Source organism: Phalacrocorax aristotelis, chromosome 16 (genome assembly GCF_949628215.1).
Source record: "Phalacrocorax aristotelis chromosome 16, bGulAri2.1, whole genome shotgun sequence".
Taxonomy (NCBI): Eukaryota; Metazoa; Chordata; class Aves; order Suliformes; family Phalacrocoracidae; genus Phalacrocorax; species Phalacrocorax aristotelis.
In genome coordinates this window covers 12941982-13063877 of record NC_134291.1, presented here as the reverse complement: position 1 = coordinate 13063877, position 121896 = coordinate 12941982, and the positions used below count along the sequence as shown (strand labels likewise).

At 54.7% G+C, this 121896-nt stretch overlaps 5 protein-coding genes across 7 annotated transcripts in view; 2 read left to right on the top strand and 3 right to left on the bottom strand.

Moving 5' to 3' along the window:
• The first annotated feature begins 1693 nt into the window (after positions 1–1693).
• On the top strand, positions 1694–9509 carry SPHK1 (sphingosine kinase 1). Its single transcript, XM_075111232.1, is given in 6 exon segments — positions 1694–2080; positions 2082–2217; positions 6712–6861; positions 7212–7306; positions 7559–7674; positions 8234–9509. Coding segments are annotated over 6 exon segments (1563 nt in total). The 5' UTR covers positions 1694–1798; the 3' UTR covers positions 9018–9509.
• Positions 9510–11336: 1827 nt separating this feature from the next.
• Positions 11337–78492, bottom strand: UBE2O (ubiquitin conjugating enzyme E2 O). The gene is made up of 18 exons (XM_075111700.1): positions 78074–78492; positions 42380–42439; positions 37058–37168; positions 36059–36156; positions 34502–34565; positions 32574–32717; positions 31837–31946; positions 30838–30988; positions 29526–30028; positions 26568–26722; positions 24959–25071; positions 23724–23849; positions 22433–22522; positions 19461–20118; positions 18402–18538; positions 17679–17882; positions 16910–16967; positions 11337–15298 (listed from the first exon to the last, which is right to left on the bottom strand). The coding sequence occupies exons 1-18, from the start codon at positions 78437–78439 to the stop codon at positions 14535–14537; spliced, it is 3912 nt and encodes a 1303-aa protein (XP_074967801.1). The 5' UTR covers positions 78440–78492; the 3' UTR covers positions 11337–14534.
• Positions 78493–89656: 11164 nt separating this feature from the next.
• Positions 89657–91484, top strand: AANAT (aralkylamine N-acetyltransferase). The gene is made up of 3 exons (XM_075111373.1): positions 89657–89841; positions 90638–90792; positions 91179–91484. The coding sequence occupies exons 1-3, from the start codon at positions 89685–89687 to the stop codon at positions 91482–91484; spliced, it is 618 nt and encodes a 205-aa protein (XP_074967474.1). The 5' UTR covers positions 89657–89684.
• A 1150-nt stretch (positions 91485–92634) lies between these two features.
• Positions 92635–115170, bottom strand: RHBDF2 (rhomboid 5 homolog 2). The gene is made up of 19 exons (XM_075111459.1): positions 115100–115170; positions 104601–104727; positions 102526–102675; positions 102310–102434; positions 101507–101699; positions 101223–101435; positions 100520–100648; positions 100020–100153; positions 99547–99759; positions 99278–99389; positions 98092–98166; positions 97513–97674; positions 97262–97362; positions 96697–96760; positions 96456–96550; positions 96161–96236; positions 95576–95676; positions 95187–95340; positions 92635–94533 (listed from the first exon to the last, which is right to left on the bottom strand). The coding sequence occupies exons 3-19, from the start codon at positions 102649–102651 to the stop codon at positions 94114–94116; spliced, it is 2493 nt and encodes an 830-aa protein (XP_074967560.1). The 5' UTR covers positions 102652–102675; positions 104601–104727; positions 115100–115170; the 3' UTR covers positions 92635–94113.
• A 6350-nt stretch (positions 115171–121520) lies between these two features.
• The window catches only part of CYGB (cytoglobin), a 21408-nt gene continuing 21032 nt past the window's right edge, over positions 121521–121896 (bottom strand). For all 3 annotated transcript variants that reach the window (XM_075111457.1, XM_075111458.1, XM_075111456.1), the window contains exon 4: positions 121521–121896. This exon is cut by the window's right edge and continues 55 nt beyond it. In XM_075111457.1, the coding sequence (XP_074967558.1) occupies positions 121889–121896 (8 nt within the window). In that variant the 3' untranslated portion in view covers positions 121521–121888.

Below are 121896 nucleotides of genomic sequence, written 5' to 3'. Positions count from 1 at the left end.
TCTTGTGGCTTCCTGAGCGGAAACCGGGAGCGGATTAGTCACCGAGAAGGGTGAGGAGCAGGTCAGGACGCTGCACTCCCCAGCATCCAGCTATTTCCTCCCATGACACCTTGCCGAGGGATGTCGGGGCTGTTTACAAACGCTGGACCGTGGCATGGCAATGGCTGGGGAAGCGGCTGTGCCCCAGTCTCACCCAGAATGAGCTGTGGGTGCTGTGGTTTCCCATCCAGAAGCATCAGCCAGCAAGTGGCTGGGAGTGGGCTTTGTCCCACCTCCCCCTCTAAGTGTCTCTTTGAACCCGTAGTGCCCAGGGACGTCTTTTTGGGAAGCTCAATGCCCCAGATCACAGCACCTCCACTCTTGGTTTAGGTCACTCCAGGAAAGCAAGACTTAACCGCTTTATCTGCCGAGCTGGTCAGTCTGTGCCCTCCCTGCAATTTTTGGCCAGTTCCAGCGGGTTTAAGCGGGGACAGAGGGCGGAGGGCTCACCGCTAATGAAACTGCTCTAAGTGTGAAGAGTGATGCTTCCCTGAGGTGTGAGCTCAAGGTTACGGGCTCTCAGGCTGCTGCCAGCCCAGCAGCACACAAAACCCACATGAGCATTGCCACCAAGGGTGGTCTGAGTGATGAGGAAGGGGGGAGGAAGGCCCAGGGGAGGCAGAGGGAAGGACTGGGGCACCTCTCCACCTGCCTCACCGTTCCCACACGGCACTTGTCCAAGTGTTTATCACCCGCTTCCCCATGCAGCTGCTCAGCTCTGCTTTGGTTAGAGCCTCAGGAGAGCAAAGGGCCAGCTGGAGCGCGTAGAGCAGAGCAACACCCATGGGGAATTTGTTGGCAAAAGAACCCCCTTGTAGAGCTGGGCCAGACCCCCTGGAGCCCAGCAGCCCCCGGGAGGATAAGGTCAGTCCTGCCACCATCAAAAGCTGCCGTCGTCAATGATTTTTGCCAGCCGCTGCGGGCACGGGGCGGCTCCCAGCCACGCTGGCGCCCTGCAGGCAGGTGCCCTGAGCTCCATCCCCAGCGCTGCGTGCCCGGAGGTGGGGTTCACAGCACAGCCCACCTCCCTCCGCGGGGCTCCGCGCCCCTGGCACCCTCCAACCCTCACAGATACCTGCTGGTGACCCACCAGTGATGGGCAGGACACCGTCACCCTCCGTCCTCCCTCCTGGGGGTGTCCCCCGCTGGCTGCCCGCTGTCCTCCTCAGCCCTCGGCGTGCCTTGGTTCCTCCAGGCGCCCGCTCCGCTCCTCTCGCCCTGACCTGTCTGGAGAGGTGCAGAAATGGCGGTCAGTGCCGTTCACCCCAGCGTGGGCCTCGAGGCCCTCGCGGTCCCCGTGCCAGTGCGGATCTGCGCGCCGCTGGACGCGATGCTGGCGCGGCTGCCCGGTGCTTCGCCGCTGCCCTCCCGGCGTGAGCACGGGTGGGTGCCGTGCCAGCCCCGCGCCGTAGGAGCACCCATGCCTGACACCCACGCCGGCAAGGCAGAGTTACCCACAGCGTGGCTTTGCCCTCGCGTGTCTGCGGAGCCCCCTCCGCCGCAGCACCGGGCGGCGCTTGGGGAAACTGAGGCCGGGGCGGGGGGCTCGGGGCAGCCCCGGGACGGGCCCCCCCCCGGCGGCGGAGGGGGTTGGGGTGTGGGGGGGGGGGGTGGGTGGGTTAAATTTTTTATGAATGGGGCCGCCCCGGCTGCCATTGCCGGGCGGCGCGGCGGGTGTCAGCAGCGAGCAGCGGCGGGCGGCGCTCCCCGGTGCGCCCCGCTCCGCTCCCGCCCCGCTCCCGCTCCCGCTCCGCCGCCGATGGCCGCCGGTCGCCGCGCTCCCCCGGAGCCCGGCGGGGGTCCGGTATTACTTCAAGGCATCTTCGGTGCGGGACCGAGCCCGGGCGGTGCCGCCTGCTCGCTGGCCCTGACGGCCCGGGAGCTGCAGGTGCGGCGTCCCGGCGGCTCCCCCGGGGGCTCGGCCGGTGCCGACGCCGCGCTCCGCCTGGCCGACTGCGTGGGCTCCGCCGCCTTCCCCGCCGCCGCCGCCGCCGCCTGCTTCTCCCTCGTGTGCTACCCACGGCGGGGGCCGCGCTGGGGCCCCCCCCGCCCGCCAGCGCCTGGAGCGGACCTTCCGCGTCTGCGGGGGACCCGACGCCGAGGGCAACCTGCGCATCGCCCAGGCGTGGAGCCGCGCCATCCGGGAGCTCTCCGTGCCCGCCGTGCCCACGCAGGACGGTCAGTACCCACCCGCCGCCGCCCCACGCTCCCCCGGGGGGGGGGGGGGGGCAGACGCACGGGACGCCCGGCCCCGCTCCGCTGCGGGGCCCGGCGGAGCGAGCCCCGGGACCGGGAGCCACCCGAGGGCGTGGGGTGTGGGACGCGGAGCCCCCCCAGCTCTCCGCTGCCCGGCCCCACGCGGGACCGCTGTCCCCGAGAGGCGCCGTGGGGACGCGGCCGGCGGCGGGAGCGCTGTGCGGGACCCTGCGGGGTCCCCTTGGATCCCCCCGCCCCGAGCCTAGCGGGGACGGGGACACCCGTGGGCGGCTTCTCTCCCTCCTCCCCTTTCCTCTCTCAGATCGAAGGGGCAGCAGGGACGTGGCCGCACCACGGGGGCCCTTTCCACGCATCTCCCGCCCCACCCCACCCCCCCGAGTCGCTTCGCTCCCATAACTAGCAACGCTCCAAAGGGCAGCGTTAACCAAGGGAAAAAAAGAGTCGGGGGTGGCAGCGCGGGAGGAGGGAGCCGGCCCCCGGCAGGTCCCCCCGAGACCCCCCCGGCACCCAGCCGGGTCCCAGGGCCGGCGTGGTCCCCTCTCCCCCCGGGAGCTGCCGCCGGCGCGAAGGGGAGCTCGGGGGCCGGGGTCCCCGGCTCCTGGCGGCAGGGCAGGGCAGGCGGGCGTCCAGTTGAACATCTGAGCGGAGATTCAATTATATGCACGACTTCATTTATTTAGCTGTCCAGTCGCGCTGATCAGACTTGGAAATTAAGAGGCATGCGGTTAGAGGGATCCTGTCAAATCACATTTAGCCCAGCTCTTCCCTGCTTGGATTTTAAAAATGCAGCTTTTTTACATGACCTGCAGCTACAAAACAACTTTCTGCTGCTCTTCCTAAAGAATAACAGAAAAATAAATAAAAAATCCAGGGGAAAGGGGTGAGGGTGAAACCAGCTCCCTGGCTCTATTTCCAGCCTGAACTCTGGAGCTATAAGTCTCCAAGCATTTTAAAACCCTTGCCCTTTTAGCAGGCAGCGCGAGGGTGCCGGGGCAGGAGCAGCTCGTCGCACAGCACGGGCCTCGGGGGAGCCGGAGGAAGGAGGACGGGAGAAGGCGGTGCGGGATTTTGCAGTTATTTTTCAAGCTGAGGGCCAGCAGGATTTGCAAACCTCCTCCCCCAGTTTGGGACAGAGCTAAAAATGCCTCTCGCCACACCCTGCGCTCGCACGCACCCTCACGTGCCAGCGTCGCGGCGTGTGTGGGACAGATAAGGCCGTGCTGGGAAGCTGCGGGTGAGCCTGTGCTGAGCAATCCTGCCCCCCTGTCCCCGCGGGGAAGGGACCCCGTCCTGGTGTCGTCTCAGCTCCAGCATCCTCTGGGATAAGCCCTGCGGAGAGCTGCAGCGGGGGGTGAAGCTCCCCCCTCCCTATTTCACCCCAAGGGGGGAAAAGAAGTCCCTCAGCAATTAATAACCACAGAGCTGGGGCTGTCCGCGGCGTGTGGGGGAGCGTCCGACCCTGCAGCTGGCCGGGAGGGAGCAAACCACCCCCGGGCTCGTGTCCTGGGGGGGAACTCCAGCCCCTGGCCTGCCGGCAACAGCCACGGCGTCGCGGTGTGCCAGCAGCACTGCTGGCAGCGAGCAGGCCCTGGCCCTGCTGCGAGCCCCCGTTTTGGGGGACCCCCTCGCCGTGCTCATCCCCTCGCCATGCGGAGGTGATGCTGCGGAGAGGGGATGCAGCAGGCACGGCCCAGTCCCTCCCAGCCTCATGCCAGCTGGGTGACCGGACCAGCCCTGTCCCCCGCCAGCCTGGCACACTCCTTCCCTGTGCCCAGAGAGGTTCCCAGGGATGGGGGGACACAACGGAGCAGTTGGGGCTGCTGGCGGCGGAGCTGCGTGTCCCGTGGGGGAGTGTGGGTGGAGGGGGCAGAGCAGAGTTTGTGCACTGGCAGCAGCTGGAGCCCCTTCCTCCTGCTGACTCAGTGTCTGCTCTGCTTGGTGTTTGAGGTTGCAAGTAACCGCGCCGTGCCGGGAACTGGTTGAGCCTTGCCGAGATGCCAGGGGCCGTCCAGCCTTGCGCAAGGGAAAGAGCTGCGGCTAAAACACGTCCCCCCCCCCCCAGCCTGCCATCGCCGCTGCTGGGCTCCCGCTCTGAACCAGCACCCTCCGCTCCTGCCATGGGAGCCTGGGCCGAGCCCGGTGCTGCTGGTGGCACTAGTCCTGCTCTGGGATCACGTCCCCATCCCTGTTCACACCCTGGTCCCAGCAATCTGTCCCTGGTGACGGAGCTGCAGCAGCCCTCTGTGACCTGAGCAGGGCTCACCTTTCCCCCCCCCCCGCCACCAAGGAGCAGGTCCCGGGGGTCCCGGCCGGACCCCGCTGCCCAGCAGAGGCCGGGGCAGCAGCGCGGGGACAGGCAGGAGTTTCAGGCAAGACCCGGCTGCAGCCCTGCGTGTGTCAGGAACGGTGCGGCTGATTGGAAACATTGTGAGTTTAAAAACCACATTTAGGCTTTTTTAAGTGCCTTGTGCTCTCGCTCTGCATCCTCCACGGTGGGGGAGAGAAAAAGAGAGAAAAGCCCCCCCTGTCATCTGCCTCTGACAGCTGGGGCTTGAGCACAAGCCCCCGGTCCTGGGGGCTCGGCTGTGGTTGTCAATAGGGGATTTTAGTGCCGGTAGTGACCGGGGAAGGCTCCGGAGCAGCGGGAGCCGCGCCAGCCCAGCCCTGGGGTTGCTGCCCCTTATCCCTGACCTGAGCTGGGGTGGCCTGTGCTTGTGGTGCTTCGCCACCATCCCTGAGGGCAGCTGGTCCCCTCGTGTCTGGTACCCGCTGATAAGGGGCCGGGGAGAGTGGGGGGCAGCCTGCAGCTTCCCCCGGCCCCGGGCTCAGCCCTGGCTGTCGGGGCTGTCGTGGGTGGGCCTTTGCTGTGGACTCAGTGGCAGGTCCCAAGCAGCCGGCGTGAGTGGGGACAAGGAGGTGGGCCCGGAGGGTGACAGCCTCACCGGGTCAGTCCCAGGGGCAGAAAACCAACCTGAAGGTGCCAAAATCAGCGGAGCTCTGTGTGTTCCCCAGGGCTGGGATGGGCACGGAGATGGGATGCTCCAGGCACGTCTCCCTGCGGGGCAGCTCATGGAGCTCTGCCAACTGGTGGGGAAGCCCCAGCGTGGCTGTGACTGGTGTGATGCTGGGTGTCACCCTGGGGAGGTGGCACCCGTGGGAACCTCCATCGCCCCAGGCTCCCCTCTCCTCACCTCCATCCCTGGTGCGGGCGTCAGGAGGGGCTTTAGCTGTGAAAAGCTGCTGCTGTGTTCAAACAGCTCGAATCAAAGTGTGCAGATGGGGCAGGGGCAGGCAGCTGGCCCCAACCCCCCACCCTGGGTGAGAGGGGGGTTCCCAGCCCGGGGTAGTGCCGGAATCGCTGTCTGCCTTGCTGACTCAGCTCCTGACGGAGCAGCTCTTTCTGCTGAGTCAGCAGGTGCAGCCCCTGTGCTGTCCCACAGAGCCCCTGGACCCAGGCTGGCACCCACCACCTGCCTTGGGGCCAGGTCATGCCTTAGGGGGCCCAGAGCTGGTGGGAACACCTCCCACGACCCCCAAAACTGGCTTCACGCTGCAGGGCTGGGGCTTTCCGGAGGCGTTGCGGGAGCTCAAGGTGCACCACCCTGCTTGTTTTAGGGTTCGGGGCGCCTGAGCAGCACCCAGGGCCCTGCCCTTGAGCATGCTGCCGCTAGCTCGCCCGGGTGCCATCGCATCACTCCTCCTCCCTGCGCCTCCCTCGCATGGCAGCTGCAGCCTGGGCTCACCCCGTCCCCCCTCATTGGGACCACTGGGACTGGGGGGGGGCTGAGGGATGTGAGTCCCTGCCAGGCTTGGAATTACAGCCCAGCCAGGGCCCTCGCCAACAAAACCTGAGCCCCTTGGGGAGCAGGAGACGCAGCAGCGTCCATCTGCCAGCGCAGGTGTCTGAACTGGCCCAGCTCCATCTGGGATGGATGTGGGGAATTGGGACCCCGAGTCCCCCCGGCCCTCACCCACCCTCCTTGGCTCCCTGTGCACTGGGGGTCTGAGCTGTGGGGTTCAGGGGAAACTCACAGCCGAGGGTGCTTAGGGCTGGGTGCCCCTGGGGAGGTTGGGTTTCAAACCTCCCCTTTGCTTCCACCTACCTTTCCTCGGCATGCCCGAAAGCGCAGCCGGAGCACCCCGCGGCCCTGGGATGCACAGGGATGGACGCTCGGTGCTGCAGAGCCCGGGCTCCACTGCGACATCGCCGGGTTGCTGCGGGGCTCTGGCCTGGGCATAAAACATCTCTGCTGATGGCAGGAGAACTGAAATGAGTCCTTACAGGGCCCCGTGTCCCTGTCTGTGCCACCTCCCCTGCTTTCCCAGCAGGGTCCCTCCATCCCTGCTCCCTTCCCGTTGCCTGTGGGTAGGGATGCGCCCTGGGGATCGGGGCAGCTCCCCTTCCTGGGCAGTGTCGTTGCCCCACCACCCTGAGCCCCCTCTCCCCCCGCCCAGGTGACAGCTATGGGGTGCTGCCGCGGCCCTGCCGCGCGCTGGTGCTGCTGAACCCGCAGAGCGGCGCCGGCCGCGCGCTCGAGGACTTCCAGGCGGTGGTGCAGCCCATGCTGGCCGAGGCCGACATCGCCACCACTGTCTTCGTCACCGGTGAGTACACGGGTGGCTCCCTCACCCCCTCCTCCTCCTCCCTGCCCAGGATCCTACCTGGGTGCTGCCACCCCGGGACAGGCTCCTCCGGGGGCCTCGTACCCCCGCATCGCTGCGGCTCTGGCTCCCGCGGGGCTGCTTTGGCCAACACGACGGGTGGGCTCTCACAGGCGGTGGTGGCAAAGGGCACAAGGGGACACGGTTGCGCTCAATACGGTTGACCGCCTCACCCCCTGCGCCCCCACTGGGAGGCCCATGGGGACAGCGGGGCTGGAGTCACCATCTGGGGGTGGCAGCAGGCAGGGCAGAGGGGTGGAGGACAATGCTTGACTCTGCACTTTCCCCTGCAGAGAGACCCCACCACGCGCATGAGAAGGTGCGGGATGAAGACCTGTCGCAGTGGGACACGCTGGTGGTCATGGCCGGGGATGGGCTGCTGTTCGAGGTGAGGGGCACCGCGGGGCATCGCCCTGGGCAGGGTGGGCAGAGCGCCGGGAGAAGAGGGGTGCCTGGGGCAGGAGCCAGGCTTTGAGACACGAAGGCAGGCAGGGAATGGCAAAGGAGAGCTGGCATCTAGCTTGGAGCTAAGCAGGGGAGCCATGGCCTTAGTCCTGCCTGGCTGGGGGCACTGTGGGCTCTGCTCCCCCCAGGCTGGGCAGGCGCCGCTGGGTGCCACAAGCTCCCTCCATCCCTGCAGGTGGTGAACGGGCTCATGGAGCGGCCGGACTGGGAGGACACCATGAAGAAGCCGCTGTGCATCCTGCCGGGGGGCTCTGGGAACGCCCTGGCTGCCTCCATCAACCACTACGCGGGGTGAGTCCGGGCCCCGCGGGGGCACCCGCTGCCGGCACCGCACCGGCCCACACACGCTGGCACCGAGGCGGGGGGATGAGGGAAGCAAAAGGCTGCGCGTGGCTCCAGCCCTGGGGAAGGGTGCTGGGATGCCCAGCACGGGGTGGCCGCCTGGGTCCCCACCTCCCCACACGCTGATGGTGCCCAGCCCCAGCCAGTCCCTGTGAGCACCCCAGCGTCCCCAGCTCCCCCCCACACCCTCTCTCCTCCCCAGGCTCTGAGTCTGGCAAGGCTTTACCCCACAGGAAGCATGCTGGGGCACCGCTGATCCCTCTGCACAGCAGCAGGACGGGGACTGCTCTGGCCTGGCAGCCCCAGCTCAGTTCCCCTTTTGGGAGCTGGTTTATCCTTCCCACCCCCAGCAAAACCTCCCCCAGCGGCTGTCCCTGAGGGACACTGTCACCCAGCTGGGATGTATCCCAGCCACAGCACAGGGGTGAGGGTTGCACGTGGATGCTGGGACAGCAGGAGAGGCCCCGCGCTGGGCCCAGTCCAAACTCACCCTCTCCATCCCTCACAGCAACGATCACGTGGCCAAGAAGAAGCTACTGACGAACTGCACCTTCATCTTGTGCAAGGGGCTGCACACGCAGATGGACCTGGTCTCGCTGAGCACGGCCTCGGGCAAACGCTTCTTCTCCTTCCTTGGCTTCGGCTGGGGCTTCATCTCGGACGTGGACATCGACAGCGAGAAGTACCGCCGGCTGGGCAATGCCCGCTTCACGCTGGGCACCCTCCAGTGCCTGGCCAAGCTGCGGGTGTACCAGGGCCGCCTCTCCTACCTGCCCGCTGTCCCCGAGCAGGGCACCCCCCCTGCGCCCAGAGACCCCCAGAGACCCGTCACCAACGGCCAGGCCAGCCACATCCTGCCGCCGGCGGGGACGGAGGCGGCCGGGGCTCTGCCCGCTGACGCGCTGCTGGCGCCGCTGTGCCAGCCGGTGCCGGCGCACTGGACGGTGGTCCCCGAGGAGGAGTTCGTCACCGTCTACGCCATCTACCAGTCCCACCTGGGCACCAACCTGCTGATGGCACCGGCAGCCCGGCTGCACGACGGCTGCATCCATCTCTTCTACCTGAAGGCCGGCATCAGCCGCGTGGCGCTGCTGAAGCTGTTCCTGGCCATGGCCAGGGGGACCCACCTGGACTTGAACTGTCCCCACCTGCACTATGTCCCCGTCCGGGCTTTCCGCCTGGAGCCGCGGGCGGCCGCGGGCATCATGACAGTGGACGGCGAGGCGCTGGCCTGCGAGCCCGTGCAGGGCCAGATCCACAGCCGCCTCTGCCGCGTCCTCAGCGGCTCCTGAGCAGCTGGGTTCAGCCCCCCGCAGTGCTGAGCTGCCGGCACGGTCCAGCACGAGGGTGGCAGTGTCTTCCTCCCACTCAGGAACCTCCTCCTCCTCCCATAGCAATAGCTCTTGGGGGCTGCGGGCACTCGTCCCCTCGCTTGCCCCCACGCCTAGCTTTACCCCCTTGGGACGGCCACCAGCACTGTCCCAAAAATGAGCCACGAGCCCCATCAGGTACTCTGTGCCGGTGAGACGCCAGCATGTTTTATCCTGGTACGAGGTCCTGGCCCCGGGCGGCTGCGCCGGCACAGCCCCGTCCCCTCCCCGGCTCAGACGCACACGGTGGCACCGCTCGCGCCCCCACCGCGGAGCCAGTGCCACCCCCAGGGATGGTCAGGACCAATATATCGAACAGAAGAAATCGACTTTTTTAAGGATGTTTCTACCCAAAGCTTCCTGTAGAAGCAGAGTTTATTCTTGTGAGAAATGCAATAAATATCTAGCGTTTGCAAAAAAACATCCCCTGGGTTTTAAATCAGAGCTCTCGGCCGCCGGCTGGGCAGGGCTGCGGTGCCGTCACCCCGGGCTGGGCTCACACAGCCCCGCCAGGCGCTGTCAGGGCAGATTTAGCTCAGCACCACAGCCCTTCGCTCCCCAGCGTCCTGCCCGCGCTGCCAGACCACCGTCACCTCGGGGCTGGGACCGGCGCGGAGCGACAGCCCCAGGAGATGCTTCGGAGGCAGGACGTGGGGCAGCGCCGCCGCCAACCTGACTCTGGTACCTCCTTGCCCAGCGCCGCGCTGGGGCTGACTGGGTCCAGAGCGCTCAGCCCCGCAGCGATGGTTTGGGACGTCCTGGGGAAGGTTCAGTGCCTGCGAGCGAGGGCAGGGAAGGGGTCCTGGAAAACATTCAAGGAGAGGGTTGTCGGAGGCGAAGGGTTTGGCTTTCCACAGGGAGCAGGGGCCGTACGGGGAGCTCACGTGTCCCCTTTCCCAGGCAGCCCAGGGCCAGCTGGAGCCCTGCAACAGGTCCCTCGCCGGGGGCTTGCCTGGGGGGTGATTACTGTGCCTGTTTGGTATAAAATTGCAGTAATTAAACCTCATTTACAGTGTTCAAGTACAAAGTAGAAGAGTAAACAATGGTGGCTGTTTGCATTTATTAATCTGCAAACTATGTAATTAGGATTGCAGAGCCAGGAACGAAGAGCACAATTGTTCCTCCCCAACAGCCCCAGTCGCTCACGGGAAGCTGAGCTCATGTTCCCGGGCCAGCAAGGCAGGAGCAGCTGGGAACCACCTCCCAAAATAAAGTTAATTTCCCCTGTGGCATTGGGCCAGGTGTGAAAACAGGCTCAGCGATGCTTCGCTGAACTCTGCGTTGAACAGCCTCTGCGGCCGGCGGAGGCTGCGAGGAGAGCCCAGGGCCGGGGACGCGCTCACGGCTCTTGGCTGCCTCCGCCAAGCGAGACGGGTCACGGGAGCCGAGCCGTTGGGGTTTGCAGGACCTAAAAGAGGCTCCCTGGGGTCTCCTCCAGGCCTCTCCTGGGGACCTGCATTGCTCACGGCAGCAGGCTGGTTGGGATCTCCCTCCTCCTCCCTTTGCCAGGTTCTGCTGCACAAACCTCCTCCTTGACCCCAACTGCTTCCGCAAGCCGTCAGCCAGCGGCTCTTCCAGGGGAGCCCCCCGGCACCTCCCCTGCAGCCCCTCGCTCCTGACACCCAAGCAGCAGCTACCACGCACCCCCTCAAAAGGGCAGATGCTCCCTGGTTTTGAACAACTCCAGCAAAGCCACAAGTCTCAAGCCACTACTGTCTCTGCCCTCTCCTCTGCCTGCACTGGCCCCCTCCGAGCCCCTTCTTGCAGGGCCGGGAGCGCAGCCACAGGGGCAAACGCGCCTCAGCCCGTGGCCCCAGCGGCCCCGCCGCGGCCGCCTTCGCATCTCACCGCACGCTTACCTGTGCGCTGAGGCGAGGGGCTGGCACGGCGGCACCGGGGCAGAGCCATCCCGCGCCCAGGCTGGGGGATCCGCAGAGGGTCCGGCCCCGTCGCCGGGGCACGGCTGCCAGCCGCGGCACGTGTCGGGCTGCGGGGCAGCCCTCGCCAGCTGGGAGCATGGAAAGTAAAGAGCAGCCTGACGGATGTCCTGCGAATCAGGGTTTCGGGGAGCTACGGAGCCGCGGGGGGCAGCCCCTCGCTGCCAGATCCGCCCAGCTCCCTCTGGACTCGCTGCCCTCTCGGCACCGCCGGCTTCAGCCAGTGGGACCCCGTCCAGCGCGGAGCCTGGTGCAGGGATGCGCGCCGGGAGGCGGGGGGAAAGAAAGAGACAACAGTCAGAACTACTCACAGAGGCAAAATTTAATGGCAAGTCATCTTCCCTCCTTTATTACACCTTGGTTAGCCAAACAAAAAAAAAATTCTGCAGGTAAAAAAAGTTTTAATGGTCACACAGCACTTTATACATATATCGTAAGCAACCAAGCATCCACATCTGCACGTGAACGACACACCTCTAAGCATGGCCTCAATAGTCAGGTCTTTTTTTTTTTTTTTTCATTAAATACTGTACAGAATCAAGGCTACAAACTGATTTTATAATGCTTCTTCCCCAACCCCAGCACTTAAAACAGTTACAGGCTGCTCTCATTTGTACATCACACAGTCGTGTAGCCAGTTTTAAGGCTAACAATATGCATCATGCTTTGGCTTTTTTTGGTGTTTTTCTATTATTTTTTTTTAAGGTTTTAGCCTTTTAGATTTTGTTACCCTTAAATATTACATACATACACAAAAAATTACATAGCTGCAGTGTGCTCACCACCAACCTCGTCACCCAGGAGCTTCACATTATCAAAAGCTTTAGAAAATCTGTAAACCTCTGTGCACACTTCTGTCTGGGACAGCCAGCTCCGGAGCACGAGCGATGCCGGGGGTAGCTGCAGCCGGGGAGCAGCGTCCCCTTCCCAAAGGCCAATACACACCTTCGCAGCAGGAAGCCCCAGGAACCTGCGCAAAAGCTCTTGATCAGAGGAAACAGAGATTTCTTGGGCAAAAGGGAGGACGCGCCGGCCGGTCTGAGCAGCTCACACCGGCAGCCTGCCCTCCTCCCCGGGCAGGTCGGCAAAGCAGGGAACCCTGGAGCTCCTCCGTCCCCAGCCGCAGCTCGGCCCTGAAGGGTTTTCTCCCTCCCTCCCTGGCCGGCGGGGCTAAGGACAGAGGAACAGAGAAAGATGGCATCTGTACATCGCCAACTGCAGTTTTGCCTGGTGAGTAAGAGGTTTAATAATTTATGGAACAAGCCTCCCTGCCTGCCTTTCCCCTGCCCTGAAGCAGCAGCCTCACCCCTCTGCCCCAGTCGGCCCTTCAGATTTTGGAGACGCCCCTGCTCCTCGCTCAACGGGATTCATTCATTTAGCACCAGCCACAGGCAGAAAGCGGCCGTGGGTTACACGTGCGGTTCCCACCACCCTGCCTGGGGCTCAAAGCACCGCTCTGTGCCCCCGATTGGGGGCTGCCGCGATGCCGGACCTGCTGCCTGCCAGGTGCCGGAGCAAGGCCAGAGCTGCTGTGCAGGTAACGTGCCTGTAGTCCGGTGCTCAGAGAGCTCTGCGGGCCCAGGGCATTGCTCACAGCTAAGCTCCACTTCTTCCAGAGCGCCAGGAGCAGGACATGCCCTCCGAAATCCCGGCAGCGAGTGGTGACTTTGAACAGCCAGCCCCCCCGGCTCCGGAGCATCACAGGGGCGGCTGGGGGGCGGATTTGGGCCCATGGGTGCAGATCCTGGTGTTTCAAGGAGCAGAAAGCACTGCGCAACCGTGCCGAGATGCGCCTGCTGTTCTCTGATTCCAAATGAGAGGCCAGATCCTGGCCCGGGTGGTGGGGGAGGGAACACAGCCATATTGAGCAAGAGCAAAGGAGAGTTTTGGCTCCATCCTTACTTCTGGTAGAGCCATCTGCTCAGCCCGACTCCTCCCCGGGAAGCCTGGCACCACTGGCTCCCTGTGCCAGCTGGAAGGACCAACGGACTCTCCCTGACAGACTGTGCTCCACACGGATGCTAAGTGGGCGCTTCTCCAATGCCTAAACAGTGGGCAAATGCAGTAATGCGATCTCTCAGCTCCAGGGGGAGGTAAGTGCGTGCACACAGAGAAAGAGGCTTCAGGAAGGTGTCTCAACCAGGCAACACTGCTTCAAAGTGCTCACGGTCACCAGCTCAGACAGCTCTCTGCTGCTGAAGCATGGGCTGATCTTGCCAGCCGTTTCCCAGAGCGGCGCGGCAGCGCTGCAGTTGAGATTAGGGATGGTATGTGCTGTACCCACAACGCTGCCGGCCACAGCGGACCCAGGCCACCACGGGAAACGGCTGGCGAGGGAAGGAATTGATAACAGTCTGCACCGGTGGCTGATGCGCTCCAGCTGCTCTCTGCGTAACAGCACGGGGACGGCCGCAAACTGCTGCTGCTACAACAGGGGCTCATCATGACACGACAGCTCCTTTCCCTTGGGTGACCCTGGCTCAAACAGCTCCAAAATACCCGTCTACAGCCGAACGATGGAGAAGCAGCAGCCGTGCCAGGTTTATCCAGACTAGCTGCTAGATCTACAATACGCCCCAAGATCACTCGCTGCCGCCTGCCCGGGTGAGGCTGAGATTCGAGGGTAGATGTAGTGCTGTGTGACAGCCAGGATGTCTGGGAACGAAAGACACGGATACCTAAGCAAGTAGCAAGGGCAGAACCTTGAATCCATGTATTTCTAGAAGACAGGCATGCATGGTGGGGAAAGGGAAGTTTGCCTTACTCGGGAGAAAAAGAAGTCGGATGGCTAGAATTGCTTCCAGAAAACCGCCTAGAAGTTGCGGAGCAGCGTGCAGAAACCCTGCAGCACCACCAGGGCAGCACCAGCGCTGGCGCAGAGCTCTGGTCCCGCCTGTCAAGTCCTAATTGGAAGAACCGTGTAGCTATCGGTGAACAACTAAGACTAGAGCAACTCCGTACGGTGTAGACAACTTCAATGCAAACACAATCGAATGTCTAAGTACATATAAGCTGGGGCAGACTTTGTAAAACCCATGGTAACACAGAAAAACGAAAGACTGGGAGGGCATTGCCCTTCACTTCCAGAGACTACAGCAATCACTTCTCCTGGCTGGAACCCCACCAGAACAAACTGCTGGGTGTAGCGCTGGGTGGGAAGAGTCCTTGTGTGGAAAGGTGCCCCAAGATGAAAGTGCAGAGGGAACGTGGCTGCAAGACTGCTTCTGTGCAGGTCTCAAATCTTACCATTGCAGGGTCAAACTCGCAAGAGGAGCACGTACACGGGACAGGGGGAAGGAAGAAGGGCTGGGGACAAAGAGTTATTCATGCTTAGACAACCTTTCCTCGGAGGAGCAATCAGGCCTACCACCTTCTTTGGAACAAACCAAGCTGAGGAAGAAAAGCTGGAAGGAGAAGCCAGTTTACTGGTAACAGCGTTTGCCAATTTCCTTTCTGCTGCTTTCCCTTCTCCCCTGCACCTGCCTGTCCCTAACCTGACGGTTTATTTGTCTTCTGTCCACTCTGGGATATTGGCCCCTGCTAAGGCAGCCCGGTACTGCTGCAAGACACCGCGGATGCTTTTAATGAACCCCTTGGACAATGGGAAGAGGGGGAACCCAATATCAGGGTAACCGCTCTTCTCCGGAAGAAAACTCCTGTAGCTCTTTCTCCTTTTCTTTGGCTTCACACTAGGCTGCAAGGCAGAGTCCTGGGCAGCCTTCCCCTCGTCCGTTCGGTCTCTGGCCAGGTCCGCCTCCCTGGCTTGGCCTGTGCTCTCCGAGTCTGAATACTGTGGGAGATCACCAGCGCTGGGCACCAAGGCTGTGAACTCTGACTCGTCCAGCTCCTCCTTTCCATCAAGTGCCGAGTCGGAAAGTTCGGCGGCCGCCCCCTGCTCCGAGCTGCTGCCGTACTCCCCCAGCGACCCCGCATTGTCTCCTGGGCTTTCGGCCAGGGTGCCGCAGGCAGAGAGGAGGGAAGCAGAATCCGCCCCGTTGGCCTGTTCGTGGCTCCGCTCCACCAGCTCGTTCGTCTCCAGCCAGGACTCGATGCGGGACACCAGGCGCCAGCCGTTGCAGCGAAAATGCTCACGGATTTCATGCTCAAAGACTTCCACCGGCCTGCGTAGCAGCTGCATCATGGACTGCACCACCCGGATCAGCGTCATCTCATTGTAGCAGCGACTGTTCTCGTAGCCCTCCTGGAGGCCCCGGTCACTGTCAAAGCCTGCCTCGTTGTAGTAGGGCTCGTTCACTAGGATGAGACCTGCCAAGAGAACGGTGAGACCCTGGGTTAGGGAGGAACTTCACTGTGTATCGCCTCCCGAGGCTGAGACTGCTGGGCCCCGATTCCTGCCAAGGTGGTTGAGGTTCGAGGGTCGCAGCACCGCCTCGCTGAGGCATCACTCCAGCTTCACCTGCAGCAGGCAGCGCAGGGAAGGGACTGCAGCAGGACGCGTTGCAGGGAAGCTGGTAGCAGAGGCCAGGTGGGAGAACAAGGAACCTGCCATACCAGTCCAATGCATCGTGCGAGGGGAGCACTCGTGTGAATGGGTCTGCGGCCTCTGCCAGGGCAGCGGGGATCTTGGACGCTACCGAGAGTGGCATTCGAGACCCTCCACTGGCAAGAACAGTCCTCCACCAGTGTGATGCAGAAGGCACACAACAACAGAGAAGGTCAAAAGGGCAGAAGGGGGAAGGTTTCACAGCTCCTTTCCCTTCTCTCCTAGTAAAAATGCCACAAGCACACCCAAAGCTTGCTTTCTTAAATATTTCTTCCCCTTCCTCCTCTTAATCAGAACAAAGGCCAATCTTCAGTAACAGACTTTGAGCTGGCCACATCCTACCCTACCCAGCACAGTCCCATCTGACAAAGCAGTTCTGAGACAGTGAACACTGACAAGTCACCCATACCAAGCTTTCTCCTGCTTGCTTCTGGTCTAATGCAATTACACGTACGTAGCAATGGCACCACCACTGCCAGGCTGCTGGCAGCCCGCCACAAACTGCATTAGAGCTGGGGGAGGCAAGATCATGAGTCTCTCAAAGCTCAAGGTAGCAGGAGGGGAAGAGGAGGGTTTTCACTAGAACCAAGTTGCTCCAGTAAAACATTTAGTATTTCAATTTCTCAATTTGGATCCTCAGCTTTGTAGAAAAGAAAAGGCTTTTCTCATGGTGGTGTTCCCCCACAGGACAGAGGTGGACTGTGAGACTTCAGAGGAGCAGGAGTCGCCTGCTGACTCAAGGCAGGAGCCCTTGCTCTGTGTCAAAGGTTTCTCAAGTCACATGCCTGGGCTCCCTGCACAGAAAGTTGGCCTTGAGGAAGAGATTTGATTTAGTCTGTCTGCTCTCAAGCTAGATATGGCTGGGCAAAGCCCTATTGCAGGAAGCCCCAGGGCTGGCCTAGTCACACCCTTGATTATTCTCAGCTTTGGAAGGAGCATAAACGCCATCATCATGTGCAAAAACATGCCCAGTGTAGGATGGGTGGGTGACTCAGTAGGGATAAAAAAAGTCCTGAAAATGAAGCCCAGTTTAGCAATTTCAACTAACTGTGGTAACTGGCTGAGGAAACAGCGGTTCACCTTTATGCTCAGAATAACAAGAACCAGCTCTGTGCTTAGCTGCCACAGTGAGAAGGGAAAGCGTTGTGTCAGAGACCTGGGATGCAGCCAAAAATCAAGGATGAAAAAACCTTGCACCTGCTTTGGCTGCTGAACTGGAGCGATAAGGACACTGCTTCGTCCAGCAAGGTGAGAGCAGAAGGCAGCACTAACCCAACTGGGGTGGGAGATCCCAATTGTGTGCCCCCCACAAGCCTGCATCCCCTCCCTCCCTCCGCCTCTTCCCATCCCGCAGGCTCTGCAGACGCATTTACCTTGGATGGAGATGAGTACTTGAAGGAGACTGGATTTACTGGTCCACCTTTCTGTGCCCTGAAATGCACATACAAATGTGTTAAAGAGCTGAAGCACCATCAGTTTGCTCCGTGATGAATTAAGCAAGGCCCTGGTTTCTCTGCATCCCCATCACTAAGGTTCTGTGGCTCCCAGCAGGAACAAGGGACTGACTCAACAAGCACGTGATGTGCTAATGTCCTGCTATACCAGCCCATCTCTGTTACTTTTTGCCAGCACCGCACCCCATCAGGCCAGTCCTGCCTGGAACTCTGTAACCCTGCACAACAGACACGAGTTCCAGCCCCTCCCCAGCCGCCCTGTCGATCTACCTGCCCAAAGTACAGCATTTCCCTGGCACGCTTTCTTCCAAGTCTCCAGCTGGACTTTGTGCCACACATCACGATTTGTCTGCAGTGTGGGAGACAGGGACCCAGACCACAGGAGAACACCTCATGCTGGTGTTGGCACCTCTGCTCTGTCCACCCATGACACAGCCCAGCTGGTCTGACCACAGGCTTCTCAGGAAGGACAAACAAGAGCCAAATACAGTCCCATAAGCAGCCAAACCACACCAGTTACCTGCTCCAGACATCTAAAATGGAGCCCAAAAACCAGAGCTATCCCCAGCTCAAGCACCATCTGAGACCAGAAGCCGCCAGGGACTCTTTGGAACAAGCCACTTCATACCAGGCCAAAGCAGCCTGGCACAACCACTGATCCCCACAGACAGGCAGATGGAAGCATTACCTTGCCTATCCACGTCCCCAGGAGGCTGACACACACTTTGCCATTGTCGTACAGGTTGGGATTCAGTCTCCCGCTGCACTGGGAGAGGTAGCGGAAGAGAGGCGGGACAGCAGGGTAGATGTTGGGGAGCTGGATATCGAAGAGAAAGAGGCCATCTTCATAGGGCGTGCGTGTGGGCCCTTTTATAAGTGCTGAGAAAAGATCCTGTGGAGAGAGGCAGTATAAGCCTGGCACTGCGAAACATCTTACCTTGGCAGGGTTGTGTTTACGTAGAGGGAGAGAGGGGATGTGATTAACTGAGCCCTTGCAAGAGTCAGCTCAAGCAACGCATCTCAGGGCACCTTCCTTCTAGAAGCTGCACTTCCATGGCCTGACAGCAGAGCGGGGCTTCCGAGGGTGGCCGGCAACCCCCAAGCTGCTCACTGGTTACGTCAGCCCCTTGCTGCCTGCCTGCCTGCCTGCCTTTCCTGCTCGCTGGGACAGGCTCAGAGGGCAAAGCACCCACAACAGGCTTCCTGCAACGAGGAACTCCCCGTTGTTTGTCACCCTGACTCGGGGGACGCGAAAGCAGCCGTTTACGGTAATTACAGCCATATTTCACATGCTGCGCACATTCCTGCAGCTCTAATGCAAAGGATTAAGGCTAAGCAGGGAATTCCAGAGAAAGCAATCCGGATGCTGAGCCCAGTACTAACACACAGGTGTTTGAGAGCAGACACTTGCCATTCGATCCTCGAAGGTTTTAACCATGATGCCATCAGGCAGGGAGGTGGCCAGAAGAGCCATCTCTTTCCGCACGGTGCTAAAGAACTTCTTTGCTTCTGGGGGCTGGAACTCCATTTTCTTGAAGGCATGGGTATCTGTGGGGAAGGAGGAGAATGGGATTAAACCCTGCCTTTGGAAACTGCCGCAGGGCCCTTGTGACAGCAAATCTATCCATTCTGTGATTCTGTGTTAAACCTAGAATTTGGAAGAGAACAGCTGACCTGCTTTGGGGCTGAGCGGGAGGCAGCCTAGGGATTATTTGATTTTTCTCACACTGTACAGCAGCCACAGCCTGCATCTCCTGTTCTCATGGTCCCACATATTGTCCCTGTGCCCCACAAGGAGCCTGGTCCCACAGCTGGGACAATGATGCACCACGCAAAGTGATGACCTTTTCTCTGCAAAACCTACGCATAGCTCCCCGTCTTTACTTATACACACCTGCAGGTTCAGAACAGTTTGGCCACCTTTCCTTCTCACGCCTGGCCCGGCTGGCTGAGCACCCTGGGCTCTGCTGCCACCGGTGTTCACACAAACAGATGCTCTTTTTTATTTTTGGCTGATTAACATTGGCGCAAATGAACAAGGACACTTACCCACCAAGGACACACAACACAGGAACACCAGCTGTTCCTGCTCTGCTTCTCAACCAATCCATACCTGCAAAAATGCCTGAACAAACCCTGTAGCTTTCAAGGAAGTATCTGCAACGGAAAGTGACTGACCTCCACAGCCCTCCATAGTTACCAGTGTGGACAAAGGGGAAGCCCCTTCTGCGGCTTGAGAAGTTACAGCAGTGCCTAGAGATGCCATCTAAAAGCCAGGCTTAAGTTCTGGAACAGATTGTGCTACAGAAGTTGTCTTAATTTCTCCTCCCCAGCTAATGAGCTGTGAAAAGGACTGGGAAGAGAGGACACCCAATCTAAAAAGCCTACAGGCAGAGGTTTTGGAGAAAGAAACACTGCAGGACAGCAATGAAGGACAGAGGATCCTGCACTGGCCTGACCTGACACTCACCCGGAGCGTACTCCAACACGGAGAAGACTTCTCCCTTGGCACTGGTGAAGGTGACTCCAGGCTTGCCTCCACTCTGCTGGCAGAGCACTGGCGTCTCACTGGGCCACTCCGACCTCACTGGTGTTTGTGCCTCTGCTTTTTCTTCTTTCTTCTCCGTCTCTACCATGGCTTCCATCTTTTCCTCCTCTGCAATAGCCACATTATCCAAGGTCTTCTTTAGATTTTCCTGTAGCTTTTTAATATCGTCCAAGAACTTCTTCTCCCGAGTGGGTTTTTCCAGCTCCACAGTTGGGGAGGTAGGAGAGCCAGTCAGCAGCTGCTCCACAGTCATATTTTTTAGGCTTTCCAAGATCTTGATGGCTTCCTTTAGCTCCCGGAAGCTCTTTGGGGCTCCGTCCTTGCCAGCTTTCTCTGCAGCAAGATCTGCAACTGCCATAGCCACAGCACCCTGGACTTGTTCCTCTGCTTTTTTCACCTCCTCTGCTGCCGGCTCCTCAGGCTCAAAGTCCTCAATTTTTGGGTGGTCGTCTTCCATGAGGCCATTGTCTGTCTCCCAGCTGTCGCTTTCATCCTCCCACTCAGAGGATGCCCCGCTGGTGCTGCCGTCAACAGAATCGTAGTCCGACTCCTCAATTTCTGATTCAATATTGTATAAGTGCTACAGGAGAGCAGAGTTACAAGAAACTTAGGCTGAAAAAGAGTTTTAGCTGTTTTTAAATGCAAGTCAGTTCCCCCCATGGAAAGGGAGCTTCCACCTAGGATTGGTCGAGCTCTTTCAACCCCTTTTCATCTATACAGTGTGGACTGTGTTTGATCCAAATAATGTGCTCATCAGTGACCAGCACAGATTATGAATCAGCATAGCCCCATCCTCCACCTTTCAAAGGAGGGCATTAGGGGAGAACTAGGGCAAGTTCTAGGTGGGCTGCAGCCATCCCAGTGGCTGGGATCCAGCCAAGGAGAGAACCCGGGCACCAAACAGCTACCTGGATGCCCCGGGGTTTCTGAACGCAGGGCTAGCTCAGGAGGTATCGGGTATCGTGTGCTACGTTAGTATTCCTGGTTCTGCTTCTGCACCAGCGACCGTGTTGGCACAGAGCCCTAGCTTGGCTGCCTCGACACTTTATGACTTCCACAGAGACAATGCTGGAACCAGGAAAACATTCCCACACCAGCTTTCCCCTTCTGTGGCACACAACGCCGCTTTAGCTGTTGTATGTCACTACTGCTTAAAATTCAGCTGGGACGAGGAAGCCTAACCCAATTTGCTGAATAAGCTCTTACATAAAATGTTCTCCTCCCCTTCACTACTGGAAGTCGAACCCATCCACACTCCACCTAGCCTCACCTGTTATAATCATGCTTTGCACATGCTACATCTCTCACGAGGTTTCCCTGCAGAGGCTTACAGGCATAATCCAGCTACGAGCTCCAACACAGAAGCAGGGGAGCAGGACGACTTTGTATGGCTGTGTTAAGAGTTTCAAGATGGGGCATTTTATCCACAGGTTTCTGACACTTGAATGACAGCCCAAGAATCCTCTTATCTCACAAGATATGACCCCAGAGGCTAAAGTGCATGGACAGACAGTTGCCTTGTCAAAGCCTTGAACTGAACCAGCACTGTTCAGCTAGTCCTGTGCCACCCAGAGACAGGCAGCCGGCAGGGGTTAGTTGGGTTCAACACAAGTGACTGCAGGCAGGAAAAGCCATCAAATCTCACTGCCCTCAAAGCTAATCCGAATCTGAGTCAGAAAGTTAATTAGCCAGTTATGCCATCTTTATTTTTAGAGCTGAGAAAAAGCACCCAGACAGCTCGTCTCTGGGCACATGGACAGGCATTGATAAATCACAGTTTTACCCACTGATAATTCACGCTCCTGACATTTCCCCAACTCCCATAATTACGCAGACGAGCAGAATCGAAGGGACTGGTGTGACACAGCAGGAGATGCTGCAGAGCCCCAGCACCGCAGTGTGAGAACGGCCCTTTGTGGAGCACACATCAGACCTCCAATTGTGCCTGTGATCCAAGCACATGTGACAACAGGGGGAAGGGAGACAGCAGCCTGCTTTGTAATGCTCTAGTCCTCTGCCATAGTGCAGGCATTGACTATTCTACTGTAATTAATGCAGAGCTGCTTGGTTTAAAAAGAAATCTTGATCGAGTGCTTTCTACTTGCAAACGCGTCTCTACAGCAGAGGCAGTGGTGTCCTCTGCCACAGTGATGGAGATGGGACCCTACAGAAGGTCTTATCTTATCTTTAGGCTGTCTGCCTGAGTTTGAGGCAACAAGGAGAAGAGTCATGGGATGAAACTGTACGTGGAGTAGTAAATAAGACTACAAGACAGTGTAACAAATATCTTAGAACAATGTAGAAGACAAATCAACAGGGTTAAGTGCATTGAGTGTGGCTATATCTATATTTTTAAGTTTGCACTCAAATCCTTTCCCTCCCCACCCCGGGAAGGGATTTGGGTCTCATCCCTAGGTTAGCTATGGCTCCAGCCCAGCTCCTAGAGGAGCTGCTTTAGGCAAAGAAAACACCTTGGTGCTGTTCCAGCACTGCCTTAGTTGGGCAACGCAGTGAACCTGTGCTCAAGTCAGAGCTGATGATCCCAGAGCTCTGCAACCCCCTCTGCAAAGCAGCAGGCACTGGAGGCCAGGAGCAGGGCTGTGGTCAAAGCTGTGAACATGCAGTGCAGCATGTGAAGGGAGCCGCAGCCTGCCCGTGCTTTCCTAGTCTCTATATTCAAGAGCAGGATGACCAGTTAGCTGCCCAGTCCTCCTGACAAAAGAAGTATCTCCTTGTGCTAACAGAATTGGGAAGCCACCCTAGCATATGGGAAGGCAGCAATAAATACAGCAAGATTCCCGTACCCAGTGCATCTCTCTGCATGGGATTTAAAACGAAGGTTTGTCACTCAGCCGAGAATTACAGGGATATCGCGAGCTGGAACAGGACCTCACCTGAGGCAGAATGATAGTCTTGGAGTTATCAGCCCACACCACCTCCACTTTACTGCTGACATCGACACGAGCCACCTGCCCGACCGAAGGCTGTGGAAACAAGAGCAGTTTGTCAGTCCCTCTTCTTTCCCAGGCATTTCAGCACCGAGCCAGGAAGGTTTTGAGAAACAAATATTCCCCAGGCTGGAAAACCTACCTAAAGCCACGACTGCAGCCTGCTGCAGAAGCGGCGGGAGTCCGGCGGTCCCGTGCCAAGGGGGAGAAGAATCCTCCAGATGGGGTTTCCGTGAGAAACCCCAGAACAGTGCCATGGAGATGGGGGAAATTCCCTCCCCCAAGGACGAGGGGACCAGGAGGGCTGGTCTGGCAGCAGGACCTGGCTTCTGATCAGGACCAGGGCCATCACAGGGCTGTGGCCTTTCTGCAGGCAGCACCGCTGGGGTTGTGCCGGCGAGGGGACAGGACCTTCCCCTGAATCGGGCTGCCCTCTAGTGGGGTGCCAGATGCCGGCCCCGCACCCCGACACCCAGCGTCGCGGGCTCCCAGCAGCTTCTCCCAGCAGGGAGGGCGCGGGCCTGAACAGACAAGTCACAGCTGGCACAGGGTGTGCATGTCCTGTAGCATCTTGCACTGGGAGAAGGTTAATTAGGTCAGCTGAGCAAGCTCGGATGTGTTTCATGCTGCTGAAACTAGAACTGCAATAAGAGCCGCACTAGCATTTAACCTTTTTTTAGGGCAGCAGTCTCAAAAGCTGGAGGTCTTCCCTGCACAGTAAGGAAGCCTCTTTCCTAGCAAAGAGCATATCCTCTACAACATAAATTATTCCCTCTTCCTCCCCAGGAGATCAATGAGCTCAACCAAATTAACATGTACATAACAACTCAGATGAAAACCAGAACCCCGGGTTCTGTTGCCAAATGAAACCAGTTTTGTGACAAATCCACCTTCACTCTTGCTCAAGAGCTCACGGAATATCCTCATATTAGAAGTTGCTCTGAAATCCTAAGGAAGAGTTTTATTAAAAACCCTCAGGCATACGTTTGATTCCTGTCTCGAACTTTGTTCTTGCTCTGCTATAGATTGTCACCGAGGTCAAAGGCTTTCAAGGTTACATCTCCACCAGACTTAGAGATTTGATGTTACTCATGGCAGCAGCAGACACCGATACAAAACCAGCAAGCCAGGGAGTTCAGGATGTCCCCGTGGGGCCCAAGGCCCTCCTACTGACTCTTTCAAGTGCTTCCACTAACACTGGTGACAATGCAGTCACATAACTGCGCCCAGAACCCACCTCGTTTTCGTTAGCTGTGGCTCCGTCTGAGTTGCCGATACGAATCACAATGTCAGTAGTGCGGAAGCGGAAATCTGGATGATCAGCAATATCATACACACTCACATCCTCCTCCTCTCCGATCAGCTGCATCAGAGAGAACGCAAACACGTCAGCCCCAGGATGCTGCACTTACCTTCAGAGCCGGCCTGCAACGCATGAAAATACTTTGGCTTTTAATTTTGTCAATTCTCAGTACTTTGTGTTGTATTTTGTCAATTTTCAGTTGCTCCAACAGCCTGCAAGGAGCTGCTAACGTCCCTTCCTGTCAACTCATCCTGCAGCACATCAATCAAGGCGCAACAAAGAAAGGAAGCAGATATTCCACCTCATCTGCTCACCCTCGCCTTTACTTCAGGTTCCATGTCACTACGATCGCAAGACGTGCAAGAACAACATTTTATTCCGTTCTGAACACCCGCGTTTCTCAAAGCAGTTCTTTGGGGCCCAAAGCGTTATGGTTTGCTTCTGAAACGATCCAAGGCAACAGGGAAGCATCTGACAAAAACCTTGTCAATTAATAGGAAACATCTTTCCTTTGATTTCTCCTGGAGGAACAGAGCTAGGAGCCCACAAATAAAGACAAAGGGGTGAAGTGGAGCACAACCCCAGGCCAGACTGATGCTCTGCTTCTGGTTGTAAAGGGCCTTGCTCAGTTACCGCAATGGGGTCTCTAAGGCAGAAAGCAGCGCACTGGATCTGCGTGGTTCGAGCCCCCCTTTCCTCTCGAACTAGACTGCAGCCTACCAGACCCTGCGAAGTACAGTGGTCCTACAAGCCCCGAGAAAAAATGGTATTAGGCCGACTATAGGCAACAGTGCCTGGCAGGGGCAAGCAGGACAACACGCAATAGATCATCTTTCCATGAACTAGCACAAACATGGGAAGGAAAAATTCTTGTAGTGAACTCAAGAAATCAACTGTCTGACAACGTCAGCAAAAGCCTTCACCCATGCCAGAGCCTGATGTTCACTATGGGATGTAAACCCTCGCCTGGTCTGCGCTGCCTTGCGGGCATCTACAGATATGAAGCGACACCACCGCTAACTAAGCCTCCCAGGCCCAAAAGCACATTGCTGTTCCCTCCCTCAAGGACAAGCTCCACTGCAGCGCTGACTCCCAGGGCTTATCTGTGCTTATCTGCGAAGCCTGCGCAGTTTTGTGGCTGCTTTCTCTTAGCTGGTTCCTGCACTCACCTCCACATCATCTCCGCTGGATTTCAACTTGAACCACTTCACCACGCAGGTACGGCCAACATGGTCACCAGACTGCACCACTCCATATAACCCGGGGTCCTGGGAGCTCTGAGCTTTTGGTCGCAAAGGTAGGGAAGAAAACAGGCGAGTTAAGTGGAGGAGCACAGACTTTGCAGAGCAACTGAGGCTGTCAGCTCCTGAGCTCTCCCAGCTGCAACCTTCCATTTGTGAATGGCATGAGGAAAAAAACAGTTCTTCCTACACAGTCAAAAATGTACTCGGCTAACGAGTTGCATTTTAATGGGCACGGAACGACAATCAAGTAAGATTATGTTGCATTGGACTGGGTGAACACATTCACTTTGGGACCACTTTTGAGCTCTATTGCCAAGAGAAAACACACCGTCACCTTAGCGCTCAGCCCTCTGAATTAGCTCCGCACCAAGACTGTCCGAGTCTGTGCACGGGCTGGCCAAGAGCTCCCTGAGAGCAGCCCTGGCTGCCAAGCTCTTTCTCTAGATGTGCCACCCACAACAGTTTTGCCTCTCTGGAAAAACAGACGGGGCAGCAAAGGTGGAAGGCAGGCAGGATGCAGGCAGGCATATGCATGTGTACACACACATCGGGGATCCAACAGCACCAAAGCTGGGCCTGGACCACCTCCCTAGGCCTGGGCTGATACGCAGCACGCTGGTGTCCAGATACCTTTCAGATTTATCTGGCTGACAAGATCCACCTTCCAGCATCCTTAGCAGTGGGATACAAGGAACTGTGGGCATCCCAGAGTGCTTGGAAAGTGTTGTTTGACCAACACAGAGGAACACAGATTCCCAGAGGTGAAACTAGAACAGTAGAGCTAGAGCTGATGGATAACTTCAGTTTCCACAAACCATACCTAACCCACAAGACCCATCAGATTATTAGTCAAAAATGGCTACACAAAACAGTATCATCTTTTTTGCTAAGCCAGCTTTCTCTCTTCCCAGTCTGACAATATCTTGTGCTCCCCACTGTTGAGGGTCTATCCCTGCTAGGACAGAGGAGGAACTGAGAGCCAGACGGTGTGCCATCAATATTTCATACCCAAAAGCTGTAAGTCTCCTTGAACTTGTGCTGTGACCCTCACTAATGTCACCAGTTAGTCTGGTGAAGAAAAGGGATGCAAGAAGATGCCTCTGGACCCCAAAACCCTCCAAGAGAAAAATGGAGGGTCACGATAGGTAAGCCACACAGAGAAAGCAGTGTGAGTTGTTAATTTCTCCCCTTATTCTGCAAGAGAGCTCAAAGCAGTTTGCACTTTCAAGGAGAAGGTGGGCCACCTCTAGTCTACAGAAATGCTGAGAATCCTTGGCATTTACTCCTTTCACATCCTGCCTGCTGTCATAGTTCAACCTTGGTATTTAAATAACGGTTCCCTGCTGGCATTCATGTTAGGCCGCCTGAATCACTGCCTGTCCCTTGTTAGGCCCCTGTGCCTACCTCAAGCGAGCATTACAACAGCTACTGTAGAAAGGGCTACAGTGTACGTTAGGAGATCCAGATCGAAGAATACTTCATGATTAAGAGCATGTTTGTTCCCTGAGGAGAACATTCTTTTGACACCCAATACCTCTTTTGTCCACCACAAAATCCCCAGGGCAGAACTCGTTGTTGTCCAGATGGTGGACTGGAATCAGCTCATTGGAGCGAATGTTTGTCTCCACGGTGCCATCCTGCCACATCACATCAGCTGAAGTCATCGTGGTCACCACTTCTACAGCAACCCTGGGAACACAGAAAGGCAACAAGTCACCAGAGGGAACGTGCAGGAGCACAGCTGGAACGCGATGCTGCCAGTGTAAGGAATCAAGATGGGTCTCAGCAGCACAAGGGTACACATAGCAGCAGGCTGGGAAACACCATCTAGTCCCAGTGGAAGCAGCTACACAGCAGGCTTTGTTTTGACGGGTTCTCAATCTCCGCAGATGTAACATTGCTGCAAGTCTATATTGCAGGAGGACTTACGTTCCAGGGAGCTGGATGCTGAGCTCACTTCTATTCCTAGTGGAGCAAATTAGTATCTACTAGCACCCACTTTTACCCCTGGCAGAGGCACAACAGGAGTTTCAGATACTTTGGAACTTAAGATCTTCTCCACTCAAGCACCTTCTAGCCTGGCAGCTCTGAGGAGTCTTTGAAGCTAGGAGCATGGGACTGGGAAGGAAAGATCAAGCAGCATCCATCTCAGCCCTTCCAGAAAGAAGGAAAAAAAAGGCAACACATTGTATGTGGGTAAAGCAAAAGGATGTTGTTTAAGAGACAAGTCTCCTTCCCAGCTGTTCAAACACATACATGTGTGTCTCTGCAGCTCAGAAATGAAACCCAAACACGCAACAATGGACCACATGCTGGTATTCTGCTGTGGAGCTTGACAGAGTTGCTTGGAAAGACAAGTTGCTGGGGGGCAGGAGGAACAGCACTGCAGTCTAGCTGGACAGGCTCTTCTAATGAGGCCTCAACAATTTTCATGCCACCTACAGCACAGAACAAATCGAATCCCATGCTGATTTTAAGTTTTGTCTTTATTTTGCCGGCCAGGCCTTCCAGGCGTAACACAAGTGCTGTATTTATGTTGGTTTCAAGTCAAACCATAAAGAAAATACAATAGGCAAATACAACTGTTTTCCTCCAGTGCTGTTTTTATGAATGTCAGAGAAATATTTAAGGAGAAATAAAATGAAGTTTCTGGTAGGGCCAGCACTCAACAGCAGAAATTATCAGAGAAGAAAAAGCGTAACGGGTCAAGCGTGGTGGGTGACATGCCAACAGACGGTTCCCTGGGAGAAGTGGGGGCATGTGCAGCTGAGGGTGGGAGAGTAGAAAGGCAGGCCACCCAAGGAAACGGTACGGTCCTGTCTGCAACACAGTTTACGCTGCTTCTCAAACAAAAATCACAACTTGGCATTAGCGAAAATCCCTGTATATCTTCACTAAAAAAATAACCAGATGTCTATGTGCTGCCTGTAGAGCTGCAGCAAGTCGCGAAATAATGGTAAAGCCACAGGCTGAGCTGGCCCCCTGCAGTCAGAGATGCCCATGAGCTGACACATCAGATCTGGTGACTAACTGCAGCAAGCCCATCGCTTTGCATTTCTCAGCAGCGTTTGGCAGCACACCTACTGATGGTCTCACCGGCTTCATCTGAATAGTCAAACAGCGAAGACCCCTCGTACTGAGCCGTGACCAGCTGCCACACACGCCCTTTGAAGTATCAGCTGGGGTTTCACATTCTGTGCTTAAAAACCTGTATTTCTTATTCTCTGCAGCAGGGTCATCTCTGCAAAGTGTTCCAACATCTGATCTCTGCATTCCTTGTACAGAGCTGCCCAGATCCAGCACAGGAATCTCTCACTGTTGTCACAGGGATTTCTCCCCACTGCCTGTACGGTGCAGAAAGCTACCAGGTTTACTAGCCAAGCACTCCTCAGCAAAGCCTTTAATGAAGCAGAGGCACTCAGCAGAGGGGTAAGAAGTGACCAGTAAACTGCGAATCGTTCCCAGGCACACTATCATGCTCTCCTATTTTTGTTTCTTTCCCTCGAATATTGCTCTGCTCATGTTTTTGTCCTTCAAATCCAGTATCTCCAAAACACACAAGGACTAAAGGAACAACTGTCCTTGCACACAGTCAAAGCTAAAATACCCAAACAAAATGTGAACAAAGTTCACGGCATTCTCGAACCACTGGATCTCCTAAATCCTGATAATGTCACTATTCTGGGAGGATTCTTACATTATCTGTACTAGTTCGCTTCTGATGCAGGATCTGTACACAACTAGGAGCCCAGGGAAGCCAGCAAGAGAGGCTAGCCAGCTATCAGATGTTTTTGCATCCCCTGAGAACAGCTTAAACATTCTCAAGTTCGGTAAAAGCTGCTGAGATCCAGTTTTATCTAGAAATGGACAGATAGATGCAACGCTACCTCCCCAGGCTACTGAAATAAATCCCTCCAAGGCTCTCAGGGAGCGCATTTTGCTCATTAAAAACCCAATAAGTGGTATACTGCTGGCCAAAGTTGCAGATCTTTCTCCAGAGTAGAATGAGGACACAGAGCCCACTGCAGTAGGAACCCCTGCCAGCACAGACCTCCGCGCTGATCTGGAGACAGCTCTCTGAGGGTAAGCCATCCTTTCCCACCAGCATGGCCTATCCTCAGCCTCTCTGCAGAAGCTGCCAATGATGTAACCAATTAGTGTTATGTTTAAGCTGTATGATCTTCATTCACCTGTCTCTTCCTCTGCGTACAGAGCCCAGCACAGTCAATGCCCCGAGGCACAGCTGAGATAGAATAGCATCAGTGCCACATCACATGGCCCCACTTTCATCAGAAGCTGGACTGAGACCAAGCTGATTTCAACCAGGCCACTGCTGGTCATCAGAAGATAATCACTGCTGGTTACTACCAAGGGGTGTTTTAACATGACGCACACCATCACACCTCCAACCAAGCGGAAGAGATGGTTTACATCTGAGAGCTTTGATAAGGGATATTTGGCAAGCGTACCTGGGTTTGGAAATCCAACTCACCTGTCCCCTGGCTTAAATTCTCTTGAAATCTTTGTCTTCTTCTTCTTGTGCTTCCGCTTCAAGTTTTTGATGGAAAGAGGGATACTCTTCTTGCGGCCAGTGCCGCTGCCACTCTGGGAGGAAGCGGTGGAGCTAGCAGAAGAGGTGACAGAGCTAGTGTCATCAGTGTCATCGGCTGCCTCATCATCAGCATCTTGCTCCATGGACTGAAGCCGGTAGTCGCTTGACCCTTCGTCTTTCAGCAGAAAGGGAGGCTGCTGCTGTCGCACCTCTGCTCCCCCCTTCTCCTTCCCAGTTTCTTCAGGCTGCTCCTCCTTTCTTTCGCCAGGACTCGGTGCACTGTTGGAAGAGTCATCCAGCTCACACTTTGATCCAGGCTTTAGCTCTTCTGATTTTTGGTCAGCAGCTGCAGCAGACTCTTTGTCAGGGGCTTCACTGGTACCCTGAGACTCCGGGGAGCATGACATGATCTTCACTATCTGCTTCTTCAGCAGCCGCCTCACCTAGAGAAAGCAGACCTGGGTCAGACAACATGCCTGTACACTCAGCAAGTTGCCAGCCAACCTGGGGAACCGTTAGCTTTACACACAGAGGAAAACAGCACCCCACGGGCTTCTGCACATTTTACCTGCACCAGAGTATTCGGCAAACCAGCATCTCTCCATTGCTCTACTCAGGAGCAGCACTGGACTAGTCCAAGGAAGGTAAGCTTTGCTCCTTAAGGCTATTTTAAGCACGCTCTGAACTTTTTGTTCCAGAAGGTCACAGGCTGCGCAAGTTAATCTACATAACAGACACAGCTATGCAAGGAGGTCACCATCCAACGCTGATGATATCCTGTTATTCTAGGAACACCGCTGCTCTACAGCCAGCATGTAGAAACCATAGCATGAGTCATTTGGCCTAGGAAGCAAAGATTTCTTTCTTGTCTCACTGTAGCAAGGATTTAACTGAACAGTTCAGCTCCATGAGAAACCTGAGGTCATGCTAATGAAAACGACATGCGTCTAACAGTCCTGGCTGTCAGAGCACACCAGCTCCGACACGGCTTGACCCCTGCAAGGTGACACCTCTACGTTCAAGGTCCTGTTCATGCTCTCTCATGGCGTTAGCTGCATGCTTCACCCAGCGCCGTCAGACTGCTCTACAAGGTGACTTCGCTGCTGGCAACAACAAGCCATTACTCTTTACAACCACCACTTCAGGAGTCACATTTCAGACCACATGACTACCTGGAAGATTTCTGCTTTAAAAGCCACAACGACCAGAAATGCTTAGAGAAATCAATGCCTCCCTCGACCCCTCAGCTCACCTTTTTGGCAACTGATCCTTCACCCAGGACACAGTTCCTCTCAGGGCATTCACAGGTGATTTTTGCAGGTTCCACTTTGTCCGGGAATACATAGAGGCACCTTTCCCCAAGCTGCCTTTGGGCATGGTCAAAGCACCCTAGACGCTTTACCCTGGTAGAATGGGAGGACAGCCATGAGCAAAGTGCAACAGCAGTAACAGAACCTAGTAGCGACCAGGGCCTCCACACAACTGGCACGACCTCAGGCCAACAGCACTTCTGGGGTGTTAGAAGCCAACACCACACCAAATCTTTTCCAGGCACACAATTCTAAAGGAGGAGTGGAAAATCTCACCAGGGACTGGGTGGGATACAAGGGGTTTGGGTAGGGCCTCAGTCACTCCTCTCCCTCCAGCTCCCCCTCCCAGAGACAGCTGCCAAGAGGCATTTGAAGTTGGCATTGTTTTTTTTCGCAGTCATCCCAGAGCTCCTCTCCTCCAGCTTCCTTATGAGCTCCCGGCAGGAGCTACACTGCATTGTGCTATTACTCATCTGACTTCTGAATTTTCTCCAGCCCATTTTTGAAGCTGTAGCCTGCAGAGGGCACCAGATGCTCCCTCAGCACCAGCCTGGGTCCAGAGCAGGACACCTTAGCTGTCCTGAGCTAGTGCAGCCACACAGTTAAAAGCTGCAACCTGCTCCAGGCACAAGTGGAAGGACCAGGGAAGAAGCGAGCTGTTGCCAGACGCCACTTTCCTCTATGCACTTGTCAGCTGGAGAGTACTTGGAGAGGATTGGTGGGATGCTAGCCCCGGTGTTGGTAACTCCAGTGCCTGCTAAACTAATTTGGAAGCTATTCTCACATATGCAAAGCTCTGGAATACACAGGCATACAACAAGGAGAAAAACCCACTGGAAACAGCAGCATTGTGTCTAATCAGCTGGTAGGCAGGCGTGTTACCCACAGTCTGTGCAGGCCCTGGGTGCTGGGAGTGAAAAGGGGTTTTCAACCGATCTCACCTGGACAGTTTCTCCTGGCTGATTATGGAGGGAGGAGGGCTCACACTGTCTGTACCTCCAGGACAGAAGCTTTTAGTGATCCAAGTAACCTTTAGTTCTACTACCTGTACCTACAGTATAAAGAGAGAGAAAGCAATTTAATTTTTCAGAAGCTTTCCTAGACCAGTGTCTAGGATCTGAATGCACAGGAAAGCAGCAAACCTGCTTTTATCATTTAAGATGGACAAGTGCAGTTTCACCACATCCAAGACCACTACAGTGCTCCCACAGCACAGCTCTTGGCAACATCGAGAGCTGCTACAAGTTTTTAACTTCAAGAAAGATGACATCTAGCTTGGGAAGGAAGCTATAGTACATACAAGTCAGAGGTGCAATGTCACAAAGACATGCTAAGGGACTCGGAGCTGCTCCCTCTTTCAGCAATGAGTCAGCAACGTTTCTCCCTTTTTGGATAGCATGCAACATTAAGTTTCAATGGAAGAGGTGCTTCTACTACCCTAATGATCAGCCTCTAAGTGTATTGGCACGCGATCACCTTACAGGGTGCTGGCAGGGACCCTTGGGAGTAAAAGCCAAGCTACACTCAGAAGTCCTGTCCATCCACAATGAGGAATTTGTCACCTCAGAACAACATTTGTTCTTGGAAGGTTACCATGGAAAGCTGACTCTGCTCCAAAATGCCAGCCGGCGACTGTTCTGTGCAGAAGGTGGCCGTGTGTCAGCTTGTCAGTCCTTACCTCTTCCACCACCACTCTGAACTTGCTCTTTGTGCTCAGAACAGGCTTCACACCTGAGAGCCACTGCACACTGGAGAAGACTTTAGAAGGCCCGATGAGGACTTGCCCAGGATAAAAGCCATATGAATCATCAAAGAAGAGACCCTGTGTGGGAAAGAGAAGGGAAAAAAACCAGCATGAAGGACTCCTGCTCTTAGAGATTTAAGATTCCAGCATTTCTCTTCTGTCATTCATGTTCAGTAAAATTAACCGTAAAGGAAAAGTCTGCAAGTTGCCCATCTCTTAAAGCTCATTCCTCTCCTGAAGTCAGCCCAGCAGTTCCTATAGCAACCTGCTCTGTCACACATCCGTAGGGGACTATGACTCAGTGGGGGAGAAGCAAGGTACTTGGAGGAAACAAAAGATGTGGATTTCCACACAAGTGTTCTCAATAACAAGGTAGCCAAGGTGGGCTGAGTCCTGGGCAAGGACACCCATCTTTTTTCCATGCTCTAATTCAAGCATCTACAGCTTTCAGAGCCAGAGGATGCCTGCCTTCACTCCTCTGCTTGTCAAATTAAGTTTGTACATATTACTACTGTCTGCAGTGGATTAGTTAATACGACAGTTCTTTGAAAACAAAACAGGACGGTAAACAGTCGCTGTCCTAGAGCTCCTTCCCACTGCTATTTAGAGTGACTTGATGAGCAGAAGATTCGGGACGTGGGGGCGGACAGAGCAGTTTAGGGTAGATAAAATACTGAGTACAAAACTATATCGAGTCATGTGTCAGAAAGGATGAGAGCAGTGTGACAAGAGCTAAGTCAGGTAAGTATCTAACACACAGCAGTTCTGAGTACAGGATCAAGAGTAACACTGGAGACAACTCATGTTTCAGACCAAACCACAAGTCTGCAGAGGACTATGTACTCTTTAAAGGCAGCCTGACTCAAAACAAGCTATCTCAAAATTGGGTACCCAGAAACTGGATGCTGCTACAGCATCCATTTAGCAAGTGGAAGACATACTGCACAACCCAAAGTAGAAGAGGTAAGATACTGGAGAATATCAAGCAACAGACCTCACCTTTTCTATTAAGAATAAGGAAGCCACAGCAGCACATCCTATTAAACCGATACTCCATTTACTCTTCAAGAAACAGGCATTAAATTTTAACAGAAGTGCAGCTTTAGATCAAAGGGACCTTTGCTTTGAAGGCTGGGAGGGATAAGCGCTGACTGCATTGCTAGTTCCTAGGAATTACACGCAGTTCTCAGCCAGCTCCCAATACCGCTGCCGGAGTGCAGCAGGGCCCTACTGATGCTGTTTGGATAAACAAGCAAGCTGCCATCAGCCTTTAAAGGTGAGAGGTTAGATCCCGTCATCACACAGGGAACTATGTTTTAGCCAAAAGCTAGCAATCCTTCCCCACCATGTGATCTGGAAAATGCCAGGATGGTGGCAGGTCTCCATTCAGAGAACACGAGGGATTACAATAGCAAGAGAGACAGTATTTTACGTGATCTGGAAACGTGCTTCTAGCAGAACACCTTTTAAACAATATGCCCTTTTCCAGAAGGGGAACTATTTTGAAAGCATAAAATGGAGTAAGAGCCTTTTCAAACACGTACAGATATAATGAGCAGACAGTGAACTTCCTTGACATCAGCCATCTGACTGGATGTTATGCAAGTTGTTTGCAAAGAAGGCAGTTGGATACACTAATTGTAATACCTCCTCAAAACCTGCTCATTACTAACATTACCTTTAAGCTACATCCTGTTACACTTACTTCAAGTGAAGATCTAGAAGTGTTTTTCAGCTGTGATGCATCGTTTAATTTTTAGTGTTAACAAGCGCCTGTGGTTTTGCCTTCCCCCTCCCTCCTGCACAGAAAGCTTACGAGATGAAGCTGATCAAAAAGACTCTCGGGAGAACCAGAAGCTCACCGAGTCACTGACGTGAGGACAAACATCATACAGCTTGGCTCCATCTTCTGTGCTCATAGAACACCTGGAAAACAGACAAGAGACACGGTGGCACTTCCAGAGCTATTCATCTCAAGCAAACAGCACCAAATTAACGGCCACTGCCTGAGCGGGTCTGTCCACATGCCCGGCAGTATATCGCTGAGCCTTTATGGTCCACAGCAAAACTGGTTGTGGACAAGCTATAGAACTACTGCCTGGTATTTAAAGGTTCCCTTCAGGATGTAAAGAAGTAAGTAATATGCAGGGTGCTGGATAAGATTTACCTGCTAAAAAGTCCCATTTATTACTCACAGCAACACTGGAACCTGAAGGCAATTTGGATATACTTGCTTCAGTAATAGCTTCATTTCCAGAGTGACTTTGGGTAAAGATTTCGAATGATTCATTAGGAAGAGATTTTGAAAACAGTTACCTCATTTTGCATAGCTATGCATGAGCTGGTAACAGAAACTAAGCAAGGTTTTAAATTGCACCAGTAACTACAGGCAATACAGATAGAGAAGCGTAGCTATTTTTCACTCCCAGTTTAACATATGCGTAAGAGCCTTTCAGTCTGGGTTAATCAAAAGCTAAAACAATCAAAATCACAGGCGCATCCACCAATCATCTGTCATAGCTCTTGCATTGCTCGCTTCTCTTAGAAAGACTCGGAGCTGGCTGCAGGGTTGTGGGTGGATTTAAAAAAAAAAAAAAATCAGTGTCAGCACTCGGTTTCCAAGACAGATGGGCTATCCCCCAGCTACCAGGCCCATCAGCCTCTTGGCCCTCCACCAGTTCCTTCCTTCCTTCTCAAAAAAGTTTGTCGGACAAGACAGGACTCAGTAACAGAGCAAATGTAGTGAGTTCAGATGGTTTTAGTTCTCAAGTAACTGTCCAACACGCACAAGGAATAGAATTCAGATCCTTCCGCTGGCTTTGCAGAACTACAAAATAAGTTAAATAGATATTTCTTTCAATATCTCTAGTTAAAGCTCATTAGAGATACAGCTTTGGATTATGCCTTCATTGAAAGAAAATTCCTAACACTGTTGCAAATCACAGTGAAAATAAAGCAGTGCTGATCAGTCTTGGGCTGCTTGTTTGTCTTTGATGAAAACCACTCGCCTGGTGGTTTCTATGCTTTCACAGATTTTTTTTTTTGTTTGTTAAGGTAAGAATCCTCCCTCCCTGCATCTCAGTGAAGGTATGCACTCCTACTGAGAGAGTCTGGCATATGCAATCCATCTTAAACAGCCACTTTTCCAGGACAGAAGCGCAGCCTAAAAACCAACATACTTCAGTTCTGGAGGACTGATCTGCTGGGATTGAAAAAAACCTGCCACCTTTCAGACAACAGCTTTTCCACAGGGTGACCAATGAATCTCAATGTTTCCAGCGAAAGATATACTCTTACTCTACATCTGAAGATAATGCAAGCAGATAATTTATCAGTATGCAAATGAGAAGCCCAGCCTGTTTTTAGTTTTCCCAAACTTGTGAAACCAAGGGGGACAAGTCTTCAACAGGAAGAATTACCTGGCTCCATTGGAAAGCTTGAGGATGACTTGGTTCTTCAAGTCATAGACCTTGCCCAGCCAGCAGTCATAGGCTATGTAGTCACCGTACATGAAAGGCTATGAACAAAACAGAAAACAAGACTTACAAACATCAACCCTTGTACTTTGAGCCATCAAGTCAGTCCTCAGACAATGCAAACTAGATCGCAATCTCAAAGGGCTTTATGACAGCAACCGCAGCTCTCGCTATACACCAGAATAAGTGTACATTCGAGAGTCTGACAGTCGGCATACAGCCTGGATTCTCCATTTAAACAGCTCAGGCTTCCTCAGATTTTTTCCTTAGATCTCAAACCTGCTAAGTCACGCTTGCCTTCAGCCAATATTAACAGTTAATTTTTATTTCCGAGCTTAATATTCCATCCTGAGCAGAAAAGCCTGTATCCCACTGCCTTTCCACAAGCTGTTTCTTGAGAAGGGTTGTGACGCTCCTGCTCTTCACTCCCAAATTATCTTTTTCTCACAGGAAAAAGAATGATGAAATCCTATGCCACCTGGTCTCTGGAAACCACCCACCCAGGAGGGAGGAACCAGGTACATTTCAGACTCTTCCAGCTCAACAGAATACTCTACTCCTCCCAGCATTTTTATAGCCTGTTTAAACAATAACAATACTGCAGCTCAGAAGCTCGGTGCCACCGCCACGGGGCTGTCCCAATCAGGTCATCACACCAGCCCATCTCAGTGAACTTCTCACACCATTTAATGTCAACCTAGCCCTCCAAGTCAATTTGGTCTCAGCGATGTGATCAGAAACACAGAACAGATGGGGAGATGAGGTGATGCTGCATCATCTTCTTCTAGGGAGGATACTTTCAGTTAGTTTAAAATAAAACCAAACCACAGATGCATCTTGCACAATATGGATGCCTCCCTTGCATGTGTTACTTGGAATACAGCAGCATCCCTCCAAACCACCAGGCCCTGGATCCCACACGTATTTTGGCTATGTTCTCACCCAGATATGTTGCAGGTCCTTGCTGTTGACGGGGTAGAGGATGCAGTTCGTTCCTACCAGCTTCACAGCACACTCTATGTTTACATCAATTACTGTCCCACACTGGCTGTCCTGAAAGCACAAAAGAGGAAAAACGGTTTATCGCCAAGGGAAGGTCCTACATACACACATACATGCTCTGTGTACAGATGGGAAGCGCAGAGACAAGTCTCAAGAGCAAACCTGCCTCATACCCTTCAGGCCCTTGTTCTGAAGGGGCATTTCTCATGACCCTGAGATAACTCAGAAGGTGACATCACTAAAGACTTGCAGTGTTCTCTTCCCAGTTAAAAATTGCAATGGCTGCTAATGCAGCAGCCCAGAGACTGCAGCCTCCACTCAAATACAACCACACTATGTCAGGTGATTAGCATTTACTTGCTTTAATCTGCCTGGCTCCTTGGTCTATCCAGCTGAGCAGATCTCTGCAAGTGCATGGGACTGCCCTGCAGGAACTGCCCCGAGCCAGCAAAGGCGGGGGTAGATCATCCATCCACCCAGCACCCAAGGGAAAACCTTTAAAGCTATCTGTGACTTCTCATGTAAATCTTGATTTTGCAGGACAATATAAATAGTCTTCAGTTACTGCCCTACTGAAAAAAAAAAATCTGGCACCTTTCATCAGATTTCAAGGTTTCAAGCCAGATAATTTACAGTTGGTCCAATTACGAGATGGTTGTCATTATCTCCCTCACTTTTTAGCAAAGTTTCAATCTTTTCTGTCCCCAAGAAAATAATGCATGCTGTCAAGAGCCTTCTGGGGATAGTTTGGCAGGGAGAACACAATATGCATGTTGCTTACACATATGGTGGAGGCCTGCAAGGAAGGGCTGCTAACCCAAACACTGTCAAATGCAGCAGCTGCCCTGGCCTCCTGACAGCTGGGACAATCGATACTCTTATTTATTAAAGACCACAAGTCCATTATAAAAGCTGACTGAGGGCCAGCACGACAAATGCCCTGGTATCAGCAACTTCTGGAGCTGTCCTTATCTCAAGCATCGAGGTCTCTGCTCCAGCAGGACTTGAGCATAACACTCGAAAGGCTTATACCCTGTGAGAAATGGATTTGTTTGCTCAGTCCACCTATAAACATGCTGTTCTTTCAAACACATTAAATATTTATTCAGAGCTTTCACTCAGAGGCCTGGGCGGCCCTTTTGGGAGTTCAGGAGTTTGCTGGTGCTCAACTCCTCCAGTCTTATCTTGGGGACTGGTAGTTAGAGCAAAAGACACCCCGCAGACACCCGCAGTCCGGGATAATTCCTAGACAGATTGCTCAGCCCATTTGGCTGGCTTGTTTTCCACCTGCCTGCTGCAAGCCCTATTCCTCACATCGCACCAACTCTGTGCTCCGCAGCCCTGCGGCTCCTGAGGCGGCGGCGATGAGGAGAGGGGGTCCTGACCCAAACATCGCCTGTGCCAGCACAGCCGGGAGGGCTGGGAGAGCCTTGCAGGCTGCGCCCAAAGCGGAAGGGGCTTGTTCCCTTCAGCGGCTCCACATACCATTCCTATTTCTGGGAAGGCAAAGGAAGCCTTTCCCAGCTATAGCTCCATCGTGACAGACAGCAGCTAAGCCTAACGTAGCTTGTAACCTGCACAGGCTGCCAGGAAAGAGCCCGGCAGAGCTGCACCATAACTCTCACCTGAACAGGATTTGCCAGAACTATGCCCGACTCACAAAAGCTGCTGCCAGCATGATTGGAGCATGATGAGCAAGGCCTGCTCAGAAGTGGCACCTGCTCAACCCAAACCCTCAGCTTCTGAAGGCCAGAGCACAGCCACCTACGCCACTTTTCCTCCAGATTAAGCTAAACTAAGTATGCCCGGTCCACCCTCTGCCTGTGCTTTGCAGTTCAGCCCTGTGTTTTGGATGTCTTAGTAGTCAGAACCAAAAAAAACCTCAAGAAACAAATCCCTTGCCCTACACCGAGCGTTTCGGAATTAATTTTTCCTCTGTCAGCAGCCAACGCGACAGCAGCTCTGAGGCGTGATACAACTGAGCGCCTGCAGTTCCTGTGGATCATCTTATCTGGGCCTAAATGCCCTCTTTTATTGATGGTGAAAGAATAACAAGTAATAAAACCAGGACTGGGGCAACTGACACATACCAATACCCTCTGCCCATTCTCTAAGCGACAGTTTCCCCATGGAGAAGGTGCCTGCACCACCGTACGAGCCTGCCTCCCACCTAACACAGTCGGGTGCCACCTAGTCACAGCAAGAGCACCGGGTTTAGTTCAGCTTGCTTCTCCCTCCAGTTGCAAAACGCTTGAGCAAGCACAGAGCACTGTCTGTGATTAAGAAAGCAGAGGTCAATGTTGTGAGCAGCCCCCGAAGCTACAGCACTGTTGGTTCACAGCTCTCCTCCCTCACCTGCCACCGAACCTTTGTTTGTTATGAGTTTATTTCAGTGTCACATGAAACATTAGCCTGCGACACGGGAGGCAGATCTGCGGACTGAGGGGTTCTGCTGAATCACTCTGAGATGACAGCAGCACTCAGTAATGCAGGCCCGGAGAGAGAAGTCGCCAACTTGTCTCTTGTTCTCCAGGGCAGGTCTAGAGCCAGAGCACAGCTCCCCACCAGCCTGCTCAAACACAACCATCCCATCCCGCTCATCAGACGCTCCCATTAAAGGAGGGAGCACGTGAGATGAGCTAGCATTTCACAGTTCTATTACAAAAATCAATTTCTATCAACTCCAACAGCAGAACTGGAAGAGGGAGGCGACTGATCTTCCTTATAAGCGTTGGTGGCTTCAAGCCCCACTCACACCAGAACTAAGGGCACTCCTCAACTTTCTTCCTGCTGCTTCTGGTACCCTGACAGCATGCCTCACGCTGGAGATACTGAGTATTTAAGTAGTGAAGGGACAGAGAAGTGACTCTTTTCCTTCCCCATCAGAGAACAAGGCTTTAGGGCAGACTAGCAAACTCCCATCTGAGATAAAAGCAGTCCAGCAGGCAAAGGCTGCAGTCCCACACCTTCTGCCTCCCCCATCCTTCTCTTTCCCTCAACGCTCTTTTCTGATAAAGGGATCTTTACACCACCTTCTTATTCCTTTATTTAAAAGGGACAGCATAGCCCAGCACCCTTTGAAGCAACAAAATCCAGGTGCCTGGCAGATTGCAGACCTAATTCTAATCCTTCACCCAAATTAGCGTATCACCTGGAAAAACTAACACCACCACTTTCACCAGTTCTCATCCAGCTGGATTAGATTTACAGCCCCAGCTGCATTCAGAGAAAGTGATCTCATTTTATGCATTACCCCCTGAAGCAGTCTTTCCCCACATTCAGTGCTCGATGAGAAGCACATGAATTTGACTCAGCTCTCTTCCCTTGAGGAACAGAGGATTTCAAGTCCTTCCCGCTCAAGGTTAAAAACAAGCTCTAAGAGAGTGTGGTGAATACAGAATAAGTTTCACATTGTGCATTTGCCAGGCCAACTGGTGCAGGGCAACCATCCCACATCCTGAATTTGGCAGGCTGACACTTGCAGATTTTGTGTTTTAAATGCTCTTCTGATTTTTGGAATACATCTGATTAACAAGTGAAGGTTTTCTTCGGGATAGAAGGGGTTTGTTTCATTTACCACTGACATTTAGAACATATTTGAGGGCAAGGTGAAGTATAAGTCATGTTCAGATTTGCTATGCTTTTGACTAGAGTGGAGAGAAATTGAGTTATACCCTCACCATTCCATCAATTAAAAAAAAAAATGAAGTTATCAACCACTGGTACAAATGGTCAAGCAAAAGCCAGTGTTTAAACATGCAAACAGACAATAAAGGAGCATGCAAAACAACCGCCGGGCAATGTATCTACTGCTACATGTGCAGCAAGCCAGAGGAGCCAATTTCTGCTCAGAGGCATATGGAAACTGCAAGCAAAAGCAGCACATCCATGTTTGCTAAGAGCAGAAGAACTTGCTGTCCTGAAAGCTTGAAATGACTTTAAGCAGCACTGTAGAACAACCAGTCGAGAGGCAGGACTCAGAGAATCCCTCTGAGCAAGGATATACTACAGAGTCCAGCTGTGCCAGGTACAACGGGCGTGAACAGCTGATTTCAATTTGCTCACGGTCCTTTTTTTTTTTTTGGACTTAAATACTTTCATAAAGCTGCAGTTTTAGTAAGATACATTGACTCCAAATTTCCATTTCAAACAACTACGTTTCTTAAGGAAATATTTTGCTTCAACATTTTTCAAATTACCATTCAAGGTTTTTTTCCCGTTTTTCTTCTCTTTGGAAGATTCTATGAATAAGGGGTGGGTTTACTTTTGGTTTTTAATGGACAGAAAGGATTTATTTAAAAAATCCGAACACCCAGGTCAGAGAATGGCCTTTCCCATCCCTGCACCAGGCTGCACACCATGTGGGCAACTGCAGCAGTTAGCGGCCAGCTGCCCGCTTCATCACAACCTTGGTAGCCACATTGCTGGAATCAAGTCAAGGGAAGATCCAGGCGTGCACGTGGCAGGCCATATGGCTTGGGGTTAGAGGTTAGGTGCGCGCCAACAGCAAGAAATTGCCAGCCTAGTAAGCTCCTAAACAGACCACATCTCATCTGATAATCGATCTGAACAACGCTCCCAGTATTCCCTACACAAAAACCAAATCCACTCATCTCTGACAAGCATAAATGCTGTACAATTAGAACAGAATGACTAGGACTTAAAATAGTATCCAGGAAGGGTAAAGGTAGTGATTATAGGCTGCTGATCAAGAACCAGCTTGCCTTCTGCTGACCTAGCTGTGTCAGATGCTTCAACGTATGCCTTGCTTCAGTAGTGTTGGGATTTGCTGTATTTCTGGGAGAAACTGGACGAGACAGTGCTCGCTGTAGATTGAGAGGTCTCCCTGAAAACATTTCCTGCAAATCCTCTGCCACCGCACACAAAAGGCACATAGCAGCAATGTGATCTACCTCCCCCCCAGCCTCCCTGTTAGGTACGGGAGAGCAGGTCCCACACTCTCTGCATCTCAGAATGGATTGATTTAAAACTTAAGGATGGCAGGACAGTCAGGCTTCTTGTCTCATTACCCAACACTGTCAGGCTTGCTTGCTCAGGAGACCTTTGCAGATATGCAACAGTAGAGAGGCAGCCTTATCAGCATTTAATTTTCAAAGGATACAGCTAGGTCTATCAAACACACTAAAAATAGAACATGCTCAAAGCATTACTGTTCAATTCCATTCAGGCAATTTGGCAAGTCTTAGAAATCCATGCAGCAGTATCATGATCAAAAAGGGACAAAGGAAAAAAAGCACTTACGCTGGAGCTCATATGTCTGACCACATCTCGAGGGACCACCGAGCGATCTTCAAGCTTCAGCTAAGGGAAGAGAGAGACACTGGATTTAGTGACCCCAGATGATACTTGGTCAGAAACAACATAAATACGGACGCCCAATATCCTGTTCCTCTGGACTGAAGAGGTTTTCAGAGCATGATACTTCCATACACAGTTAACCCCTTGGCAAAACTGCAAAATCCAGCTGACAGATCCGAAACACAGCATCCAGGTGACCTGTGCACAACTGTGCTCTATGTCCACAGACACACCAAAAAGAGCGCAGACATTCTGACTTGTTCATCACTTCAAGTCTCAACTCTCCCCTTCCTCCATCTGCATCATGCATCACTTCCTACCCACATCCAGTCTAGGTACTGGAAAAGACAGGAGATGCAGGAAGCAGCGCATCGCACCACAGTTCTGTGTCGTCCTGCACCCTTTTCACCCAAGACACCCCCAGATATCTGGAAATCCTGTTTGGCCTGGAACATTTTAAGCAAGGTTCTGTATAGTGAGAAGTCTTAGCTGGCAGGGGAACTTTGCCTTGGAATAAAAAGGAAAACAAATGTCTGTTGCTGCACCCAGGTCCATGCAGGTAACACAAAATATCAATAAGAGCACAGATGAAGTCAAATCACTGCTCATACTCCAGCTCCTGCTAAAGCACTTGCTGGCCAAGGGCTACTGCTGGCAACAAAAGATGTGGCTGGACCATCATTACATATTCTACATCAGTCCACGCAGAGCTGTGGGCACCAGGAGTTGTTAGTGGTAAGAGGAGGTATCACTTGATAGATCTCCGGTGACTGCTGGCCTGTTAACCAAGGCCACGTCCTTCCAAAGTGGCCCTTCATCAGCCTGGTTCTGAGATCTGAAGGCTACTTCCAGGCTACTTCATGAAGCATTATCAGGAAGCTCAAAGCCACAAAACGCAGTTGCCATCGAATACGCCAAGACAACAATGCTACACGAGGGATAACGTCCTAAGCCTACTAACAGGGAGGCCACAAGCCTGAACTCCAATTTCAGGCTTGCTCCGCCTCACAGTAACTGAGTTATAATTTCATTCTGCTGAACAGGGAGAGGTCTCATCCGCATTTCAGTGGTCAAGAACATACTTGCATTGGTACATCTTTGAGCCCTGCGAATACACCAATTACACACCGTGCATTTTGGGAAGCACCATGCGAACACAACATCAGGGACAGAGCCTCTTTCACATCTCGCTTTCAGAATCTCTCTCCGCTACTGCTGCATTCGTTGCTTTTCCTTGTTGATCCCCAGCCCGAAATCCACTGTGCTTTGTCAGCATTTCACCCTAACTCACACCCTGGCTTACAGCCTGCTTTGCTAAATTAGACATAAATCTATAATCCAAGGACAGGATCTGGAATCAAACCAAAGCACCTGAGTATTTATTGCCTTCTTGATTGTGTGTTTCAGTAAGAGAGGAAGACAGCCAGCCAGCTAGGCTTTTAGACCCAACTCCTAGAGTCTGAACTCCAGTGGAATGGGAAACCTGAAGCCTCCCACAGCCCATTTCCAGATTGTGGAAGGGTTTTTATCACCTCCCACAGCCCACCAGGGTATAAAGATAGACATAAATTTTTATACATCTTTCTAAAATTATTTGTGAAAATAAGTACTGTGTAGATAGCCTCTTAACATCCAGAAGCAGGCAGCAACATCCACATTCCAGTAAGTACTCACGCGTGAGCAGCAGCAGTTTGGGTATTTTAACTGGAGTTCTCTTGCTGCAGAGCTCCAAGTGTATAGTGATACTTTCATTTCAACATGCATTAGGGCAATTTAATCTCTGATGCGTGGTGTTTAAATTGATGCATTATGTTTCAACATATCACTGAGCCATACCTCTCTGTTCTGTATTAAACAGTATCTGAAGAACCCAGACTGACAAGATGATCTGATGCTACCCGGCAGCAGCGATATTTGCGTGTTAGTCAACTCTGGCAAATCACAAAAGTTGAAAATGAGTAGTTCTCCCATTCTGTGATCCTTCCCAAATAATCACACAAATTCTTCCCAAAGCAGGGCATAAAACTGCCTCTGCAGGGGAACTACATTTAACCTGTTTTCAGATCTCTTGATTTTTAACGGCAGCACAACTATTTTCAGCTTCATGTGCCAGACCCACCTGCCTCAGTTGCTAGGACAAGCAAGCCAAGTAGTAGGCAGAATGCCAGCATCAACATTACATACTTAGCAGGTCTGTCATCACACAAAAGAGTATCAAAACCCAGAAGACACCCGACCAGAGGAAGTCAGAATGGCTGCTGCTGAACACATTGTCATTCCTCCTCCTGCCTGTTATACCCAGAGTGATGTGATCATCAGCCGAAGGTTAGCCCCCTCAATCAGCAGCAAGGGAACTCAATATTGGAGAAGCACTTTTAAAATAGGTACTTACAGCTCAGTTGCTATATTTACCTCCATAAAAGTCGGTATTAACATGAGTACTTTTACGTTCTAGCCACACGCCTTGATAATAGCCCCTAGAATGAGAAATATCAGTTTCCCCAGAGATGCCCTCAGCTAGTCCTGCGCACCAAGCTGGCCTCAACACCCTCCAAACACCTCAAACGCAAGGCACGTTTTGTGTTGCCTTTTTAAAAAATAAATTCACATTATGTACATTAAATAGGGCAAACCAAAGGCACTCATCACCGCACCCACATTTAACCCAGGCAAAAAGGGACGACCAACGTGCACCCAGGAGACAGTTATGCTGGTTAGGGCACTGACTGCGAAGAGGCAGAACAGCTCCGGCACCCATTTATTTCCTCTGCCATTCAGATGCTCTCTGGGTGCTCAGCACTGAATCAACGCCTGAGCTCCACAGCAGATCTAGCGGTCAAAAGGCACCAGCTGCAGCTTAGAGAACATCTGACACTTCACCAGGCCTGGTGATGCTCATACCAATGCAGCAGGAAGGGTACAGAAATTTTGATTTTTGCACAGAGAACAAGCACCAACAGGAACATGCTCCCCTCCTCAGCTGAGTCACCTCGCCTCAGATGAAGTAAGGTTGCCATCACAGCTCTCACCTGAAACTGGGTAGACTAGGAGAGGACAAACATTTCTGCCTAGCCACCGAGCATTATCTCATTAAGCCCTGGTAGCTTATTGCTTCAAACCATTAGTTTATCACAAACTTCATCATCTGAAGCAAAAATCTTCGGTGTTTTTTCTTTTAAATTAACTGCAGAGATTGGGAAATAACACATGTGGCAGCAAACTGGATCCTCGCTTTAGCAAACAGTTCAGCGTCTAGGTGTAGGCACCCTTGGGCAGGGCCGGCTTAAACTCACCCTGTAACTCTCTGGGTTTAACCCCTCAACTCCATAAAGCACATGGAAGACACAGGGCCGAGTTTCCTCTCCGACAGCCACCTTCTGACAAGAGATCAAAAGCAGAGTGATTTATTTTGATGACTTAGACTAGCCACCAGTGCCAAGTATTGCAGCAGGTAAATAAGTACCAATTGCTTCTGAAGTTTAGTGACAAATAGAGGAGTTGCTGAGTGCTATAGGGACAACCACCTCTGGCTGGTGTGTGTCCAAACAAAGCCAGCACTGGAAGCACTTGGTATCGGCATAAAACCCTGGTTGCTACCTGCATATTTAAAAGCAGAGCTTAAATTCAGTAATAAGCCATCTAGGTTTGCTTGTATCATCACTGGTACTCAAGAGCAGACAAGAACACCTCTATACAGGCTCCAGCTACCAATGTTGTGTCCCCTTGCAATGTTTTATCCAACAAAGGGGAAAAGACAACACATTCCTGCTCACTGGCAGCACATCTCTTCCTTTCCTATTCCCATACAGTCTCTTTTCTGCATGGGGCAGGATTCTTGATATTTCATTTTAGGAGAAATAAAAGGAGGTAATTCTGCCTGCAAACAGCAGCATTTTGTTCTGCTACTGCCACGCTCCACGTGGGCAATGCCGGCACAGGAGGTGATTATGACAAACTGTCCCCTGCTCCGGACAACCCAAGAACAGAAGATGGGGACAAGCTTAAACACAGAAGGGAACCACAGTTTTAAACGCCAAATGCATCTACGTGCAGTCATGGGCTGCTCAGTCCCACATACGCCAGCACAGCCCTCCTGGGCAGGCTCCTTCACCAGCGTTCAGAGGGGCTGACTACTCGGCAGACCTTGCAGGTTCAACCCACGCTTGGACACCAGGAAGGAACAGGAGACCTCATCACTGTGACTCATCGCTGCCCAAGGCTGAACTTCAGATCACAGGTCCTCAACCTTCAGCACCTGGACCAGCCGTGGCTTTATGACTGCATTAATGCTCAGCGACCCAGCGATACAGAGTTCACCCTGGCTATGGAAGATGACACCCAAGCCAGTGTAAAGCTTGCCAATACCACCTTAAACTGCTAAAGTTCACGTCCAGCCAGTGCTGTCTCATAACTGCAATGTCTGGCCAATGAAGAATAAAATTTGCTCGAGGGTGCTAGTGTGACCCCCACAGCCTCTACCTCCAACGCAATCACTGTGGTGAGAAAATCAGTTTCTATTCCAGATGCCATCCAGTTTTTATCCTCCAAAACAAGAGCCCTGGGAACAAGCACATAAGGATGGAGAAGAGGCAGCACACACCCACCCTCCCTTGGTAGCTGGTTATAAAAATGGGAATAGAAGGCACTGCAAAAAAAAAAAAAAGAAATGGAGGAAAGCACAATGCTGGAGACAAAACTCTATACACCTGCCCGAATTGCTGTATGACAGCTGAGATGTTCATCCAACTAGGAGTCGGAAGGGAACTACCTATATTATGGAAGTTGCTTCTGCCATCTGAGTTAAGCAAGGACTTGGCTAGCAGTGGTCACCACCAGCAGGGCAGGGAGGCCAGGCTTTGCCTGCACAGACCTGCCGCCACTATTCATTCCGGGCTAGTTCTCCATCCCTACACGTCCTAGCGCTTTCCTTATACAACCCGTGTAAAACTGATCTCATTTAAACCACTGCTCCCAGGCTCTCCTACATTTGCAAACAATAAAGTAAAAAAGAAAAAATTACTTGCAGTTTTATAAAGCCTGTCTTGTAATGGGGAAAGTGAGTTCTCTCAGTGGGACTGAGAAAGCGTGAGGGGAAAAAAATAAATAATGCCTTTTGGACCTATTACCATTCTGTGGTCTCCTTTTTAGTCAAGCCAAGGTATTATATACATGGACAACATGTCACACTTGTCTTTTCTATGCCAATGGACAAATGTCATGACGAAGCAGAGATGAACTAGCTATCTGATTTCTGTCCAAGTTTAACAGTTAGGATTTTAGTCTCACATGGATCGAGTGTTTTTCTTTTTTTTCTTTTAAACAGCACTGGAGAGTGCTCCTGGTGAGGCAACTGGCTGGATCCGTTCTGGAGTTAAAAAAATAATCCCTCCCTGGGACACCCCTCCAGGTCACCAGCTCCAACTGCCAGTGTCCTGCAGTCCCCACATCCGTGTTTTTGTTTTGAAGGGACAGCACCTACATGTTAGCTTGGAAGTTGTCACGGAAACTTGCAGCATCAATGCTCAGAGGAAAAAGAACCACCACAGGTTAAGAGCAAACCATAGGGAACGCAGCCTACTGCAGCAACAGGTAGGGCACTGCAGAGCTCTCCAAACCCTGGAACACGCTTAGAGGATGCTCCATAACCAGTGAAAGCTAAATTGAAGTGCCCAATGCTGTGAAAAGATATAATCTTGCCTCATTCAGCTGGCAGGCTCCTCATAGGTCTTTCCAATAACGTGGCCTCCCAGCACCTGAAGTCCTCGTGAAGCAGGACATGGCACACTATTTCCATGCCTGGTTTCTGAACCTGAAAGCTACCGGGTCCTTTTCTGCAAAGCTGAAGCTGTGGTTCAGAAACCTACACCAGATAGCACTGGTTCGTGACAGGGACCACTGCAGGGCTCTTACCGGAGGTTACGGGGAAACTTCCTTACCTCATGAAGCAGCTCTTGGTACACCGCCTGCTCTAGTCCTGAGCACTAAGGGAAAACAAAACGGTGCCAACCGATGCTATGGGGGGCTGGGACCTGGAGCAGCTCACAGCAGCCTCAGCACGGGGAGGTGGGACAGGAGGGAGCACAGCCTGCAGCAGGCTTGGCAGGGGCCAGCCCAAGCCAGCAACCCCAATGTTTCTTTTTTTTTTTTTTTAACTGTAAGGTGTGATTACACCCCTAAATTCACTGCAGCTAAACCAGTAGTGTAGCAATCATCTTAATGCAAGCTGTTTTAATTTAAATCCAAATGAGGTGTCTAAAATAGCAAGTCAGCTGTCCAAATATAGCATGGATACACAGAGTTAGATGACAAAAGTTCAGAAATTCAAAGACCCAGAAGATCTGAAGCCAAGATATTTTTTTAATATCATTTCAGTAACAACACATTACCAGTGGCATCGCATACTACTCTTGGGAAAATATGTTCTACATATGAAGTTCACTTCCCTTGAAAGACTTCTGTTACATTGATCATATTGCTTGCACGTGAGCCGTCTAAAAAGCAGGAGAGAGGACAAAGCAGCAGGAGCAGGGAATCCCCTGGAAGCTCAGATTCGGTTCACGCTGCGACACTGGAAGTGGCACATGTTGCTTCACTTGTAACAACCAGAGGTTTCCAACCACACTGGGTTTTATGGGGAAGGAAGATGGGAGAATGGGGCAGAAGAGAGACTACTGGAAACTTCAGACTCCTGAGAACCAAAATTCTACTACCCAGAAGAGCTTAACAGTGAGAGCTAGACAATACAGAGGGTTTTATAAACAACCCTTGAGGGATGCAGCTGCAAAACTGTGAGAATAAATCTTCTGCAGTGACTGGCAGAGCAGTTCTGCCCGCGGCAGCTCCTGACCACTCCTACATGGCAAACACAAAGTCCGTGGCTCTTCCAGACAAAAAGGTCAATCAGTATGGGACAGGAGGTTGTGGAGACTCCTGCAATACTGAGAACTATGCCCTTCTGGGACAAAGTGCAGGCTTCTGCCTGATCAAGCAGACGTCGGAGCGGGACGTGGCTCCCAACACCCTACCACAAAACAGTCACCGCTCTGCCACGTAACTAATGCCTTTAGGTGCATTAGGTGTTTAGCCATTTTGCTTTCTAGTATCATTCTGCATTTTCATATCATCATGATATCACTTGGCATCTCAAAGCACTCAGGATTACAAATGGAGAAAATATTTAGAGGTACTTCAGAATTGCACCAGGAGATTAAAAGAAGTGTTCAACGTGGCCTGTGTTAAACGAACTCTCAAAAACCTTGAGTGATTCACGGAACACGCAGCTCCCCATTTGGATTGGTCAAAGAGGGGGAAGGCCAGTGAGCAGGATCTTTGTTTCCTATATTCAGCACAAAAGAGTCCAAAAGCTTGTTCTGGGCAGTGCAAAACACCACTCTGCAAAAGGTCAGGCTGACAATTAACTTCAGCTGCAGGAAGGGTAGAACAGGGGTAGGCAGGGAGGTGCTAAAATGCTCCCCAAAACTGAAATAAAAGCTGTAAAGGACTTCACAGAAGCCAAGATGAAACCAAGACCACTTTGCATTGCGTGCGGCTCTACCTGCAGGCAGTCAACTGGTAACATATTACAATTCTTCTGTTCATGCAACTAGCAGATCTGAATCTGCCAATCATCCCATCTGACACTCAGCACATTGGCAACTAGCAGCACAAGCTAAGATTCACCACTAAGCCTACCCCAAGTTGAGCCTGTTACCAGCAAACTATTGTGGATTTAAGCAAGCAGTGTGGACATAACGCTTTTTCTGAAAACAAGGCAAAGGCATGACCTAGGTAGGATTTCCTGATTTAGCTCATGAAGATCCCGTTGCTGATAGGGGTGAACACAGCAGCTTCCAGCCCCAGGCCACCACACACGGCTCATACTTGCCTGTCACCAGCTGAATGTCTACAACAGTTTTAAAGCCCCTGTACCAAGGGGACATCAATTGTTATCAAATGACACACCCACAATCTTCTAAAGAGTCATTTAGGAAACACCTGGCAGGCGACTGCATGGAAGGCAGCAGAGGAGGAAAGCTTTTGCAACACCCACAGGACATCAGGCAACCTGAAAAATGAGAATCGAATCACTGGCTCCGCATCACTGTCCCCTTTCAACACTGCTAGTGGTGCGGGAAGGCTCGCTACAAAGGCAGCTTCAAAATCCAGCTGTGTCGTTAGTTCTTAGAGCCTCTCAACACTGCGAGCCTCCCTGGGGACCTGCAGCTCTCACAAGACAAGCTGACAGCTCTTTAATTTGTCTTTATGAGATATTATGGCGACAGAGAAACCTGAAGTTGCACCACTCAGTTCCTTCCAAGTTCAGGCTGAAGCTTCCCGTGCCTCCCCCTCTACACATTTATCTGCAGCGGACTTGTAGCTATTTTTGTCCCTGTCTACCTTTCCGATCACCCTACCTGTTGGGTTTGTTTTTCTTACCCTCCCCATTATTTCTGGGTGAAGTTCTTTGGTGGCAGAGTATCTTTCCATCCTCTGTAAGCACAAAACTCCTTCCACATCACAGTTCTGGCCTTTCACTCTCAGCCATATGCTGCAGCATCTTCCCTGCTTCCAACAAATACCACCTTTGAGCCTCCTAGCAGAAAGGCACTGAAAGGCTCTACTTGCCTTTTCCAAGAGGTGGAATTTGGCTAAAAAGTCTGAACAAATCATTGGATGCAACAAAGGTTCAGTTTAATTATAATGTGGGTAAATGCTATGCTTTGGAGCAGAGGTTTATGCTTTAACATAAATCTCTTGCATAGTGAAAGTAAATCTTTTACTTGGATTTCCCTTGTCCAAGACTGTCAGCATTATTTATTATACTAGCAACAAATCACTTCTGTAGCTCTGCAAATTTACATGACATTTTGGAAAACACTGCAAGACAGATTCCCTGGCCTGGTGAACGCACCAATCTAAAAACAAAGACAATGAACAAGGCAGTAATTCAAAGGAAGGAAGACATGACAACAGGAAGGTTACTGGGTTATTATTTAAAAGAAGTAGGTTTGGCAGCATTTCCAAGCAGGGGCAGCAACACAGCTGGGAGAGAGGATGATCCTGGAAGTAGAACAAGGAGAGCTGCACAAATCCACCCTGCTCTTTGCTTGGAAGATGAATCCCACCTATAACCAGCAACAGCAACTCTCAGCTTTTCAGCATCCTTAGTCTCACATGTCCACCTCATGTGTGTAAAAGCTGAGCACCATCGCTCATTAGAAAAGGGATGCGGCAACATCCACTCGCACGTGAGCCTGGGTTAGATGCCTGAAGAAGGGCTGAAGCAGCGAAGACAAGCTGGTACCTGAATTGCCAGCTCTGGCTTGAGGGAAGAGGAGCTCAGCCGCCTACTGAGCCTTCTAGACTCAACAGGCAAGAATGGCCTTCAGTGCCACTGGGGAAAGAGTTACAGAAAAGTTTGAATTTGTCCAACCTTGTCATCAAGTACTGCTGAATTATTTGTTCAGACAGGCTTACATCCCATATACTCACATCAACCCATGACCCTGTGTGTGCAAAAAGGTTTAAAACACCTTAGAGGAGACCTGAAAAATTATTCAGAAAGAATTAACATTATATGGAAGGCCAAATTTTAGAAATACATGGCTATGACTAACAAAATATGGAAAGATCTAGTAACAGGGGATTTCCTGACTAGCAAGTCTAGCAGCAAGCCACTTAGAGCCCTATGGGGAATCTTACAAAGATGCCTCCAGTTAAAGGATTTAATCTAAACATAGAATTTTTCTTCTCAGCAGCAGTTCATAGTAAAAGGTATGATCCCCCTTCTCAGTGTTTATACTTCTTGCTGCACGTCCCCAGCCTTCTGGGTATAGCAGTACTGGGAAAATCAGTTTCTTAATAGAAATGCCTACAGGAGTATCTCCTCCAGGTGCAATGTCACAACAGCACACATTGTTACAGGACACCGCTCCTCCCATTTTCTTATATTAAGATGGCCGATTAAAAGCAATACTGTCCTACTACCTCTGCCTAAGAACTTGAGAAAAGCTTGATCAAGAGCAGTGCTCTAGCACAAGATGGCACTGTTACCTGAAAAAAAACCCTCGAGACTGCAGTTAAAGACACAGGAGAAGCTGGTTGGAAGCAGTAAGCAGAGAAATAGGCAACATTTTGCCTATACATCAGCCAACACTTCTCGCAGACAGGCTGTCTTAACACTCCCTTGGTAAAGCCTCATCTGAAGGCGCAGGTCAGAGCCAGCAATGCCCACCAAGAAGGAAACAGCGTGAGCAGCACAGCACCTCTACAGACACCCAAGCCCAGCTTGTCGAGAGATGCCCAGTTCAAACAGGACCTAAAGGGATGGCTGCAGAAACCGTGGTGAATACCTAACCACCCAGGGTGAAAGCAATCGCTGTGCTCATCTTTTGGGCAGTATCTAACAAGCTCTAAGCAAGATGCATTTGACTGCTAGAAGAGACCCCCTAAGGGGCAGCTCACCTGGATGCTAACATCAACCGGTGTGACAGGGAGAGGGTAGAAGCCCATTTTAGCCACCGGTCTAGATTCCTGGGATTCCCAACAGCCCACTGTTTTAAATTGCCAACTAAGCTGTGGTCCTCCTTGTGCGCTAAGAGTCTGTCCAGTAGCTCTTTCGTTTACCTGAAGCAAAAGGATTCCTCAAATTGCTGCCTTGGGAGGAAAACAGCAGTTGTTACACAACAGGTTTTCCACCTTTTTGCTGGACCGCGCTGGGGCTGCCATCTGGACAGCATCACCACTGTAGAAATTAGTCACTCACCACCCTGGGCAGCACTTGGGGCACGCTGCCAGGCCTGGTGGAAAGAGTGGGGCTGCTCAAACCGCCATCTGCCTTTCCAGAGGATAAAAAGGATGCTGTGAGGAAACCCGTGTGACTGTTGCTGACCAGTTCACTCCTGAGGCACAATATGTGCACTGCCCCTTTCTACATCTCTGGAAGCAGGAATAGAGAGAGAAATAGTCCTCTGCTCCATTCCTGGAGTAAACCAGGCTCTTCCGCCGACCGAAAACAGGACTCTGCTGGGTTGGTGGTAACGGTGCTGGGGAACCAAGCATTCCCCTTCCCCCTGCAATCAGGTCAGCAGCGTGCAAGAGGAACTCCTCATTAGCCCGCAGCAAAAATCCACCTTGCAAAAACTGCCACAGAACGACAAGAGGGAGACATATCAACAGAAAATCACCATGTCTGCTTTCCAGCTGGTTAGCTCATATGCTGCTGCTGTGAATACAAACCAGCCATTTAAATTAGCTTCTAATTGTTCACAATTATACAGAGACAGCATAACCTGCAAGCAGCTTTAAGACAACAGGCAAGTAGGAGAAAAAGAATGGTTTCAAATGCCTTAACAAGATTCATAGATTCATGCTTTGCAAATCTCCCAGCCCGCAATCTCCAGCAACGCTGCCTCTAACAGACTTCCCCCCCCCCCCCCCCCCAAGATGTGTGCTTTGCATGCATCGGAGGAAGATAGCCCATGGGGGCTTCTACTCTTCAGGTTTCTACTCTTTCTTGCTCCAGTTTTTGGACTGGTTCAAAATTAAACCAATAATATTTTGGTCTACCCCAGTCGTTCACAGTCTCTGCACACACAGGCAGTTTAAGCAACACTATTTATAAAGCTGCTTAAAATTCTGGACACAGCCGGAGCTCTTTGATAGGATGTCAGCCATGCGACACCCGAACGTAGGAGGTTGACACAGGATGGTTACTGTAATACAGCCCACTCTTCTTTCCCTTTCTTTCACCCAGAGCCCCCACTACCACCCTCACAGGAGTCCCCTCCCCCAGACACAGACAGTAATGTTTCACAACTGCTGCAATATTCTCTCCAAGGAGGGAGGGAAGATATTAGCCTATTATCAGTAAATCCCTAGCATGCTAGTTTTGGTTCACGCATAAGACCCAACGCAAGTCCAGTCTGCAGACCAAATCGCTTTAGGGGACTGAATCCAAACATACCATACCTGAAGGATGAAATTCCCTCACATTCGGCCATGTTTGGAGCCAGAGGTACAGCACTGCCACAGAGTCAAAATACTCAGCTAGGTCTAGGAACTGCAGCAAATTTAATAAACTTAAGCAGGATTGTCTTATCAAGTACAGAATCTCCTAGAGGAGACAAACCAACACTGAAAAGCCATGTACAAATTGCTGTAGCTGAAAGCACAGCAAGTGCTGCGTCATGCTACGCTCCCAAGCCAGCCCTGGGCAGCGAGTGCATGGAGCTGACCGGTCTCTCGTGCAGCTTCTGAGTTTCGTGCCTGCTCTGAAATGAGAGCATCTCCCCGGAGAAATATTCTTGGTTGATCTCACACATAGAACACACTCACCGAATTCACTGCAGCACCTCACTGCTCTGCTACACGTGAGGACAGACGGGCTGTCTGAAGCCCAAGGAGAAGAGGCAGAGCAGTGAATTCAACGAAGCGGATCAGGACCTGGGTATATTTGCTAGCTTAGCTGGGAAATACAGGATGCCTAGGCTGGAGATGGGGGTGGTTTCCACAGCTAGTGATTAAGAGTGCTCAGGGGAAACTCTGAAATTTAGCTCACAAGGAAACCAGTATCACTGCCTTCTCCTCAGGACACAGCCAGGACAGAGGTCTAGGGTCACCTCTCCGGTCCCTCCACCCACAGGGCAAAGGCAAGCGCTGTTTTAAGAGGTACAACAGCTAACACTTGCAGAACATTTGCTGTGTCTTGCAGCTAAGGCTTTCTATTAAGTAACATGCCTTCTGAACCAGCTGTATCCACGGTTAAGTCAGATATTGGTTTAAAAAACAAAATCAAAGCCTTTATGACCAGTTCAAGCAACCTCTGGAATGCTACAGAGAACTCACCCAAAATTCAGTGGCAGTGTGGGTACCCCGTGCATGCATTTATTTCTGATGAACAGCAAAGCCACTCCCCCAGCTCACACTGCAGAAGAGTGTGTGAATGCTACTGGGACAATGCAGCACAATTGCATCATTGCCCAAAAAACCTCAGCTGCATTTTCTATTCACTCAAAGAGCTTAAATTATCCCCCCATACATAAATGCTGTATTGGCCATTACAAAAAGAAGGAACAGCCCCTACCGAATCCATACGCCGGGCTACCGAAGCCCGGTTATTTAACCACTGAATTTCTGCAAGCCCTGCACTGTTACATGCCTTTTTATTCAAGGGGTGGATTCACCACTTGCAGAACGGCTGAGGGAAGTCTAAAATATCTCCCAGCCAGAGCAGGTTTAATTCATTGCCTCCTGTTTGTGCATCCTACCACACAAAAGCAACCAACCTTCAGTTCCCTTCAATAACTCTAAGAAAATCTCACCAGGACTGGTGACAGCAATGATGCAGTAGGGACAGAAGTGTAAAAGCCCTTCAGAGTCTGACTTAATACTCCTGGAGCAAAGCACCGTTTCACCCCCCCCTTGCACAGGTAAGTCCAGTGGACTGACTTTTTCTTCCTTGCCATCTCAGCCAGAGCACAAAGCTTTCAACATCATATTTAAAACCCATCAGTGCGATCATATAATACCATTATATCATTTTGCCTTCGGGTGTTTTCCAGGCTGACTTCTAAACCTTTTATAAGCAGCTCTCCAGATTTGTGCCAGCAATCTAAGACAACACGGCGTTTGCCCAGAGAATATCCAACATCTGCATGGAAACACCGCTCTCCTCTCCACATTACTCCACAGGAATCCATTCAGTTATTTAGCAGCACATTTGACGTGACAATAATTCAAGATTGTAACTCAGGGAATCTTCTCTTCTCCCCCTTCCCCGGCAGCTGAGCAGCCAAAAAGCACATATATAGATGGCTCACAGAAGTCACTGTGCCACGGGTATAAGTAAACACAGCAACAGCATAGAAACCAGAGGAGGAATAAAGCCAGATGTTCCCTTGTTTTGTATGAAGTACACAGAGCTCCCATGCTAAAACCTGCTGAAGTTAGATTTTTAAGTACCTCCCTTTATACAGGTTTTAAGGGCAAAATCCTTTACACCTGCATTAATCCTTGCCAGCGTGGTTCTCCTCTGGACATAGCATACAGATAACAGTAAACTCCTTGCAGGAGTACATTTTACACTCCCCACTCTGCTCACGCTCTACAGCCCAACAGCTGTAGAGCAATCTCAGATTTCTGGGAAGAGATATTTCCCCAAGACGCTCAAATCCGGTTTTCAAGAATGGCTTAGGCATTTAGGAGACCCAGCATCAGAAGAGTCCCCAGGGGACTAACACACTTCTAGGCCGACCAGGAAACCGTGAAACATTCGATTTTTAACGAGAGGAGTGTCTCAGAGAAACCTGGAACTGCCCCTTCGCCAAAAACAGTTCTAAAAGGTCACCTCTTACAGGCAAGCCAGGGGAGATTGACTGTTAACAGAACTCACCTCGGAGCTGACTATCTTCCCATAAATGTCAAAGACTAAAGGCTCAGGCTTTTCCTAACTGAGGTGTAAAACTGTTTTAAGGGAGGCTTTGCTGCCTCCCTCACCTCTGCATACAGATCAGCAGGCTGCTCCCAGCAGGGTTTTTAAAAAGCATTCTCTGAATTTGTACGCCTTCAGCAGGGACACAGAACAGGTCTCTTATCTTCCTGGCCTGATATGACAAACATCAGACAGTAACATCACCTGTAAGATCTCAGTGCCGATCTGGTTAGAAAAGTTGCTAAAATGGCATCGGGGGATGTTGCGTTTGACTCGGCAGCTCTGTCAAATATTGCACCCTTACAGAGTGCATTTGTTCCACTCCTTCCCACCCCTCCTTCAGACCTGGTCTCATGGTTTTGGCTGGAACAGTTATTTTTTCTTCACTGTAGCTGGTCCAGTGCTGTGTTTTGGACTTAGTACTGAAAACAATGTTGATAACACACTGATGTTTTAGTTTTTGCCAAGCAGTGCTTACACTAGTCAAGGACTTTTCCAGCCTCCCAGGCTCTGCCAAGGGCACAAGAAGCTGGGAGGGGAGGGGGCACAGCCAGGACAGCTGACCCCAACTGGCCAAAGGGACATTCCAGACCATACGGGGTCATGCCCAGCGTATGAAGCTGGGGGAAGGAGGAAGGGGGGGAAGTTCAGATTTATGTCACCCAAGTAACTCTTAGGCATGACGAAGCCCTCCTTTCCTGGAGATGGCTGAACACCTGCCTGCCCGTGAGAAGGGGCGAACAAATTCCTTGCTGTGCACAGAAGCAAAGCAAGGCTTTTGCTTTACCTGTTAAACTGTCTTTACCTCAACCTGTGAGTTTCCTCACTTTTACCCTCCCAATTCTCTCCCACATCCCACCAGGGCTGGGGAGTGAGCAAGCAGCTGCACAGGGCTTGGTTGCTGACTGGGGCTAAACCATGACACCTGCTCAGCCTCAGGTCTGAGATGAGCTGAGGTCTTTCACCCTAAGCATCTTCACTGCCTCCATGGACTCTCTCAGGTGTAACCTGGCTGGATATAAGTAGCTCTGCTGAGGATGCCCTTAGAGGAATAAGTGCTCACTCCAGACAGCATGAGCAAAAGCAGTAAAAGCCTGATAGCCTGAAGTCAGCAGTTCTGCCTCCAACCAGACACACAGCCAGTCAGTGAGAAGTTTTTTCCTTCCCCCCCGCCTTTAAAAAAGCATTTGCCTTTCAGAGAAGAAAGGTACTAGATTCCTAGCGCAGATGCAATACCAAGTCTTGCATTGTACCTGTGCTAACAGCCTCTTAGGAATATCTTAACCAAGAAGAAAAAAATACTAGGGACAAGTGATGCAGCTCATCAATTACAAGCCACCGATCCCTGTCCCTACAGTGGCATGACTCCAAGCGTATGCTTTGTACATCTGGATGCCTTCGCATCTACACACCAAAGAATAAAAACAGTCTGATGAACAACTAATCAATAGCCTGTCTGCAAAATACCTCTTACCTTCTTAAACCAAGTCAGTTATCCTTGACAGGGGGACCATATTTCCTGGAGCTGTAATTCACTTGATGCCTACTTCCTAAAACGACTTTTTTTTTTAGGATATATTGCTATGCACACATACAGCATGAAAGTGTGTATTTTGCTTTAATGCCAGGCTCCGTTATGTGCCATATACATAATATGTTCTTTGCTTTAATGACTTCTGTTATAATAGAGGGATTTCAGCCCATCACAACCCCAGTGAAACACTGAGCCATAAACACAGAGTAGGTTTGCAAACACTATAAAAATAGCCTTGCAAGATGATTTAGAGAGCTCTGCTCCCCTGGCAGCTGGAGCAGTGCTCTGCCTCCTCCTCCCTGCTTCCAGCGAAATGGAGGTTAACTGAACTCTGCCTCTAACAAGCACTGCCAAAATGCCATGGTGAGGACTGTCCTGCAAACCCTTGAAAGGAGGACAAAACTGCAGGCCTGTGGTGACTGGACAGCAGATTTCAGAGTCACTGAAAAGCCATGCGGCATGAACTGAACAGCTTTAGCAGGGCCGTAAGCAGAACTGCTCCAAGGTGCTGAGCCCCAGCTGTGTTCTCGGAAGGGTCCATGGGTTGATAAGCCTTAGGCTACATTATATGGCCTGTCGCTCCTAATGAAACATAAAAACTAGGCTCTTCCTTAAAACTGCCCCTACTCATTAATTGCCACTGTATACTCCTCAGATGTGGCAGGCTCCTGAATAGGATGCATAACCTCCAGCAGCAACTCAAACCAGTCAGACCAGCCACTACCAGGACATTCCTACGCTTACAACAGTGATTTTTAGTTGAAAAAGATTCCCCAGCTTTGCAGACTATGCACATACAAAGGTACTGTGTCATCAGCCAACTGAAATGCAGCTAGCGCTGGGGCTGAACATGGTAGCTATGAAAAAATCAGGTGCACCATTGAATAGTGGACAAGAATAAGCCAAGAACACGGCACTTCATTTGAAGGCGTGCGCTCTGCATGTAGTCAAGTATATACTCTTATACTCAAGATACTGTCAAGATTAAGAAAGTATGTTGAGCATACAGAAAAAGTAGCAAAAGGCGTACTTTTGCTATGAATATGAAATTACATGCTGCGTTCTTACCACAAACTAAAAAAATCCAGAAAGCACCTGATGCGGCAGAACCCTGTAGCACAAGGTCCTCAACCATGACCGTCTGCATAATACAATGGCCAGCCTCAGACTTGCTGCCTGCAAGCGCTTCTTGTCTTTCTGCCAGAATTTTTTTTGGCTACACCCCTTATCAGGTGTGTGCTCGGAGATCTCCTGCATGTTACGACACACGCCTTTGCACAGATTCACGCTGTGAACACAGAGCACCCCCTTGCCCGCACAGAGCCAGCTTCCATCCCACTGAGTTCATCTGTCCAGATTCATTTCTCATTACCCCGGAGCTACGTGCCTGGCTCAGACAGCCATGTATGCAGCATTATCTTTATCCTATCAGGTACTTAACGGTGCCTCACACCTTGCTGCTCTCCTCCCTTGGCGTGCCTTGGGGACCGAAGGCTGAGAATACCGATTTGGACAGAGAAAACAGCACAGGAGGATGCACCAGTCAGGATGCCAGCCCTAAAGCCTTAAGGATCACATGTGCTGTGGCATTTAGTAGGGCCGAAGCTGCTACTTAATTAGGTTTGCTTAATGAGTCATATTAAACAGCGTATATGTAAGAACAGGTTTTCTATTAGTACGAGGACCTCACTGGATTATCTAGGTGAAATGCTGCCAATTACAATGGAGTCTTTTTTCATTTTATATACTTAACCATGACCTACATTCCTTTGCTCGAAGGAGGCCCATCTCCAGAGGGAATGTGCCTCTTTAATCAGCTCCAGCATTTTTTCAGGGTTGAGCGGGGATGGATGGAGCAGCCTCATGTCTCTTCACATAACACACCGATTACAGAAGCTCCACGAGAGAGTGGTAAAAAAGCCATCAAGTTCAAGTAAGGGCAAGCAGTATCTGCAGCCTGACCTGAGCAGCACCCTCCGCTCCAGAGACTGCTGGGATTGAGGAGCACAAAGCCTCCACATTTCCCCATCAAGCCTGGCCAGCTTTACCTTGTTGTGCAAGCCGTTGTCTCCTGGTGAAACTGCGGTCAAAGTCAGGTTTAAGGAAGAAGACAAAAATCAGGAGAAGTCTTTGGGGCAGTCAGCAACATTAACTGTTGTCTCCACAAGAAAGGAGCCTCAGTGCCATTAGTAAAGAAAACATCTAGAGAAGCAGACTCACCAGCTGCATTAAAATACAAAAAAAGGGAGCAGCAACTCAAATGTAAGGATTACACCTTACCCTTTTTTCCCAAAAGTTGTGGGAAATTCAAACTGCTGCCAAGATAAGCCTCCCCTCTCTACTAATGCAGAGGCAGCAAAACAACACCCCCCGCCCCAGCCCCACTCTAAGAAAACCCCCAAAAGCCACAAAGGAACCACACAGAAGGCTCAAAAGAGAATAAATCTGTGCAAAGCTGCTGTGGGGCAGGGTGTCCAGGGAGCCCGGCCCATCCCTCAGGGCTCCAGCCTGGGCTGCTCTGTGCTCCCGGCAGGCACGGCATGGACACACAGACACAGCCTGTCTGCAGGGCATCAGGCTACAGGGACAACAGCCCACTCAGAGGGCATCAGGGCCGCAACCAAGCCCTGGAACTGAGAAGGGCTAGAAAAGGCAGTGACAGAATAACACAGCCCACTGCCATAGCCTTTGGAAAACACTGATTTGATCAATGTGCTCTCCCCATCAGGACGTGTTTCAGACTGACACTGTTTCAATCCTGTATCAATTTCAGATATTTAAAAAAAATTATCAGTGTTCAGAAGCTAAACCACATCATATTTCTGCCCTCTCCATCTGCAATAAAGATCCGTGATACCTCCGAAGGTTGTTAGCTTTGTTGATGCATGATGCAGAACAGGATACACCCAACGCTGCGAAGCTCAACAATACTGACAGGAGTAAAAATAACTCCTGCTCCATTATACTAAGCAGTTAAGATCAGGAGGTGCATAGGGAATGTGCATACAATAAGCTGTCGCAAAACGACATGGATTATGTTGCACAGAGATACATCTGAGATTTAAACAGATATGAGATCACCAGGGGTGTGGTAAGAAAGCCACAGATGAAAAAAATCCCACGATTTTCCCTTTTGTTCACATCATCCCAGACAGAACAAACTAAGGAGAGATCAGGCTTAAAGTTCCCTCCAACTGGAAGAAAACAAGCACGCCCTCTCCTTTGTTGCGGTGTAAACTCCTTTTCTTCATAAACACAGCTCCACTGAGACACAGGCTGGTGGGTGTTAGCGAAGAGGGCCGTGCCTGTGCCAAGCTAGCGGTCAAGGCAGGTCTGGCAGCCAGGCGCCATCCCAATCCAGGCCACCTACCACACGGCAGAGCCTCGCCTCGCACTGCGCAGGACCCCCCCGCACCACGGGCACCGTTCCTACCACATCCTACCTCTTCGCTGCAGCACCGGCACCTCCCAAGTTCCTGGTGCCATTCAGTGTTGCATCTTCTCTCCAACTTTTCCATCCTGGGTGCCAGACTTGGGGAGATGAAACAAAGATCCCAAACTCAGCCATCTGCAAGCTCCCACTGTCACGCTGTGCTCTACCAGAGCATGACGGTCTCAGCAAGGCAGCAAGGGATGGAGAGAAGTCTGCTTGTCTTCCTCCCTCTCCTTGACAGCCCTTTCTGGAACTTTCATTTTCCCTGCCATATTTACGTGTTTTTTTTTTTTCAAATCTCAGCCAGAGAAGCATAACCTGGGAGTACAAAGCCATTAACTAACTGCTTCTGGCCCAGAGTCCAAGCAACTGGAGGAGGTGGGACAGGCAGTTTTCCAAAGGCTTCAACCCCTGAGGGGCTGCCTGCCCACAGAGCTACTATTCTCTACCAACAAGAAATAACCAACCCCACTGAAAATCCATACAGAAGGGTTTATGGAGCCTGTTGTATGACATCCTCAAGGGCCACTGAATAGCTTAATTAATGAACTTAAGCACACTGTAAACTGATCTCTTTACTTTTGTCAATGTTCAGACCTTAAAACAAGATACAGTTACTTTTCCCAACTGCCCAAAAACACGAAGAGCCCACACTGCAACACTTACCTGTTTTAGAAGCTAAATTTAACCCCAGACTTTTAGGCAAATGTAAGCCAACATTTATATTCAAGCTGAAACATAACAAGAAGGATCTCCCTTTCGGAGCACCTGATCAGCAGTAACACAAACTGTTTGTGACAGAGTCCGGCAGAAATACAAGTCACCTCTGAAACCATGCCCTGCCTGCAAGGGTTGCACTCGTGGATGGTTTGTATTGAAGTACTGCAATAATTCATAAATTATTAATTGAATAGCAGACAACCATACAGTTCTATCAGAAATCTGCGTTTTTCAACCCAGGAGAAGAGGCAAACGCCACTTTTCTGGGTGAAACGATTTTAAAGAAACTGCAGCTCTTACCACCCTGATTTCTGCACCCCTCAGGATGCAGCCTCCACTTATATCCTTACCATACTTGTGTCTTCCACAAACAAAGCGTACATGTGGTTTCAGCCCCAAACTCAGTTCTTCCTAGCTTTCAGCCTGGTCAGCAACCTAGGCCGAGTTGGTACACAAAAATGGGAATTACTAAATATCATTTATACAGCGGTGTGGTACATGCTTGTCCATCAGCGCTTGAGTCTCCTGCTACAGCCACGTTCCAGAACCTTTTTTATATTGTCACAATTGTGTCACCCGCAGGCATCAGCACTAAGCCTCCCTCAGAGTCACAAGCAGGGCAATGCAGAGATGACTTCCACAAACTTTGGGTGTTAGAGATGTTTACTGATACCGTACTAGCTCACTTAAAGCAATAAAGGTAACTGCAAAAAAGGTACTCTCCAGTCAAGTTCTCCATCCAGCCACCTGAAGCCTCTAAGTACCTCAGTGTTAAAGCATTTAAGTGTCACACACCTTTTGAACCTCAACAGCCCAAAGATCAGAAGTTGGCTTAAAAGTCAAAGCCTATAATTCAGAAGTCCCAGATCTATTTCATCTAGCAAAGACACTTTTGATACAGTGGCTTTAAAAAAAGATACCAATGAAGTTTAAAAAGAAGCTGCTGCTCCCATCTCAAGAGTGTGCAATCATTGGTGGAGTTCACCATCTCAGAAAGCGATCGCGACACAGGCAAGCAGAATTTGCAACTGAATCCTACGTTTCTTCTACCACATGCACCAATCACAGACCACTCCACAAAGTTCAAGTAGCACTTCAGGGTTGAATGGATCAAGGCAAACTGCAGTTTTCCTCTTGCAAAAAACCTCAGCATCGGAAGCCTAGTCCCACAGCAACACTGCAGAGACAGTAATGCCTGACAACAGGATCATTGACAATAACAATATATATTATATATCTATCTGTATATATATATATAATAATGACAATAACATCACAGCATGTGATGGATGTGTATTTCAATGGAGAAGTCACCATAGCTTACTCTTTCAGAGGACAATTATAAAAAGAATTGTGAAGATACTTGAACACTGCATCAAAAAGCATATTGCTAGATGTTACCAACAGTCTGGGCACTCAAACAACGCTTCTTTTCATAATAATGGAAAAAAGCCCCATGTGATATGCACAAAAGTAAGGAGCTGAAAAAGTGTAGAGCTTCCTAAAAAACCCCAAAAAATCACTCATGCTGGGGGAGCGGGTGGGATAAAAACAAAACATATCTATTAGTGTACATTTTAACAGCAGCAGCAGCTTTTCTGAATGAAGCACTGAGATGATTCAAGAAAATACTAGTTTTAAAACACTTCAAACAGAAGCTCTGATAAACAGCTATCTCACCATCACAACATCCCCTGGCAGAGCCGCGCAGCTTTCAATACATCAAGACAATGCCCCTCTCTGCTCAGAGACACACATTCAACCCATCATGCAGATTTCACCCAAGTGACACTTCGGTAGCACCTGTCCCCAGTTAAAATAGCTATTTACAGCAAGGTGGGTGTCAGGAAGGGTAATTTCACCCATCACTTGAGGCCTGGGTGCAAATCACAGACCACACGTTGTCACTTATGATTAAAAGCTCTTCCTGGGTTCTAATGGAGATTTGCCACTTTGCTAAATCACAGCATAGCTGAATATGACAAGTGCCGCCTTCTCCTGAAAGCACAAGATAAACTCAAAGGCAATGTTTGGACAGGGCTAGGCTGGAAGGAGCAGTACTAGCTGTGCACATAGCACGTGCTAACCTTGCAATGTTCCTGCCAGAGCATCAACTCCGTGTGGGAACATAATAAACATCCTTTGTTTTACCCTGCTCCATTTCAAATATTCTAAAACACTGCGGTGGAAAAAAATGCTGTTTTAGCTCACATACCAGCATTGTTTATTGGCAAGAAAACCTAAAAACCCAGTTCAGATGCAACACTCCCAGACTAGAAGGTCATACCTAACCAATTAAGCATTTTGAGAATAGCCAAGGATCTTTGATATAAGTGGAAAAACAAGAGGGCAAATGGATGCCCTGCCAGCCGGGGAGGCAAAGCATTGGAGAGGTCTGCCACCGTCCCGAGCAGGGCAGGGACCACTCTCATGAGCAATGAACTTGCTATTGCCCTGCATAATTTAACTCCCAGAGGAAAATGAAAATAGCAAAGATAAGGGATTTGAGGATAAATGGGCGGGGAGAAAGGGTGTTTGAGGCACCAGAGATCTGGGGTGGGGAGAAAACAATACCTAATCTAAGGGTATCAACACTTCAGGGCCTCTGAAGCAGCAAAACGCTATAAAAATGAAAGAGCTATGAAAAAAAGACTTGCTACCACAACAAACTTGTCTACAGCAGCAGTAACACACCTGATCCTCTCAGAGCACAGCAGGAACCAGCTGAGCTAAGCATTTGCTAGCTTGGCTCTTAAGAACTGCAATTTGGTGTCTTTTCTACCATGCTCAGTAGCATATACAGGTTGGACAATGATGCTACGAATGTCATTCTGTGTCTAATCCTTGATCTTTTGTTTTAAGCCTTCATTCAAGCATTTCCAGCACTGTAGAGCAGAGGTGGGCACTCTGAACTGAGCTGTAGATGAGCTAAGTTAGCAGCACTGACGAGACAAATAGCATTTCATAAGGATTTCTTCAGCTGCTTTCCAGAACAACTATCACAGACTCTCCAGCTCCTGGGGCATTCAGTTCACTGCCATCATCACATCAACACGATTCTCCCAGCACCAAGGACACGCAGATAGGAGCCTCACAGCAGACTTCTAAGAATGCCCATAAATGCTTCTACAAAATGCCTTGCTAGCCCAAATGGTACTACACAGTTGTAAAGACCCAAGTTCTGGAAAGTGAGAGCCTTCTACCCCGAGTTTGTTGCCCCCTCCACACACTCACCCTTAGCAGCATAAGTGCACGACAGACATTTAGAGAAGGCAGGTACGGGAGTGCAGAGACGGGAACCTACCCCACAAACACCACCTTTAAAAGCTGATCTTTTTAGTCCCTTCATTTCTCATCACAGCTCTGACAGCACTTGCCAACGCTGGATTAGAAGAGATTATCACAAGAGAAAGTTAAGGTTCATGTCAGTCACCATGGGCAGTGAAGTACACTCAACAGTAACCTTCAGAGGTGGGGTGGGCGATGAGACTGGCCCACCCAACTGACTATGGCCAAGAAGGTCAATGCTGTTTGTCAAACCGTCCTGCTCCCATGGTTTTGGCTGGGATAGAGTCAGTTTTCTTCACAGTAGCTCATATGGGGCTGTGTTTTGGATTTGTGCTGAAAACAGTGCTGGTAACATGGAAATGTTTTGGTTGTTTGTTGCTGAGCAGGGCTTACACTAGTCAAGCACTTTTCCAGCCTCCCATGCTCTGCCAGGGGCACAAGAAGCCGGGAGGGGAGGGGGCACAGCCAGGACAGCTGACCCCAACTGGCCAAAGGGACATTCCAGACCATACGGGGTCATGCCCAGTATATTAACTGGGGGAAGCAACAATCACAGCTCGGGGTCTAGCAGCATGGGTTGGCAGGTGATGAGCAGTTGCATCACTTGGCGCACTCCCCCCCCCAACCCCAGTTTAATTTCTTCCTCTCTCATGTTATTTTCCTTTTCATTATATTATTATAATAATCATTATTATAATCATTACCATTACTACTATTACTATTTTAATTATTAAACTGTTCTTATCTCAACCCACAAGTTTTCTTACTTTGCTCTTCCAATTCTCTCCCATCCCTCTGGGGTGGGGGCAGTGAGCGAGCGGCTGTGTGGGGCTTAGGTGCTGACTGGGGCTAAACCACACCACAAACCCAACATGTAGGGCTCACCATCAGCTTCCGACCATCTCCACAACCACAAAAGGAAAAAAAAAATAGCTTTTGCAGTGAGCGCTTGCTTTACAGCAAGTATGCCAGCTATGCGGGTTTCAGATAAGAGTATTTTCTCTACAAAACTGCCTGCTTGCATGGTTGTACATATGCTAATCAGAAAGACTGCTGTAATCTCAACGGAAAGCAACTGCTCTGAGTGGGGCAGAAACAAAAGAAGCCAAAGCATCACTGGAGAGAGAGAAAACCCTAGGTATGAGTACATTGTGTGCTTGCACCTGAATGCCAATTAAACAGTAGGATGCACAGAATTAGTGCACCACACATTCAGGCCACATCCACTACGTTAACATAAGGCATAATTCAACTCACAGTTATTTTAACCATTGTGCAAGAGCAGATAGATTCCAAATAGTAACCCGTATCTATGGATGGCAATCTGGTACTAAATTATGTTACTGATAATAGACAAAAAATACAGACAGCATGATTAAGAGGAAGCCAGAAACTTAGACTGGATTTCTTCCAAAGTTCAAAGTGTCAACACTGGAAAACAGAAAGACTCCTTCAATTAAAGATTTTACACATGCATTACAGTGACCACATCTGTTATCATATTTGTAATACTTATTTCCTATAATTATCTTTCTCCAAGATCCCCAACAAAACAAGAAACATGAGAGCTGATCACCTAACGCTCCTGTGAAATACAAGGGCTTGATATGGGAAGCGTTAAGTTTTCATCTAATACTTGTGCTCAGACAAAAGCAGCCTCAGGAAGGAAACATTAATACCATTCAACAGGTACCGATCAGGCAGCCAGAGCCAATTCTGATTGCAAAAGCACAGTGCGAGCTGCAGTAGGTGCGGATCAGATGAGCAGGGAGAGAGCCGATGAGACTCGAAGGAAGTTAGTGATGTACAGTCGGAGGGTGAAAAGGGACACAATTGTGCTTCACCGCATAATAGCAACGTTTTTAAAGACAAGAAGCTATTTAGGAGCAAGGTTTGCTTTTCACAGAAGAGATGGCTGTAAACTGCTTGCACGCTTACACGAGAAATTACAAGTTTTCTCATCAAGACTGGGACACCTTCCTAGCTGAAGAAATCAAAGCAAACAGTCAGCTTTTATGACAGACCTTCCCTGACGGATCCACGAGCAGGCTGCTGCTGTAGTGACAGCAGGGACTGGCTTAGGATGCCCTCACCAGCACTGGCCTGGAGTGCCCATGAGTAATCACAGGGAGTGCCTGCCCCGCACACATTTCACTAAAGTCACCCCATACTTCGCACTTCACTTTATCATTACAGGGCAGATTTCGTTTGTGAACCAAATGAGACATTTCGGTCATGTACCAGCACAATCCCCAACACCACACAGAACCAGCGGAAGCTTCTAGCCCCGGAGTCAAAAGGGCAAATGAGCCAATTCAGCTGCACAGGTCAGATGTCCTGGGTGAAAAGGTAGTTACTGAGCCAATAATGCACTCTGATTCTGATTGTCTAATTTTTACACATAAAGCAAGTTCTCAAAACATTGACAGCTGGCACACTAGGATGATAAAAACATCAGTTAATATATTAAAAAAATCTTGATGTTTCTTCCTAATCTAAGCAGCCAGGAATTCTGGTATTTCCTGTGCAGCGTCACCTCCCCTGCTGTGTAATTCTGCGAGGTGCTCTTTTCTTTCTTATATTTCAGCAGCGCACAGAGGTGCAGTCTAGGAAGCAACTGGCTTCATCCAGGATGCAGCTTGCTTCATCTTGTGAAGTTTTCTCCAGTTCAGAAAGCTTCCATGGTCAGGATAATTCAGGTCTATGTTCATCAATCACAAGCTGCATTAAATAAACCCCAAGGAGGAAACATTACATACTACTACACCTCCTTAGGAAGAGCTTCCAAGGCTCTTTGGAATATACCCGAAATGCTGGCCAGCCCACCTCTTACAGGAAGCAAGTGAATCATCCACATCTGCAGACTTTAAAGAAAACCACACAAAACCAGAAGTTTTCCAGGAAGGACAGAGATTCCTCCCTCTCCCCAGCTCCCGTTTTCTGCTTTAAACTGGAGCCCACATACATTTCACCAGGACAAGATTGTACTTCAGCATGGGAAACCAGAGCAACTTTTACAACCTGCAGCACAAGGGTAGACGAAAGGCTTCTGACAGAAGTGGCATGTGTTAAGGACAAAACAAACACGAAGAGGCAGTTCATTAAGTACCATTTCCAGCCAGTTACACAACTGCATAGTAACTCTAAATTTAGAAGATGTTGCTATTTTGTCTCAACACTAATGCTGTTTCAAGGAACTTGGACTCAGATGCCAAACAGAAGCATGAATATTTCTTGCAACAGTCATGAGAGTTATTGACTTGGATTAGACATGTAACCCACCTTCCACGGGAAAAAACCAATTTGCATCTTCAAAAGCAGACAGAAGGGCAAAGCCAGAGGACAAATAGGGCCTCGCTGAAACTCTGAGCCACTCTGAACAAAAACACTAATGCAAAAATACTCCATGCACACTCACCTCAAACACTGCAAAGCGAAGGTGTGAGGGCAGGGGCTGGCAGTGGCACCGGCCACTTGAGATGGGCAGCAGAGCCCTGTGCGGCAGGGGCTGAGCCCTCCGACCCCTCTCCAGCAGCAGGGAAGGCAGAAGTGGCCGTTTTATTGCCACGTGGAGTAAAGCGGATGAAGGAAAACACAAGGGCTCCCTGGTGATCGAAGTGCTACTCAAGCTCCAGCTGTGTTTCAGCATAGCTGCTGCCAACAATTTCACCAAGGACTGAGATCTAGGACCAGTTATTTAACAACATATCTTGAGCCAAGAGGCCTGAAACACCCACTTCATTCTAGAACACCTCTAAGTTAACAGCCTACATCTAGGCTGCCCTTCACTATGTTTCTTTCTAACTCAGCCCTGCAAAACTCACGGCTCACTAGATTTATATCTGAAGTAACTTTAAAAAAATGCTAGGTTACGCAGCTTCGCTACTCACAAAAGTAAAGTCAAATCAAACTGAGTTCCTCAACAGCAAGACATACAGCCATCCAGTTTCCAAGCATCCCATTTTACAGATATGCTGAATAACCAATGTACTATGGTTTGGGGTGAGAATAATTTGTCTCCAGCTACAGCCGCACTGAGGAACATCCAAAGTTTTTCCACCATCCAGACAGCTCATGCCTTCCAGCCCTGACCAGAAAGGGTCAAACAGGGGAGGCACTGAGCACACACCAGAACACACCACCGGGGCCTGGCAGCACTGACGCAGGCTGGCTTGCCCAGAGCCACCTGAGGGGGACAGTTTTTGTCACCTTTCCAACACACACAGCCAGAGAGGCACTGCCACGTCAGAGCCTGGAAAATGCTTTGAAGATGAAAAGTGCTGCTTACTTGCTAAGTATTCTTATCAGCAGAGAAGCAGCATCGTTTCTTACAACCAAAATGATTCACACGCAAAATTATTTTATTCTCAAAGTAGTTATATCCTTTCAGAAGTAGGTAAAAAAATAAATCAGTCACGATGGAACTAATCCCAGCTCTCCCGGTATTAGTGTATTTCACTAAGCAGAAGGTTCATCGTCCACTGACGAATGAAAACTGCACCCACTCACTTCAACAGGAACGATGCACCAGGAACTCTCAGCTTTGGGCTAAGAAACACGGTTAAAAGCCTTAAGCTCCTCATCTTTTCAGCTGGGGATTAAATAGCCCTCTTCACTTGGCAGTCTCCAGACCCCTCCCTCACAAGCAGGAAAGCTAATAGCTTTACAGGCAGCGGTAAGAACAAACCACGGAGGCTGCGTTTGATGTGTGCTGAATACAGAACCACATGGTACCACCGTTGCGATTTTATGGTACAAAATCAATGCTGCTTAATGGACCACGGGCATAGCTACCTAGTTTCTCTTCAAGTCGAGAGACTGTAACCAGAGGCTGTGAAGTGATACCACTGCAAAAGCAAGCTGCGCAGGGTTTCCTTCTTTCAAATTTACCTCCGTGAATTACATTTTTTTCCTGGCCTGGAAGCTACAGTAATATACTGAGTGCTCCTATCCTCTGCCAGCCTGCTGCCCTGCTACTCCTTGCTCCCACCTCCTACCAAGAGCCTTCACACTGCCCATTCGTTTCACAAAGAGTTACAGCACCAGCTGTTGAGGAAAGAAACAGGTCATGATCTTAAAGATGATGGCAAAAGCAGGGAACAAACGCAGCTTTGCAATCACAAAGCAGCCTGCCTGCCTACCTAGAGCATCCAATGTATCCCTGTAGCAGGGAGCTACCCCTTGAAACACTGGGCAAATTATTTAACATGTGGTTTGATGTGTCTCACTTTCAAGATGTCAACGTATATGCACAAAAACCATTTCGTCTCCTGGCTTCCACCGGCTCCCCTTATATACCCAAGCAACCTTCTACCCCATGCCAGAAGCTAATAGAGCAAGCAAGCCCAAAAAAAGACCCCCAAAACTAGAGTTTCATCAGGATACTGCTCTGGATACCACTTCCACACATCTCTAACTATTCACTCATTAAAGTTTAGACCAGCAGGTTAGCAGATCCCTGGTGCATGCTCTAAGCTCGCAGCATACAGGCATCAATACTACTTAGCTTAAGTCTTCCCCATAGCCTGAACCACACTGCAACCCCGTCCAGAGTCACAGAGCTGCTCTGGTGCAACGTGCCCTGGCCAATGCAGACGGATGAACGATAAAGGTGATGTCATTTCTTTAAAACACAACCCAAAAAGCACAGTCTAGCACACAGAAGTACAGATTTCTTAGTCTTAAAATCTAACCACTCTCAACCCATGTTTTTGGCCTCAACCCACATGTCATACTCTGTATGGGGAGGAATTCCAGCTGCAGGTGCTTATTAGATCTCTCTATTAAGTTGCTTTAAACCATACACAACTAAGGGCGGAAGACAAACGTAACATCACCTGTACTTCCCCCACCTCTCTCTCACAAGCACATAACCAACACAGAGTTATCAAGCGCACATTCACCATCAATACGTTTGTTTCCATCCACACCATGCGCCGAATACTTCAGCCCAGTAAACATTCACAGTCTCCACTTGGGCCACTTCCATCACCTGGTCCAAGCACTCCAAAGGCTGGGGCAGAGAGTGCAGCAGACACCACTCCATAAGCACAAATGCACATGGTCGGCAAGAACAATCCTGACATGCACAGCGAGAGACACTTTCTATCAAGAGACACAGCCGAGCCCGCACCACACGTACCTGCACGGAACCGGGCCACGAGCGCTCTGGCTTCCCACTCCAGCGTAGGATCCTCCATGCAACTCATTCGGCACAGACCAAAAAGAGCAATAAAACTAAAAGGACACCTGTCAACTTGAAACTCGGGCACATCTGAAAGCGCTGCAGCTATTACAGTTATCAGTAACCCCCACCACCTCTACAGCCACGTTTTTCATAGTATTTGATGTTTCTAATCACCCCTTACAATCATTACGGCTCTGCCCCCACATAGCCTCCTGCTCCCATCACAGAAACACTTCACATTCAGAAAGAAAAAGCCCATATCAATAGCTGCCAAAGGCAAGTCCCCCCACCCAGCCCCAGAACCCTGCCAGTAACAGGAACTGACTTTTGCTGAGTTTAACTTTGCAAATTCAAGTTTGCAGAATGTTTTGGTTTCAGCCACAAACATGCACAATCTATTTAGCAGCCTAACAGCCAACAGAAGAAAATCCAAGCATTACTATGGATGGGCAATTTACCCTGTGGGTTTAGGTTGGCTTTTTTTGTTCCAGAAGACGGAGTTGGCATTCTCCTAACTTGTCACAGGTCTAAAGGTCTCAGGAGTGGGACACACGACCTATGCAAGCTAGAGCCTGAACAGAGTCACAGGTTAAGCACTCCAGTGCACAAAAAAACAAACCACCCAAGCCATCACCTCACATATCTCAGTTCCAGGAAACCCGGGACTGACAGTGTCAAAAGTAAGCGCAAAGATTTCGGATGAAAGTATGAGCTCCAGTGCTTACAATGACCCATTTGGACGAAAACCCAGCACATGGTGGGAGGTAACAGTAGAGTGGAAACAATGAGGCAGGTTTTTCCTAAGTAGCATTTAGGAAGGTGTCATCACCTTCTGAGCCTTTGAAATCCCCCAAGTAATTAAACAGTCAAACAAGAGGAGGCTTTTAGCTTCACAAACACCAATTATTCCCCAGCAACAACACAGATGCTGAACATTAAAAAGGGTCTTTCCTCTGAAGAGAGGAGCAGAGGTGAGGACAGCTGCCATAAGCAAGCAAGACATTGCCCCAAAAAGCATCTGTCAAAGCTTCTGCAGTGTAACTTCAGTGAAGAATCTTCTGCCAAAAAAGTAACTTTATAAAATTGCTTAAAGCTGCTTCTCTGCAGGAGCCTGTATCGGAGCTGCCTCAACATCAGCAAAGGAAAAACGTGTATGAGGAAGTAGCAGCAAAATACCTCACTCACACAGGTATTGCAAAGCCTGTCACAGGCTTTGATTGATTCCTTCTAAAGCTTTTAGTGCACATTAGCTTGTTTACTAGTCCTAAGAGCATTACTAATTTAGCTTTTCTTTTTTTAAGCTATATGAGCACACTGAAAGCAAGCGCACCTTGGACGAGCGCGCATCAAACTGCTTGCTCGGGGAGAGGTTTCATCCATTTTAAAAATAACACTCCTGTCTAGATTTGGAATAGTTACAATTAACTGCTTCGCCCAGGTGGCCACTTGCGACTCCTGAACTGCCAATTCGCTCTACACGCTGCACACACAGCAATCCTCCGTACAGTAAAAGCGGGCACTATTTAGTACTCCTGAGATTTCCATACCTCAAGTTGTGCCGGATTCCACTTTTGCAGTAAAATATTGATGATGATCCCCAAGTCTATATTGTAAGAGCCAAACAAATCGAAGTAAACTAGGGAATCGACTCAAGGGTATATAACCTTGCAGTGGATACTCACAGGATGGAAAGGTCACCCATTACAGTGGTTCTATTTTTACACAGAACTGCAAAAATTCCAGTAAGCCTTTTCTCTTCTGTCTCTTAACAGCTATAAACATCAGGTGGTTTCAAAGAACCCCCCTGGGAGACTAACTGAAATGTCATATGCAAGAAGAGGGTTAGATACAGCTTCCTCACACAATAAAACCCAGTATTAATAGTTTACGGGCATTGAATTTGTGCGCTCCAACAAAACTAGAGTTCTGCACTGTGACCAGCATTTCCTCATGGCTCCTGCAAAGGACCCTGCCCGTGCAAGGCAGAGCTACCCTCTCCACCTGCTGCAACGCACCTACGCTGCATCGCCGCGCTTCCAGATGGCGACGTCTTGCCATTTGAAGATGGAAGATTTTTAAGACCCTCTGCTTTCATCCCTCAATCGCAAATAGGTTCCAGGGAGTCACTAGCTAGGATTAGCACCTGAAGAGCAGAAGCTGGTGGGCTGGGGTCCCCGTAGTGAGAGCTGAGAGTGGCTGCAAAGGGACTTCAGTAAAAGGAAACATTTCCTTCTCCTATGGTATAAGCACAGAAAGATTGCAACTTAAAAGTTTAGGTCATAGCAGTAACTATGTGGCAGAATTCAGACAAGAAACAAAATATTCATTAAAATCTTGAAATGATGTGAGTATAACATCTTCAGAATTCAGAATATTCCTGACTCAATATCTGAGGTCAAGAAATTGTAGCAGTGAAGGGTGGGAAGGAACAGAAGGGCTGTGTGGGATGAAGCAGAGTTGAATTCATGGAGAGACTTGTGGAGATAACATCAGATAATTTCCAGGTGACAAGCTGATCAGCCACTGGATTATGTCTGAGGAGCCCTGAGAGTTTGAATCCATTTCAAAGCAAAGCTGAATGCAGTGAGAGCCACCCAAACCAAGTTGTATTCTGGACCTGACAAAAAAAGGCTGCTAAAAACTTCAAAAAAACCTGCATCTTGACTCTTATGGCAATCCTGGGGCCCTATAGGGTCCCCTACACATAAATCAATCAGCGCCGCGTGTGCACACCACGGCATCGCACCAAGACATGAGCACAAGCATTCACTGCCCGAGGCAGAGATGGCAGGGAAGACAGCAGCCTGGCTGGCTGAAGGCCTTCAGATAAGGCGCTGAAACACAACACCTGCAATTCCCATCTCCCCAGCTGCAGAAGAGGCATATCAGCCTCCCACAGGCTTTGTGAAAATTAAAGGTGGCAGAGAGCTCTGAGGCTTTCAGGTGAGAGGCAGGAGAAGGAAGGGTAGCAGCATTTAAAGCACCCAATCGACCTAATATCTAATAGGTTTGAGCATTTTTGTAAAGTTCCCAAAGGCAGCTCAAGCATGCAGCGGAAATGCTAACCTACAGCTGACAAATCCTGAAATTAAAGTTCAGCTGGGTCTCAAGTACTGCTGCTAATTTGTTAGAAAAAGCATCAAGTGCTCACACGAGTTTGCACCAATTTCACAAGGTGAGTTGCAAGTTAAATCTAACAATCAAGCAGTACCACAAAGACCAGAGATGGCTTTAGACATAGAAGAGGAACAGCTCTTCAGGTTTGTTGGGTCAGGCAAGACATGGACGGCAAATGGGTTTGGAAGGGAAAGCTTTCTGCTCCCAGAACTGCTTGGGCTTTACAACATTCAGCAGCAATGATTTCCCAGTGTTTTGAATGGGAAAAGTGGACGTGGAAGGCAAGAAAGGAGGACATGGAGCCAGCGGGTACGAAATCCCGGCTCTTCTTTTATTCCCGTCATTGTCATGATACTGCTAATGACTATCAACACAGGAATCAAAGGCAGGAATGCACTCAGATAAACCACTTACTGGTTGGAGGAGCTAGTGGGGCTTTGTACCAAATGCTAGCTCTATTTCAAGAGAAAATGCCTATTACTTAGTAGCCTCAGTAATCATGTGCTTGGGTTTAAGTGGCAGGCTGCCTACCATTTCCAACAGGAAAGAGTAACAGCAAGCATTGAACTTCTAGAATCAACGGTAAAAGTGATTAGCCTACCTGTTCCCTAGCTCAAAAAATGTCTTTAACTGTCCACAGTTTACAGAAAAGACAGGAAAGCTCTAGGATTACAGTTGGGTACAGAAAGCTGCTTTTGACCTTTGCACTGGGAGTCCAAGGTGCTGTTTCACTAACCTCAAAGTTGTTGCAAATTTTTATTTCTTCCTCGGTTGTAACACTCGCTCTGTCCAATACACATGCCAGGGTTCATAGACCTTAAAGTGCCTGACAAACAGGAGACAGACAGGCACCAGCCTTCTACATGAAAGCAGGATCTAACACAGAACAGGCACACGATGGGGCTATGGACAACTCTGGCCCCAGGAGCACCTGGGGCCCACTGCAGAATTAAAAGCTCAGGGAAATAAAAGGTAATAAAAGGGTGCAACAAACTCCCTCTCCAATCTGTGGTTTGGCTGCGACCAGGACAGATTAACGTTTTTAAGGATGTCAAACAAGAATCTCACAGCCAAAGATACTACAGAGTGAGAGTCATGGCCAAGAGACGCATCTGCAGATAACAGCAGGCAACAGCACCCAAAAGCCCACAAACTTTAGGCCCAGGCCCACGACGTGGCGCCGATGGTTTGCACCCATCCCAGCGCAGACCACAAGCACGTCAGGCTTACCTGGCTGGTTCTCACACATCGGTGTGATGCAAAAAGGGCTGGGTCAGCAGACAGCTAAAAACCCGATTATAACCAGGAAATGGTAAGTCCTGCAACATGTTTCCAGTGGCATCAGATTTGGTTTTAGCAAGGCTGAGCTGCAGCGCAGATTGTACACAATGCCTCTCAGTTTTGTAAGTGGGCAGCTTTTTGAATGGAAAAATCAATATGATAAGTACACCTAAATTCCTCAAGCACTTAGGAGACTTTTCCCCAGGGTCTGCTATCTGAGCAGTAAAGATGCCTACACGAGAGAAGGACCATGAAAAGGAAAGACAGACAGACCATTTATTTACATAACTGCCTCTGACTTCTGATCCTCCCCAGTCCAGCTCTTCCTAATGTTGCAAAGGGTACAGTTAACCAGCGACTGAAGCGAGAGCCAACACTCCTGGACTTGGGAGCCCAATAACAACTCCTAAGTCTGTGTTTATTCACCCAAATTGAGACGGCTTTGTTTAGATACCGAAAACCACACTCAGCTTGGGACAAATTTTTGCTGCAACAGCACACGAAGGTTTTATTGGAAGGCTGCGGTGATTGAATTGTGGTTCTCTAGCGAAAGAAGGTCCCCCCTTTTTTTTTTTATTAGTAGAAATACATCAAGTGGCAATACCTTTTCTGAATACCTGTTTTCACTTTCCGATCTCCAACCGGTCACGTGCCTAATGACACGACCACCTAAATTTAGCTCATTCTGTTAGCACTCGCAATCCTGCCGATGCCTGCAGGACTGCAACACACCTTTCTTCCTCTCGGCCTCCCTGCTCTCCCCTCTGGCGCACAGACGGGGCCATTTCTGAACCAGCAAAGCTGACGGCACACCAGAAGGCCCCGCTTTCGCCCGCCGCCCCAGAGGAGCGCCCGCTCCGCTGCAAGGACATCGCAGGCCGCCCGTTTTGTTCCGCGCAACGCCCATTCCTCGCAGGCCCCTTTGTGCTATATTACAGTGCCCCCTCGCTCGCTTTTGTCTCCGTGCTGTCAGTCGGTCTGCGCGAGACCCCATGCCAAGGCGAACTTCGGGAAGTGGGAATGTTCTTGACGCGGACCCGCACCTTGTGGCTCTTGGGATATAATTACGAGGTCACAGATTTACGTGTGCCTCATGGGCGGGGGGGGGGAACGCTCAGGTAAACAGGGGCAGACCCAAACCACGGTTACTCGCCACTGAAATTTTTTCGCTAGTCGAGGTTTCCCTACTCGGCTGCTGACTCCCCTAAAACAGGCGATGGCGACACGGGCCCCACGTCCCCGGGGAGCGAGCGGGGTCTGGGGGCTCGCTCGGAGCCCCTTCACGGGCAGGCCTCTCCTCATGCCATTCGCTCCCAGCGGAACAGCCGTCCTTTGCCACCGGCGACATCCGCGCCGGGCTTCCAGAAGGAGCGCCAGGAAGGCAGGGAAAGGGGTGTCAGCCTGCGGAGGGCCCCGGCCGCCTTCCCCGCGCCCGGAGCCCCCCGAGGGGCCCATCGGGGCAGCCCCGCGCCGCGGCCCAGCGCGGGGAGCCGAGCCGGCAGCCCCGCACACCGGCCGGCCGCGCAGGGCCCTGCCCCGGGAGGCCTCCACGGCGGCGCCCCGGCTGTGCGGCCGCAGCCAGGCCCCGGTGCGGGACACACGCACACGGAGGGCCGAGGCGGGCAGCCCCCCGCCGCCCCCGTTACCTTGGTCTCCTTGACGTGCTGCTTGATGCCCTCCGGGTACCACTGCACCCGCACGTAGCCCCGCCGCAGCGGGCTGGCACGGCCCTCCTCCGCGCCGCCGGCCCCGGGGCCGCCCGACTCGGAGCCTCCCGAGCTGGCGGCGCCGCCGCCGCCGGTGCCGCGGCCGCCCTCCTCCTCCTCCGAGTCCGAGTCCTCGCCGTGGATGAGGCGCACCAGGCCGAACCGCACCGAGCCGCGGTAGCGGCCCGACACCAGGTCGTGGGAGAAGAGGAGGCGCTGCGAGCCGCCCGGCGGGGCGGGCAGGGCCGGGGCGGCGGGGGCCGGGGCGGCGAGAGCCGGGTCCGCCTCAGCGGGCAGGTCCGCCATGGCGCCGGGCTGAGCGGGAGAGCGCGCGGCCGCCGGCGCAGGAGGGGGAGGGGAGGGGCGGCGCGGGCCGCGCGCAAGTAACGGCCCGGGGGCGGGGCTCGGCGGGGGACACGCCCACCGCTCCGCCGCGCCACGCCCACCGCGCGGGAGGGGCGGGGGGTGACGGGGATGGGCCTGACCCTCTCTCGTGGGGGGCTGCACTGCGTCACCCTGGGACCCCTCAGTCATGGGGGGCTGCACTGCGTCATTCCCAGGGGTCCCCTCCACCACGGGGGGTGCAGAGGTGTCCCCAGCCCTGGCGCTCAGCCGCTGTGGCCGATGGGTCTCGCCCCAGAAGCTTTCGGGCCTCTGTGATAAAATCCCTCGCCATTGCAACCCAGGTGCGGGTATCTGCGCGAGGAGGGGGTGCAATGCCCACCCACCGCCCCTTACCGCCCCCAGGCCCTCCCTGCCCTGCCGGGATGGCTGCCTGGGCGTGGGGTGGGGGTCCCGCCGGGCACCCCACGCTGCCCTTCGCTGTAGGTGCTCTCCAGCCAACAGCAGAGCCCCATCAGGGCTGCTGGAAGCCCTCATCAGGGTGTGCAGATGAGCCGAATATTTGGCTTCAGTGACTCTAATGTTGGTATTTCTCCCTTCCTCTATAGGGATTTTTGAAATAAAATGGTTCCTTGACTGGGTCCCGCTCCTCTGGCAGGCGAAGGGCTAAAGGAACCCAAACCCACCTTCGCTGCCTGTCCTTTCCCCAAAGTTATCCTGGCTTTTTGTTCCCTGGATCTCCCCACCCATGCAGGAATACCAGGAAAACGCCCCAGATCCTCAGCCTGACTTGTTTTGGTGCTGGAGCCCACCGAGCAGCGCTTCCCCCCGTTCCCTCCCCCTCCCACCAGCGCAGGGCTGCCCTGCCGCTGCCGCATCAACCAGCCGGCCATCATTGCTCCTTCCAGGGGTGCTCCTTTCGGGAAAAGCAATGGGGTTGAAGGCCAGCCCATGCTCACCTCTGGGATTTGCCACCCCGCGAGGGAGCAGGGACCCTCTCCTCAGGCCTGCTGGGGTTTTCCAACTGGCATTTGACCACTTGCTGCAGCATCAGTTATAATCAAAGGGATATCGTGTTGATGTGGTTCCCTGCTGGAGCATTTCTCAGCATCAACCCCAGGGATAAGGAACAGAATAGAGCTAAAAGGGGCCATTGGGTGCAAAAATAGCAGCATACGCTTGGGGAAAGGCAGCTGAAATACCCATTCGGTGCCACATGTTACACAGCTGGTTACGGGGATGTGCGGAGCTCTGCCCGCAAGCCATGACCTCTGTAAAGTGGAGGAGGTGGGGAGCAGAAAGGCAGCGCTCAGCACTTGCTGAGCACACAGGTGCCTCCAGCACGAGGATTTCACCCTCCGCCCATCGCCGCGCCGGCGTGGGGAGAGCGGCACATCTCCCCAGGGCCTGCAGCCAGCCCACCTCCAACCGGGGCGAGGTGCCGGCCTGCCTCCCTCCGAAGCCAGGGAGAACGGTGCCCTTGTGGGGGCAGGATGGGGCAGGGATGGGGAGAGGCTCTGTTGGAACTGGCGGCATGTTCTTCTCAAGGTTTCGATGCGCAGCTTTATCCAGCGTGGTGATGCTTCTCATCGTCTTCCTGTACATCCTAAAAGCCGCGGATAAAATACGGATACACGAAATGGGCGTAATCGCATGCATAGATGGAAACCGTCCCTCTTCAGAGCGATTACGTGCTGAAGGGCAGCAGTGGGGTTTCAGGTAGCCACAAATAGCCGTGCAAACAATCACATTATACAACCGGCCAGGCTCACGGCAGGGGGATTTTAATGGGGACGAGTCAGGGCTGTTTGCTCGTTAGCAGGAGGAGAGCCGGGTGTGTTTTTGCACTGTGATCCCAGCTGGGGCTCTGACGTGCTTCCATCGAGAAGTGGCACTGAAGGAGAACTCATCGCTTTTCCAGTACACAACACCCCGGGGCCTGGCCTGCCGCAGCACTGCCGTGCTTCGGGCACGTTACGGGCCCTGGGTGTTGACAGGAGCATCTCTCATTCAACAAGGCTGGCTGTTTGGGTCTCCAGCGAGGGACCTCAGCGAGTCAGACCACCCTGCAAAACACTAAGGCAAACCCCAGCAGCATTTTGCATGTGTGATTTTTTTCTTTTTTTAAATGAGACCGATTCAGCAGGAGGTCTTGAACGAGGAGGACTTCTGCAAAGTGACACACATCAAGCAGCTCCCTCCCCTGTTCAGGGACAATTCCTGGTGTTAGGCTATTTCAGGAAGCATTGGCCTTTGCATCCTTGCATCCTGCTCACATGATCTAACCGCTTCACCTGCCTCTGAGCCAAGATACTGGTGAAAAGCAAGACCCGTCCTTCCTCCCTGGGACCCAGCTGGTGTGGGGTGCACCTCTCGTGGGGCATCTTTGCATGGGCCTTGTGGAGGTTAAAGGGCAGGTGTCGGGATGCCCACAGGGATGCCCAGACCCACTGGGTGCTGCGGTGCCCACAAGGTGCTGGGATGCTTGCAGGGTGCCACGATGCCCACTGGGTACTGGGATGCCTGCCGGGTACTGGGGATACTCGCAGGGTGCTGGGAATGCCCACAGGGTGCTGGGATGCTTGCAGGGTGCCAGGATGCCCACTGGGTACTGGGATGCCTGCCGGGTACTGGGGATACTCGCAGGGTGCTGGGAATGCCCACAGGGTGCTGGGATGCTTGCAGGGTGCCAGGATGCCCACTGGGTACTGGGATGCCTGCCAGGTACTGGGGATACTCGCAGGGTGCTGGGGATGCTCACAGGGTGCTAGGATGTTTGCAGGGTGCCAGGATGCCCACCGGGTACTGGGATGCCTGCCAGGTCCTGGAGATACCCACAGGGTGCCTACATGGTGCCGGGGATGCTAGGATGTCCACAGGATACCAGATGACTGCAGGGTGCTGGGTGCCTGCAGGTTGCTGGGGATGCCTAGAGGGTGCTGATTGCCTGCAGGGTGCCAGGTGCCCACAGAGTGCTGTGGTGCCCCAGGGCGCCAGGTGCCTGCAGGCTACTGGGTGCCTGGAGGGTGCTGGGGATGCCCAGAGGGTGCCCGGTGCCCTATGACCTACGCTCTGTGCTTGGTGCTGGTGCCTGGTGCTCAGTATCCAGTGCCTGGTGCCCAGTCCCGGTGCCCTGTGCTCTGTGGCCAGCGCCTGTTCCCGGTGCTTGGTACCCAGTGCCCGGTGCTCGGTGCCCGGTGCTCTGTACCCGGTGCCCAGTGCTCTGTGCTCAGTGCCCGGTGCCCGGTGCTCAGTGCTCTGTGCTCGGTACCTGGGGCCCTGTACCTGGTACCTGTTACCCAGTGCCCGGTGCCCTGTACTCGGTGCCCTGTGCCCGGTACCCGGTGCTCGGTGCCCAGTACCCGGTGCTCGGTGCCCTGTGCCCGGTACCCGGTACCCGGTGCCCGGTGCCCGGTGCCCGGGCTGCGGCGGGGCTCTGGTGCCCCCTCGTGGGCGCCGCCTCCCGCCGCCGCCAGGTCCGGCCCGGCGCTCCGGGCGCGGCGCGGGCAGGGGTCGCCTCCCGTTTGCCGCCCCGGGGGCGCTCCTGCGGCGGCGGGAGAGCGCTCAGCACCCCCTGCTCTGCCGGGCGGCCCCTCCGCGGCCAGGCCGGCCAATACTTTCCTCTTTCCCCAGAATCCCAGGTTGGAAGGGACCTCAGGGATCATCTAGTCCAACCTTTCTAGGACGGGCACAGCCTAGACAAGACGGCCCAGCACCCTGTCCAGACGACTCTTGAAAATGCCCAACGTGGCCGAGCCAACCCCTTCCCTGGGGAGATTATTCCAACGGTGACTGTCCTCACTGTGAAAAATTCCCCTCTCGTGTCCAACCGGAATCTCCCCAAGAGCAACTTGTGTCCATCCCCCGTGTCCTCTCCATGGGACTCCGTGTAAAAAGGGAGTCTCCATCTTCTTTGTAGCTGCCCCTTAAGTACTGGTACGTGGTGATGAGATCCCCTCTGAGCTTCCTTTTCTCAAGGCTGAACAAACCCAGCTCTCCCAGCCTATCCTCATATGGCAGCTTCCCAGTCCTTGGATCATCCTGGTGGCCCTTCTCTGGGCCCCTTCCAGCCTGGCCACATCCTGTTTGTACAGTGGGGACCAGAACTGGACACAGGACTCCAGGTGTGGCCTGACAAGCGCTGAGTAGAGTGGGATAATCACTTCTTTCTCTCTGCTGGCGATGCCCTTTTTGATGCAACCCAGCACCCTGTTGGCCTTCTTGGCCGCAGCAGCCACTGTCCACTCATGTAGAGCTTCCCCCCACCAGGACCCCCAGGTCCCTTTCCACAGAGCTGCTCTCCAGCCAGGTGGATCCCAGCCTTTGCTGCACTCCCGAATTATGTTTTCCCAGGTGCAGGACCTTTTGCTGCTCCCCAGAGGCACGCGTGTTCCTGCACCACCCCTACCAGGGCTGGTGCCTTCAGAAGAAGTAGTGTGGAGCAGAAGTTGCCGCTCCAATCCCGGGGAAGGTCTCCAGACCCTCCCGCAGGGACAGGCTGGGAGTTTATCATCATGCAGGAAAACAGCTTAGCAAGAACCATGGCACCAGGGAACAGAAATATTAGCAAGTGACACAGCACACGGTGTTCATTCATCCTGCCTTGGTGAGCCCAGCACACCTCCTGAGGCTGGGCAGGAAGGGGGAAGCCTCTCCCCTGTGAGAGGGAGCCCCAGCAGTGCCCGGCGCCCCTGTCCCGCTCAGGGTTACCCGGCCCTTCCCTCCCTGCTTGTACTGCCCTGATCAGCCACCTCCAGCCCTCCCCACAAATGGTGTCACCTTGTACCTGTACAACTTCAAGCAAGCACAGCCCTCCACCGCTCCCTCCTCTCATCCTCTTTGCTGAGACCAAGACCTTACAAATCCCCTGATGAGGCTGGTCCAGGCCCAGCTTTCCTCTGGAACCAGGATTTGCCTTTCCCATGGGTGGCATCTGGTCCCCAGCCGTCCCCCCGGGCTGCCTGGGCTGGACCGCAGGCGGCAGAGCTCCTGCAGAGCTGTAAGGAGCAGGATGCCCCAGCGACACCTCACCCAACTGCCATGTCCTCAAGTCAGAGCTGGATCTAAACTGCCTGGAGGTCTGGGACCGGGGGGTGGGGGCTGCCTCTGCCAGACCCCTTCCCACCTGCCCAGCCCTCCCTTCCCAGAGGGAGCCCCTGCAGCCCTGCTGAACCCCATCCTCCTTCCTCCCAGGGACTGTCGTGAGTGGCCGTGACCTAGTTACAAACTACCACCCCCAGCAGAGAGGAGGAAAGGAGGCTAATCACCCCCAGAGCTTGTGTTCGAGGGAGGGGATAAACGAGGTCCCCGCTGGTCCAGGTCCCCTGCCTCCTGCTTTTGGCTGGGGCTGCCATGGCCAAGCAGACATGGGTGAAACTGTGCACTGAACTGTTTGTACTCTTCCCTCAAAGGCCCATGTAGGGGAGTAACAAGATACGCCAGCCCTGCAAAGGCATGTGTTGATCTAGCGCAGTTCAAAGCCTGTTTCCTCTGAGCATCACTGGGATCCCAAATAAGCTGTGCAGTATCATCCCCTCATCCCTTCCCCAGCTCCCCGTGCCTCTCTGCAAGGGACTCAGCCCTTCGCCCTCACAGGAGGGGCATCAGCTGCACTGACGGGCCAATTCCTATATGCCAGAGGAAACCCACATATGTGTATATTTGCATATTTTATATATATTATATATATATATTCACGTTTCAGAGCACAGAGCAGAACCAGCACCCTAGGGCCTATTTAGAGCCTGGGGCTGGGGTCTGGCCACTGTCCCTGGAGCCTGATAATGCTATTTCAAAAGTGTATCAGCTCGAAGGCTCCTAAACCGCGCTGAACGCCCTCCTCCAGCGGGGAGGCTGGAGGCACGCTGGCTTCACAGGACCTGCTGGCGATTTTGAACGGCTCTTGGTGACATGAGAGAGGCGCACTGGGGGATAAAAGCAGCAGGCAGCCAGCCTGGCAAGTGCTGAGGATACCGAGTACGTCCAAAGAACCCCATCCTTCTGTAAAGTTACAGCAACGGTAAGCGCTCGCATGCTGCCAGTCCGTGGCAGCTGATGAAAAGGCAGGAGAGAATTAAATCAGAGCCTGTGGCTGACCTTGCAGCGATGCCAAACTTCAGAGCCCTGCTGCCACCCCTGGTATGCTACTGCCAGGAGAAAAGCGTCACCTTCTTGGGTACGTGGGTCCCCATGGCTGAGCCAGCGGAAGGTGTAAAACAGGGATGTAAGCAGAGCATCCAGCTCCGAGATTATGTGAGTTTGGGGGAGAAACCTCACCGATGGCGCCACACGGGGGAGGACCCTGGTGCCACGTGCGGCCCCTGTGATGGCAGACCCTGCCCCTTGAAGCCAAGGGACTGCGAGCCCTTGGGATAACCGGGCACCGCAGCGGGGGTGGAGGCAGAGCGTGGCACAGCTGAGGAGCCCCTGGTCTGCGTGTCGCATCATTCCCGAGTCGTGGCGAGGGGAACACGAGTCGCGCGCCGGCTGCCTCCTGCAGGCCATCCCTCGCTGCAAAGCCTACCCAGAGATAATTGCCGTCTTCCTGAGCGGGCACCCCAACGGAGAGACCAGCCCAGCTGCGGGGCCGGAGTGACAGCTCAGGGCTCTTTGAAGATGTGGAGAGGGCTGCTAAATATGTAAATCTCAGCACACTGCTGTGGCTCTCACTTAATGGAGTTTTTGACTCTCTGTAACTGTGCAGGAGCAGGGAGAGACAGACCCAGCTAAAGCCACCGATTGCAGCATCCCTGCTTGACTATTCCAGCCACGGGCCAGCCTCTGCTCTGCTGGGCTCAGCTTTAACAGCTGTGAGTTGCTCTGAAATGCCATTTCTGAAGGGCAGGAACCTGCTGAGTAGTATTTCTGTTTTGGTTTCATGAAAAAAATTTAAAAGAGGGAGATAAGGGTGTAGCCCTAGGTCACTTTGCCCATGGCAGGAAACTAAAGCAGGTCCTGAGCTCCCCTGGAAATGTCCCCAGTGGAGCAAAGCCAGCTCTGCCTCCTGCTCTGGGCTTCTTTCAGGGCTGCAGCTGGTTAATGATGATAATGATGATGCCAACATTTAAAAATTATTATTTTTGCTGACCTTCCCAGTCAATTCCTTTCCAGGAGCTCATGCCTGGCATAACCCCCCTTTTATTACACATATCCTGGTGGGACAAATAGTGGTGGCTTCGCCTATCCAGTTTCTTATGTCACAGCTCCCAGGGACCGTGGGCACCGCAGGGGAGAGATGCTTGATCTCTGGAGTAAGATCCTTGGGGCAGAAACCTTAGGTCTGGGCCCCCCCCCCCATCCTACAAGAAGCCAGCTGGTTCCCCTGCGAAAGTCCCCACCGCTCAAGCCCAAGGGATGATCACGCCTGGCACAGCCAGCAGCCTCCCCATCCTCGGCACCAGGAAAGCTCAGCCACGCTCAGCAGGGCTGCCTTCAGCTTCCTACGGGCTCCCGATGCTGCCAGAGAGGCCTGGCTCAGGCACAGGGCATTGCTCCCCTTTCCTAGCTAAGTCCTCTGCCCGGCCCGCAGCGGGGACTCAGCGCAGAGCAATCAGCTAAATGCTTTATCCCTCTGCGGGCAGTCACGCCAGGGGAAAAAAAATAAAAGCCTGATGGGATCCTTTTGCTGGCCTGTCACCTTAAAGCCTCTCACCTCTCCCTGTCTATCATCGGGGTTATAAACTCCTTAGGATGTCATCACGTGCTCCATAAATAACAAATATATAAGCAAGGGCCGCGGAGGGTGCGGCAGGCAAAGAGGAGAGGCAAAACCCCGTGTCCTCCTCTTCTGCCAGCTGCGAGGCAGCACCACCGGAGCCAGCCGGGCAGCAGAGCGGCGTGGGGTCCCCGTCCGGTAAGCACCCACGTTTCCCTTGCATCCCTGTGGCACTAAGAGCCTTGGGGACAGCTAGTGGTCCCGAGGCCACTGCGACTTACCGGCCCCAGTACCCCAGGATGTGGGGGATTGCCCCCGAGGGGGGGGAGGTTGGTGCATGGAGCTTCGCTTGCCTGAAAAATCCCCGTGGTGGAAGTAAGAGCGTGACTCTCTCCCCTATCCTTCAAACACAGCCAACCAAAACCTGCTGTAGTAGGGACTCTTCTCATCGAAACCCCCCGTGTTTGTGGTGTGGGAAGAACTCGAGTTCTTTTGCAAAGAATATTTGTCTTCCAAACTGGGTCAATAACTCCCTACTACCAGCTCGTTTAAAAATTCAAGCTCCAAATCCAGGCAGACATTCACAACATAATAAAAAGGTGTTGTTAGTGGGTTACTGCGGACTTGCCTGATGATTTACATGTGAGCATCTCTACGGACCATGTGGATGCTTTGATCTCTACTGCACAAATGCAAGCGGGGGGGGGGGGGGGGCGGAATTTACAGAGCGAGCTTTTGGTACACTGCTATGTACACACAGACATATCTGGCTCGTCTCAGACAGGGCTGGTAAGGAGCTACAGCACAAAATTTATCCTGGGCTGTGACTTGAACAATATACAGGAGGCTGTGTGGGAGCATGGGAGGGAGATATCTTGAGCCAGGGAGAGAGGCTTTTCCTCCTCACTCCGGTTCTCACTTACTCTGACCTGGTGTGAGTTTCCTTCACCTCTGCAGGTCAGATGCTTCCCAGGTGTAACGGCACTGCTGGTACCCCCATGGCCATGCAGGTCCCAGGGCTGGCTCCGGGGACGGGCTGGGGAGGGTGGCTGGTTCCTCTGCGCGCTGCAGGCTGTATGTACCCCCGCCTCTCCTGCAGAGGTCTTGTGCATCTGCAGGGAGCTGAGAAGCAAAGCAAAAAGTTCATTTCCAGAAAACAAACACAAGTATATCAGCCCTCCAGCTGTATAACCTGGATTGCCAGGAATAAAAAGCCAGAGGGGAAAAAATACAAGGAAAACAAGCTAAGGAACAGCCTTTCCCCATCACTGACTTCTGCTCCGGGCTGTTGCTGGTTGGGGGCTCAAGAAATTTCTAAAAATAGCTGGAAGGATCTGATTTCCCTTTCCTAGTCACCTCTAACGGGAACTAGCAGCCACTCACACAAGAGGTCTTGAACCACCCCCAACGCTGTGGATGGCCCTGAAGAGAATTCCCAGTATTCAGTTCTTTACAGCCTTTGTATGCTCTGGGATAAAGACATGCTCCCGGCCAGTGACCTGCCTAAGAGCGGCTGTCAGCGAGCAAACGTCCCGCTCCCCGACTCCCGCGGCAGCTGAACCGCCAGCGCTGCCCAGGGCTGCGCTCGGCTGGCGGCTCTGCCCCGGCATCCCACACAGCCGCCCCTCACCCGAGCCAGCGACAGCCCCGCAACCTGCCCCGGGCACTCAGCAGCGCCCAGGATCAAACCCCCACGGCATTTTCTACATGCCCAGAGCCTACCCTCTTGCCCTCTCTGGGATTTACCCAGGTGGATGAGCCCCTGATCCAATTATCAGGATGAGGAGTTCCAGAAAATTTGATAATAAGCTCTACAAATATGCCACCACCCCCCCCCCAGTACCCCACTCTCCTGTCCAGCTCGGCCACCTCTTTACTCCCCTCATACATTGTCCCCGGGAGCATGAACCGCCCATTCCCAGCACCATTCCAGTTAGTCCTTGGTGACCGGAACCAGCACTGGGGATGCTAAATAACTCCCCTGCCAAAGAAACCCCCTCTCCGTGATGGACCCAGTCCCTTAGCTACATGTCCAGTACCAGACCAGCAATTCACTGAAAATAAACTACGACACCCCAGCTTGCCTCAGGCTGGATAAAGCAGGCATTTCAGGTACCCGGCCCTGGGCATTTCAGGATGGAAAATTCCCAGCTTGCGCCGGTTCTGCCCTGTGCAATGCTTGTGTTGGTAATGCTTTTGTTTCTATAAATCCTATTAGCTGGAGGCAAGCCTATAATTAGCAGGGAAAGCCAGCACCTCTTGAACAATAATCAAAAATGACCTGGCTTCACTGCAAATTGCCTGAATATTGTCTGAGCAGGGACAGATGGATGGATGGCTCTGGGAGCAATTCCCATTATTTCTGCCTGTAGTCTGCCTGTGCTTATCTCGCTCAGTTATTGCTCTTAGTTCTCAGTTCTCTCAGTTATTTGCTCGGTTTGTGGCTCTCTCTGGGTTTATTTATTGACTTGGTTTGCTCACACATGAAACCAGAGGCAGACTGAAGCCACAGGCCCTCATCCAGGTTGAGGGATTTGGCTGGGCTCTGCCGGGTGAGGTCAGGGGCCAAAGACCCTCCTGGGGCAACTGCGGGGTCTGGGGTCCCACGTCACCGGTGGCGTGTCCCAGGGCAGGCTGTTCCTGCTGGGACCATGCTGCCTGGGGCTCCCGGGGCAGGGGGCAAAGCCTGGGGGCACCTCACCCAAGGCTTGCGGCCACAGGCACCCACTCGTCCCACCACAGAGCCACCTCAGCTCTGTCTGCGAGCGTGGATGCGACCTAGGAGCCCAACAGGGGCTAAGCTGTGTCACTTACCAGCTGAACGAGCCGGAAAAGGGAGTAAATCCCGAGCAGCTCCGGCTGCCTGTGGGAGGCAGCTTTGGCTGCCTGACGTGTCCGTGCCGGGCACCGCGGTGCGCGCATGGTGGCCTGGCCCTGACCTCTTGCTCGCATACACCCATACAGCACCACCAAGGCGACAGGGCTGCAGGCAGTATTTGACCAGAGAGGCTTATTTTGCAGCCTCTTGGCTTCCCGCAGCCACATCCCACCCTGCCTGCCCCCCAGGGCTCTCCTGCCATCCCACTGTCTGGCTTTGCCATGGGTTGGGAGATGCTGGGCAGGATGCTCAGCCCCATGCCTGCTCCCCCTGCTCCAGCTCTAGCAGCCCCTGTCCCTGCTCTGTCCCACCACCCGGCCACCCCAGCTGGTCACCAGGCTTTTGTCCCCCCCCCGGTCTCTAGGGCCGTGGGTTTGCTGCAGCCCACGGCTGGTGCCAGGCTGTGGCTGCCCAAGCACCGACCCCTGCTCACAGTGATGGCAGACTGGCAATGGGGTCACTGTGGACGGGTATTTGCTATATATACACACAGACACATATAGGGAAAGGGTGGCAAGCAGCCTAATCCCATGCATGATCAACAGGTATTTTTGGCAGCTAAGAGCGCTGGAGGAGATCGGCTGAAATAAAGGGTGCTGTGGCGCCGTGGGGGTCAGGAGCTGGCAGAGGCTGCCCCGATCAGAGAGAGAGCTGGGAAGCAGGGCAGGAGGAGGAGGATGTCGGCGCTCAGTACGTTGCCTTTCCTGAAGCCCATTCATTTGAGGTCCCCCCGAAGCTCGCCAGGGGGTCAGCGCCGCCACACGCTGCCCGCCAGCGAGTTTCGCTGCCTCAGCCCCGAGGACGCCGTCAGCGTGTTCGAGATTGAGCGGGAAGGTAAGGGGCTGCCCCCGGGAGGTCTTGCCCGGTGGCATCACCTGGAAATGCCCCATCCCTTCCCTCCACCGGTCCCTCGTGCTCCCCAGAGTCACACCGTTGTGGGAAAACCCCCGTGCAACCCCCCCGTGGGTGATGAGGGAGGGAGCCAGCGGCCGTGACTTGCGGCCAGGCCACCATGGGCCCCCTAACGAGGTGGGGAAGGCTGTGATTAAGGAGATGGAGAACCACGGCCCCCAACTCACCCAGCTGCCTGGGGTGAGGATGGTGGGAGGCAATTCCGGAGCAGGACCACGCGAGTGGGGAGCATCTCTCCCAAAACAGCCCTGCCAGAGGCAAGCAGACAGGAGAGGGGGAAGGTGGGAGGAAGGACATCATGCTCAGCCTCCTATTGCACAGGGGCACTTTGAGATGTACCCCCAGCACCCTCCCCCTGCCCTTCCAGCCCAGGCACCCCCAGCTTCGCTCACTCAGACTCACCCGGCCCATTTCTCCCTCCTCTCCAAAGGGCAAGGGGATCGGGGAGATGCCAGGAGGGAGGGTTCATCTCAGCACCCGCTGCTGTAGCTCTGGAATCAGCAACGAGAGCGGGGAGCCAGTCCCTGGGCCGTGGGGGGGCTGCCTCTGGAGGAACAGAGCTGCTCCCTGGAGCCATCCCGTCCCTTAGGGCTCCTCTAGGCCAAGTAGGCAGCAGGACACATGCCATCTCTCCCCATCGCGTCCTGCTTCCCCCCCCCATCAGTGCTGGGGGGTTGTCTGGGTCCCCCTTGCTATGCTCACTGCCGTCCCCCTCCAGCCTTTATATCCGTCTCCGGGGACTGTCCGCTCCACCTGGATGAGATCCGCCACTTTCTGAACCTGTGCCCAGAGCTCTCCCTCGGCTGGTTTGAGGAAGGGCGCCTTGTGGCGTTCATCATCGGCTCCCTCTGGGACCAGGACAGGCTCAGCCAGGTAAGAGCCGGACCCTGTTCTTCTGGCTCACGTGCTGGGAGAGGCTCTGCCAGAGCCTGGGGATGAGGAGAAGCTCCCTGGGGCCCTCAGGTTACTCACTAATCTTCTCCCAAGACTAATTGCTACAGGGCTGCTCTGGTGGAAATGAACTTTCTCATTAATTAATTTTACTCCTGCTGTAAAAAAAACCATGCTCGGTAATTCCCCACAACATTCATTTTAAGATTAAAAAGCCTGCAGGGATGATGTGGGGAGGTGAAGGGGGATGGCAGCGCGACCCTTCTCCCTTTGGGGGAGGACGTGGACCCCAGTCCATTGGGGGGGGGAGCCGAGGCACGTGCAGGCTGGGACCCCCGGTCACACTAACCCCGCTCCCCCCTCGGCAGGCGGCGCTGACCCTGCACAAGCCGCAGGGCACGGCCGTGCACATCCACGTGCTGGCCGTGCACCGCACCTTCCGGCAGCAGGGCAAGGGCTCCATCCTCATGTGGCGGTACCTGCAGTACCTTCGGTGCCTGCCCTTCGCCCGGCGCGCCCTGCTCATGTGCGAAGATTTCCTCGTCCCCTTCTACCAGAAGTGTGGTTTCGAGGCGCTGGGGCCCTGCGAGGTGACGGTGGGGGAGCTGGCCTTCATCGAGATGCAGCATCCCGTGCGGGGTCACGCCTTCATGCGCAGGAACAGCGGCTGCTGAGCCCCCTCCAGTCCAGCCCTGCCAGGGAGGCTGGAGAGAGGCTGCGGGGGGAGGACAAGAGGCTGCGACCCCTCTCCATCCCTGCCGCAGCTACACATCTTCCCCGGCTGGCCCTGGCTACAGCTGCTCCCTCTGCCACATCTGCCTTCCAGCCAGGAGACCAGCCTGGTCCCATCCCGGCCCCGGCAGGGCTGGGGACAGAAACCTCCCGCCCAGCCCCGCTGGACGCACCGACCCCCCGGTCTCTGCTTCAGCTGGGGCTGTGCTGGCAAGCCTGGGTGGGCTGCAGGGCCGCGTGCCCCGAGGGGATGGAAAAGCACTGCTAGGAGCAGCTCGGGGGGCTCCGCTGACCTGAGGGCACCCACAACGATGTTTTGCTGAGACACGCAGCAGAGCCTGTGCATACACATGCCCCCAGCACCGTGCCCCCTCCCACCACCAGCACCACAAGTGAAGCCCACCACAGCCAAGCCCTCACTGAGCAGCCCCGAGACCATGCAGGGGTCCCGGCAGCTGACCCCCTGCCTGCAGACCCCTCCCAGACCCCTTGGAGCACACCCACAGCCACCCCAAGCCACACATTGCAGAACCTGCCTGGGGGGGGTGAGTCCAAACCTGTGTCCCCACCTCAGAGACCCACAACTGGCCCAGGACAAGCCTTCTGCAAGCACCTCGGTCTGTTGTGAAGCAGCAAATAAAGATGTGGCAGTGGTTTTCTACCCAGCCTGTGCGTGTTCCTGCCCCGCTCCAACCATCACCTCGCTGTGCCAGCCAGAGGCAGGGCACCAGCCCCACAACAGGAGCCACCCAACACCCCTTGGGGCAGCTCGGCCTTGGGGGAGATGAGGCAAATCCAGCCCGGGGTCATCCGATGAAAGGTGGGATTACAGGCAGGGATGGCTCAGCCCCGGGGCAGGGGCAGGAGGCTCTGTGGGTCTTTTTGCTCCAGGTGTTTGCCTTCCCCTTCTGCTTGAGACCCTCGAAACCCTCAAACCCCTCCCTGGGAGGGGGGCAGAGGTACCGGGGGTCACGCAGCCCCGAACACCAGGGCACTGGCCCCAGGCACCCCCATCTCTGCCATGCCGTCACCAAAGCACCCAGAACCCCCTAAAAGTGCCACATCCCCGCACCAAAGAAGGGAGAAGAGAACTTGTACAGCTCTTTAAATACAGGTAGAAATTTATTGGGGGGGGGGGAACCCACAGCTTTTAAAAAAGTATCAAAAAGAGACAAATTAGGTGAAGTGCCTGCCTTTGGTGGGAGCAGCACCAGAGGGACAGAGCGGGGCTGAAAACCGGCCCATGGTGGAGGGAGGGATGCGGGGAGGGGGGCAGGTGCCATGGAGCTCCTGCAGTCACCTGGAGAGTGGTTGTGAAAGAGGGAGCCGCGCTCCCAGCCCTTGAGTACTCATCCCAGGACATCCCGGCTGGGGGATTCACACCCTCCCCCATTCAACAGCGCTGAGACCCACCAGTACCAAAGGAACACACACCAGGGGAGACACAGCCCAGCACCAGCCCGGGTCCAGACCAGCCCAGCGGAGTCACCCACCCCCAGGAAGGTCCTGCCTTCGTGCTGAGGGCGGTGGGAGGGAGGAGGAGATGGTGGGGAGCTGCAGCCCATGGCTGGGGGCAGGCAGGAGCGTGCAGCCTTGGGCAGGGAAGGGGGAAGGCGACTGCCCCATCCTGCGTGCCTCTGTCTGTCCAGCACCGTTTGAGGCCACGGAGAGGCTACCTGCGTCTCTATGCTTTGAAAGAGGGAATGGGGTAACGGCAGGGACTCGAGGCAGAAGTGAGAAGTGGGGGCACCGATGGCTTCCCAAAGGGCCTGTGGGCTGCAGAAGCAGCCACACAAGCCCCCCAGGGTGTTTTCTCTATGCCTGCCTCCCAGCACGGCACCACAAAGACAGCACATGCTGCTTCTCTGCTTCCAAAAAGGGAACTTCCCTGAAGTAAGGGGAAAAGAAGCCCCACCATGCTGAGCCTTGCCTCTCCAACCAGCGAGTAGCCCATGTGGAGAAGCACAAGCCTCCTTCCATGGCCTCAGGGGAGCATCAGATGCGACAGCAGGACTAGAAAATACCATTGAACACCTCGCAGCTGCGGCAGAGGCTCTGGGGAGTCCAAAGCAGGGGAAACTCTCTGCCTAAAGAGCTGTGGATAAAAAAAAAAAAGAGTGCCCCTGCAAAAAAAGGGGGATGTATTCACAGTATGAGCTGGGGCACTGAGGTGGGACAGAGCCCTGGGCAGGCAGGGGCACAGCCAGGAGACCTCAGCAGCTTCAGCCCTGGGCCGGGAACCCAGCCTGGCCATGCATGCACCGAAATCCCGCTTCCCTCGGCCCTTTCCCCACGCAGGCAGCAGTTAGGGATGGTCCCCAAATCACTTATGGCTTTTCAGCACAAAGAGGCAGCCCCAAAGGGGTGCAAGGCAGGGTCGGCTCCAGTCCCACTCCCCACTGCATCCCCAACATTCAGGGGTGAGCCCAAACCCACCAGCCCTGAGGATGAAGCTGTGCCTGGGATCTGCCCCATCCTGGGGCAGCCACCGTCTCCCGCAGGCTGGTGAACACCCACCCCATGGAAAGCATCACCGCCGGAGCCTCTCCCAGCCCCGTCCCACCGGCGGGGTCAGTGCAGGACCTGCTCCAGCTCATACTTCTCACAGAACTTGCTGGTGAAGGGCAGGCAGGTGAGATACTCCACCCAGCGCCAGTTCACGGGGTAGACGTAGAGCCAGACCACCAGCGCGGCAAAGAGCCCCACGAAGACCAGCAAGGAGACGATGATCATGGCTCGCTTGCGGTACTTGTCCACTGTGCCAAAGGTGATGTAGGGCAGGAAGGCGAAGGAGAGGAGGAGGCCGCTGAGGAAGCCGAAAAGGTGAGCGATGTTATCGATCCATGGCAAGAGGCCGCAGATGAAGAGGAAGAGAACAATGCCGAAGAGGTTGAGGAAAGCTTTCCAGGGTTTCTCCAGCACTTGCCAGCTCTGGAAGAGCTCCACGAAGAGGCAGGCCAGCAAGCCAAACTGGGACCCGGCGGGGCCCACCTGTGGGGATGGGGGAGGTCAGTGCCAGACCCTGCGTACGTCACCCCAGACACGGCCCCACGCCCCCACGGACTGTATCCTCCCCTTGCAAATGCATTTGGCTCCTGCAACCCACCGAGAGCCGCGCTCCATCAGTGCAGGGCTCAGGGGTGGGAGCCCTGGCATGGGAGGAAGAGGAGGGGAGCATGCTGGCACTGTTTTGGCAGAGCCAGGGCTTTTGGTGACTCATCACCCCCTCCCAGGCCACAGCCCCCGCCCAGTCCCCATCCCAGCACACCCCCGGGGGGGATTAGGGCACTCAGCGTGATCTCATTTAAAGCCTGGCAGGGTTTCACTGCCAGCAGATTAGCCATCTGCCCGCCCGGGGACCCTGCACGCACACCAAGACGTGGCGACACGTGACCCACATGGCATGTGCGAACCCCACACGTGGGGCAGAGACACCCCCCCGCCCCAACACACCCCGCACCCCACCCCACCACCACAGAGGCACCAGCCTCCCATCCCCTGCAGCAAAACCTGCCGAGGGCTGAGCTCTGTGCCGACGGCTGCAGCCCCCTCCCCAAACCTCTGCTGCGGCAGGGGCGGGAGGGGTGTCCTTTGGTCCCTGGGCTGGGCTCGGGGTGATGTGGGCAGAGCCCCCCCGCCCTCACCTCCGCCCTGTACGGCAGGAAGATGGCACTGGCCAGATTGCCTGTGATGCCGCTGAGGATAAAAATGATGGAGATGCGATGCCAGCCCGCCAGCTTCTCCAGGTCCCTCAGCACTGTCATCTGGAAAGTCACCGACACCAGGCAGTGGATGATGCTGGGGGGAAGAGACCCTGCGTTAGAGCCCCCTGCCCTGCCAGAGCCCCTGCCCTGCCCTCCCACCCGCCACCTGGGGCATGAGACATCTTACCAAACACCCTCCATGACAGCACCTGCCGCTGTAGTCTGGGGGGGTCTCCTCTTCCCTCCCAGCCCGTTGGGGATCACGGACCACCCCAATGGATACCCCAGTCCCAGAGTCACCCCGCCAACCCCTGGGGGCTACGGCTCACCCAGCGTGCAGGAACAGGGACAGCCACAGGCGGTAGAACTGGTCGGGGACCTCTGGGTTGAGGAAGGGCAGGAGGCCGCAGACCTCGTCCATGCAGTGCACCTGCAAAGGCAAGCGGGGTTGGGGGTGATGGGGGGCTTGGCCCACACCCCAGAGCGGCAGGGAGCAATGGATGGGTCACAGGGATGCATGGCTGACGATGCCACATTTCAGCTGTGGGGGGGACCCTGGGTGGCGTGGGGCACTTGCACAGCTCAGGTGCTGGGGAGGGAGCAACTGAGCACCCCCAGTGTCCCAGGAGATGCTGAAAGGCCATTTTCCTGCCCGGGATGTGCCTTTCCCAAGGACACTGGTGCTGCCTGGGCGAGGCTGGCTCAAGTCCTACATTCCCTCCTGCCCCACACCAGCAAGATGGGCGTGCAGGACCAGCACGAGCGCTGCTGATAGAGCTGGGCAAGCCCCTGCACTTTGTATTCCCCCTGCTCACACCCATCCCAACCATGTCCCAGAACACTATAAAACCCTTTGGGATCAGCACGGCAACGCGTGACCCGGCTGCTAGCATCGCGTCCCCGGCCCCGCTCACCTGCGAGCAGAGCGTTGCCTCCTCGTGGAAGTAGCCGTGCATGAACTCGCAGTACTCCCGCGTCGTGATCTCGCAGCTGGGCAGAGGACAGGCAGCGGGCTCGCTCGGGGCAGGGCTCACTCCCCATTCCCCCGAGCATCCCTCTCTGGCCCTGCCGCCACCATGCATCCCACCCCCCGAGGCTCCGTAACTGCCCTCTCCCCCAGCACAGCTCTGGACATTGAGGGCAACAACGGGCAGTGGGGCAGAGAGGGGAGCCAAGCCTGGGCCGGGTACCCCCATCGCTGTGACCCACCTGCCCTTGGTGCCGATGCAGCAGGGCCTGCCCTTGATCTGGCAGTCCATGTGGGCGAAGCCCGTGTGGTTGGTTTTGGTCTCGTAGGTGCAGATCTACGAGCAGGAGGGAGAAGAGCCAAGGTCAGGGGCTGGCCCCAGGCTCCCCCCGCAGCCCCCGAGCCTGGCTCGTTGCCCACTGTGTCTCCCACGGAGGCTGCCACCACGGTGCCACAGGGCTCGCAGTGGCACCGGGCTCTTACCGGCCACTTGGTGATGTCGTCTGGCCACACATGGGGCGGGTTGGATGCCGGCTCCTCGCACGTCCTGGCAGGACAAGGTGGGTGAAGGGCCAGGACGGGTCCCGCCCAGCACAGCCCTCCCTGCAGACTAGTGCCCCTCCTTGGGCACAGGCAGCCCTGGGACCTGCCCCCTCCCCTGGCTTAGGGAGGGATCCTGCACGTGGGTGTCCTACAACACCCCACAGCAGCGCCTTCTGCAGGTGAACCCCATGGCACTCACATCTGTCGGACAACCCCGTCGATGCCCCCTTGCAACACCACCCATCCCAGCGGAGCAGGGCAGGCAGGGGCCAGCGCAAGACAACGGTGTCACCCGTTGCTGCCTATGTTTAGGACAGACCCCATCTCAGTTTCCCCACTGATTCCCTCTTCCCTATCACTCTCCTATGGTGTGTTAGAGCCCCCCAACCCTTTGGGCAAGAGGATTCAAGGCATCCAAGCTGGGAACACACCCCACGCAGCACCTCCGCTGTGCCCCGCGTACAGCCGGGTGACCGCGGCACCTCTGCCCAGCTGTCACTCCTACCTGGGGTCCTGATGACACACGGCCCCTGACGTCCTCTTCTTGCCCGAGGCTATGGCTGGTGCGTTGCTGCCCGGCCACTTGATGAAGGTCGCCAGTGTCTCCTGGGGAGGAGGAAGAGATTGAGGATGTGGCAGCGAGGGCACCGCTCTGACCCCACGCACACCCCACCCTTGCGCCGTGTGGGGTGGAGATGGTCTCCCCCTTTTCCCCAGGGACCCCCAGCGCCTCCCGGTGCCCGTGGCGGCACGCACCGAACAGTCCTGCGGCAGGGTCTGGATGCAGCCCGAGTTGTCATTCTGGACGCAGCAGCCGGAGCTGCGCTCCCGGTCCCGCTCGCGCTGGATGAGCCGCTCCACCTGCTGATCCTTCCGGATGCAGGGGGAGAACTTGGCCCCCAGGTGGATCAGGTCGATCTGGGAGGGAGACGCCAGTCCAGGGGATGCTCTGCAGCTGCCCCCGTAACCCCCCTCCCTCCAGCTGCCCCTGGGGAGGGCTCAGAAGGGGCAGAGGGTCCCCGGCGGTGATAGCCCTGAGCCTCCATTACCCTGGTGGGGGGAAGGTGGGGGGGAAGGGGATGGGGTCTCTTCTGACCATCCCACAGTGACGCCACAGCTCTGGAAAGTGCTGCTGAGCCCCCAGCCGGTCCCAGAGGGATGGCGGCACCGAGGGCCGAGGGCAGCAGGCTAGGACGAGGCGTTGAGCTCTCCCCGCAGTGACAGGAGCACCCCAGGGACCCCCACCTCAGCTCAGGGCGGGGGGAGCAGAGGCTGGCAGAGGGCAGAGCCTCGGGCTGGGGGGGGCGAGGGGCGGTGGGCCGGCAGAGCCCTTACCGAGCTGGGCCCGATCCAGAAGTTTTCCTGCTGGATGTACTTGACGCTCTCGTAGACGCCCTTGTTCCTCAGCACCTGCAGAGCCAGGCCAGGGTCAGCTCCCGACGAGGGGGCCAGCGGTGTGGGGGTGCAGCTCCCTCTCCCTCCGCTTGTGGGGGGCTGAGCAGCCCCCTTCATCTGAGGGTAAGGGCTGCTGAGCCCCACCAGCAACTTGGGAGGGGGAGAACAGCTCTGCGGCAACACACCGCTGCTTGTCCAGCACATGTGGTCCCCCTGCCCTGGCTATTTAATGGAGCCTCTCAAACAGCAGGAGCCAGCAGCACCCCAAGATGCTCCCAGCCCTAGGAGGGAGCACGACGGGACACTGACGGTCATGGTCCCCCCAGGAAGATGGATGCCTGCTCTTCTCTCCAGCCTGGGTGCTGAGGGAGCAACGCAGCCAGCCGCAGGTGCCCCGGATTAACTGCTCTGCTGGTTTTGGCTGTGAGAGAGTTAACTTTCTTCACAGTAGCTCATACGGGGCTGTGTTTCGGATTTGAGCTGAACACAGTGTTGATAACGCAGAGATCTTTTAGCTGTTGCTGAGCAGGGCTTACACTAGTCAAGGACTTTTCCAGCCTCCCAGGCTCTGCCAGGGGCACAAGAAGCCGGGAGGGGAGGGGGCACAGCCAGGACAGCTGACCCCAACTGGCCAAAGGGACATTCCAGACCATACGGGGTCATGCCCAGCGTATGAAGCTGGGGGAAGGAGGAGGAAGCGGGGGAGTTTGCTTTCCCAAATCACTGTTAGGCAACATGGAGCCCTGCTGTCCCGGGGATGGCCGAACACCCGCCGCCCGTGGGAAGCAGCGAATGAATTCTTTGGTTTTTTTTCTTGCACGCACGGCTTTTGCTTCATCTGTTAAACTGTCTTTACCTCAACCCATGAGTTTCCTCACTTTTGCTGTCCTCATTCCCTCCCAATCCCACTGGCAGGGAGCGAGTGCGCGGCTGCGTGGGGATGAGCTGACAGCTGGGGTTAAACCACAACCACCGCAGAGGGAGGATCAACCCCTCCGAGGTGTTGAAGGCACCCCCGAGACCCAGCCTGGCTTTTCTCAGCAGCTAGCTCATTGCCATTTCAGAGCCAGGCATGTCACTGGAGAGCTGGGAGGGGATGGCCCCGGCCGGTAGCTCTTAAACTTACTAACTCTGTCGTCACGTGCTGGGTGAAGCCGATGGGGGCGATGCCGTAGGTGCCGATGACCAGCAAGGTGATGAGGATGTGGACAAAGGTGATCCAGTATGTGAAATACGGCCTGTGGAGGAAAGGACCCAAAATTTAAGCAGCTCAAGGATGGCTGTGCAAAGGGACACTGCATCCCCCCAAGCATCGGGCAGGGGACACATCTGCGTTACAGCTGGGGAGCCCTGAGGAGCCGCGTGCCCATCCCCGTCCCATCAGGCCCCCCTCACCGGTGGCTGTCGGTGATCTCCAGCTGCGACTGCACGATGCTGCTCAGGCTGCGGCGGTACGTCCTGTTCAGCCACTTCCCCACCACCCCCAGCCCGTAGTAGCGTTTCTTGCGGTCGAAGGCGAAGTGCTTCACTTTGGAAGCGATGCGCCTGCCTCGCCGGGGAGCTGGGCTGGCACCAGCAGAGGCTGAAGTGAGCTGGACACCCTCCCGCCTGCAGGGAGAGGAGAAACTCATCACAAAAGGGGCCAGCTGAGAAATCCCCTCAGCGCAACCCACAGCCACAGCCCAGAGGTGGGGAAGGCCAGAGGATGCCTGGGATGAGGGCCAGGGGCACCTCTTGGCTTCCTCCTCCTACCAGCATGCCAAAAATGCCCAGTGCCCCACGGCAGGGACGGCTGGGGACACCATCCTGACTGCAGCAGGGGATGTGGGCAGCCTCGGGGGCAGCACCCACGGAGAGCTGGTACTCACGGGGTGGGCTGCTCTGCCTCAGGGGATGCCGTTGCATCTTCCCCCACTGGGTGCATGCGTAAATACGTGGCCGAGAGAGGTGGCGACTCAAAGACATCGTCGGGCATGGAGTACATCTCATCGTGCATGTCCATCTGGAAGGGGGACGGAGACGTGTTCTTGGATGTGTGCAATGGGTGAGAAACCCCCCCTGACCGAGCATGCCCGTCACAGGGCCAGACTGGCTCCAGCTGGCCCCGCAGCCTGGGAAGGAGGTGATCCCCATCGACATCCCACCAGCTGCACGTCACGGGGTGTGAAACATGCCCGCGATGGCAGCACCGCTCTCTGCCACCCCCAAGGAGCATCACCGAGACCAGGGCTCTGCAGCACCAGGCACAGCAGCCACCGATGCCCCGGCTGCCAGGGGGTCCCCGTCAGAGCCCCGCGCCACGTCCATCCCCCGTGCAGGGCACCAGGACCCCTCCCCGCTCCGGCGGCTGGCGTGGAACGGCGCTTGCCTTACTGAAGAAGGATGAGTCCAGGGTATCAGCAGCATCCACCACGTCCTCATCCATGAAGCTGGGGTACATGAAGCTCCTCTTGTTGCTCATCTGCTTGGGAGCCAGCGGCTCCAGGACAGAGCGTCCCTTTGGCCGGGGAAGCAAATGAGGGTAAGCGACCAGAAGCCCACCAGGTTTTTTTTTGCAGCACCGAGGGTTTCTCATAGCTTCCCTCCCCAAGGCTGAGTGGCAAGGCTGAAATCCCAGCCAGCCACCATATCCCTCCACGTGGAGAGGACAGGCAGCAGGAGCTGGCAGCAGATGCTGCCTTCAGCTCCTCAGAGCCAGCGCTGGACCATGACCACGTTAGTCAGCATGGCAAGTGAACTCTGAATCCCGTTTGGTCTCAGTCCCACCAACCTGTCCCCAAGGCTTGCCCAGGGCTCCCCAGCAGCTAGAAAGCTGCCAGACAAGCTTCCTGGCTCCTCAGCAGTGAAACCCAGAAGCTGCTTTTTCCTAAGGACATCCAGTTTTCACCAAAACTTCTCTTTTTAAGCAGAACTCAGGTTAAAAACCACCAACGTCCCCCCTCAAACCCACCCTGGAGAGAGAGCAATCTCTGTGCGAAGCAAAAAGCCAAGAAGCAAAGATCATGGGTGAGGGACAGAGCTGAAACCCGGGTCAGGAAGACGACGACATCCCTCAGCTCCCCAAAACTCACGCGGAGAAGAGCCGCAGCTGCCTTGAAGCTCATGTGGGCGACGGACTCCCTCTTCCTGCGCGGCAGGCGGCCGTAGCCGGAGCGGATGCTGTTGAAGGAGGCCAAGGAGACGACGCCGGGGGTGAGCGGGGGCAGGACATGGTGGGGCGTGTGGGGACGGTCCGTCTCATCAGGATGGCGGAAGGGACGGCCCCTGGCCAGCGGGTCCACGATCTGGAGGACGGAAGAGGTGTCGGTGCTGGGAGAGCAAGGCTGGGAGCCAGACCCCGTGCCCCGAGCTCTACCTTAGGCATCTTGGCAGGCTTGGGCGACTCAGTGCCTTGGAAGGAGGGCACCTCCTGGCTGGGCAGCTCCATGTCGCGGTAGGCAGGCTTCAGCTTGCCGTATCTCATGCTGCAGTGCTGCAAGCTCTTGCGTTGCCACTGCTGCCGCTTCCCCTCCCAGTCGCTGCTGACGCCAAACCATTGCGCCGTGCCCCTGGACACACGATGGGCGCGCTCGTCACCCAGCTGGCCCCCCCGGCCCAGGTACCACCATCCCACCCAGGCATCCCTTCCGGCAGGTGGTTTGGGTTGGGGTGGCTCAGTTCAGCCTGCAGCAGGGCAAGTTTTGACCTGGCTATGGGTCAGGGAAGGGACGCTGCAGAGGGGTGGCTGGCCTCTGGGTCTCTCTGGAGAGGTAACCCCATCAAGACTTGCACCTCAGAGGTAACCCCATCAAGACTTGCACCTCACAGGGACAGTGCATCAGCTCTGTGCTGCAGCAGATGTCCAGCTCAAGGTGCTTTTGAAGGTCCTACATAAACGGGCACAGAAGTTTCCCCACGGTGCAAAAACAATGGTTTGAACTAATACTAAGTAATCCTGCTGCGGGATTTTCCCCAGGCAGACACCAGCGAGTCAAAGCAGAGCTCCATGAAACCCTCCAAGGCGTTCCCTTCCAAGCCCCAACTCTCCATGCCCATCCCAAGTCCTCTGCCAGTACCCACAGCCACAGCACCCCGATGGGGACCAAGGGACCCCTTCGGTGACCCAGCTCCTGCTGCCGGACCCACCCTGCCCTCACGCCGCCGCTCCCCGGCCCTCACTTGCGGATGCTCTGGGACAGGGAGGTCTGCCGGCGGAAGGCAGGCCGGCGCTCCAAGCCATCGGATCCCTTCGTGCGAGGCTCCTGCAGGCTCTTGCTCTTTCGGTAGATGGGCGCCTTGGAGGGCTGGAAGGCAGAGCAGGGTGTTAGGGGTGGGACGGCATGGAGGGGTCCCCTGGGGATGACAGCCCCCCGAGTCCAGCCCCCCATCGCTCACCTCCTTGCGGGTGCCGTCCTCCTCCGCCTCCCGGGGGGGGATGATGATGGAGAGGTTGGGGGGCTTCTTGCTCTGCAGGCGGCTGCTGCTGGAGCAGCTGCCCCCATTCTTGTCACCGGCTGACATCTCGGGCCGGCGGCGGTCGGCAGGCTGGGAGGGTGCAAGGAGTCATCAAAAGGGGGAGAAATATTCTCCCCAGGAACTTATGCATGGGGAGAGGCTGGATCCCAGTGGGAGATGGGGCCTCACCAGCCTCAGCCCCCTGTGTCACTGGCTGTGCTGCTGAGACCTCGCCAGCATCAGCCCAGCTGCCATGTCCCCCAAACCCGCACCCCTCCCCGGGTTTGGGTGGACAGGAGGACTTCCATCACCCACTCGTTCCCAGTCCCCCAGGACCACCCGCACCACCCCTCCACCTGCCTGGAGCAGAGTGAGGGATGGCAGGAGCAATAAGCAGGGTGGGAAGGGAGGGGATGCAGCCAGGCAGGGGACATGCAAAGCCTGAAAACAGCCAATTCCCATCCCCACTGGCACCACAGCCCCCAGGTGGGGGGTGGCTCCTGCTGCAGTGAGAGGGCAGCCCATGCCACCTCCAGCACCTCCAGCCACGGAGCCGGGACCCTCCATGTGGCAGGGTGCTCCGTGGGAGGGAAGACACCAGACATTCTCCTCTGGTACATGCACACACACCCCAGGTTGGGAGACCGAACCCTCCCCAGCACCCCATGCAAGAAGGGGGAAGTTTAATGGCCAAGAGGTGGTTAATTCCTCGAGCAATTCCCTCCTGAAGGTCCTTGCAGCCTCACTCTACTGGGCAGGACCTCGCAGGAAAGGTAATTCCATCCAAGCGCAGGGGAGCGAGTCCCACACAGGAGCTATGGGGGCTCTCAAAGTGAGGCACAGCCCCCTCCGGCCTCTTCCCATCCCCGCCGACCACATGCCAGCACACAGGGGACTCGCAGAGGTCTTGGGAACACCCCTTGCCTCCCCAGCACAATCACGGCCACGGGGACGGTGCCGCGTGCCGCGCTCGCCCCATGCAGCGTGCCCTGAGACCTGCCGTGGGCCAGCCACGAGGACCAGCATCCCCATGGGATCTGCTCCCAGGGGGAAGCTGAGACCCCTGAGGGGACCAGTCGTCCCGCTGGGGCTCCTCTGCTGCCACCCACCACCACCAAGTTGGAGCTCCAACAGTGCCACTGGCTGCAAAACTCCAGCTTGACCCACGGGCCTGGCCCCTCTCTCTGCACAGGACCCCAATAACCAGTGCGGCCATGTGGCCTTGTACCCTGCTCTGCTCTCGCCAGGGGAGGGTGCTCAAGCAGTCAGCTGGGCGATCGAGACCCCCGCTGGCCCCCTCTGCAACAGGGTCCCGCCTTGGCAGCACGTGCCCAAGCAGCAAGCAGGCACAGGGGCACTTCCGTAGCTCACCCGGCACTCTGAGCCCCGAGCACGACCTCAGACCCCCCCACAAGCAAAGCCTGGCTTTAGCAGCATGGTGTCCCCATGGGACCAGCTCCCTGGGGACGCGGGAGCCCTCCGCCAGCTCCTGGGCCAGGTGACAGCCTCCCCCTGCACAGCTTAAAGTGGGTGCTGGGCTGGCTGGGGTACCGCAGGGCGAGACGCTGGGACACGCGTGTGGCAGGGAGCGTGGCAGGTGCAACCTGAGCGGCGGCTTCACTAAGATCCCTCAATGGAGGGGCACCAGCAGCCTCAGCTGGTGGCAGGGAAGGGTCCCCATTCCCAAAATAACCCTCCTCCTCTCCAGTCTTGGCAATAAATCTGTCCGTGGTGGGGATCCAGACAGGAAGGTGCAAGGAAGCGGTCACACAGACACGACTAGGACCAGGTGAGATGTTGCTGGAGGCAGTGCCTGCGATTGCAGGCAGCATCCCAGCATGTTGCCTGCCTCCCCTCCTCCCCAGAGGCACTGAAGCAGCACCCTTGGGTGCTGCTGGCAGCTCAGCTGCTGCCTCACCCCTTGCTGCTGTTAAGTGCCAAAGCTGGAAGCAAACAGCCCCCAGATTTCTCCTGGGGGGGTCAGCCAGCACCAGTCCTCACCAGGGTTTCCCTACCTCATAAGAGTGGCGGGGATCCCACGCAGCGTGTCTCGATGGCAAACACCCGGGGCAGCCTTCCTCTTCCTCCTCTGTCCTTCATGCACGGGAGCCCCAGGGCACGGCCAAACTCCTCCTGCCTCACCTGGTGGGGAGAGAGGCAGCAATGAAAGGCCACGAAGGGAAAGCAGGCTGGGGCTGCAGGAGCATCCCAGGAGGAGGGAGAGCTGAGCTCAGCAGCTCCCCGGGCCTGGGGACGGGGCTGCTGGCGGCTGGACTGCGGGGACGCGGAGCAGCCGCTGGCACAGGGCGGCAGGAGGAGGAAAAGCTGCCATTTGCGGCCACGCACCTTGCTCCACAGCAGGGCAACTGCGTGGGGCGGGAGGGGGCTTTCGCTCGCTGCTGCCGGGCAAAGCTCTTGGGAAGCGAGACACCCGCCAAGAGCGGGCACGGAACACGAGGGCCTTGCCGAGGTATTTAATAGCTGCTAAGCTGGGAGAACGCCAGCCAGGCGGCCCGGCCCCAGCAAGCAAAACTTTCCATGCCACTGGTGAGCTGGAGACGCTGTTTGTTTTCCTCCCAGGGCAGCCAGCAATGAACTTGAGATGCCAGCTGCTCCGGAGAGCCAGGGATGGGAACACGCTGGGGTCAGAGCGAGCCCTGGGACGCCCTCACCCTCCTCCAGCTCAGGGGAACGGCGCTCAGTGGTGGGAGCTGCGCAGCCAGGACCGCAGAAATTGGAGCCAAACTGTGTCGTTTAGAGATGCGAGAGGACACGGTGCTCTTGCACGGCCAAAATCTTACACCCCTGTCCCAAAATCCCATCCCCAGTTGCTCCCATCACACCCCCGGCAGCCCTTAGCAGGGCCTCGTGCTTCCTGGTGAAGCAGGTCTGCAGCACGTTTAGGAGCCGGGTCCCGCTCCCTGCCGGCTCCTCAGGCAGTGCGGGCAGAAGGATGGACCCGGCCTCCCCCGAGGCACACTCGAGGCTCCCGGGGGGGAGCTGGCACGGTCCGGCAGGCACCTGCTGTCCCGGTCACGCCGCGTGGCTGGAGCGGTTTTCGCGGCTCTGCAGTAACGCAATATTTGGCGCTGAGAGAGCGGGGAGGAGGGGAGCAGCCCCCGAGGGCTGAAGGCCCCTGGGCCATGCGGGCTGGAGGCAGCGGCCACCCCCCAAGCGTGGATCCTGACCCGCAAGAAGTTCTACCCTGCACCAGCTGGAAAAACCCCCAGGGACGGCGCTGGGAAGGCATTTGGCGCTGGCACCCAACCACTCTGGCACCGCTCTCGCCCAGCGCGCTCGGCGTGAGAACAGGCAGGCTGGCACCTCCATCCAGAGCAAGCCATGACGAGCTCAGCCCTCCGCGTCCCCTTCGCCCTTCCAGCTGTGGGACGGAGGGCTACGCCTCCGGGAGCGTCGTGCTCTGCCCGGCGGCACCGCACCCCCACCTGCAGGGCACAGCCCGGCTGCCCCCCCGGCGCTGGCGGCTGCGGGTCCCCAGGCGCTCGCGGCCGACACGGCGACTCTGCCCTGGGGACAAAGGGAAGTGAGAGGCGACATGCTGAGCTGGTGCGGGGGAGAGCTGCGTGAACGCCCTGCCGTGGGGACAAAGTGGTGACAGCAGAGTGACGGACATGGGACTTGGCACCCACGAGCACGTCCCAAGCTTGTTGGAGCTGTGCTTCCAGCCGGAATAGGGGTCCCAGGACAGCAGTGTCACTTTGGGCTGGAAAAGATCTCCAGAGAGAGAGAGAGAGAGAGAGAGAGAGAGAGAGAGAAATGCGCTGGGGATGTTGCCATCACCCACGGGTAGCGATAAATGGGCAGGGGGTGGAGGGGGGTAACCTGGTCTGGTCAATAAGAAGAGGAGATCCCCCACCATCACTATCTTCCCTCCCAAAGCTGTTCACCAAAGCCTGATGCCCAGCAGCGAGGGACACTGCCCTCGCCCCAGCAGCAAGCGGGTGAAGCCCCCATCCCCATCTAAGAGGGCAGGTGTGGGCGCGGCACTGGTGAGCAACTGGGATGAGGTTTTAGCCTTTAACAGGCACAGGGAGGGTGACCAGGGCTGTCTCCCAGCCCCAGGGTGAATCATGACAGATGCTGACCCAAGGCATCACACCCAAGGAAGAAAGCGATGGAAAAAGTGATGTGGCTCATACAAGGCGTCACCATGGGACACACCGAGATGCTCCAAGCAACGCAGAGGGACAGTCAGCAAGGCCAAGCGGCAACCTGCAGAGCGCAGCTGGGGACGACCAAGCACAACCATCATACGAGACAACAGAGACAACCCTGCAGAGCAGCCCTGGTCGGAGGGGGATGTACGCAGCACACAGCAGGTGCAGAGAGGCTCCGAGAAGGATCGGGATCGCTCTCCTGAGCTTGCTGGCCTGGGGGGAGGCAGCATTACCAGTGCTGGAATCAAAGTGCATCAGGCTGGAATTAAGCCGGGAGGAGAACGCAGCTCTGAGCCACGCGAGGGTGCGGGGCCGGGAACGGGACCCCCGCGAGCACCCACCACCCTGAGCACGACGAGCCCTTCCTCTTCCCTCTCCGCCTCCACAGGGGAGCGAGAAAGGGGCCAGCGATGCTGCGGAGCCCCCAGCCCCCGCAGCCGTCACCGACGCTCACGCCCAAGAGTCCATTAGGCAGAGGGTGCCGGGGCCGCGCGCCAGCGGCTGCCCATGAATGATTCACAAGCGCGTGAAAGACCTCTCTCAAGGCTGGAGCCTTGTTAAAAGGTGCTCCCAGTTATTAAGAGCCCCGGATAGGAAAGTCGATCGGTCCAATCGCTCCGAGCATCGAGCCCCCGTGGACTCGCACCTGAGCAGAGGACCCCGAGCAGCCGCCCAGCACCTTCCCCTCCCTTCTGCTCCCTTTCTAAAAGCTTTCTACTATTTCCCAGTCTCAAATTTCAGGTCTGAGAGAAGCAGCCCAAGACAAACAGCTCTTGAAGTGAAAAGATATTATTTAAAAAAAAAAAAAAAATTTCTTGGGCAGGGAACTAAATATCTTAATATTTTTCTTCTGGGAAAGCCCAGACCCTGCGGATGCCCCAGTCCCTTGCGGACCCACTCAAACGGGGAGACCTGGAGAGCACCAACCCTGCAAGCCTAGGAGCAGCCAGGCTCCACCTGCTGCCTCCCTCCTCTTGACCTCCGCTTATTTTTTGAGCTTTGAGCATTTAGGCTTTTTTTTAAAAAGGACAAAATACACTTTATGGCATCGTTGCAGGAACCCTCCTGTCCCTAAGGGACTTTGTGTCCCTGTGTGGCCCCACGCCCAGGGCACAGGACCCCCCAGCCCAGCACGACCATTTCACACCCCAGCACCACGCCACTGGGATGATTTTTTTTCTCCCCGCACCAACAAAAGCAGCTCCATCTTTCCCCCAGGTGTGCCAACCCCACCGCAGCGGCACTGGTCGGCAAACCCGCAAGGTGCGAGGTTTCGCTCTGAGTCTTGAGAGGGGATCGCTGGGCTTCAGGGGGTATTTTAAGCTGCCCCCCTCCCTCTCCTGCAACGCTGAGCTACGCAGTCGGCACCGACACCCGCAGGAGCTTGAATCCCTGTCTCCAGCATGGCTGCCGGGGTAGCAAGGCGGGGTGCGGACGCCGAGAGCCCAGCCGCTCCCCGGGGTGTGCAGGCGGCCGACACGCACCTCGCCCGCGCTGCCATTAGGAAATCCTCTCCCATTTTCTGCGTCGGGCAGGACGTTGGGCAACCGCAGCGTGTTTGTTCAGCCTGGGTGAGCTTGGAGCGCCTGGCACGCCCTGGAAGGAAGCAAAACTACCAGGGGAGATAGAGCGCGCCGGCCGGGGGGCCGCGCTGGATGCTGCTGATAAAGGCGCAGCGGGCAGAGCCCAGCCTGCCTGCGGGAAAGGAAGCGGGGGCTGGGGAGGGTGCGCGGCTGCTCGCATGGCTGCACAAGGCATGTGCTGGGCTTCCCTGCTGCAAGGGCTTGATCGCCGGGAGCGTGCGTGGCCCCCGCGTCTCCAGCAGTCCTGGGTGACGCCGCCGGTATTGGCACAGAAAGGGAAGGATTTACCTGCGGGATCTGGGAGCGGATGGAAAAAAGCCACATGGAGGATTTCCCGCATCCCAGGCACGGCCTGTTGCCCACCCTCGTTAAATTTTACCAGCACAACAACCACCCGGTCCTGGGAGAGCGAGCGCCGGCACCCGATGGCTTCCCAACCTGCTGGGGTAGGTGGTGAGCCCTGGGGAGCCGGGGTCCCTCTGTGCCACTTCCCATGCACCCCACACCTCCCTGCTCCCCCTTCCTGGGGGGTTCCAGGGTGTCCACGCACCCTCACAGCAAAACAACCCCACACAGACCGCACCGCGCAAACCCACCCTGCTTCTCACGGTGAAGACGCCAGCCGGGGCGGCGGGAGCTGCCGGCCCTTTCCCCATGCGGAGCCCAAGCTGAGCGGGGGATGCGCACGTGGAGGCTTTGAGTCACCCCAACGGCTTTGGAAAGAGCAAAGGGCAAGAGTCTCCTCTGGCAGCCAGGGAAGCAAGGGCGGCTCCACCAGTGAAGGCACGGAGGGGTCGGCTGCCCCCTGGCAGCGCTGCAGGCCGGGTTACAGCACCTCCAGACCCAAGGGAAGCTCTTTTCCAGGCACCGCACAGACTTCCCGGGCTATCAGGATTGATGTAACTTGGTTTTATCTAAGAGCTCCGTAATTGCTCAGAGCCACTCCAACTCCTCATTAGCTTGGCTTAAACACAGGATCCACGGGCATGGTGGTGCAAGTGCTCCTGCCCTGGCCGCACCTTCTGGAAGGGGCTGAGGGGTCCCAGGTCGTTATTCCCCCGAGGCAAGGGGTGGGCAGCCTGCCTGCAGGCTGTCTGCCCTCGATCCCCACGTCACAGGTCGTTACTGAATTCATTCTCGCTTCCCTCTTGGAAAGAAAATTCTTGGTGCGAGAAGATGATGGGGATGGGGCAACGGGACACGTTTCTTCCATAAAACACTCATTTTGACAGCAGCTTGGCGCGAGGGCTCAGGTCGGGCGTGCGGACTTCCTCAGTCCTCTGCACTGAGGTACCAGGCTGGGAGAAGCGCCCCATATTTGCAGAGGGCCCCCTCGCTGCGAGCTCTGAACATCCCCACGCCATGTGGGATGCAGCAGCGGGAGGCAGCGGAGGCGACTCAAAGCCCCATGCACAGATTCATCTCATCCCAGCCTCGAGATGAGCCCTGGGCTGGCGGCAGGACAAACCCCCTTGGCTAAAGCCTCCCATCTCTGGGAACAGGCTCCTTACAGCCATTTCAAGGCTGGTACAACGTGGCTGCTCGCCCCGACAGCCCCCCGTGCAAAGGGAGAGGCCCGGGTGGACGCCAGCAGCCTCGCTTGGCCCCCCCCGGGGACAGCAGCTCCCCGAGGGGGGGACAAGGACCTCAAAGACCCGGCCCTGGGGGCGTCCTTTTGTGCTGCGGATGAAGGCGACATCTCCGCTGGCAGATGGCTGGGGGCTGCCCCTTGGACACCCCACTTCACTGCTCTCCAGCCACCCCTGCAAAGGGGCCACGACCCCAGGGAGCAGCAAAAGCAGAGGCTAATCCTCCGGAAAGCCTCGGTGCAACGAGGCTGCTCCCTGCCCACCCCTCCCTCCTCCCAAGCACCAGCAGCCGAACATGGGCCACTCCTTGGTCTTGTTTTCTTCGCTCCTGTTGCCATGAGGCCAGAAGCACCCAGGTCCGCACTCTGCGGAGAAAAGCCCGACTGGGAACAACTGCAACCCCACCCAGCACGGCACGAGCCCGACACGGGGGATCCTACACTCAGCAGTGCCTACGGAAACAGTGTGATGCTCTCCCCCCGCCGCAGCATCCCCATGGATCTGTGCCAGCAATGCACTTTGCAGCCTCTTGGCTGTCAAGAGCTGGTGGTGGGGTCTCCCCCATCATCCTCATCCTCCTCCTGCCTGCCATCCCACCCCAGGGATGCTACACAGCTCACTGCAGGGGCTGGAGATGCTGGTTTTTAAGGATGCACCTCTGCCTTCCCCAGGAGCGCTCAGCCTGGGTTAAGCCACCATGTGAATGAGCCAACTCAGCCCCGGTTACGGCATCACCCGCGGAAAAGCCCTGTGCGACAGCGTGGTGCCGGTCCCAGCGAGGCTCTCACACTGCTGAGGAGCCATGGGAAAGGGCAGGACACGCCAACGCCGACCATCAGGGGTTTGCCCTGGCTGCCCATAAGCATGGCATAGAGCCTTCGGGCTTACACGCTCCCAGCCCTGCCCCAGCATTCCTGCAGGCCGGTGAATTACAGGGATAACCGCATCAAATCCCCAGCACAAGCTGCCGCATGACGCACGAGGGGAGCGAAGGCAGCCCCTCGAGGCTGCTGGTGACCCCATGGCACGGGAGGGGGGCACCAGCACACTAGGGAACTTGGGGGGCACCAGCCACACCTGCCCTGCTCTGAGCGGGTCTGTCAGACCAGACAAATGCACCAGGAATTATTATTTTTAAATAAAAGGCCAATTGAAAACAAACCAAAACCACAGACTGCTGGAAGAAAGGGACCATCGCCCTGGGAGCTGCAGCATCCCAAAAAGGTGCCTACGGATGGGAGGGATGGCCCTGCGGGATGACCAGGCAAGCGGCAGCCCCAGGATGGGAGCCGAGAGCAGGAGCATCCCGCTGAGGAGTGACCGGCCGCACAGGTCACCACAGGGCTAGACATCCAGGGCAGAGACCACATCCCTCCTGCACCAGCCAGTTTCTCCCTCCGACCCCATCCTAGCAGCCTGGGAAAAGGCCGAGGAGCATCCCTGGGCGCTGCCCTGCTCCCTCCCCTTGCAGGCACCGGTGACTTCCAAGGGGCAGCAGAGCCCCGGGGTGCCCCGTGCCCTACCGCAGGCCCCCGCACCAGGGGTGTCGAGCGAGCCGGTTTGCACCCACGCCCCCCCCGCCTCAGGGTATGGCTGCAGCAGCGAGTCCTGCACCAGTGGCTGCTCGAGCTCCCCTCGAGGTGATAAGCAGTGGGTTTCACAGGAGACCTTCACGCTTCTGACTCATTTGTGCCATTTCACAGGTGGGGAAATTGAAGAACTACAGCAGAATAAGACTCCCTGCCTTCCCACCCCACTGCTGCCCCGGCAGGCAGGGACCCGGTCCCGTCCCCAGGCAGCTTGTAAGGAATTCAATAAAATCCTTACAATTCCCCCAGATGTAAGTTACTGGAGGACGAAGGAGGAAGGGGGAAGCCCTCACACGTGCCTGATTTCCACAAGGGGTGCAGGCTGCTCGCCTGCCCTCCCAAGACAGTTATCCAGGGGCTGCCCCTGCACTGAGCCCACGCGACCTGCACCTCACGATGCCAGCCCTCAGGGTGCAGGTCCACAAGGACGAGGGGGACACAGGGGTCCAGCACGGGGGCCACACATGGACCTTCCCCAGGGCACCCTCCCTGGGTCCAGTCCCCACCCCAAATGTCTCATTAAGAGAAAAACCACCAATGAACTGCTTTTTGGTTTGGGGTTTTTTTTTTGGGTTTTTTTTTGTTTGTTTGTTTTTTGTTTTTTGTTTTTTTAAGAAATGGGGATTAAGTGAGGAAAAAGTGTACCAGCACCAAGGGTTCCTTCCATGCTCACAAGCAGACGCGCAGCTGTCAGCGCTCACTCTGAGGTTGGGAACTGACCTAACTCAGAGCGCCACACACTCTCAATCGACCACGACTCCTGGATCTTCATTATGAAACGGGACCGTGCCCATCCCCACCAGTGGCTCGCCACGTTACCAGGCATCCCCCGGCCCGGCAGGACAGGGGGACCAGTGGTCATTAGGTAAGAGTTTATGACCCCACCACCTGTAGGCTCATATAGATTTAAGTAACTAGTTTTCAGCCTGCAATAACTGACCCCTTTGGCGCAGAGTCCCCGCCAGTGCCGAGCCCACGCTTGCTCCTCCAGGCTCAGGTCCCCGCAGGGCTCCCAGCACCCACGGGAAATGTGGAAACGTCTCGGGAGCCCCGTGCTGGCCTAGGCAGCTCCCACACAGCGGGCAAGGGACAGACACAGGGAGACGAGCGACAGAAGGACAAGCCCCCACCTTGCAGAGCGTGGCACGATGCCGCGGATGCTTTAGGACGTGGGACCAGGGCTCCCACCGCCACCCCCCCTTGCAACCCCCCCCACCGGCCAGTTCTCCACTGCCTGTCCCCGCTTTCTTTGATGACAAACACTGTTTCGATCCAAACCCATCCCAAGGGCTGTTTTTGGGATGAGACCAAAAACCCAAGGGAAGGAATAAGGATTTATTTGGGGGTTCCCGCAGGTTCACTGTAAGAGTTAAACCAGAGCTGTATTAAAGGCAAAAAGATCTGTAACCAGAAGAGCCACGTGCTCACCTTTCAGCCCAGCGCAGCCAAACAACACGGACACCGCCTGAACCCCCCAGCGCATCCCAAGGAATATAGCTCCCCAGAGCAGAGACAACCCAGCCAGCCCCCTTCCCCCCACAGATTCACCCCTCCGCGCTCCACATCCCCAGCCTCTGAGCTGCTCTCCCAGTGCCCACCAGCATCTATTGTTCCTCCCGCCAGCATCCAGCACGCACAAAACGCATCGAGTGCTTGCGCGTGCATGCGAGAGCAACCTCAGGCCCGGCCCCGTCCTCCAGAATTTGTGCCGGGGCAGCTGCTTGGGCGTCAAACCCCGCTGCCCCCGCTGCGGTTTACCCTTTCTCACCCTGGGGCTCGCAGCACCTCCAGGTGCAGTTTCCAATGCAGCTGCAGCGGCACCAAAGAAACCCCTGACCAGGGGAAGTGGGGAAAGAGACCGAGGCTTGCTTTGGTCACCAGCAAACAGGAGCTAGAGGCAGAAGCCGCCGTCCAGAGGAGTGAGCAGCAATAGGTGTCGATCACCCCATTAACTGCAAAGGAGCTCAGGAGGCAGAGCCCAGGGAGAGCAGCTGGACAGCCTGAGAAGGCACTTGCGAAGCCAGCCGCAGTGCAGAGCCCAGGGCAGCTGGGCTGGAGCCGGCAGAGCAGCCCTGCTTTCTCCAGGGCACAGCTGCAGTTGAACCCACCAGCTCATTTCAGAGGTGGGATGTTTTCAAGCTATGTGAAGTTTTCTACTTGGAAAACAGGCAGGAGCCAAAGGATGCCTGTTTGGAGGGCACGGTGGAGCGAGCCGAGCCGGGCGGCGCTTCCCTGCCCAGGACAGCCATGGGATGGTGGTGGTGGGTGCTCCCAAACCCTCCAGCTGGGCCAATGCGCTGCAACCCCGGGGCAGCAGCAGTAGGAAGAGCTCACCCTGGAAGTCCCTGAGAATGACCATCCATGACCAGGGCACGTGCGGGGAGGCGAACACGCCAACTCCCTGTGGCGGGAAGGGTGACGCTGCGCTGGGGAAGAGGGCAGGCACTTCCTCTCCTGCAGGGACCCGGCGTCAACCATGCGGCCTCTCGGGTCCCCTTCCCCCTGCAGAGTGCGGGCGCGGGGAGCCGAGCGAGAGCTGCGGGGTCTCGGTGGGCGGATGCAGAGCCCTTGACCCACTGCGGGCACGGCAGTCTGGCTGCGGGCAAGCCTGGAGGGATGGCTTCTGCCTGGTCCTGCTGTCCTGGCAGCAGGGCAGGACCAGAGTAAAGCCCAGCCTCATCCCTCTGTCCCAAAACCACCGGGGCCAACAGCAAAAAACCAACCAGCTAAACCACGCAGAGGCGGCATCCCTCTGCTCCCTGCGGACGCACAGACAGACTATGGATAACCAGACCCTCCCGATCTCGAAGGGTTTGGTTTGTTTGCAAAGGGCTGGTGGCCACACTCACCGCTTCGGGCAGCACGTGTGAGCGCGCCAGAGCCTTTACCCCAAACCTCAACCCAGCAACGACAACAAAGCCCGGCTCAGGCAGGCGGGCGGCGCCGAGCGGCAGCGGGCTGGGACGCGGGCACCCTCACCTGCCCTCGCACCCGGCTTCGAGGCCGCTGCCGCTTCCGACGGGGGCTGCCAGCCTCGCTCGCCTGGGAAGGGGAAAACCCACAAAACAAAAACAAAACCAACCGCCCGCTTGTTTATCGGGCCATCGGCTCCAGAAAGTAGGTTAGGGCTTTCCTCCCGGGCCTGGGCCGGGGAGCGAGCAGAGCAGGGCAGGGCCCCCCCGCTTCCCCTTCCACGGCCGGGTCACCCCCCGGGAGGAAGAGGAGGAGGAGGAGGAGGAGGAGGAGGAAGAGGAGGGTCCCCGCCGTCCGGGCTGCCCTGCCCGGGGGGCGCCGGGGCACGGCCGGGCAGGGGGACCCGCGCCCCCCCCACACACACCGGCGAGGGCCCCCCGGGGGCAGGAGCAGGCGGCCCCCCGGCGGGGCCGGTGCCCGGTGCCCGGTGCTCGGGGCGGGCGGGCGGCGCGGGGCGGAGGAGGAAGCTGGCGGGACGCGGCCGGGCACAAAGCAGCAGCAAACCGGGCGGTCACGAAGCGGCGCGGAGGCACCGGGACCCCTCGCCTCGCCCCGCTCCCCCTCCCACCCCCGGTCCCGGTCCCGGTCCTGGCCCCGCTCACCTCGGCGCGGTCCAGGTTCCGCTCCCGGCCCCGGTCCCGCCGGCACCGTCCGCGCCGCCGCCGCCGCCTCCACCTGGGCCGGGCGGGGCCTGAGGGGCGTGGCTTCCTGGGGGCGTGGCCTCCTGCCGGGGTTCCGCCCCGCAGAGTGCCCGCCCATGGCGTCACGCGTGGGTGCTCCCGCGAGTCCGCGCCCCGCCCCGCGCCCCTCCCCACAGCCCGCCCCGCGCCCCGCCCCGCGCCCCGCGCCCCGCGGCGGGGCTGAGCCGCTGCGGCTTGTCTCGGCTGTCTGCCCCGGGGCCCAGGGGACTGCTAGGACCGGGCTCTGCTAGGACCGGTCACTCCTAGGGCTGGGCTCTGTTAGGAGCAGTCGCTATCAGGACCGGTCACTACTAGGGCTGGGCTCTGTTAGGAGCAGTCGCTATCAGGACCGGTCACTACTAGGGCTGGGCTCTGTTAGGAGCAGTCGCTATCAGGACCGGTCACTCCTAGGGCCAGGCTCTGTTAGGAGCAGTCGCTATCAGGACCGGTCACTCCTAGGGCCGGGCTCTGTTAGGAGCAGTCGCTATCAGGACCGGTCACTCCTAGGGCTGGGCTCTGTTAGGAGCAGTCGCTATCAGGACCGGTCACTCCTAGGGCCGGGCTCTGTTAGGAGCAGTCGCTATCAGGACCGGTCACTCCTAGGGCTGGGCTCTGTTAGGAGCAGTCGCTATCAGGACCGGTCACTACTAGGGCCGGGCTCTGTTAGGAGCAGTCGCTATCAGGACCGGTCACTCCTAGGGCCGGGCTCTGTTAGGAGCAGTCGCTATCAGGACCGGTCACTACTAGGGCTGGGCTCTGTTAGGAGCAGTCGCTATCAGGACCGGTCACTACTAGGGCTGGGCTCTGTTAGGAGCAGTCGCTATCAGGACCGGTCACTCCTAGGGCTGGGCTTTGTTAGGACTGGTCATTCCTAGGACTGAGCTCTGTTAGGACTGGTCACTATCCGGACTGGTCACTCCTAGGGCCAGGCTCTGTTAGGAGCGGTCGCTATGAGGATGCCAGGACGTGGCCCCCCAGCCCCTCTGCGCAGCAGCCCCCCGGTGTGCGGGCAGGGCCGTGGGCGGGGTGGCGGCTGGCACAGCCCGGGGGCGCGGTGGGTGCGGGGGAGGCCTCGCGAGGCCGGCGGCCGCAGACCCGGTGGCGTTGGCTGTCGCAGCAGAGACTCGCCCGGGGCCGGCAGAGCTGCGCCCTGGGGAGCTGCCCCTGCTCCCGCCGCCCCGGCACCCACCGCTCTGCATCCCCAGCAGCCTCCCGGCAGCTTCTTCCCACCCCTAGGGAGGAGGTCTGGGGCTGAGGAGAGCCCCTCGTAGATCGGTTCGGCGTGGCTGCGTTGCTGGGGCATTGGTATGGGAAAATACGCCCGGGTTTTGCTACAAAATCCATCGGGATTCGCGACTCGCCGCAGGGCTCAGGCGAGCGCGGGCCGAATTTGCAGCCAGGGCCAGGAATCCACGTTGTCTTGCTGTTCAAAACTGAGTTTTTCCTTTATATTTATCTTACCCGCACAGGTATCTTCAGGCAAGCCTGCTGTGCTAAAACTGTTCCTGGGTGCCACAGCTCAGGTCCAGCTTGGATTCACTGATGTCTAGTAGGGTGTTGAGCTCATGCTCATGGTGGCCCTCCTCCTTCCACTTCCACAGGTTCTTGCTCAACAAATCTGCTCCTGGTTCCTGATAGAAAAAAGGGCGGAAAAAGCTTTCGGTTTCCCTCAGCTCCTTTGAAGTTTTGTTTGGAAGCGGGTGGAGAAGGGGAGAGCCCGGTAGGTGCCAGGGTGGGTGGCTGGGCACAGGCGCCCGGGGCGGGCTGTGCCGTGGGGCGGGTGGATGCTCCCTGCCTGTGACTCAGGGGTGAGGTGGGGGTGTCCCCAGCTGCAAGCATGGGCAGGTGGCAGGGAGGGACCTGTGCTGAGATGCCAGGCAACAACCTCTCCCTGTGCCTGGGAGGGGACAGATCAGCCTGTCTTTGCCTGGGCCAGACAACAGCCGACAAAAAGCATTGCTCCTGTGGCTCTGCCTGCATCCCGCTCCAAGGCTTGGACCCCGCAGGAGGCGTTCTCCGTGGCAGAGCCGGGCAGAGCCCCACGTGGGCCGGCGAGGCCCACGGAGGGAAAGAAAGGGCAGTGACTGCAAACCCTGCAGAGCGTTGGGCAATAAGGAAGTGAAAGAAATGACCGAAAAACCCCGAAGGCAGCAACGTCAGGACGTTGCATCAGTGAACCAGGGAGATGCTCTGCAGAGCACTTCCCTCTGCAGTGCAAACCACTCCACGGCCTGGGCCGGCCCAAAATGTCCCCAGAGGAGAGCAAGAGGGGGGCGCAGCGCTGCACACCTCAGCATTGGGAGACCCGTCCTGCGCGGGGTGCACCCTGCAGCGGTGCCGCTGGGTGACTTTCTGGGAGACCCTGGTGCGATGTGCCAGGCCCAGGGCTGGGACATCTTGGCAGGCGCCATCCCATCCTGTCACGCTGTTGAATCTTCCCGGGTGGGATCCGTCCCCAGCAGCTTGGGGCCAGGCAAGCTCCTGCTGCTCGCTGCCCGCCGAGGGCTGGGAGGTGGCTGCTGCCAGGGGCACATCCAGCCCCTGCACGGGGAGACTCATTGCAGTGCCTGGCAGGGGGGAGATCTGAGCAGCATCGGGCTTCACTGGAAACCAAAGTCAAGGTTTCAGGCCATTTTAAAGAGGATTTTCAGGGGCAAGCTCAGATCCGCTTCCCTTGGCCTTGGTATACCCGGAGCCGGACTTTTGTCAGATAATTCAAGAATGTTTGGAAGAGGGCATTTTCTTTCAGGGCAGCTGCGGTTTTCCCTCCCAAGTATGACCTGGCTGCTGGCAGGGCTGTGACATGTGGCACGAGCCCAGCTGTCCCGCTGCAGGAGAGCTGACGGAGCCAGGAGGCTGCCTGCTCCCCAGGGAGAGGGAGCCCTGCCTCCTGTGGGGTTTGACCGTCCCTGCTCGCCAGGCTCCCTCTGCCCCTGGCTGGGACGCACAGGGGGACAGAGTCAGCCTTATGAGATGTGCTGGGCCTGATGGCGCTGGGGAGCAGCCTTTCGGGTGGGCCCCTGCCTGCGGAGGGGTGCCGGGAGCCTGGCACCAGCCCCAGTGACTTTTCAGAGGTGGCAACACAAGGATGCTCCGGGTGAAAGATCCTGGTTTTCGCAACCTTGTAGTTTTTGTGCTGTAAAACCCCCCATGCTCCCATCCTGGGGCTGCAGTCCAAGGTTTCCTTATCTTTCCAACACATCAACTGCTTCCTAAAGCATCTCAGTCCAGGTTCTTCAGGAGGTTTTTTTTTCCCCCTTATTGGCTTTTCATGAGGTCCCCCAATCTGGGGGTGAGATCCCCTGGGCTGTCTTGAGCTGCTCCCACATGCAGGCAGATGGGTTTGTGTCCCCCCAAACCCCCTTGTCCCCCAGCCTCTTGGGACACAACCTGGGGGAAAAGCCCCTCCTGGAGGAGACATGTCTTGCCCCAGCCCTCACCACCGGTTTGACCCCCTCCGTGTCCCATCCTCGCTCCGTCTCATCTCACTCAGGGTTAAAATACACCTGTTCCCGCTGCCACCGTCACCTCGCCCGCTGCAAGCCAGCACGGCCCCTTGGCGGGCAGGTGCCTGCTGTGCCGGTGCAGAAGCCGCCCGGTGCCGGGGCTGGCTGTCTGCAGCGCTGCCGTTCCCGGTGCGAACGGCAGAGGCCAGGCCACGGCCGCGCTCGGCGCCGCTGGGAGCAGGGTGGAAGCTGTTCCCCGCAGCGGCAGAGGATGCTCAGCCTCTGCCGTCGCTCAGCTCTCACCTCCATCTCACCAGCATCTGCTGCCCCACTCCCCATCCCCACTGGTGCCACACCGGGTGTCACGGCTGTCACCTGCACCCAGCCCCTGAGGGGCACCTGGGGACCTCCTGGCTCTTGATGCTTCACATGAAGACGGGGGAAGTTTTTTTCCTATCAGGCAAACTGGGAACCCATGTCTGGTTCTGTGAGGGAGGAGCGGATGGAAAAGCCCCAGCCAAAACTTTCCCACCATCAAGTGCTGCTGGCAGCGGAGCACCCGGCCCTGCGGCAGACGGAGCTTGTCACGGCGTCCTCACCCGCCCGCCTCCGCTGCTCCCCCGCCCCAGCCATCGAGGGGCTGGGAGATGGGGAGCAGCACCCATCACCCACCCGTGACGTGCTCTGCCGCTGCCCTGTGCTCGGTCACCTTTGCAAACACAGGGATGCTCCCGCTCACCTCCAAGTCCACAGCCTGGGGACCTGGGGACCCCAGCTCCCATCCTCAGAGGCACTCACCCCCAGATCCTGACCAAGCCATCCTAGCAGCACACGGACCCCTCCAGACACAGATATTAGTGGGAAATGTGTATTTTTACCCCCTTCAGGCGCTGTTTCCTCCCACCTTCCTTCCCTCCCTCCCTCTCTCCCACCCTCCCTCCTCAGCCAGCCTGCGGTGGGAAAGAATTAAGAAATAAAACAATATCAAATGCGATCAAAGGCAGGCTGGTGGGAGTTTGTCTTTTGGGGTTTCCTTGTTTTTTATTGCTTTTCCAAAGAATAAACATTTGGGAGGGCTCTGGGGTGATTTAGTAGGGCAGGAGGCCGGGAGCCGCCTGCTCCCTTCGGCAAATCTCGCAGGACGATGGTCTGGCTTTGGGAATTTTCCTTTCAGAAGAAAAGACTGCACAGCCAGAGGATAAGGCTGGAAATAGCCTGGCTGGATGGGGCGGCTGTTTCACCCCCCAGCACTGGGGCTGGGGTCAGCGGGAGCTGCTGGGACAGGGGGCTGGGGGGGAGGAGGCAGGATTGAAGCAAGCGAATTCACAGCAGTGCGGAGGAAGCAGTGACCTTTGAGAAGCAATCTTCCTCGCCCGCTGCTATTTATCCAAGCCTTCCCAGCGGCTCCGTCTGCCGAGCCCGGCCCTGTACGCACAGGCCACGCTGGGGGATGCTGGGCTGCCCTGATGCTGAGCCGCGGCTGCCTCCTGCCCAGGGGTGGTTCTGGTTTGAGGAGCTGAATGCAATGTTTACTGCTGGAACAGCAGCTCTGCAAGAGGCTGAACCTTCCTGCCTGCTGGGTGTCCTTGGGCAGGCGAGCTGGGAGGAGAAGCCATCTTTTGCTCCCGAGCATCCCCGTGGCCTTGCCTACCTCCCCCCGCCGCTGCTCGGACTGCAGGATGAGCTGTGCCCGGGCTCAGCGGATCCCTGCCCGGCTGAGCAGAGGCTGCAGCGCCGTGTGTCCCTGCACAGCCGTCTGCATTCACCTTTGGAGAGGTTACCTGCCTGCCGCCGGCGCCGAGCCAAGCTGCGCCCAGCAGCCAGGATGGTGCAGGGAGCAGAGCTCTGACGGACCGTGCACCACAGCCCTCCATCAGCCTCGGCCCCTCTTAGCCGGGGAGGGGCTGGGGCCGGCGAGGTTCAGCATCCCTCGACGCAGGACCCCAGGGGAGATGGGTGCTTGGCAGCGAGCAAGGCTGGACTGCCAAAACCGCCGCTTTCCTGGCACATCCTTGTCAGCACCTGCATCTCTGCTGGCAGCCTGTCTCTCCATAGGCACCCCAGTATCTGTAGGCACAACATCTACCCAGGCACCCCTCTCTATTGTCACCCCGACCCCTTTGCCAGCCTCTGGTCCCCAAGTGGACCATGGCACAGGTGGGTTTTCGGGGGCGGGGGGGGTGGCTGCTGTCTCACTGACCCCCTGCCCAGCCATTCATCACTAGGATTATTTTTTTTAATCAGGTTCCCAAAGCTGACGGCACGATTTCCAGGACCTGCTCCCTGCCTTTTGCACCCCCTCGTCACCCACAGAGCCAGGGCAGGTGTCACCGGGCGCCCCAGCAGAGGTGGCCAGGGATGCCCTGATGCAAGGGACAGAAAGCAGCTCAGCAGAAAGTGCCCGGCCGCATCCTGGCAGCAGGCAGGGCGCAGGCAGGGCGCAGGCAGGGCACAGGCAGGGCAGCGAGCGGCAAGGCACCTGGCCCTGGGCAAAAGCAGCAGCACCACGGGGCACACAAAGCCACGTGCCTCCCAAGCAGCACCGAGACCTCAAAATATATCTATAGGACTATGTTATATGTAGGTAGATATAAAATATATTGTTAAATCCTGAGCATAACCATAATTTGCTGGTAGCAGAGCCCCAAGTGAGCAGACAGAGGAGACATGGGCTTTCTGAGGTTTAAAATAAACCGATTTACCTCCCCATGCACTGCTGGCTTTTTGTCCAGCCAATTTTTTCCTCTACCAAGAAAACGGTAAAAATAAATGAAAGTATTTGTAGTTATTTAGTGAAATATCTAAAGAAAGTAAATGAGAAACACTATTGCTTAGAAAAGTATCCCCAAACCAAATCCCTCTGCTATATAAATATAAAACTACAACAAAGCAGCAGAGCCCGATGATTATTTTATTTCAGGAGGTATCAGTTGTACAAACAACTGTTGGATTTCTAAAGCTCTCCCCTAAAGCAAATATACTTGTCAATTAATAAAAAGGGTTTGTAATAAACAGCAATAGATGCCCCATCTGCCTGGGGACGGGAATCCTCCCACCAGCAAAGCTGTTTGGTTCAGGTGATCTCGCGGTGTTTAATGCGCTGAGCAACAGGAATGTGCTTTTTGCTGGTTTGCTCCCAAAGGGAGGGGAGCGATGCTCGTTAGCGTGGGGATGGCGGTGGCCCCCCAGGCTAACGCGCATCCACCCACAGCGAGCAGAAAGCAGGGGGAGGCTCCTCTCTCGGGCATGGTGCTGGCGGTCGGGTTCAGGAGT

What these genes read in the sequence shown, in the direction of transcription:
- UBE2O (XM_075111700.1), bottom strand. Translation starts at nt 78,439, where the DNA reads ATGGCGGACCTGCCCGCTGAGGCGGACCCGGCTCTCGCCGCCCCGGCC. An exon ending in TCAGACATATGAGCTCCAGC is followed by an intron (nt 37,169 to 42,379) that starts GTAAGTGCTTTT and finishes TTGTGCTTTCAG; the next exon opens with GACAGCCAGTGTGGGACAGT. An exon ending in CCAGCGGAGATGATGTGGAG is followed by an intron (nt 23,850 to 24,958) that starts GTGAGTGCAGGA and finishes TCTCTGATGCAG; the next exon opens with CTGATCGGAGAGGAGGAGGA.
- AANAT (XM_075111373.1), top strand. Translation starts at nt 89,685, where the DNA reads ATGTCGGCGCTCAGTACGTTGCCTTTCCTGAAGCCCATTCATTTGAGG. An exon ending in GTTCGAGATTGAGCGGGAAG is followed by an intron (nt 89,842 to 90,637) that starts GTAAGGGGCTGC and finishes GTCCCCCTCCAG; the next exon opens with CCTTTATATCCGTCTCCGGG. An exon ending in ACCAGGACAGGCTCAGCCAG is followed by an intron (nt 90,793 to 91,178) that starts GTAAGAGCCGGA and finishes CCCCCTCGGCAG; the next exon opens with GCGGCGCTGACCCTGCACAA.
- RHBDF2 (XM_075111459.1), bottom strand. Translation starts at nt 102,651, where the DNA reads ATGTCAGCCGGTGACAAGAATGGGGGCAGCTGCTCCAGCAGCAGCCGC. An exon ending in ACGACATCACCAAGTGGCCG is followed by an intron (nt 96,551 to 96,696) that starts GTAAGAGCCCGG and finishes TCCTGCTCGTAG; the next exon opens with ATCTGCACCTACGAGACCAA. An exon ending in TCCCTGTTCCTGCACGCTGG is followed by an intron (nt 95,341 to 95,575) that starts GTGAGCCGTAGC and finishes TCTTCCCCCCAG; the next exon opens with CATCATCCACTGCCTGGTGT.